Source organism: Opisthocomus hoazin, chromosome 8 (assembly GCF_030867145.1).
Source record: "Opisthocomus hoazin isolate bOpiHoa1 chromosome 8, bOpiHoa1.hap1, whole genome shotgun sequence".
NCBI lineage: Eukaryota > Metazoa > Chordata > Aves > Opisthocomiformes > Opisthocomidae > Opisthocomus > Opisthocomus hoazin.
The window spans coordinates 33,436,078-33,580,256 of record NC_134421.1 but is presented as its reverse complement, the minus strand read 5'-3'; the positions used below and the strand labels follow the sequence as shown (position 1 = coordinate 33,580,256).

At 40.2% G+C, this 144,179-nt stretch overlaps 1 protein-coding gene and 1 long non-coding RNA gene across 5 annotated transcripts; both read left to right on the top strand.

Annotated features, from left to right (window-relative positions):
- Nucleotides 1–30,778: 30,778 nt before the first annotated feature.
- Nucleotides 30,779–45,652, top strand: LOC142362230 (uncharacterized). Its single transcript, XR_012764846.1, has 3 exons — nt 30,779–30,881; nt 41,314–41,383; nt 44,079–45,652. It is a non-coding gene; the product is annotated as an uncharacterized LOC142362230 (long non-coding RNA).
- An 8,372-nt stretch (nt 45,653–54,024) lies between these two features.
- Nucleotides 54,025–143,127, top strand: CNOT2 (CCR4-NOT transcription complex subunit 2). 4 transcript variants are annotated; one of them, XM_075428984.1, is made up of 16 exons: nt 54,070–54,141; nt 106,886–107,008; nt 108,336–108,383; nt 119,076–119,142; nt 122,444–122,591; nt 123,218–123,400; nt 126,237–126,316; nt 127,470–127,595; nt 130,162–130,286; nt 131,848–131,968; nt 132,080–132,236; nt 134,862–134,923; nt 135,020–135,069; nt 135,916–136,016; nt 136,569–136,713; nt 142,337–143,127. In XM_075428984.1, the coding sequence occupies exons 2-16, from the start codon at nt 106,898–106,900 to the stop codon at nt 142,421–142,423; spliced, it is 1,611 nt and encodes a 536-aa protein (XP_075285099.1). In that variant the 5' UTR covers nt 54,070–54,141; nt 106,886–106,897; the 3' UTR covers nt 142,424–143,127. The 4 variants fall into 4 exon arrangements, with proteins under 4 accessions (XP_075285098.1, XP_075285099.1, XP_075285096.1 ...); XM_075428983.1 differs by lacking the exon at nt 108,336–108,383 and having other exon boundaries at nt 54,025–54,141; XM_075428981.1 differs by lacking the exons at nt 54,070–54,141; nt 108,336–108,383 and adding an exon at nt 54,720–54,775.
- The last annotated feature ends 1,052 nt before the right edge of the window (nt 143,128–144,179 follow it).

Genomic DNA, 144,179 nt, shown 5'->3' with positions numbered 1-144,179 from the left:
TTCTGTAACTCAACAGGGTCTCCGTAGATTGGCACTGAAATTGTTTAGCCACTGTAATCTTGCATCGTAATGGCATCACCAGGAGGTCCTTCTGTGCATATGCAAGGTCCATTACCCAAACACCCACCTTCTCCTGCTGTGGCGGTCCCACCTAATAATGACTTTTTAATGAGTTTTTCCAGGGCTGAGGGTTTTTCTTTTAAATCCAACATTTTAGTGACTTTTTTATGGCATAATCAGACAGTCTCCCCAGACCCTTAGACTGTTTGTAGTGTTACAATGCGCACTTGTGAATCTCAGTAGTGGAGATTGAGTGCTTCCTCTCTCTCGCTACCTTTCTCTCGCTACCCGGCCATAGCACTTAGAAACCCCACAGAACACAAAGGCAGGGTTGTGCCAGGGACAGTTCGAAAAATAAGGTGATACCGTGCCCATTCCAAAGGACTCTCTCTCTGTGGCAGAGAGACCCCTGGCAGATGAGGGGAGGCAGGCAGCAAAGGTCCCCACGCTGTCACCCAGCCTGCGGCTCTGAGTGCAGCGTCAGGGCCAGGGCGCTCGGGGCAGACATCTCTGTTACTCAGAAGGATTTTCAGTGGATGAACCACTAGATTGTCCCAAGCCGTCACCAGCTTCCAGTCTCTTCTTTCATAACTTGCATATTTTCTTCTTTTTCCCCACAATTGCATTCCCTCCCTTTTAGAGTGAAGATTAGCAGTTGCCCACTTTCCCATTTATGAATGTGATTATTATGACAACCTTTCTTATGTGAATGATAAATGCGTCTGTGGGGAGGGAGAACTGGTTTAAAATCCTTGTTTTGTACAACCTTCTCTGCAAAATGAATCTTTGCGAGTTTTTCTTCAGCTCATCTGTTCCACCATCTCTACCCAAACCTTTGTGCTAGGAGGGAGACCTCAGGCCCCAATTTCAGTGACTGTTTCCAGACATTGCAGGTTATAGGTGCCTTGCTGTGCCAGTCCAGATTTGCAGGGGACTGCTCTGGGTGGTTGAGCAGCCAGGCTTAAGCTGTGGCTCTTGGTGGGACACAACTGTGTAGAAATAACATCTCCCCGCAGGCCTCCAGGAGGGCAGGGACCGGACCCGGTTGATCGGCGCAGTGTCCCTGCTGCTGTGTGCAGGGCATCTGGTGGCAGCAGCCCTGTGCCGATGCATCACCTTCACCTCTCAGCATCATCGGGAGCTCCTGGGATGAACACGCTGCAAACCTTTCACTTCCAGCCCCTGGCTTTCCTTTTTGTATCAGTAGCTTTGCCCTTCTGGATTTTATTTCTCCTTTTTCCTAGGTCTGATTTGTTTCTTTAATACAAGGCTTTGTGGCTGGCTCAGCACAGAAACCGTTCAGGGCTTTGCTGTGAATTTGCTGGTCTAGTTACTTTATCTGCTGTTGAATCTTCATCTGCTGCTTTGCTCAACAGCCTACCCCTTGGCTTCTCTCTGCCTGGGTTAAACAGAAGCTGTGGCACCTACGGCCCAGGCACAGACTGACATTCGTTTCTTTGATGTGATGGCTCATAGCTCTGACGGGCTCCTTCGCTCAGCCACGGCAGCTCTGGCCTGGGGCACATATGACACAACCTTTACAGGTCTCAGAGACCTTCTCCCCTGGAGTGCCATGCAGAGGACACGGTGCATAGCATGGTGTTCGTACATCCCTGCTCTCTGGCTGAGGCTCGCAGGCTTCGCACCAAACAATTCCAGCAAATGGTGGGTCTGTGGTGGTGCATTCACAGTGGCTGCTCCCTCGAGGTGAGGTGGTCCCTCTTTGCACACAGGGATGGTCATGTCCCTGCCCTCCTGGAGTCTCATCTTCTCTCATGACACCATGCTCTGATCACGCTCCCAAAAGGGTCTGAACCTGCGTCTCTTTACCAGCTCCCCCTAGGCACTGTGGGCACCGGGCTGCAGGAGGGATGTGGAAGAGGGGCCAGGACGCCTGCTGAGGCCACTGGGGAGGGTGAGCCGGGGAAGGCGACCAGACAACGCCTTTCACCTCCACCTGCAGTGCCATTTGGCATAAGGCACCCCAAATTCTTTTCCATAGGATGACATAGCTTCAGTGGGATAAGTGGCAAGAGCAGGAGAGTTTTCTGGTAGCAGACAATGTGCTGTGGAATTCAGGTGAGCAGATCAAGGTTTGGCGTTAAGGTACCATGTTCAGCTTTATGCACCAGGATCTCCGTTTGGATCTGTCCCAACATCCCCTCATGGATTTGGCCCTTCGCATTTGTGGCCTCTTCAAAATTGAAGTGCTGATTTCCCTGATGTTTCAATGCTGGTTTTATTTTTGTTACTAAATCCAAATTGAGCCCCTCTTTATAAATTAATTTCTCATTCTTAACAAGTACACAAAAAGCTTTCGGTACTGAAAGCTCTCGCAGTTCAGCTTAGCAAAATGAATATTGTTTGGGCTAGAGCAGCCCAATACTTTTCCAGCTCTCTCGTGGAGAATACTTTAAAAAAATGCTTCCTTTTGTCTCAGCATTTGCTCAGCTCCCAGCTTTAATCACAAGTAAGCACAGAAATTCTCACCAGGGAAAAGCATAAAAAAAGCAGAGTTCAGTTTTTAAACTGATCCTCATCCAAGTTTTGGCAATGAGGAGCCAGCTGGTACCCCCAGAAGGGAAAACAACTTTATTGCAGCAAAGCCATCAAGTGATGGTGCCTTTCCAGGCTGAGAAGAGTCAACCGTGTGTCATCTGGGGGTTGTCCTTGCTGCAGGAGCAGGACCACGGACTACAGCTAGCAGTCAGTCCCTGTCTTCTCACACCCCCCTGCTCTTGCTCCTTGTCTCTTTTCTCTTCTCAGCCATGGAGAAAAGGGTGTTTTCTGTGCCCTGACTCTCTGTCTGAGCACCCTCCTGTTCCCTTTGCCCCCCTTGTTCCCCTGCCACTGGCACCCAGCGCATTCACCTCCTCGTCTCCTCCCCACAGTTCTCCTCACATCCCACCACACCCCCCAGCTCCCCCCGCAGCCCCTGCGCTCTCCAGGGAAGCCATGTATGTCATGTTTTTGAGGAGAATCGTCTCAGCACGGGAATGTATGTGAATGGATGCGAGCTGGAATCATCTGCAGCAGTGGCAGCACCTTTTGTTTCTCCCACATGCACATTATCAGCCGTTAGACCTTGAAATTACATTCTACCCTTAAATATACTGTTGGGAAATGAATTCAGCTGAGTAAATTGCAGCTCTCTGAATGTACATAGGCTTGGGCCAGCTGATATTTAAATTTCTTTTTATTGTACACTTTCTTATGGACCACAAAGTGTGCGTGTGCACACTTTTCTTTTCAGAAAAGAAAAAAAAAAAAGAAAGATTTTGCTGCAAGGAGATCATTTGCAAATATTGAGCAAGTGCATATGAATTTTACAGTGTAATTAATATGATGAAGTTGCTGTTTACACAGGGAAGTTGGTTTGGCAAGCCTGTGTTTGAGCGATGCGTCTGTAGGAATTGCATTGAGAGCCCCAGCTTACGGCTCTCCTCTGAAATGAGTCCTCTGCTCCATCCATCCTGATGAGGATCCCTGATGTGCAGAACTCCTTCCAGTACGAAATAATTCATTTTTCAATATTTAGCTTTCTGGGTAGCTTTTGGGTGCATGTGTTCAAAACCTATGACCCACACCACAAGTGTGTTGCAAGAGCCACCAAGATCACAAAGATCCTCAAAGAGGATAAAGCTGAAGGACTTGAAGTGAATGCCACAGGTAAAAAGCAAAAAAGAATGGGACACAGCTCAAACAGCAGAAAGAGAGCTCAATTTGCCTACAGTAAGCAGGCAGGTTTCTCTTTAGGATGTTCAAGAAGAGGGAGAGCATTCACAATACCCAATGTTAGGCGGCAAATGTAGGTGCTGCAACAGAGCTACTTCCCACCCTGCCATCAGGGGATGGATTTGCCTCCCTCCCTATTGACTCCTGAGAGCACTCAAGAAACGGACCAGCACTCTGAGACCTAAACTGGCACCCTGAGAAGCTCCTGGGAGGAACCAAACACCTTAGGCCATCTGCCCTCTGTAATCCTTGCCTTTCTACTTCCCAAGAGTATTTGCAGCCTCCGTTGGCCTCTTCTGAGCTTTCAGCAGAAGTGAAGCATCCTGCAGAGTATGGGCTGGCTGTGCCCACCGTGGGGGTCAGTGTCAGGCCCTGAAGGGTAGGACTCAGGTGGCCACATTTTAGGTGGCTATAGTCAGTTTATGTGTGTGTCTCCCCAAAGGCATAGGGTGCAGATGGAAAGCGTATCTTATGGAGTGCACTCATCCAAAGTCACTTTGAGGAATGTGCGGAGGGAACCAAGCTTGTGGTTCACATCCAAGTGTTAAATGTCTCTCATGGCTTTTTCTGCACTGTCACCATAGCTGACCACCCACCAGTTTGTCTGCAGCTGTGGCTATTTCTCATCTGCAGGGCTCAAAATGTACCAGTCCCAACATGGAGCATGCTTGCCTTGCAAGTGACACTGTGGGAAGGAGCAGCGTCGTGGCTTGCTGCTCGAAGCAGCACTGGCCCAGCAGACTGACCTTCCTGACCACTGCCTGTGTGAACACATCTCCTGAGGACAGCATGGTATTAGGGTAAGTGACACTCTCATCCGAAAAATCCACTGACCGCTTTGCTTCCTACTCCTCTTCTTTCCTGCTTCTCAGCTCTTCTCTCTTGTTCACCCATATAGAAAGACCTGACAGCTCCTTTTCCCTGAAAGTGCTGTGTTTTCCTTCTCACACGTATCCTCCAATTTAATACACTGATGTATATCAGCATCAGAGAATTAGAAATATGGTGCATACTGCACGTAGCCCTTCATGACTGCAGAGGTAACAACTTACAGTCCCACGCTGAGCACATCTTAGACTTGCGCTCTCCTGCTGTGCCTGTTACATGCACTGAGGAACTTTGATTCTAAGTAATTTTGACTAGTAAAAGCTAAGGGAAATTCTAAGAAACATGTCTAAATAATTTAAGTAGATTTGTATATTAGGCAATATGTATGTAACTGAAGTCAGAGGTTTTTATTTGATTAGATATAACAGAAATGGATGTTAGAAAAAAAGTAATATATTCACATGTTGCTGGTTTCTAGGCTGGGTCTATGGAAAACACTGTAAGAATTCCTGGGTGTCAGTGAAGAGTACAGCAGCAGTGAACATCATGCATTAACGCTGATTCAATACTCATAAAAACTCAGTAAATAGAGATAGACACTACTGAACTGAGTAGTACAAACAATATGTATGTGTGTATATATATAAATAATGCATATATGGAATGTTTTCTTCAATATTGTTTCTCATCTCAAGAAAGAACATAACTTAGAAAAGATCCAAGAAAGAAAAACAGAGTTAGAGATTTGGTGAGACTTACATTTAGCGAGCAGAATACAAAACCAGCAAATGGTCATCTTTGAGAGAAAGACAATATAGTGAGAACTTGATGGATAATGATGGATATAACACAAACCAATCTGTTCTCTTGACTGTATTTTATAATAAAGGAACAGAACAATGCTTATATGAAAGAGCAGTAAACTTGTAAGCAATAAAAAGTCTTACTCCTACAGTAAGTCTGTGGTGGTCAGTGTTGGAAGAGGACATCAGAGCACTCAGTGGGGCAGGGTTTAAACAAATGTGCATCACACAGAAAGAACAGATAATGTGTTCTCAGACAGTACCATTGGGATCCTCCCCCTCCCCAAAAGGAGTCCAGAAATGAGCCAAAGAAGAACGAAAAGCAGCCCTGGAATGGCCTTTGGTGTCCGTCATGCTCATGGCTTCGTAGACTGAAAAAGAGGTTTTACTATATTCCAGGACTGGACGCCAAAGGGAATGAAATGAAGCATTGTGGTAATAGGACCAGATTTACTGAATGTGAATTCCTCCACTCTACCTCCACACAGGACTTAGCTGTATGATTCCTCTAATTTGAAACTACTGGAGTCAATACCAATTCTAGCTATATCATAGACACATCAATTTTAGATTACAGAAAATACACGAGGTGCACAATGATTAATATGGTGATGTGTTTTTATAGTCTACATGTAATAGTCCCTACTTTCATACAATGTAAAGTCTCTGTCGTATCTGCTCACCAGCAGTTGCTGTATCTCGGTTTACACCACCATTGGCTTAAAAGAATATTTGTGACAGAATTCCTCTAATTACTAACCTTAACAAACAGTCAAAGACTTTTCACAAAGTTATTTTTACAATATTGTTTTGGGGTAGTTGTTTTATTGCTATTGTAGCAAATTTCTTAATTATCAGGCAATGTGTTAATTTAAACTAGGCTTTACTTGTCTCTGGGAATAGGGTTCTTAATATATAATTAGCTAAAACAACACATTGTTTAGCTGTGGTATTCAGAGCCATATTATTTTTTAAAATATGCCTTCAGTGGGATGGTGTTATGCTTTTACTTTTCCCTGGCAGTGCTGGCTCCACTCAGTCCCTGCCTCCAGTGACTGCCCTCCTGGCCACTCTTTGTCCTGGTGGATCTGAGGGCCCAATAAACCTCACACCCACCTGCGGCCCCAGGTTTGTCCCCACCCAGACACCAGAGGAGGCAGCCACTGCAGCTCTTTCTGGCTAAGCTTGAAGCCACATTTCTTCCTGGTTTATTCTGGTTCCTGCTTCTGACCTTGCTTTGCTCCAGCACCTGGTCCAGCGAGGACTCCTTATCTTTTCCACCTCTAATGTCTGAGCGTGCTCTTGACTTGTCCTCTGGTCTGGTGTGCTCTCTGTTCCTCTAGTCCAACTCCTGAATGCAGTTCTTGCCCATACCTCTACTGAGTGCAGCTTTTGCAGTGACTGGTTGTCCTGCTGTATCACACTGCGCCAAGTCTTAGGCATGAGCCCAGCCTTGCTCTAAGGACTGGGACAACCTGGCACAAAAGAAGACCTCTCCAGAAGGCAGGGGATCTCAGCCCACATACATGGCTCCCTAGCAGCCCCTGGCAGCTCCAGACTGTGATCCCTCCAGCCCTAAGCTCCCTCTTCGCTGGAGATGATGATGCAGATATTTGACATTGCAGTGGAGCTTTGAGGTCTTCCCAGACCTTGCTGTCACCATGCCCTGGTGCCTGCCTTCAATGAGGACTTCTGCACTGTACGGGAAGATGGTGCCTGCTCCCACTTTCATCTCCCAGATGGCCTTTGAAGATGAACACTGGATTAACTAATGGGATCCTGGGTTAACCACTGAGGCAAGGCAAACTCTTTAGAGAGGGGGCATTTATATCCAGCCAGAATATATGCTGCTATTTGTAGCGGGTTTAGCATGCCGATATTGTTCTATAAGTGAGGAAAGAGGAGGAAGTATCCATCATCACAGCTACACTGGCCAGTGGAAAGTACCAATATTGCATCTGCTGTTTTCTGTTTAAGCTGATTAATTCTGTACATAAAAGCTTGTGGAAAGGAGAGATTCACATCACATATACCCACAAAAATCAAGATATTTAGTAACCCCTCTGTCCTCAATTAACCCTTTGCTTCTACCAGGCCTAGGAGTCCTTTGACAGCTGTAATGGTATTCTCTGCAGGTAAGGAAGACAATCATGTGGGCTGAATGGCTTATTCCATAAAATCTCTTTGTCAGGAGGCAATTAGTTAGCCTATTAAGATGTCTAACTCTTAGATATCTTATTCCTGTTGGGACTGATGCAAGCCAAGTGCCAATGTAGCTTATTATGCCAATTGCTTCAACAGGTTTTGGGAAAAGGAATAAAAATCTATACCACATTTTTTTCTTAAGAAAACCACCCAAATCCATACTTGATAATGAAAATCTTTCATTTTCAAGTCAGAACACCAGAAAGTTTTCCAAAAGAAAAAAATATCTGCAAAAAAACATTGTCAAGCACTGGAACAGGCTGCCCAGGGAAGTGGTGGAGTCACCATCCCTGGAGGTATTTAAAACATATGTAGATGTGGTGCTTAGGGACATGGTTTAGTGTCGGACTTGTGGACTTGGCAGTGTTAGGTTAACAGTTGGACTTGATGATCTTAAAAGTCCTTTCCAACCTAAATGCTTCTATGTTTCTATGATTCTAAAATGTGTTTGTGTGAGAAACTAATTTTTTGTAAGATAGCTTTAATGCCCTTTCTCCCTTGCAAGGTATGATCCTTTCTATGCTAATTTCTGAAATACAAGAAATCCTAAACTGAGAAAGCAATGCACAGTGATTTGACAGGGAGAAGGGATATGCTAATGCAAAGTAAATAGATGTAATTAAATATATGCAGGTCTTCGCAGTGCCAAGGAAAGAAAGGAAGAAGTTCTCATTGGAACAATGGTTGAATGAGTTTTTAAAAATCTGGCTCTCTGATTTTGATTCTTTTGGAGCGATAAAGCTCAAAACAAAACTCAGAATTTGCTAAAGGGAAACAAACCCTGAGGAATACGGGCAAGTAACCTGATCAAGCTGCTGAGCTCACATCTACAGGACCTTCCTTTGCCTGCTGCGAAAGCTGCCCAGGGATGGCCTCTTTGGGGATGCTGCATTTTTTCCAGCATCCTTTGTCTTTCTAGCTACTCTCTGGTCTCTTCACCTTCCATCTCCAGTTGTACCCGAACTCTGTGCCAAGTAGGGTGGGAGAGCCCAGGGATACACCTCAGCTGCAAGGCAAGTGCTCAGCGACAGATCCTCCCCAGCCACCCCAGGCACCTCCCAGCCCTGAGCAGCCGCTCCAGCGAGCCCCTGCCCTCCCGTGTTCCAGCTGCCTGCTTGGAAATCACACCCAGGTGGAAAGGAGATTGGGAAGAACAGAGGATACAGCTGAGGTCCAGGATACCCGTTTGTGGAGCTGCTGCCCCATTAACCTCCCTCAGAAGCCAGGAGTTTGCTTCCTCTTGCTTTACACAAAATAATTCACGAGGCTCTCAAAATGTACCCTGTGCGTACTGAACAGGGAAGCCCATACAGCGCCTGAAAGAAGGTATGAGAAAATGGGATATCCGAGGAGGTGCTAACAGTTTTATTGCGTCTTAATGACTGGGGAGGGGGAAATTCTAAAGGCTGCTGGAAGACAGAGGTTTCTTTTTTCCAAGTATAACAACATTCTTCTCCCCGGCACAGCATGGAGGTGTGGAGCCCCATGGCTGGTCTACGCACAAAAATCCTCCAGTGGGGCAATGCAGGCAGCGATTTGGTGTGATCTCACTGTCCCACTTGCACTGGCATGTGTGACAACACCCATGCCCACCCAGCTACGTGTGACATCACCCATGCCCACCCAGTTACGTGCTGCCTCGGTACAAGCGAAGCGCCCCGTGTAGAGGCACTGCGGGTTCTCCCTAATTGCCTACAGACGGGCTGCCTTCTGGGAATTCTTGTTTTACAAGCCTTAAAAAAACAAACCCTCCACCAACCAGCTCTCCAGAGAGTCTGGCATCCTGTCAATCCTGAAATGTCTACAGGTGTTTACTCCTGCCTGAGAGTGTGTGTGTAGATTATTCTTCTGTGTTTCACGTTTACAAGCGTGCACACGCCTGACTGTTCACATGTAAGTTAGTCACTTGCATCAGTTCTCCTCCTCCTGTGTAGATGCATAGGCATGTATAGAGTCAACACCTCAGTCTGCAAAAAACAGGTATTACAATATCACACATGATATACAGAAACATGTATGCATATACGCATACATGGTGGCCAATCTACTCCTTTTCATCATTCAGAAATATCGTGTATTTTCCTAGGGAGACACCTGACCTGCACATGACATAATCCTCAACGCATCCTTGGTACACCAGACCCAACAGATATGGTTATCCTGAGGCCTGTTAGTGAAAGCCTTGAACAGCAAAAATGCTGTTGCCCTAGCAGATGAAACATGCTTTACACAGCATAAGCCTGCTTACACCAGGGCCCTTGGTCAGACACGGATGCAGGCATCAGTGCTTTATTCAGCAACGCAAAGGAGTCTGTACCTTCCGCGTTACCAGACTCAACACTGGCCTTCCAGCTGCTAAAGAGAATTAAAGAGTACACTGTGAAGGAAACGCAGAGATTTCTGAGAGCAGGACAGTTGAAAGCAAATAGTTCCAAGGACGGACAATACAAATGGTGGGGTTTTTTCCCTACTGGTTACGGTAACCCCTGTGAAATTCCTTGTTAAAAAGGTTATTTCTTTTAGTACGCAATTAATAGTCCTCTGCTTGGTGCGCTCTTGCACTGCCTTGCGATTTATGAGCCATTGCGATGTCAGACAACAAAATTTTGACATGTGACATACATGGCATGTATGCAGCTGCTCTCAGCTGCCTTTGGGGCTAATTTTAAGCCAATCAGTCAGGAATTTAGCTGTTGCCTATAGCTTCGAATGGGTGCATCCTTCTCCTTGGCAATCTGTTTTATGCTATGTGATCTTTTTATGGGCATTAGCTGCTTGGGAGGCACACAACTTCTGTTAATTATTTTCGGTAGCAACTAATATTTTCAAAGATGCTAAGAACCAGATCATTAGCTTTGAAGTAGCAGTATGAGTGACTGGCATGCAAATCAGCCCTTAACATGGTTCACCTGCCTCTCTGAGGATTTCTCCAGCATCGGGAAACCCCTAGGGGACACAGAGCTACTGCATCTGCCTGCACATAGACCCGTGGGCTGGAGGCTGGCATTTTGGTGTTCACTCCAAGGCGGCAGCAGCTCAACACCGCTGGAACAGCCCCTGGGGCTGGCAACGTAATTTATGGCAGCCACCATGTTCCCTCATTTACAGCTAAGACGTGGCCAGCACGGCTCTGCAGCGGCATGGGGAGCAGCACAGGCAGCTGAACCATGTTCTCCATCTCCTTCTGTCACTCACCATCTGCATCCCTGGGGTCTGCTGTGCTGCCTGCAGGATCAGGAGAGGGTGCAGCCAGTGTAAAATTTCAGAATTAGCCTAATATGCTCTGACAAATGAGGGAACGGGACAGCTCTACCTCATCCACCAAGCCACCTCCGTCCTCCTTAAGGAGGACAGCTCATTCTGCGACTGCCCTTTGGAGCCCGGTGGGCTTCTCAAGCATGGCTGGTGAACCCCCACAGAGTCTGCATGTCTTGTTACTTACATCTATGATTTTCATATTTGGATGCACTGATCATGAAGGATTTACACAGCTGACCTGATTTTCCAAATTAGTGAAAATTACCATTAGCATATGCAGCAGTGGCAGCTTATGGACTTGAGATCACCCATTTACCCACTGAGATACAGAAATCGCTCTTCTCTCTTTGATCGGAGGTATCTCTGAGCACCTGGAACTTAGCACCTGATAAATGATTTGCACTGTTTGTATCAGGCCTGAAGTTGGTGCCGACAGAGAGCTCTTGCCCAAACACTTCTGCCTCTCTCGGTGTACAATCCGGATTTGGGGCCGGGTGTGTTGCTTTATTGTGTGAGCCCAGGCCACCTTCTTATGCACTGAACTGTTGATGAACTTAATAAATGTTAGATTTCCCATTACCTTTCTTAAACCAAATATTTCATGATTCGTGACATTATTACAGAATACCACAATAGTACAACTTTTCAGTAGAGACCACAGTAAAAATAAGGTAATCAAAGAGAAAAAGCATATCCTCCTGGGCTCCTGGGACTGATGAACCTTCACGTGAAGACTTTCACAGGTCAGCCAGAGGAAAGATCCCTTAAAAGGTGTGCAGATAAAAGGTTTTATATGGGAATACCAGCATAGAATAGATGATGGGTGAAATGTCCTCTCTGATGGTAAGGCCCTTTGTTCACAAGGGTTTTCTTAAGATAACTAGAGGTTTGTTTTTATTTTAATTCCAAAGGGCTTTATAAGCTGAGGGAGGGGCTCAGGAGGCCTAGAAACATTCATATACATTCATTTCATGATCTATAATCAGATGTATCTGTTCCATATGAGAAACTAGCAATTCTGTGAATAAAAAAAATGAGCTTTGAACAACTCAGCTCTTCGCCAGTACCCAGGTACAATGCTTATTTCATAAAGTATTTCAAATACTGTACCAGGGAGGAGATGTGCAGACGGTTCTTCACTTCAGTGATTTTTCCTAACTCCAGTGTTATTTAAAGCCTGTTCCCTACCTCAGGACCCTCTGAGAAAGGGCTCCTGTGTGTCTGGTGCTCTCTCCCTGTTTTCACAGAACAAGAGAGTCAGTGAGTGAAGCTGCAGCACGACTGGATGTTGTCACTGGTGGGACTCATTGGCCCACCGCAAGTCAGAGGCAAGACACTCTCAGAGGGGCTTTTGTAGAGAAGAAGCCTCAAGGAGGACTTGTCTTGCCATGGCACCATTCACATAGCCTCTGTCTTGGAGAGCTCAGGTGGTGCTAATGAGTCCTTTAAAAAACATTCCCATCCTCATTCACTTGTTCTTTGGGGTCTGTTGCTGAGGGAACTCAACAAGGAAAATGAGGAGAATGAATTAAGCTTCATTAATAACAGACGATTCCCATTCTCTCTAGAAAATAATAAGACTGAGTTGTTTAGCTGATGCAGTAGGTGCTGTTTAAATCATTCCTATAAGCAGTAGGGCTTAGAAAAGTGCAAGTAGTGCAAGTTAGTCTACATTTTAATAGTGTGTCTTTGTGTGTAATTGGAAACTGGAAGGCAAAATGCACAGTGGAAACCCAAATTCTGCAGGGTGAGCAGTAATGAAACAAAAACATTTTCAAGATAAAAAAATTACCAGAACAAGATTTCTCAGTCTCCCAGAAATAGTAAGAAATGAAGAAGTGGGGGAGGAAAACTATCTAACTTTGAAAGGAGTTACAACAAATAGAGAAATAGCCTCATGCTGTGGTAGAACTTGATTTTGCACTGAGCAAGGGCAAATTTCCTTTTGACTTTTATGGGACCCAAACCTTACTTCTCACCAGAGCTGCACACGCTGGGCCCATGACCACGTGTCTTCTACCCAAGTAGCTGTAGCTCACACTTGGATTAATATTACGCTTGGGAGCAGCCAGGCTCGGTATTTCTCTTAGCAGAGACGGAGATAGCACCTGTAGCCTAACCCATGTCCCATCATTACACAGGAAGGCTTCAAGTCCACAAGGAGGAGTTAAAACAGGCTTGGACCTTCGCAGAGCCCCGGACCTCAGCCATAGTCCCTCCTTCGCTAAGAGTATAGATGGTGGCGCTGGGAGTCTAGACTTTGAGACCACGTTATGTTTATATTGAACAGGCAGTAAATTCATAATTGTATATTGAGCAGATGATGCTAGGAAAAGTTGAGAAAGATCCAGTTCACTCTGAGAGAACCAGTCTGTATGACAAGGGTGATGTGTGTCAATGACTCACTTGTTGGTGCTGGGAGAATGAACCTACCCACTCGATAAGGATTGTCAGAGAAATTGTAGATTCTTCCGCCTTGCATTATTTATGAAGATGGATCGCAGAAAATGCTGCAACACTGGGAAACAAGTGTATGATTCCATGTGCGAAGAAAATAGCTGAAAGAGCGATGTCAGGAGGGAAGAGGACTTGGGAAGAGTAAAGAAGGGGAAAGCAAAGTCAAAAACTGATACACTAAAGTTGTAATAATGAAGGTTTTTTAAATATCTGAAATATTAATAGTGACCATTTTCATAACAGCTTTTTATGTTTGTCAAATAGATGAATAAAAGAAATGACCAAGAAGCATGCCAATAAAGACTCATAAAGTAAATGATTAAGAACATTTACAAATGTATTTTTCCACATATTTACTTGAATAACTACAGATATAGCAACCAAACTTAGTGACAAGACACAGAGATAATGTGATGTGATCATGTTCTCTCTCTGTAAGGAGACAAAACGCTACCATCCTGAGGCTAGCTGTGGTTTCCTGACAACTGCATTTTTATTTTCATTACATGATGTGATACCTGGATGCTACCAACGTATTGTTTTCCTCTGGGAGGACTATCCTGATGATACACATTTCTTTTGCCTCTTTACTATCAACAGGTTTGAATTTTCACAGAGTATGTTTTCCAAATCCCTGCTTCTACAAATTGAGTCAGACTAATGTAACCAAATACTATTGCAGCAGCTATGAATAGAGAAACATTTGTGTATTTCTCACCGCTTCTTAACTAATGCAAGTATTTTTTTCATTGCTTATGACTAATTGTTGTTGTGTCAAAAGCAGTAGACAGGAAAATTGGTGTTTCTTCCAAACATATCATTACAGTCACTAAAGTAATGAGAAATACATCAGATATTTTTAGGTCATCATTTTTTGTCAGGGAAAAGAGCAACCTTTTTGAATAAACTGGAAATCATTATTGCTTCCACTGGGATTCACACTGAATGCACTAATTATGGTGAATTCATTTGGTACTGACAAAGTTACAATGAAGTAATTTAATGGAAGCTTCATTATAAATTGCAATTCGCCGGGTTGTACCCGGGCAAGAAACTTGTCTTTTGGCTGTACCAGGCTGTTTGCCCCCCCGATGGGGTACCGGAGGGAGGACAAACTGAGCAGAGGGGATGTAAATCTCATCCACCAACACTCCCCTGGGGTTGCCCTCCTGGAGAGGCCGGGGTCAGCTCCTACCCTGCTGCAGGGCTTTGGGGCATCTTCAGGAGCAGCACTGCACGCACAGGAGCACTCAGGGGCTGCCTTTCGAAAATAACTTCATGTATAGGCATATCCTCAGGAAATTAATCTGCATTAACTAGAAGTAAGTGTGTAAAATACCTCATTAAACCACAGCAGACTGTGGGTGCACAGATGTTCACTAGACTTTCAATGAACCAAATGAAGGATATCTCCCTTCCAGCCAGGAAAGTCTCAGTGCAGTTCGAGAAATGCTGTTATCAAGAAAGGTGCTTCATTCCTCCTTCATGTTCCTTAGCCACAATGTCAGCTTCAGGCTCTGCTACCCTGACATGCCCTGGTGAGATGCTGCCACCACTGTTTGTGGGGCTGAGCAATGAGACCTACCAGGGAACAGCTCTAGGTGGAGAACAAAGCCTTCCCTCTTTTCATGCAGGCTTACTTTTATTCTGGATCAATTAACTGATATAATTTTACTGTGTAGCCCTAAAAGCAGCTGGGGAAGCACAGCTGAGAAGGCGATGGGGAGCAGGAGTGGGTGGCTGAAGTCTGGTGGAAATGTTTGAGCCAGTTTTACCATGGAAGTAAAACTTTGTGGCACTTGATGCCTTCTTATAATCGTGGCTTGCAGAACCACCAAAAAAGACTTTCCTTTTTTTAACATGGAAATTGCCAGGAAGGGAAGGGAAGGGACGGGAAGGGAAATTCCCTTCCTAACATCACCCTTCATTTTCCTTGGGTGTTAAGATGATCATCTGCACAAACACACCTGATTTGCCAGGAACAGAGTTCCCACTGCAATCATTTCCCTACTTGAGTACCCCTCATCATTATTTTTCGATTTGTCTCAAAATCTGTTTGTTTTGTACAGAAGTCCGTGAAGGCAGTTCTGGTCCTCACAGCATCCTGACGTGACTGCTGTGTCACGGGAGTAAGTCACTGTGTGTGGGAGTAAGTAGTGTTGTCGGTCACAAGCAGCTGAATGCTCTAAACCAGGAATATTTAATGATATATAAAATTTTCAAAGAAAGCCTTAGGAGAAACAACATTTCCTGTTATTCTCCATAAATTTTTTTTTAAGTCTTTTTACTGATTATTTTTACATTCTAAACTAGTAACTACTTGCCTGATCTACAGCAATAACTTTTTTTTTGAAGCAGAAAGCATTGAAAATATAAATCAATTGGGCTCATTGTTTATTTAAAACAAATATCTTGGCATTCATTGAAAACAATCTCTCAGATGTTTATTTAATTCACATCACAGCCTTATACTTTATTACTTTCAAACCTTAATGGTCTGAGATGTGGTTAACAAGTATTGTTAAACTTTATCCACTAATTAAAAGGCAATTCTGGAATGAAAAAAAGTATAATACAAGTTAAAAAGTCCTGGAAGATGCGGAATGACTCCTCTGTTCAAAAAAAAAGAGACTCAGTTGAGCTGTACAAAGGAGGAAAATGTCTCTAAAGTCAAATTACCTAAAAATCAACATGCCTGTGTGAGTCATTCCACAGACACTACTCACTAGCATGAATATATCAGCCTGTTCTTCAAATGTATCATGGATCAAAACTCAGTGTTCTTTTCCTGAAGGCACCAGGTTTCTAAATGAAATGGTGATAACCAAAGTATTTAATGTTTGCTTACTTTTCTCAGACCAAAGAATTTCCTCACAGTTGTTCCCACTGCAGGGCAGGAGACTGATCAGAAAATGAGGATGGATTTCACTACAGTAGACAGAATTAAACTGAGTTTCTTATGCAGCTTAATTTAGCAGAAAGGGAATTAATTTTTTAAATAACGAAATGCATTGCAAATTGATTAATGTTCACTTCCCTGAAGCCCTCTTTCTTTTATTTCAGTTCAGTATTTGGAAGCTCAGGAATGGATTTCTCTTTCTCTGCCATCAAAGTAAAATGTCCATATTAAAGATTTCCTTTTGTGATCACCACACAGTTCTGTTTTGCAAACCCATTTCCTCTGCTGCGTAAGCCACCATACCTCTACGGCCATTGGAGGCCGGAGGAGCTTTCCCATCACTAGACCCAGCACAAAACCTCTAAATTCTTCAGCCAGCATTGGGTCCTAGGAGCCCTGTTGACTCACTTCTGTGGGCACAGCGGGATCCACAGGGGATCCTGCAGAGTACGGTATCTGCATACCACAGAACTTCGCAAAGCTCTCTGAAAGGTCACCTAGCATTTTTTGTTTTCTCTTGTTTTGTTTTCAAGCGAAACTGCCTGTGTTTTCATGTTTCATAGGCTCAGACGGGTCAGCTATGTTCTTGGAAAAAGAAGCCTATCTGCATCAGCCAGCACTCGGATCCAGGAGGCATTGCAAAAGGATCACCATAAACATGTGAGAGGCAGGTATCAGCTCAGACATCTTTAAATATGTGAATAATCTCAACTTCAACATTCCTTTGATGCACCACATTCTGGCAACCAATGGGAAAGAACCTCTGTGCAATCCTTGGAGATTGGAGGTTTCAAGACTTTCAGGAGTGAAACCTATGAAGTCTTACACTCTTAAATCACATTGTGGCTTCTGAAGATACCACACTTATACTGGGAAATAGTAATACAAAATTAGTAGAGGAGATAGCCCCAGATCACTTTCTGCGGTGTACAAAGACTGTGCTGCAGAGCTTTGCAGCTGCACGTCACCAGTTCTTGTCGTTCGCTAAACCCACCATTCAGAGATGTGGCTGTGTGGTTGCAGCGAGGACCAGGCTTTTGGTCTTCTGTTCACAGGTACGTATGGGTTAAAAGGCAACCAAGAAATGCAAATCTATTGCCAGTAGCCTGAAATCCACCGTGCAAGGATCCGCACGTCAGCTGCAGGTCATCAGCGTGTATTTTGCTGCCTATAATCAAGTGCCTTTGTAGTTTCAGAAAGGCACTGTATTAGAGAAGAACATCTGGATGAAGCTAGAGCACTGCTGAAGTCAACGAGAGCTTTAACTGTGATTTTCTAGGTCTTTATCCACAATGCTGCTTCGCTTGTTTGAGGTCAGCCGAAAGGGCCTGGTAGTTTTATGCTTACATGGTAACACAAAGAGAATGACAAGGCTGAAAAGTTTAATAATAGTTAATTCAACAGCACTTTTAAGGCTGAGTAAAAGATGGTATTTAGAGATATAAGTGGATGGATTAATTTCTTGAAAGAGGTAGAATTATCGTAGTATCAGAATAAGTGTATTTTGAAATAGTTTTTCAGAAAATGTCTGCTCTGGGACAAAAAGAACATTTATATGTTGTTCTTAAGCTTTTCTCTGTGTTATATTATAAACATGCTCTCCACATTAATTTGATTGCAATTACATTTAGTGACTTCTCTTTTTTGTATCATGATTAATAAACCCTCTCAATATTCTTCATAGTTTCACTGGACATAAAGATACAGTTTAAAGACTTTTTGATGTCTGTGGCTGAAGATGTATTTTATTAATGCTGCTTGCTCCATGACTGGTGTCCCATCGTACAGTGAGGTTGCGAGCTACGATATATCAACCCAGCCGAGTTTCCTGACAGTGATGAGGGACTGCAGAAACGTGTATGCATGCATGACCTCCTTTCATATGTACAATCTCTCTTTTAAAGAAAGGAGATAGATGTGTTGCCAGATCTGCTAAAACTATAGAAAGGGTGACTGGCACAGCCAGTGTCAGACGGGAACTTCCAAGTCCTCAATCTTTACTTAACAACTAGAACATGTACTCCCTCATAGCCATGGGGCTATATTTCTCTGGATAGAGGCAGCAATTTGAGATAGTTACATAAAGTGTCTAAAAACCATGTACTTATTGGGTCAAATGGAGCCAAATGGAGACCCACTCCAGTGGGGGGACTCTGTGTTTGTTTTATGGCAGCATTCGCTGCCTTTGCTGCATTGCACATTGCACTGAAATACAGCTGCCACACCGATTTAGCAGAGTGCTATATGTAAAAAGACATGTGAGTTTGGCTTTGCTTGCTAGGCGCAAGAACAGTGCCACCAATCATAATAAACGAACTGTCTCGCTCAGCTTATAGATGCCATTGTATTTTGTCGCCCTGGCTGTTGAGAGCCGAGGGAAAACAGGAAGACCTGAAGCCCGGAAAGGCACAGAGGCAGCAAGAAGAATACATCTCTCTCCTACAGGTAAATGAGAAGTGTAAATTGCACCTTTTCAGTTTTTTATGTACTAATTAAGGGTTGCAAGCCTGGCATTCTTCTGCTAGACGTGTGGTGCCAGGGAAGCAGCCACCCATGTGTTCAGAGGCTGATTGCCATCCTGTGATTATATAGAATCCAAGCATGGCTTTTTCTTTTTTGGGTATTGCTGTCATTTGAATAATAGATCATCAGCATGCCTTGCTGTGACAATCCATTACTCACAAAAGGTTATCATCCAAGAAGGATGGGTGATCGCTTCAGAGAGCTCATGTGATGCCCAAGCAATGTGCCTGACCGCTGGGAGCCTGAAGAAGGTCTGACCGGCCTCAGGAGATGGAAGAAAGGGTCCCTGGCCATCCCCTAGAAGCAGTGGGAATGAGCTGATCGCTGGTATGTTTGGGCAGGATATTCCTGACTCCAAATGGAGCCATTGACGTTGGATATACTATAAAACTTGATGCTGCTCCAAGTGAAAAGTGATATTTGCTGAAACCCTCCTCTGTGAGGAAAGTTTCTTCTGCAGAAGGTTTCTTCTGGTTTTCTTCTGCAGAGAAGCAGCCAGCTACAGCACATATGCAAACCTGTCTGCTGCCAAGCCTCTTGCTGCTTTCAAAACATGGGAGGGGTCAAGGAAGGGACTGTAAGACGACAGCGAGGTAGCTCTGTAGGTGGTTACAGGGAGCGTCCTCCAAGCAGGGAAGTATGTGTGAAGGCCCTGTTTTGAAAATTGATGACAGAGGTTAACGTCATGGGCCGAGATGAAGCAGAAGGTCCTCTTGTACACCTACTGAGAAGGGAAAGTTTGTCAGGGGGTGGAGGGCAGCAGAGCTAGAGCAGGGGAATAACCACTGAGCAGAGGCACCAATGAGGGCAAGCAACCTGTGCTGGGGGAGGGAAGGAGGATGCCACTGAGGAGACTGGCAAGGCAAATGCTCTCTGCAGCCCTGCTCTGCATGGGTATCCGACTGGGTTTGCTGAGGCCAAAACGGAGCACGCTATGGAGCCTGAGATTTGAGATAATGAGACCCCAAACAGGAGTTTCATCTAAGAGTCCAGCTTAGCCATCTAGAGCTAATCTAATCGTGCACTAAAATGTTTTCGTCCCACACTCCAGCCAGAAAAAAACAATAGTAACGTAGCCGAAGATTTTTTAGTGGCAGTGGAGCAAATCTGAGATCAAGGGTGGTGAACTGGGTCATGCACCATACGATCTGCAAACTTCAGATGCAGAAGCTGACTTATGCTTGGCTGTTCTCACTGTGCCTTGCTTTGTGCAGTTGTTTTCTGTTGCTCTACAAAGGCAGCTCAGTTTAAACAATATTTTACACATACTCTGTGGATGTTTAGAGCAAGCATCTCCCAGACAGGGAAAGAAGAACATGGGAGGTTCCTGCTAAATCTCATACCAGCTAAATCCCAGCTATCTGAGTATCTTCAGCGTAATTCCAAATAATCCACTTGACTGAACTACAGACAAATAGAAGAAAGGTTAGGCTTACTGATTTTCTTTTAAAGTTTTAAATGTTTTGGTTTCCCTCCCTTAAGTTGCATTAATAAATACTAAAATTATTCCTCCTTTTGTGACTTATGGCAACTGCTGTATGACAGATTTTTCAGTTTACTAGCAAAACCATTAAAAAAAAATGCAGGAACCCACCCCCAGCCCCCATTCATTTTTAAGACATTTCAAACTGTCTTCCTTTTCTTACAAAGCTGAAAGCATTAAAAAAAAAAGTTTGCAGACAGATGAAATTGGCTTATAGTTTTACGTGTGTATAATACCTGGAGGAGTATGGTTAGGCTGAAAAGCCTAACAGCAGTTAATTTAGGATCACTATTTAGCCGAAGTATAAGGTAGTATTTAGAAATAAAAGAAGATGGAAGTTTTCAGAAAACGTATGTTCTGGGAAAATAAGACTAGGAAATGCAAAACCGCAGTGTACACTTCCTTTAACAGTTGAACTGCAAAAATATATCTCATTGCATTGCAGACTCCAAGGTAGCATCTATACACCTCTATATTAGCTTTATAATTAACCAAGTAATAGAGGTGGACATCATCATAAAGCTGTTCTTTGGACTGACTACATGTAAGCCGGTGGGTGCAAAACAGTATCATGTGGCATGAATAGGGGAGGGTGTAATTTCAGAGAGATCCCTCCCCAGATGGCATTCCTTAATATTACAACCACTTTGCTTAATTATGCGAATGCTACTGAGAATATTAAAGGAAAAGCTGGAATCTCTAATTATGTGGACCTCCTTGTCTATATTCTGGATATATCCAACTGTTCAGCTGTAATGCTTTGAAGACTATTTGCTGTAGCAGCAACTTTGTGCTAACTGTATTGTGCACACAGGAATTACTGAGTCTTGCTAATTTCAAAAAAGACTTCCCCATTTTTGGCAAAAAAGACTTCCCCATTTTTGGCAATCATAGTTTGAATTATGTACACAAATAATTAGTCCATAGATATGTATTTTACTTTAATCAGATGTTAGTACTAGAATAATTTCTGCTAAAACGTGTGGAAACAAAACTTCAAATTTTGACTTAAAAATAGTACAAATGAAATAAACCTGTGGACCAAATACAATTTTTTCATAAGTTTTCATTCAAAAACTATTTCCCACCTCAGTTTACAAAAAGCAACCAAATAAATAATGTCAAGGCAACAAATCCCCAGTCCTACAATATTATTATCAATATACTGGCTAGAATAGCAATAAATGAGGATAAAGAACACCAAACATCGTAAAAATTGTATTTGCATCTTGCATCCATGGGGCAGACGGCTTATCTGGAATATAAGCAACATCAATTTAAGTGTGAATTATTTTAAGCTGTTTAGGTGGAGGAATTGGTCCAAATACACCCTCTGCCATCACATGTTCCTGAATGTAAAAAAGATTTACTCATCTGAATGAAAACAGAGAGAAAGTCATGTACTTTGATCTCTCACTCCATAGGTTTTTTAAAGACTTGTCTTGTAATGAGAATTGCCTGCATAGTTCATCTTTTTTCTGATGTATCACTATACCATGGGATACACAAACAAATTGCATCTCTAACAAAATCTTCTCTAACAGATTTTTGCAATGGGATGATTATAAACTTACCTTATCCAAGCAATTTACTTCTGGGATAGTGTTTGATTTTCCACTATTGCTTTTGCACCTTGCAGCAGGAGAAGAGAAGGAAGAATGTGATCAGGACAAAGCCCAAGCAAAACTGCTGACAGAAGCAAAGGTGGATGGAGACATTTGTGTTACATTGCAGTGAACCAGCCCTTCAGCAAGAAACGGGATTAATTACTTCATACACGTACACAGTGACTAATGGCAGATAATTTGGAATGAAGATGAGTTGTTTCCCTAAAATGTCATGTTTGCTGGTCACAGGCTGCCTACCTGGCTGCCACAGTCCTGTGGGAGCCCTGCCAAACAGCCTCTTAGGACCATGTGAAAAACTGAGGGATTATCCTTCAATGGATTGAGAGCAACCCTGAGGGGAACGACTTTGGGGTGTTGGTTGAGAAGCAGCTCAACATGGCCCAGCAATGTGTGCTCGCAGCGCAGAAGGCTAACCGTATCCTGGGCTGCCTCCAAAGCAGCGTGGCCAGCAGGTCGAGGGAGGTGATTCTGCCCCTCTACTCTGCACTGGTGAGACCCCAGCTAGAGTCCTGTGTCCAGCTCTGGAGCCCTCAGCACAGGACAGACATGGACCTGTTGGAGCGGGTCTAGAGGAGGGCCACAAAAATGATCCGAGGGATGGAACCTCTCCTTTGAGGAAAGGCTGAGAGGGTTGGGGCTGTTCAGCATGAAAAAGCGAAGGCTCTGGTGAGACATTACAGCAGTCTTCCAGTACTTGAAGGGGGCCTACAAAAAGCCTGGAGAGAGACTTTTTATAAGCACATGTAGTGCTAGGACAAGGGGTAATGGCTTTAAACTGCAAGAGGGTGGATTCAGATTAGATATAAAGAAGAAGTCCTTCATCATGAGGGTGGTGAGGCACTGGAACAGGTTGCACTGAGAAGCTGTGGATGCCCCCTCCCTGGCAGTGCTCAAGGCCAGGTTGGATGATGTTTTGAGCAACGTGGTCTAGTGGAAGATGTCCCTGCCCATGGCAGGGGGGTTGGAACAAGGCAATCTTTAAGATCCCTTCCAACCCAAACCATTCTCTTATTCTCTGATCCCTTCATGTGCCCCTTATTGTAACTTCCAAATATTTTAGCCTGAACTATGTCCATGTCACCGCATCTAGCTAAGACTGTCCCTGAGGCCGTTCAATGCTATGAAGCTCTCCATTTCCCTAGGCAGAAAGCTTTCAGATTGGAGAGGTCTGAGAAAATGGAAAAGCTAGAAAATAAATAAGAAAGATAACATCTAGAGAAGTTCAGTATTCATTCTGTAAGGATCACTTTTCTTTAAGGAGACTGGGATTTAGTGAAGCTGTCATTTTGAAACATCTGCCTTCACCTCAGTAGGGCCCCTGCCTGAGCCTGCTGGGTGATGCATGGCATCAGGGAGGCAACTTTCAGACTCACATTCCTCACACTTAACACTCAAAATGACTCATCTACAGAGCCTTGGTTTCCCTGCTGACCTGCATCAGTCCTGAACTTGCACGTTTCTTCTAACTCCAGTGAAACTATTCACCGTCTATGTGGTGATCTTAGAAAGGAGAATCAGGCCATGTCCCTGTCCTATAAAAACACTCTCACCCTGGAGCCAGTGTCATCTGCTACGGCTTAAATTGTCCTTACAGGACTAGGAGCTGGTTTTTAGAAAAATGAGGAGTCTTCTCAAAGGAATGTCAGAGCCTGGAGTCTCCAGCAGACAGATCACTAATGATAGCTTGCATTAAAAGTACAACAGCGAGGAAGCTGAAGTATACATTCCATAAGCTTAAGCACTTGGAAACTTTTCATTATTTTTTAAACAAAGTTCCTCATAGTCTGGATATCTTGGCAATCTCTGATATTTACCAAATCGTTCAGCTCTCTGCAGGCAGTTGACCAAAATTCGCCCAGGTCTCTATTCATTGATACTTGCAAGTGACTCTTTGGCCCTGGCAGCATAATTCCTCAGGAATGTTTGGATGCATCACAAAAGTGGTCAAGAACTGCACCCCTGCCTGTAATCCCGTTCCAAGGACTAAGTAGTAAATGAACGTGTAGCCTGCGTCATCCTGATGGCTTGCTGGAAGATTACTTGAATTCTCCGTTCAGATGTTGTACCTACATTCGTTCTTGTTACCTATTTGCTTATTATAAGCACTGTATTAGCTTTCACAGCACAAGATTTGAAATCCTACTGTTGCTCCAAAAATGTAAATACCGAAGAAAAATAAGAAGCAGCAGCAAAGATGGCAGGGACTTAGATGGATAGATCCTCCTAAACACTAGTGTTATTTTATATGTCCTTGGTGAGCCAGAATTCCTTCTTTCACTGCCCTACAGACATGTATGAAGAACTACTAAATTAATGTGCATCATATCCATCAAAATAGGAATCATCAAAGTGTCCTATATTAATCCCTCTGATCTAACAGCACAGTTGCAGAATGTAATTAGTAGCTCTATCAGCAGGAGTCTACATTTGTCAAAATATCATTACCTCAAAATCGGCCTTATGTGCACATCTCGTATAATCACGGAGACCAGGTTCTTGCATGCTTTGAAACAACAAATACAGCCTTCCTGTAGAGGCGATCCTACTTTTTTTATGTACTCTGAGAGTTAAGGTGATACAGAGCACCTAGTTAAGGCGATACAAGCATCTGGCCCTAAGCACTATGTAGTGCTCCCAGTTGCCTAGATAAGATGGAAAAGAGTGAAAGGATATTGATGTAATACCAATGCAAATGCCTCCTTAGCCCAAATTATTATGGGTCTCCTCACAAGAGCTACAACAGAAAAATGTATGGATAGGGAGATTAGAACAAGAAAAGAGTCACGTAGCAGTGAAGAGATCTGTAATCTATAGTTCTTAGAATTTAATCAGGATCACAAAAGATTATTTTAATTTTAAGCAAGGACTGGACAGATCGTTGATAAGGCCTGGTTGTAATTATAACTTCTTGCAAATTAAGACTTGCAAATTGAAGCTTATAACTGTGCTACTCGCAGAGCTGTTTGATCCGTATCCAAATGTACTGCTGCTGCTGCTGCAGTAAGACACGGCCTTTCAATGCAGTGAATGGTTTGATAGCTTCACTAAGTTTAATGTTGCAACAGCAAGTTACTGATTTCAGTGTCATTTGTTACTTATGATTATTAATGAATCCCATACATAAGGCTGTCTATACTCACCTTTCCTCACAGAACAACATTACAAACCTTTCCCTTGTAGTGGTAAAGATATGTTACTTCGACATGTAATTTAATTAGCACTTTAAGTAATGTGAGGTTTTCTGCTGAATGAATTTGGATGTCTGTCTTATGGTTTAATACCATACACATACAGTGCCAAATTCTGCTCTCGGGTTTATAACTTCATGCTTGCTGGCACTTACTGCATCTTACTGAAATGAGGCATCTAATTAAGTGAAGCATGTGTTCACCCTGATTTCCTTTCCAGTCAACGGAGAGATTTCAGTGGACTAATTAGCTGACTGGAAGATGGCTGTGTCCCTTATTAATGACAGAGCATGCTCAGCATACACAGGCCCTGAAATAGGTGAGATGAATCTGAGCCATTGACCTAAGTTGTTCTTATATGCCTAGAGTAGACCTCCGCCCTTAATATTTCAAACTGTTCACTTGCAGAATATTCATATATTCAACAAATTACCTCACAGAATATTCACTAAAACTGTCAAAAATATGGTGTCTTTCTTGTGAAAAAATAAAAAATCACACAACAATAGATCAAATTTAGGGCTTATTTTTTCTCTTGTTGCTCCTCACGCTGGTGGTGTTGGTCACAGCTTGATATACAGATATTTGTTTCTTCTTTTTACCTACTTCTTATAAATCTAAATTAAAAGATATAATAGTTTGTAGACTTTTTAATTACATGGTGGGAGAATGCATGCTATTTTATCTCAGAAAGCAATGTCAGGAATCAGGTCTTGGTATGGAAAGCTTTAGTGCACTCCTTCAAGGCAAGATGTCAGCATTGCATCAAAGGTCACTTTATAGTGCATGCAAAGAATATTTTGGACTGAAACCTGATGAACAGGGAAAATTGAAACCAACAGGAATATAAGAAATTCATCTTGTGTTGGAATCTTCCGTGAAAAATAGATGCCACACAAAGGATCATAGTGAAGGCAAACAAAATGCTTAAGTGAGTTGTAAATAGGACTTATGCTCTGCATGGATGTAGTAGTCTTGTGCTCTCTGCTTCTTGTCCTCTCTTGTGATTGACAGGATGTCAATATATAGTCAGGCTTGTGTTTTGTGATGTAGGCTTGTCTTGATGAAGAACTACATTGCCATCGCCAGTAGAAACTCGCAGTCACCATTTTGCAAGTGTCTTCTGCCATTTTCTCTCTGAAGTGAGATGTGTTTGGCAATCCAGAAGTGAACAGATCTATGCTAGTCTAACATCTCTAAATAAACCAGTCACAGCTTTTGAGTGAAGTTGATTCGTACACCTGAGCCAGTTATTTTATGAATTTCCTGACTGGCAGAGTTTCTTAGTGCAGTCCTCAAAAGTCTGAGTATTGCATGTAATATTTCTTTCACTTCATGCTTATAGAATAGACCAAGTTCATAAATTTTAACAGTGTTATTAGCAGAGGTCAGCTGCCCCTTTGTCCCCCCAGGAAAGCAATACTATATAAGTGAAAATCTGCAAATATCAAAATCAGTGAAAACACCTCTAGTGTATTTAGGTATCCCAAAATTTAGTGTTACATTTAGTATTTCATATACAGTATTTGGCATACACCTCTAGTGTATTAGTATTAAGTGTACACCTCTAAAGTATTTAGTGTACACCTCTAATGTATTTAGGTATCCCAAAAACTGATGGTAAATTCAAAGAAGAAAGTCAGAGTTTCCTCTAAGCTAATTTAAAAAGTCATTATTTGATTTTCAGAAATACACTAAAGCAAGAAGGCCATTTCTGTGGGTACACAGAAAACACATTCACAAAACTTTTCTTGCTTTTGAGAAGTCTCCCAACAGTATTACTTGTGAAAAAAATCTTCATTTGTGTTTTTGATTTCATACTGTTGGCTGTCTGCACCTTTTTTTATCCCAATCCCAAATAATTTTGAAAGGTGTTTTACAAACAGATAATAAACCAAAGTCTTGGGAAAATCTTTAAAAAGTTGGAGAAAATATGTATGTACAGATGAAACAGCTGATCATATTTTCTGTTTCCATGGCCCTTGGGCATCCAGTTACATTGGAAATATTGCCATGTGTATCGGCTGTTAGTAAAGAATGAAAAGAATGAAAAATACAAGATATTGGAGATGGTAGAAATAAATAAAAATTGACTGGTTCAATATTAATTTTGCCCTCGACCACTATCATGTTTTCATCTTTTAACCAAAAGTCCTTCCTTCTGATCATATTGATCATGGGGATCTGTTACACTTACAAAATAGCACACCTCCCATCTATATTTTTGCACAGGTGCACACACCTTTTCAGGCATAGTAAGTAAAATAGTCTATGTGGAAATGTATTCATTGCTGGCATTCCTGTTGCTACATTTACAGGTGAAGATGGTACATTTTTACCTTAAGAAACTTGAAAGTAAGGCTTACTTTCTTCCCAAAAAGTGGGAGACCAGAGCATTCCCCTGGACAAGGAATCAGAGACCCACAATCGACTGACACACAAATGGATAAGAAAAATAAGGTTCTCTTAGAAGAATGAGGCAGAAACCCAGCTGATGTGGAAGGACAGAGCAATACTTCTCCTAATAAGGACTTCCAGCATCTGGCAATATTTCCATTATTCTTGGAGTTGCTCCTGACCATGACGTATCGAGCTATTTGCAGCATCTGGAATCAACTAGTGTACAATGGTATGCTAACCAGCATGTAAAATGCCATATATATGTTGGCCAGGATTATGAAAGAAGTTTTACAGCAGGAACTACTGCATTCTTTTCCTGCAGTATTAAATTTCTATTTCAATCACTAGCGGAGCAGATAGTGTCTTTGTACTGGCTGGACTTTGATCCTGGGAACTCCCTGCAACAACATAGTACTCCAAGAAGATAAAATGGTGTACATGAATAAGAGCATAGAAACTATTCCATTTATTAATCGTGCCAGGAAATTTTCATTGATAATAATAAGCCTCCATACATAAACTTGAAAAATAAGTCTATACACAAGCTTTCTCTCCTTTTTCAAAGGGAGACTTGTGCCGACAAACTCACAGGAGCAGAGGTAGTTTCTTCCAACAGGAAAAACGAACGTAGAGCAACCCAGAGCTTAAAGCTTTGAAAAGTAAAGCATGTACTTCTTTTCATTTTACAATGTTGATGCAAAGAAGTAGAACTTTGACATGTGTGATCAGTACATTGTCTGGGCTAGGTGAAGCTAGGCTTTGCCTTATCCATTTTGAAGTTTGGAGCAAGATGCTGGAAACTGTACCTCTTTCTTCAGCCTTCATCTGCTCCTGTAGCTCTGCTCCTCAAGTCCCCAGCATGCACCCAGGCACGTGGCTCCCTCCCACTGGGTCCATCCTGCTCCTGGGCAGGCCCTGTGGTCCTTGGGCCAAGGATGTCTCCATCGCAGGCTCACCATGAAGGCAACAGGGACTTCCATACCTTCTCTTTAAGGCAAATCTCAGCAAAATAGGCTGCGGGCAGACTACCAGGGCAGCGTATTTTGCTGTCTTCATGCAGGGTTTATTGCTGAGCAAAGCTGGTTCTCAGCACCACAAACCTTCATGAGAACAAAATGTCGTTTGAAAAAGGAAATATGTGTGTTTCACTCAGACCAAAGGCTTGCAGAGAACCTCTCAGGCTTGGACACAACTCTATCACTAGTGCTTAGTCCTTTATCCTGTCCTGCAGAAATCAGTGACCCTGGCATCCCTCATTCATTAACACTGGATAAATGTTGAAGCATGGAGGAGAACAACTTCAGCCTCACCCAGGCATGTCCGCAGGCTGGAGATGGGTTAACCCACCGACATGACAGAAAGTTCATACTTCCAGGCCAGCTGCAGGTACACAGGCATTACCTGATCAAACAGAAACTAGAAGCAGCACAGAGAGACAATATGTGATCAGGCCTAAGCACTGCTGGTGCAGAGTTAGCTTGTTAATAATTTTTGAGCAAGGTTGAACTAGTGAGTGTGTTATACAGGACACATGCTGGTGCCCAGTGTGATTTTGATCTGGCTCCAGGAACCTGACAAACACCCTCATTGCATGGTCCAGCCACAGCCTGAGGTTTGCTTGCACAGGTTGCTCATCTCACTTCCCAAGGAGCTGGCAGGCAGCTCAGAAAGGCAGAGTGGCTAAAGTATAGGAAAACCAATAATTTCAAAAATGGTTACACTTCAAATCTGTTTGACGTTCCTGCTGTCAGTTCTATAAAGGTAGCAGTGTTATTATTGTAGGGCAGGCTATTTTAAGACAGACAGACTAACAGAGTTGGATTTCAACATGTATTTAGATTCTTAGTTTTGCCATTGCATATGTTAGCTCTTGTTTTCTGTGAAAATGGCTCGACTAGAACTAATGTCTAGCACGTAGAGGGAGGGATGCCAAGATGAACTGTGAAATACACTTGTCATTTCATGCTCTACTGTTACTTGGGGTGAATTTGGTCATGACAGTCCAGCTCAAGCTCTTCCAAAACAAATTAATCAGATGGAGTCTGTGGTCCTCCACAATTTTTAAATGCCAGGCTGCAGAGATATCAAACTGGGCAAAGAAAAGTAGCAATCACCTGTTCAAAGATTTGCCTCTGGCTTCTTCCCGTGCTCTCCTCAGTAAAATAGGGGAACCTTGGCTCCTCGGTAAAGCTATTTAAAGTCCATGAACAAAAGTACCAGAGAACAAGGTTTACATGTTCTAAGACTCCTAGGTGTTATAGTTCTTAATGAAGAACTAATTTTCTTTCTTTCCAGTGTGATTGCTGTACTGTCCCATGTAGATTGGCATCATTATTTTGCATTTCAGCACTTTCTCGCCTGTGACACATTTTTCATTATATCTGAGAGTGGAAAAGAACTTACAGTGGCTTCTGTACAGGGACATTAATAATTTAAACTCCTTGAGAATGAAACTCCTTTCGTCACTTATCCTCAGCCCCACATAGAGGACTTTCTTTGGATATGCAGTTTGATCTTCCATTAGTCTCTTCTTGTGGCCTGAATCTTCCCTCTTTCACGTCCTCTCTTGCTTTTTGACACTGTGGAGATTGTCTGAAGCCAGTAGCAAGCTATGAAAGTTTTTCACTACTAGCATTTCTTCTTCAAAGAAGACTTGTTATGGCCACTCCAGTCTCCACTAACAGAGATAGCCTTTGAAATGCATGAGGCTCCACAGCATGGTCACAGCAATGATGAACATATTAAAAAAAAAAAAAAAAGTGTTGTTTGTTTAAACTGTTGGTAATGAGCATATAATTAAAGAGATGAGAAGGTCTGGGGTTTGCTTGTCTTTTAGAGGAAGATTACCCACGCACTAGCTTCTGCTCTGCTACATGTTGGGCCAACTATAGCCCTGCCACTCATCCCGTGAGTGCGTTTTTATTGCTGCCCAGATGGATTTGTCTCTTGTGCCTTGACACAGCCTCAGTATGTGCCTGCTAACCTGTGACTGTCTACTGCAGAGTAAACATGAGGTTACTCAGACAGTGCGATACCTCCCGGAGTGACCGCAGGGTGTATGGGCCAGGTGGCTGCCCACTGACCTTAGAGTCCCACAGAGACAGGACAGACCGCGCAGTGGTTTGGCCCTCGTCCCAGGGGAGTTACCAACATTCACCACAGCAGGTAAAAGCTAAAAATACGCCCCTGTGCACTCGGAAGCCATTGGGTGAGCCCAGAGTGGCGAGGGGGAGGGTCCCATTGTCTGGGCAAGTTCTTCGGCTTCTTGGTCCAGTGCCCTGCCTGTGGCTGCCCCACTCTGCAGAGGCGCAGGCAAGCGCTGGCAGCGACAGACCAGAGAGGCAGTTAAAACGCATGTTTTGCTTGAGGATGAGCCTTCAGCTGCAAGACCCATCAGCGAAACCCCGCTGGGAGGTAAGAGATCACCACCCCCTCTTGCCAACAACAGTCCAGGGATAAGTAATTTCCAACAAAGTAATGCAAATAGAGCAAAGAAATGAGTCAGTTTGCTTCATCCTATCTGTAAGCATACAAAATTACTCAGTTACTCTGTCAGGTAATCCTGCCCTGGATAGAATTAAGTTTGTTAGACGCTTCAGAAAAGCAGCATTAGCTAAAATGAGAGCACATTATATTCAACCTATCAAGCTAATCTGCTGTGCTAATGCGATAATCTTGGAAAGATAATTTGTGGGAGATCTCTAGGAAGCCCAGTTTTACTTTTTCTTTTATTTTGCCCTTTTTGGTAGAGTTCTAGGATAAATATGTGAAACTTCCAAGTACTGAGAAGTTATTGGAATAAAAAAGGATTAGTATACAACAGTATAGCACCATCTGTGGAACGACAAAGAACTTCACGGTTGCAAAATGAGCATTTTGTTACTGTTGCGGGAACGCTTTTTTTCTCCTGCATTTCAGAATGTAGCCAGGGAAGATTAGACAAATGTGCTAATAAGAGAGGAAAATATGTGAGATTTTACATGAGTGTAGGAGTAAAAAGTGAGGTGGATTAAACACCTTCTTGCTTGGTCCTGCAGGTTAGCCTCTCCATGGCATCTGCTCTGCCCTGTCATACCTCAGAACCTTATCGATAAGAAAGGCAAAGCTCAGATTTGAAGGTGTTGAGTATTTTAGCTTCATGGAGTTTGGGTCAGGCCTGGAGGATCACAGGGCACAAAATAATCTGTAACAAAACACAAAGGTGTTTTAAGTTAAATCCGGAGGGAACCACTTTCATGACAAAATGAACCGCGGGGATGCAGATACCTCACTGATCAGGCTTTGCCACAGGCAGGCAAATACTGTGGTTCACTTGACAAACTCAAGTGATCTGTCGGGTACTTCCTAATGCTTGTCTCCTACTTTCTGAAATCTGTAGCTATGGGTAGATTTTCTCCGACAAGCATTTCAGGACAAGAAATATGTAATAGTCTCACTTGCTGCTTAGGATGATGGAGAGTGAACCAAGCCCCTGACGGTGGTTCAGACCTAATGCTGTAGAGCATCTTCATCTTTCTGGGCGTCTCCACTTCCTCACTCCCCATGGAGGAACCTCAGACAACTGGTTTAACATCAGAGCCCAGCTTTTGGATGGCTAGAAATGGCCTGGCTGAATCCATCCTTCCATGAATAACTGAAAGTGGGATCCATCTCGCCGGGCTTTAGTGACCTACGGATTAGGTGTCCAGCCTAAAGCAGCTGACTCCCTCTTCTAGCCAATGTAATGAAGTAAACACCTACAGAGGTCAATTTATCTGATGTGACTAGGTAAGACAAATTACCCTCTGGCATTCCCCTTTCCTCTCCAGAAGAGAAAAAAGAAGTGTAGGGTGAGCAGCAGATGCTCTATCTTCTCAGCTCCTTATAGTCTTGTGGAGGCATCCAGATTTCCTTGTTAGGGCAGAGCTCCATACCTGCGATGCTACAGAGCACAACTGACCGCATACGCAGAAAGCCACTACGGTAATGTTGTCCTTCAGTCAGACCACTTCAGCTAATGTATTTCTATTTGAAGGAACATCTCCAAGATAATATGCTGAGTACTGTATGTAATGGGTTGGAAAAGCCCATCTGTGCTGTAATCACCTTGGATATTCAACAATAGTAGAGCTGCAGGTGCTCTATACATGTAGCCTATAAAGTTCATAAATCTGAGTAGACGGATGTGTGAAAATACTTATATTTCATTCACCAGTGGTATCTGGAACTTGTTGAAATTTTTATTTTCATTAAACATGCAAGAACAGTATGTACTGTGATGTGATTTGAATGCATAATTTAGAAGGAAAATTACTTTTTTATATTTTATGAGGGTTGTTTGCTGCCATTCCTGCCTAGAGTTTATTAAATAGAATTTGTTTGTAAAAGCAGCCACATCTAAGGTGAGGGTGCAACACTGCATTTATAGATTTTTTTTTTCCAAAAGGAATACTAATCATGTACTTACAGAACTTCTTGAAGACTTTCATCAGTCTTTATGAACCAGCTAAAATCCATGTTTTTAACAAAAGGAGTCTATAAAGTAGAAATTGTTGACAAGTGATTCCTTTCATAATGCATTCAGCAGGTTAGAATAATTATTATAAATGTGGACTGTCTGTCCAAATTTTTGCAGACAAAATCCCTGAGCCACAGCTGCCTTTACAATTTCGAAGGTTATTTGGTTGAATCACACACTTGCAGTCTCCCCACTCATCCCAGCTCCATCACTGCTCCATTGCTTTCTTCTGCAATGCAATCCAGCATAATATTTCCTGGGCCTGTGTTAGTTTTGATATAACCCCATCAGCTGCACTCAATCACACACCTCTCCAGATACCCTGAAAAGCCAGTTCTCCTGTACCGAGTTTTATCAGGTCACTTGATAGTGAAGTTTACTTCAAGAAGAGCATGTTCACCATGGAGAGAGCAGATTATGAATATTAATATCACAGTATATAACTGCAGTATTTATTGTGACATTCAAAATGCAGATACAGATATGCACCATAAAGCTCTTGCTTCCACAAAGTCCATTGAAGTAGAAAATTATTTTGAAGCTAAGCAAGGCATGATCAAATAAAATCCCTTGACTGATACTCTGGATTTTTAAACTTGCCAAAGTTTTATGTGACTTAGCCAAGTAATCTTCTGCAGTTTACAAAATGCTACCAACAACACAGCTGAAAAACCTGGTATTTCAATGGTCCTTTAATTTGTTAGGAAAACACATCACTCTACGTCATATCTCTTACAATGTATTAACATTCGTGAATATTTTCTTTGTTTGTGGGATGAACTACTTTATCTAAAGTGCAAGACAACAGCAGAATCACTGCTCTCCTAGTGAAGAACTTCAAAAACATTCAGAAGAGGTTGGCTGAATTTTTGACACGATTTTTGTTAGAAAAATTGGGAATTAAAGTATAGAGGAAAGGAGAAAAACCTCTATTTTTTTTTCTTTTTCCCTTTTAAAAAGATAAAAAAAGATATTGTAAAGTGAAAAAGCCAAGGACTGTGGGAAGGCAAATAGCTTAGCTATATACTTTTTGCTGGAAACGCTGTGTGTATTACCATGAAGTGCTGGTAGCATTCACTGCTACAAACATTAACATGGAAAAAAAGTCCTCTGCTTGATGTGCAGAGCTAGAGAGGAGACGGAGAGCTTGGCTTCTTCTGTGCCATGCTGGTGCCGAACTGTGGAGGGTCCGCCTCTATTTCTGGACCAGGGAGGATGTCCTGGACCGGACAGGGATGGACATTTTGCCCCAGGACTCAGCGCGGGATGGTGCCTCCCACTCACCACGTGTCTGGACCTGGTGGGGTTGGGCAGCAGAAAGTGGGGAAGGCGGTGTCCGTGAATGTCATCTCGTGTCGTCCCAGGATGTCACACCGGCGCTCAGTCAGCCGTGCTCTGTGTTCTCACTTGGCAAACGGACCCTTAAATCTGACATGACAGATGACACTTTCCATTTTCATACTCCTAAGCTCTGTTTTGTCTTTGCTGAACCTTCATTGATGCCCTGAACATGGGCTCGTCAAAGCTCTTTTGTGCTAGCACCAAGGTTTTGCCACCAAGCTCTGGTGCCTGTAGCCTGTGTCAGGGACGGCCAAATTTGGCTATGTTTATCTTGTGTGCTGCATGATGGGGTGTGTATATTCTTCATGCCCTTGCTGTAACATGCACTGTCACAGCATTAGCGAATGAGCATTTATTTCGTGGTGGTAACTTTCATGAGGAGATACCAGAATGGATCCATGTGACAGGATGTAAAGTGCTGTTAAAAGCTGGCTGGGTGCCTAAAATTATCTCACTAATGCTTCTCGCTATAATGTGGTAATCACAGGGGACTGGAGTTATTTATAGCCAGCTGGGTGGGGAGTTGCAGAAATTGTTTCACATGCAGGGGGAAAAGTATTCAGGCTGTTTCTGGTTTTGAGACTCTCAAGGAACACAAAAAAGAACTAATCATTTGGCCATAAATGATCAAAGACTGACAAATGACTCATTTTGAGGCAGCTGACGTGATTTAGCAGCTAGAGGGAGTGGCCATGTGCTCTCAGAACTGAGCTGGAGAGCCCAAAACCACCCCTAGTCTTCTCAGCTTGTACCTTCAAACTCACCTCCTGCTATGACCAGTGCAGGTCCCTCTCCGCTCCCTCCTGGGAGGGAAAGCAGCACCAATGGAGGCACCAAGGCCACCCAGATGCCTGCTCAGCACAGATGCTCACCGTAATTCGAAGGAGAACATGCCCATAGCTACTGAAATGCCTGGAAGCCTGCAGAAGACAGGGGTGGCTGCGACGGGCGGCAGCAGCATCCCAGTTCTGCATGACCATACATGCTCTCAGGCTGTTAGGAGGGACGTGAAGTGCAGGGACACCTCACTTTCTGCACTTGTACCATGTAACGGGAAGGAAACATATTCCTGTGGCCCCATTTGCTCAGCAGACACGTAGCATCTCTGGTGGCTAGTGAAACACGGAGAAGGCCACCACAGGGCTCGGGAACTGCTGTCTGGGGAGATACCCAGGTCCCACCTACCGCCATGTGCCGCAGCTCAGTCATCACTGCAGCACCTGCCCCTGTGACTTACCATGGTGGTTACTTTGTTGACCACTATCAGGAGTAAATGGCATCTGCAAAATATCTTCTTGTGGGTTTGACACGTCAGTCTATTTACTCAGCGATTCATCTAAGCATCATCAGGTCCCATTTGCAAGTGCAGGGCATTCATCGTCACTGAAACTGACTCTCCAGAAGCTGAAACCAATTATTAAAGGAGCGAATGAGCGAATGAATTCCAAATTGCCACCTACAGGAAATTTCCCATTTTCAAAATGTTTTTACTTTCATCTCACTGAAAAAATAGGTAACAATACAGTGAATACTACAAAGGTAATATAATAGGGAAACACATCACAGGTTCATGTTATAGTATGCACATTATTCTTTAACAGTTCATCTGTTTCTAGATTACTGAAAAAGAAGGTAGCCTGTTGTTCATGTTGAAATTACCGATTCCTGCATTTTTTTTAAAGTAGTCTGTAAAAAGCTGGTCAGAAGCATTTTGGCTGAACTGTGTTCTGCTGGAAAATAGTGTCATTAAAATAAAAATATTTTGTTGGAGCGTTTCAATTTCAACAAAATATGAGATGAAATAAAAGTTTGACATAAGATTTCATCATGTTAAATATTTATTTTTGATGCTGATTAGTAGCCCAGTGACTCCAGCAGAACATCCTCCAACGAATAACTAAAACTAATTGCTATAACATGTCTGCTTTTTCTAGGATAATTGCTGGGCCCTAATCTGCTGAGTCCTGACACATAATAATGTGAAGTAATATACCACCAAAATGCTAAAAATTTCTCACACAAGCAGACTACATGGCCTGATGCACTTCTTATTTTTACTGTTTCTTAAGTCGTAAGTTGAAAGCACAGAGTTCACAGTTTATTTTCTCACTGTCAGCTACCCACATACAAAACAAAGCATTGGCTAGGTATCATCAAACCATTGCTTAATTTTGCAGACAGGGTGCTTGACTGATTGTCTCTTGATGTCACTGGCTTTAAGTATTACTTTAAAATACATATTTTTGTGCATCATTGATTAATTTTGGTTCACTATCAGTAGAATACTCATTTTAGTGTTTATATCCTCAAAGCAGTGTGCTGTGGAATTTTATTTTCTTGGACCTGGTAAGGAATTCTTCTTCTGTGCGGAAGTCAGGCTTACAGCCCCTTACAGTCCACACCAGTGAATTATACTGTCCTTCTCCTTACAAAATAATTTACTGAAGTGACTTGATCTAAAAATCTATGGTCTAATATAACTAACTTTCAGAATCTCAGTGCCGAAAAAACTCAGAGTAGAATTCAGTACAGGCTAGGATTTAATCCTGGTGGAAAGTCCATGCTGTGTAGCTGCAAGTTAGTGCACAATGGGTGACGACTATGGGACCCTGCTGTGAATCACCCAGATCGGAGACCTACAAGAACCCAAGCACGGTGCAGAGAATAAACACAGCCCGTTCTGAAACAGATGCTCCTCTTAAAGAAAAGTTTTGCAATTTTTCTCTGGTTTCTCTCCAGGCCAGTCAGTAAGCACTGAAGAACGTCAGTGTCAACAAGTGATTTTCTTGTTGGTTTCAGGAGACAGAGACAGCCCCTACTAATGCCTCTCAGCGTCCTGACGGGCCACTGATTCAACTGTGACTCAGAAGGAAATGTGCCACATAATGAGTCACCAGCATCGCACCCTCAACACCTCTGCTCTAGTAATATAGATTTCCCATCTGAGAGCTGACAGTGACCTCATCTTACTTGTGGTTCCTGGGGATGATGGAAGCAACAGATGTCATCACTACGAGGCAAAAACATAGTGGAAACGTTCAGCTACTACTCTGGAGTTTGACATCTAAAGCCCTTTGTAGTCTTCTTTTTTTGTTTTTGAGAAGGATGGACAACTGATCAGGTTTTCAAGAAATGAAAAGCCAGGCTAACATTTACAGTACATCGGTGCCATTATCAGGATAATCGTCACTCATATTTATGAACACTTTAGGCTATGGCTATCTAACTATGATCCACACCTGGAAAAAAATTGGAAAATCATGTCATTTTCTTTCTTCTTGTTTTTTAATCTATTAAAAATATTACTGCTAGGAAGAACCACTTAGAAAGACAACTGGAAACAAGAAAGTTGGACCATCAATGAAAACAGAAAGTGCCTGAAGGGAGCTGCTCTGAGATAATATCACCTTTTTTGGGGGCGGACCTAAAGCAGTAAAAAAATCCCTCACTTTGTTTCCATTTCCTAAATAAGTATTTCTGAATTAGACAAAGAATTTGAGTTTTAAAGAAGCCAGATGTCTGTCTCTGATGGCCTGGGACAACAGACGGGTTGCTCTGTATTAATATTGTCTTCATTGTAAGTCTGAAAAAGGAACAAAGGTTGCTGGACAGTTTGGGGAGGGAGAGTTGTGTGGCCATGGTGCAACCTTTGTCATACTCTGCTGAATTTAGAATAGGAAAAGAGGAAGAGAAATTGGGAAAAAAGGAAGAGGAACTTCTATTTGTACAAGTGCTTTTCCAATGGGAAAGATAATTTTTCTGCAAAACCTGTTTCCTTCCTTACCTCCCCACTGTTGGAGCTATTCTGTACAGGATTGGGTAGGATTGTCAATGGTCCTCTCCCCACGTCTCCCATAATCTCATTAACTTGTCTGTTAGTAGGAGCAGTACAACACCATGCCAAGGCTACTTGTCTACTGGTATATCAAACAGGGCAGATAGGGTCTTGAGCCCTGGGTCAGCCATCCACACCACTGAATTATTGGTGTGGTCCCTGGCCTGTGACACATGGTACTCCCTGAGAAATGCTTGGGCACGGTCTGGGGGTAGCACGTCCCCAGCATACACGCTGAGTGTGCCGGCCCTCTGGCTTTAAAAAGTCGGCCTGGTAAAGGCGAGTTGTTGGGGTGCCGGCTGGCCTTGGGGGCAGGGAAAGGCTCCCTGGCCTGTCTCATTTAGCAGCGTAGTTGCAGCTGGAGATGGTGCAAACAGACAAGATGGCAAGCAGCAGGAGTGAAGAGGTGGACCTCCTTCTGCGGTCGTAGGTCTGGGTGCTGCCCAGCCTCCTAGTCTTCAAGACTCCATAACTGGCCCTTTGTGACCACTATACTCTGACGTATCTTTCCAAGGCGATTTCTTCAGTACAAGGAAAGCCTTTTAAATTGTCCATCTAAATGTGAAATGACTTTTGTTTTTATATTGATTTAATTTGGTTTTCTGGAATAACCATACAACTCCCTGTCCTGCTTTTTCACCGCCTGAGAGCCAGGGCTCTTTTTTTCCATCCTATGGTAGTATTTTTAACAATCACTCCACCTTCTCTAGTCTGGCTACTCAGAAAACACAGAAAACGCTGCCAAGGGGAAGATACTTCTCTAAAAGCTGGTATTTCTGATAGTAAAATATCATAAACCTTTTTTTCTGCTGCATCTTTTACCAGAAGTGGATCATATTCTCCCAAGTATCTTAAACCTCTCTGTTTGAAAAGGCACCAAGCCCATTAAGGGCACCTGAAAAACGAGAGCCTGCCATAAGGTGCCATGTCACCTTTGCCTTGCCACTTCCACGCACATCCTGGGTGCCACAGAGGAACAAATGCTGATGTCTAAAAGATGGCCAGGGTCAAAGAGCACAATCAGAAGTGCTGCTGTGCTGGCATCAGGCATCCTTGCAGAGTTTAATCTCATAATTAAAAACAGCTCATGTAATCGAGGAGTTGCATTGTATAAGACAGAATTTCTGAAACATCAGCAGTTCAGTGACGTGCCTTTATGAGACCTGTCATCAACCGACAAACATATAAAGGCTTTTGATTTTCTAATTAAAAGGGTGAATTTATCTTGATTCCCCATATGCTAAGTGAGGTTGATTAGTGAAAGATATAAGGGATTAAAACTTTAGCTGATTATAATGAAGACTAAATTATTCATTGCAAATAAATTATCTGACAAGTTCGCCATTATTCTGCTCCTGAGCTGATCAAAAACCAATCTAACTTTTTCAATCTCATAACTATTTTGCAAGTTATTTCCAAGTATTGACTACACAGGATAAAAACATGTCAGAAGACAAACTTGGATGCTTATGTTGATTGTCCATCAATGTAAGATGGATAAGTCTGAAAAAGTTGGAAGGTCTTAAAAGTTTTACTGTGTGTCTGAAAAAAATATATAGATACATCTTACACATCAACCAGTACAACGCTCTTATGTATGCATTTTGTGTATCTTGTTAAAAGATGTTTAGTTGTAAAGGAACTTTTTTTCAACTAGAAGTGGGGCACAGCGAGGCATTTACTACTGTATTTTTATCTTTCAGTAGAGCTGGGCCTGAGCAGCTGAAGGTTGCAAGCTGGTGATCAACTGGTGATTGTGGCCTTTTTCAGGTGTTTCATGCCGTGCAAAGCTACAACTCCTTTTCCTTTTATAAAATCAGTTTTACACTTGGTAATAGCACTTTCCCTGCCTGCACCATCTCAAAGCTTCCTGCTGCTTTCAAAGGATCGGTGTAGCAAAAGCCTTCTGTATTTCCCGCTAGCAGGTACCTAAGAAAGCAGTGTGACATACTGGCTTGCGGTGGCACACCGTAGTGGCAACGGGCCTTGGCGTACCGGTGGGACGTGGCCCTGGCTCCGCTGGCCACCAGCTGCAGAGCCGGGACCGGCGCCCACCCGACCACCACCCCTAGCTCCCTTCAAGGCTCAGTAGCTATTTGCCAGGTACCACTGCAGGAAAGCAACCCATGTGAGTGAACAAAGGCTTTCCTAACCCCCAAAACTCCTATTTGTTGCGGGAAAACAGATATCCTGCCCATGCCTGCATCTCAAAATAGCCCTGTGTCCCAGCAGCCCAAATACAGCAGTGCTTGTGACAGGGACAGAACTATCTACGCCCACATCACGGGATGCTCACCAAAACCCTTCCTCGTTTGGCACTGGTGAGCCGTTAAGCCTGGCACAAGCCCTTGCCAGTGGGCAGGGTGCCATGTGAACAGATGAAAAGCAGCATCACTGTGCCAGGGATCTGGCTGACTTCATCTCAGGAGCAACGGCACTGGGGTCGGCGGCATTGCACCTGCGAGCTCCCAGTGCCAACACGCTCGGCTAACAATTTTAGACTGAGGTTAATCTCTGCTGGGCCAAAAGGGTAGAGAAACATGTTGGTGTCACCGCAGGCCAGAAGTACATTATCCTGAAAATTTTAAATAAGAGTTTAGTGGCTGCATGTGAGAAAATGTTGGATCAAATTTTTAAATGAGCAAAGAGGAAACAACTATTTGCAAGGTTTGGGTGGGGGTTTTATCTTTTGGGGGGTTTTCAGGCTGTTGGGTGTTTTGCATTTCAGAGTCATCAGATTAGAAATCTTGTTTGAGTTCTTCATACTAGAGGATGACTTGCGTGACTGGTGTCTGAATTTTGATCAAGTTCTTGAACACTTTTCTGCTTTCAAACCAAAGCATCTACGTAAATGCATCTTTCAAGGAAAAATGTCATCCAGTTTGTTCATAATTAGAAGGATGTTTCAGGAAAGCAAAACCTTTTATCTACATTTTTAACATGAACACCATGTTTCTATCTGGCTAGGAGGGTTATTAGAGTTTGAAGCTGAGGTGCACAAAATGCATTTCCAGGAAAGAAAGTGCGGTGTTATTGACGAAGGCAGTAGTTATTTAGACCGAATCTTTCTGTCGTGGTTCTTTCAGACAGAGGAAGGAGTAAGCAGCAAAATGTCTATGAAAAAGAGCCAACTACAATGGATTCACTGTCTTTATTCTCTTCTCTTTTTCCAGTCTCCTTTTGCAAGAGGAAGGGAATAAGAATGGCTAAAAAGCGGCATCATTTGCAGGGAACGGTGCTTCTGTAAGTATTGCACGTCCCGGGTTGCCAGGGTTGTGTGTGTGTGTCAGCGTGTGTGTGTAGCTGCTAATAGTAGCACCAGACTTCTGTCTAACTAAGTGCTGTATTTCAGCTACCCTCCTTGTCACTGTCAGCACACAACTTCATGTGTGACAGCAAAATGTGACCAAGGCCAAGGGGAGCCAGAGCCAGACCTCTGGACGGACAGCATGCTGGTGAGCCTGCGGCTGCGCTCCAGCCATCCTTACCTCCCATGGTGAGAGATTTCATGATGAATAGTCATGATTGCCACATCCTTGGCCTTGGAGGTGATGCTCTGTGGTGTGTTGAGGTTAGAAAGCAGCAGTTTCAGACCAGGTGGGGTTCCCAGATGCAAAAGTTTGTTTTGGCATAGTGGAGCTTCAGTACAATCCCTGATGTATCATTGTGCTCTGATAGCGCTGAAGTAAGCTGTGTAGAATCCCCTCCTTCTGACAGCAACAAAATAGCTAAAGGCTTGTAAGAATCCTGTCATGCAAAAAAGTAAAAATCATGAAAAGTCATTAAGACTTCACACTGAGGAGAGAGAGGGGGTGCTAAAAAGTGTGCACTACCTGGAAGGACCCTTTTTGTCCCAGGGAGGATGGAGGCAAGCGTAGAGTGCAGAACTGTACCAAGCAGGGAACATGAAACAAAAAGGTCCAAAGAGTATCCAGGCTATCAAAGTGCTTGCCAAAAGCTGAGACACTGAGAACAGTCTAAAAGACAGAGGTTTTATGGGCAAGAATGCCCTTTTCCACTGGCAGACCAAAGGGAGTTGAAGAAATTGTACTTTAAAGGTCAGAGGGAGAGAAAGAAAGAGTCCCTGATACGATGAAGAGAGTAACCTAGAAGGGAATCCCAGAAGAAGGGTGAGGATGCAGGAGGAGGGGTGTCACGAACAATAAAAAATTACTGATCTAAATTCCAAATAATGCTGAAATGTGGTAGGGAAATTATGCAGAGGTTTATATGCTAAATTTCTTATGCTGCTTAAAATAAAATTCAGTTGAAGGAGTTTAATTCAGAATGAGATTTGGATTGTGGGACAACACAAGATAAACTGATAGGGTGTATTCAGCGGTTGTCACTGGTCCAGAGATGTTCACCACAGCTGTACTGGAGCATCCCACATATAGGTAGTATATCTATATATCTATATATCTATAGACCTATGCTATCTATACCAATACACAGATCCAGGGAGCGAGCTGGAGGGACTGACAACAGAGGCAGTGCTGTGGGTTACCCAGCCCAGGAGAGACTCGCAACAACGCAGGTCAGCGCTGGCACCCAGCACGCAGTCATGTGGTAACTGTCCAGCGGGGCCTTCTGGCTTAGTTTATGACACTCCCTGGGCATTTCATGCAAGATCAGAATTTAATTTAAGAAGGCAGACCTAAAATAATTGAATGCTTAATATATGATTTAGAAAGTATTGATGGATGAAAGATGTTCCTTTTATATGATGTGAAGAGAAAATCACTGCAGATCGCTTCTTTGTGAAGGTAAACAGAAAAATATCCTCCTATGCAAGCTATAAGCAAAGTAGCAATATATCTACAGTAGAAATGAAGTAGGGAGGTAAATATCTCTGATATTTCTGTTGTGTTATGACATTTTGGTTCCTTTTGTTTGTGAAGTGAATTTCATTTCTCTGGCAATTTTGGCTTGGTGTAGAAGTAGTGTTTCAATACTACCACCACTGACATACAATAACCAGGCTATATCCCCTCTAGAAAAGTTCCCAGACTAAAATAAACAAGTATTAGGATATGAGAAGTAATTCTGTTGGCAGATGAGTACCAGTGCCAGCTATATCTGACAGACAAGAGAAATCAGAATGTATTAAAAAATATTTTGTTTTTAACAATATTTCTACTTATTTTTTACACAAGAATTTCAGGGAAAGGATGGTTGTGTGAACATTGTAATTGGGCATCTCTTATTCTCAAGAAATCCCAAAGAAAAAGAAAGTCATGTGATACACAGCAGCAGGGATGACTAGTGAGCTTTTATTTTCATCCCAGGAGATGGGTTTAGAAAGTAGGATCCACAACTGCTCTGTTTCTCTCCAGAGAACTGTAACAGTACAGTATTCACACACACGACACACACGCATGTGACACAGCCCTTAAAACACAATTGTTAGTTATTTTCCTTGCTGTGGGTGGGTGAAGCCCCAGTGCTCATAAAATGTCTCTTATAAAGGAGAAGGGAAAGACTGTTTGCCAAGTTTAGAGAATACAAATGAGGAATTATTCTAAACTAATTCAATAGTTCTTCTTTTCCCCAAACTACCATAAAATGTAAAATATTTGATATTACTGTAAACAAAAAAAAATATTGCTTGCACTTTTCCAGATGAATTTGTACAAATTACTGCTATATTATACCACAGGGATTTTAACTATGTGTTACAAATGATAAATTCTTTAATGCATTAGATACAATTAAACTTATGACAATGCTTAATGGTGAGCTTAGAAACATATGTTTCTCAGCACTAGGATTACTCCCTTCCCTCTAACAAAATTTTTATCTATAGCATCAGGAAGATCTGCTGAAAGTACCACGAGGCCAAGACACAGAAGTCACTTCACAGTAAGCTTGAACTAAGATACTTATTTCCTGATAACTAGTGAAAATTTTGTTGACGTTCCACATTTCTTTATTACAGCAGCAACAGCTAGTGGAATGTACATTTGAGGCTGGACATTTGCAGCAGAGCAACCATCTGGAGAAGCACAGAGAAAACAGGCTGCTTCTGGGTGTCAGATCTGCCTGGGAAAAGAGCTCAAGCAATCTGCCCCAAGCCATGCTGGAAACCCATCTCCCCTGCTCCACAGCAGCTGGCTGTCGCCCTGGGAACCTCCCAGGGCAGATCCTGACCTAACACACTGCAGACTGGGCTCAGTTAAACACAACTCTTCTACAGGCAATTAGCAACTATAATAATGATAATATCAATAATAACCTTGAAACTTGCCTCCCCAAATCCTGCTTACGAACGCCTATGGGAATCGCAAGGGAGTATGTTAAACTACTTACGCAAACGTGAATTCACTCATGAAGAGTTAAGCCAGCAGCAGTTAATGCCTAGAAATCGGCGTTTCAGTTTCAGCTCAGACCCAGGTGATTTTGGCAACAAGTGTCCAACGCTATGCTCTCTTTTATTGCTTTAGTGGTTCAGCAACCAGAATCGATGGCCACAGATATTGCTTTGATGATTGACGAGACAGCAAACCCCCCATCTGCACCAAAGAGAGCAATGCCATCTCAGGTATCCCAAACGCCATGAACGATGACTGACTCACACACCTCACCCAAGATGAGGAGGAAGAAGCGCAGAGGCCCAACTCCCCCTGCTTCTCCGTGCAGCAGAGCAATGTACAGCCTCTGTTCTCAGGGTAGGTCCCTTCCATGATTTCCAGGCAGATGCAAGGCGTTTCCCACAGCTCATCCTCCCTGAAAACAACGTAACTTTGTCAAGCACAGAGACCTAATTATTAGGGCTTCTTTGGCTAAGCAGCTTTTTGTCAGTTTGCAGTGGGACTGGCTGTAAAAAATACCCACCCCAAAATATGGCTATCTACCCTCAGGCTGTGATGCCATGATGGCTCATGTCAGATTTGCGCTCTGCTGGGTCATGGTGCACTCTGGTCCATCCCAGTATGGTCTTGCTGACCCAGCCAGAGCTAGTTCATAGCTTTTCCTGATTTATGTTGACCGCTGAAGGATGGACAATACATGGTCTGGCATGAAGCTAGGCTCTTCATTTGGCATAAAGACTGCTGTTATAAAATTAATCCGTTCAAATTTTTTTAAACAATAAACCAACAGAAGAGGGGCCACAATGTTTTGGCATCAGTATTGGGAACTCTGCAGTCAGGTTTACTTCCTGACCAAACCTCAAGTAGCTACAGGGCCCAGAGCACTACCTTTTCACTGAATTAGTATGAGAAATCTCCATAAATGTCCTCAATAAAGAAACACTCAAGGCTGACAGGAGAAGTTGGCACAGGGCCAGAGTACACGTGGGCTGCCGAAGCTGATATCTCAGATTATGTCCTATGTGCACACTTTTTTAAAAAAGATCATACTCAGCAGCCTTCAGCTACTATTCTACTTGAGTGCTAGTATGGATTGCTAACAAGGATGTGGCAACCACAACTATTCCTCACAAAATCTTTTACCATGCTAACAATGCTAAAAATAATAAAATTCTTGCTGTGAATTGTCATATTGTTTTTCTCCCTAGGAACACTTTTCTTGAACTGGAAAGTCCAAGCTAACTGTAGGGTAAGCTAATCCACATGCAGTCTCAGTAAGCAGCTTTACTGATGCACTGGAGCTTGAGACAGGAGACTGTTACATGACTTTTAGCAAGTCACTTCAGCTCTTTTTCATCATCTCATCCATTTCTGCCTTGTCTGTTTTGACAGTGAGTGCTCAGGAGAGATCTGTCTCCAGTTATGTATTTATAACACTAGAACCTTGATCTCTAGAGCTCATAACAGCTCTTTATGCTGGTGAATTTGAAATAAATATGCCTTCATACCAAAGAAAGACATAACTTAATAATTATGAAAACAGGATATATGCTGCTTACATTTTAAGCAGCTAATAACAATTCCATATTAAAAAAAATTGCTTTTCTGCAGATAAACAATACAGGGTCCTTCTGAAATTTTTTTTAGGAATATACGTTAGGATTACATAGTTTTAAATTCAGGATCTTCTTATTAAACTAAATTTTAAAATCAAGAGAGTATTTCCATTCTTTTATGCCTACATAATATTTCATGGGCAGATTTATCATATAGTGCATAACAGAGAGACCTTCTTGCATATTTTCCAAACACAGGCCCTGAGCAGAAAATCTTTGTGCACTAACTTGCCTTTTAGTGAACACCTCCTAAATATGCAGAACAAGGAATATTCAAGCTTCCTATCTCAGTAAACAGACAGCATAAGACAGAATTTCTCCCAGCTAACATTAGCCATCCGAGTGCCACACATCCCATCCACGCCAGTCACCTGCAGGCAGCAGAGACGCCCACCCTTGTGAGGCATCGGAAGGAGTACAAATTCCCTTCTCTCTCCTGACTTGCAGGAAAACTGGGTGAAGAGCTTAGACTAGGTGCCTCCTCTTCAGACAGCTAAAGGTGGTGAGCTGAATCGTATCTTTAGCTTTTAAATTCATTTGACTTAACATCAAAGGAGTAATACAAAAAGCAATATATATTCGTGTATGCAAGATACATGACTCCTGCCAGCACGTGATACTGTATCCTTTCAGTTACCACTGGGAATCAGGGTTACACCGTTGCTTAGTTATCAGGGGGAAGTGCATATACTCCATGGACTTGCTGTGAACATAAGCTTGCTGGGACCGCATCTAGAAAAAAAAGAATTTAAAATGTGCAGTGTTGTCTTGGTGGGTGTGCCCCTGCGCCCAGCCCAGGCACTACCTGCCACAGCTTCTGCTTGAGAAAGTGCTGCAGAACTGGGCCTTTAATCCTTTCATTTGTAGTTCTCACGAAGTATAGTGAAATAGGAAACATCTTGGATGTAGAAATCCTAATTGTAAGTTTGGCGCAGTACGGCCTGCATGTTTCAGGCCCTCAGCGAAAGCTGTGGGGCTCCCCAACTGGCACAGCAGTTTGTTTGTACAGGAGCAACACCAGCAGTGGGCTTCGTCTCTGGTACCAAAAAGATTCGGCTGCTTATTGCAAGAATATTTATATCCCTGTGCGTGTGATTTCAAACAGAGAGCAAGAAGAGGGAAAGAGATAAATAGAGAGAGAGATGAGAAAGAGAGAGATAAAGGAAAACAGAGAAAAATAAATAAATAAATAAACAAAGAAAGAGAGGGAGCGAAAGAAAAAAAGGGAGAAAGAAAAAAAATAAAGAATATCTTACTTTTCTTCTCTGAAGATGCTGACAATTTTCTCAGTGCCAACCCAAGCAAGAAGCAGAGCTAGATGAGGAGCAGGGCTGCAATAGGAACCACAGGCTCTGCTGGAGGTGATGGGAGCACGGCAGGCCACTGAATTTAAAATTCAGCTTATTTCTGCTGAGAGATATCAGACTGGGGAAGACGCAGACTGTCTCGGTCAGTTGGTCTCCCCATGCAGACCAGCTCCCTTGCCTCCAGATGTGGGCAGCTCCTCCACTAAGAGAATTGAAAATGATGAGCAGGATCAGTGTGGGAAGAGGTGGAAGAGGTTCAAATGTTCGAGCATGCAGTATTTACAGTTGAATTTCTGCATCACGAGATTTCATAAATAGCTCGACTGCATAGTAAACAAAAGTCTGAATTTATGGTCCTGAATGGGACAGGAGCAGGGAACCATCGATGGCATCCAAGGCTGTGGGCACAGTTTTGTTCTAAGCCAGCATCCTATTGGTTGCAGCAAAACTGAGACCCAGGAAACTTCTGGAGGGTGCTGAGCTGGCATGTGCACATAGTTATATCTCTTGCTGGGCAATGTGGTGAATGTGAAGAAGAGCTCAAAAGTAGCGGCTATTGCTCCATTGCAGAGTGCTATAGTCTGTGATACAACGGGGTTGGTGCTCAGCTGGGAAGGCTCCGTCTCAGCCCTGCGATGGTAATGGCTACTGGAGTTTCCCAGGCACGCTGGAGGTTGGTTTCCTGCAAGCCAGAATGAAAAGTAATTCAGTGTACTGGCTGCAGACACAGATTAGCTTCGATGCAGCAAGTTCCCTCTCTCATTGGCCTAGCAACGTGTTGCTGCCTGAATTGGCTAAGGAGGTAAGCAGCAGCTTTGGACTCGCGATCTGTGTTTCAGCCTTCACTGGGATAAGCAGGCAGATACACCAAGGCTGGCAAGAGCAAAAGGATGTGCTTTTTGCTTTCTCTGACTAAGTCTGTAGTAAACAAATCTCAATTTAAAACACAGCTGATGATGGCTTTGGGAAACTGAGGCAACTCCAGCACTTCTGAGCCCTTGTAACTCTCATTCTGTCCTGGATCTGCAGCCCAGTAACAGAAACCACCGCTGTGCCTGGCGGCTGGCCTTTGGCCTTATCACGGGAAAAACGGGACAGACTCTCTGCCAATGTTCAGTCATCCAGTGTGATGACCAGGCACCCAGCAAAGCTTTCAAAGTAGTTTAGCAGCTGACTCTTCTCTTCAAACAAGCACAAGGCCCCGTCAAATACTTCTGCAGTCAGCAAGCGCTCCCGGGGTCTGTCCACACGTGAAACCGTCCGCAGGCTGCAGGGCTGGCAGGAGCCATGGGCAGCTAACAGCATCGCAGGGGAGCTCAGGGACCCTCCTCCAGGCACCATCAAACTCCTGAGAATGGCATGAGCTAGCTAACTTGGGCTGCCCAAGTCTGGGTCTTCTGTAGCTGCACACTGGTGACTTGCTTGAACAGGGCTGGGGCCATGCTCCCAGCACTCTGCCCAGTGTGACAGTGATGCTGGAGTCCTCTGGCTTGTGGTGGGATGTCAGACTATCGTCATCTGCTCTAGACAGAGTTCATTTGCTGTGCTTATTAACACTCATTTAGGGGAGAGCAGCTTTTTGGAAATAGACTAGGCTGTCAAACGTGAAAAGCTGTTGAAAAGCAAGAACAAGAATCCAGCACTTTCCAGTCCTCCAGGCTCTGTTCCCTTCCCTAGCTGAGACCCGTTGTAAGGGAAGCTAACCCCTCTTCTACCTTAGGTTCCATGATTGATTTCCCCAGGCTGCTGGTTATTTATCTGCCAATCATTTTTTACAAAGCCATTGTAACAGCTCTTACTTCCAAGCTTAACTTTTAATTAAGACCGTCTTAAACACTTCAGTTTTTGTCAATAGGGACTGCAACTTAATGGAGACACTGTCCTATGTAGCACATATTCATAGCAACTACATGTTAGTCACATGGAAAAGTCATGCCCAGAAGCACACAACACACAAAATAAAACATTGTCTATCTTTTGACAGGATTTAATAGTTTCATGGGAGAAACAGCACTGCTGACCAGGCAGCTCTCCTATGACCACCAGCAAGAGCACCACTGACTGCAATCTCGAGAACTGAGATAGGAAGGGTTCCCCTGTCACCACCGCTGCAACTCCCTTCTCTCCGGGGATAATCTTGCTTGGGAACGCCACTCATGCCTAGTCTGACACTGGCTTGTGTTTCTCTAATACTTTCCTCTGGAAAACGTATTTCCATCTGCAGCATTATTCCTCTCTTTGTCCTAAGAAATACTTGAAACTGCTGCTATCTCTAATTCTTGGTTTATCCTCTCATTTATCAGCATTCTGGCAGACCTCTTAGTTGCTATACAGCAGCATGAAGCATCTTATTTTTGGAAAATTTTACATTTTATCTCCGTTTTGGGGTCATATTATTTTCCAGAATTGGCAGATTTCTTTTTAAACTCGGTATTTTTTTTCCCTGGTACTCTGGTATAATTAGCACTAAATCAGTCACTGAAGGCACTACAGCAGAAGGCTGAGATAGGGTTTCCCGATAGTAAAAATATGAGAGACTGAGATAAAGATACTTCCGCTCCCAATATTTGCTCCTGGAAACTACAAATCCAGCAGATGAGAGGCCATCTGTGTGGATACCTTGTGATGCATTTTAACACTGAAAAACAGTAATGGAGCTGCACTTCTAGGGCTTCCCTTGCCAGCAGCCATCCCTGGAAATCCCCTGTAGGAGTGAAAGGATAGATAAGGATAGTGCCATGGAAACCGCTGATCCTTCCCTTACCTTTCCTAAGCAAGCTAGAAATTAGAGATTAACTGGCAAAAGTCAACCTAACTAACCAAATCCTCCCAATCTAAGTATTTTGTGCTCCACTTTAGTGTAATAATTAAGAATTATGAGAAAATACAGTAAGAATATGAGATGTCTCAGTGCTTTTACTCTTGAAAAAAGGTTTTAACACCTCTTTGTGGTGAAATCTTTAATAGATTTGGTGTACACTTTGACATATCTTTATCCTTGTGCTCTAGAAAAATTTAAAAAACTAAACAGGCTATATTTATGAAAAAAATACACTGTGTTCTTCTAAGGCAAAGATCAATGCACAGCAGTGCTGTAACCCTACAACCTTCTTCCAAACAAAGCCACTGACAGACTTTTGAATGTCATGCAGCAAGAAGGACATCTGTGAGAAGCTGCTGCTCCCAATTCATGAGTCTCACACAGTTGTGAGTTCAGCAGAAATCAGAAATCTTTGCCTCCTTCAGAAGTGGTATTTCACTCTTTGGCTAATCAAGTGTACCTTGCAATTGAGGGGCACTATCTTCTGGATCAAGCTGTTTCTTCTAAGGGACTTAAATCCTAATCTGAGAAAGAAAAATACAGCCTGTTTCATCATTGCTGAAAAGTTGCTAACCCTTGCTCTAGGGAATTGCACTGTATTTGTTTTTCCTGAGGAATATTGGGACAATTTGTAGGTGCTGTGCTCCAAAGCACTTTTTTGTTCTATTTAGAAACGACTTACAAGGTTGGCTATTCACCATATTCTGCCTCCACTCATGATTGAGGATGGTGTTCTTACTATGACTAATCTAAGTTAATGTTTTGGCAAAGTGGAACACCCTAACTGTGCCCTGCGCATACTCTCGGCAATTCACCTTCCTCCTGCTTCTGCGGCTGCATTGCCCACATCTGTCAGCGATGCTTTGAATGAAGCCAAAGAGCATCTAAAACTCTCGAGCAAAGATTCAGAAAAACTGCAGAGAATTTCCAGTGAACACCCAGGGCCATGACAATAAAACATTTGGGGATTCTGAGCACATTCATCTCTCTTGATGACCCCTTTCCAAGCTTTCACGCCAGATGCTGTATGCTTTTAGCCCTCTGTGGGCATTAGCAGAATCAACAGCCAGCTGGAAATCGAAATGGCTACCAGATGAGCATCATGACTGCTTCACAACATGTACATTAAGGCCCTGGCTTTCACCAAGATTAGGTAGAAGACGGGGTGATTAACTTTAACAGCACCACATGAATTGTTGACTGCATGGGCCTACACATGCAATCACATGCAGGACAGGTTTTCTGCAATTGCTGCCATAGTTCCTTCACCTGTGCCGTCGTGGACAAAAGTTTGCAGACTGACTCCTATAGGCATCCTTATATTGATTGAAAACTGATGTGTATCAGCCTAGACTGTGAAATAAGTCAAGAAAAAAAAAGAGACCATTGATTAAATAAGATTAAAAATAAGAAATGTGCATCTGTTTGCAGACAAAGACTTACACAAGGAGGTCAAACCGTACCACATAAGGTTGAAACCACATTAGAAGTGTCCACACATGACTAACAACCATTGCATTACGTGAGCTCAGGACACCTCTTCAATTAAGCAGGTGCAACTATGCGAAACAGGCCTCACCATTGTAGAAAAATGTATTCAGTTAAGACTAAAAGTAGTGAATGTATGAATACATATATGACAATACATCCTCTTTAGCAGCTTCAAAGGCTTTTTTTAAAGCATTAAAATGCTAACAGCTTTCACTTTCTTTAAGAAAACAAACAAGGAAGTCGAATACACACCTACTATAGTCACAGTGATGAGGTTCCTCAACCAAATACATAGTTTTAGGCAGAAATTAACAGAATTTAAATGACAATTTACACACATTGTGATGGCTAATTAGGATGTTATACTAAGCTAACCAGCTAACCAGTCTAAGACAAGAAAAACTATTTTTTTCTGTTCCCCAGCTCTGTTGAACTATACAGGCTTCTTGTCGTATAAATGTTAATCAATTTGCATATAAACTGTAATTTTGTAATGGATGGAAAGATCAGCCCACGTAGACCCAATGACAATGTCAGGTGCTCAGTTTACTTGAGTCATGTAATTGGGTATCCTAAGTCTTAAATGACTTCTCTTTGGGGAAATACAACAAAAATTGGCTTTTGAAAAAGAAACTCAGACCATTAAAGTGTAAAACGAAACATAATGAAGCAAAATGCTTATAAATGGATGTAAAAGGGTCAGTCAGACTACAGAAAAGCTTAACAACAGTAAAGATTAGTAAGATTCATTACTGTCTTCAGTCTAAAAGTACTGCCTTTATATCTATCATGTGGTGTAAAGAAATCTTTGATTTTTCAGATTGAACAACAAAAGTACTCCAGAAGTTCACAGATAACATACTTATATAGAGGATATTGGGATGTCACTTATGGTGTTTTATAATGGTTATTTATAGCAAATGCATGAATCTTTAAGTGACAAAGGAAAGGTTAAAATATTAGAATAATAAGACACAGTATTTTCCTGGACAAAGCGTACAGACGTTCATTTCATTAACACAGCACCCCTGCTTAGCACACAATTGTGCTGCATGGAAGGGTGGTAGCATTAAGAAACTGGTCTCGTAGAACAGATGAAAGACAGTCTTCTTTCATTTTCAAACCATGTTTATGTTGACAGATACGTTTATGTTCACAGACATGTTACTGTAGGTACTAACATTTCTACAGAACGTTAGTATTGTGTAACCTACTGAAAAGCTATTTTTTAAATTCAGTTTGTAGCTCCAAAATCAAATCTGGGAAGCAAGCCCATGTTAAATTATTGAAAGAAACCTGCTATTTCTGATAAAGTATTATATGCTTTACTTTTTGTTTGAATTTGTAAATTGTATGATGATTTCGTAACAAAATTAAGCTAGCAGCACCATTGTTCTTCTCGACGGAGCAGAGAAACCAGTTCACAAATAATGTTGGCCTCCATCCTGTAAACACCTGTGTACAAGCTTAGCTTTCGAACCGTTGACAGTCTTATTGAATTCAAGGGGTTTATTTGCATTAGGAGTGTTTCGTGCATGAGCATTTGCGGCACTTGAGCCATCGCTGTAACATACACGCTTTCACGGTTGATAAAAAAAAAAAGCAGCCCAGCTGCGTCATCTTGGCGATGCTTTTCCATTTTAGTAACAGACAAAGCGGAGAGCAGGGTCTGCCAAAGAAAATCTGAACTTTCACACCGTTGATCTCCTCAGGACGGTAGCTGCTGACCTGGAGGCTCTGCAGGCTAACGAAGAGCCGATGGCAAGGCCAGGCCAGTCCCTCTGCCCTCCGTAACCCAGGAAAGGGGCAGACAGGCCGGGGCCACAGGGGACAGGGCAGCCTCGCTGGACGGTCGCCCGCTTCCCGGGGGAGCGCGGCCCCCTGGCACCCCGTGAGCTCCTGCCCCCCGCACCGGGTGAGAGGAGGAGCGGGGAGCCTCGCTGCCCGCGGGCCCTGCTCAGCCCCGCACCCCCGCCCGGCCCGGCCCGCCGCACCCAGCCGGCGCGCAGCCCGGGCCGCGCCGCCCTCTCCCCTCACAAAATGGGGGCCGCGCCATCTCCCCGCGCCCCCGGGCAGCAGCGCCTCCGTCAGCGCCGGCGCCTCCGGCCACCCTAGGCCCGGCAGCCCCGCGGCCTACGCGCCCCCAGGCGCTGGGCCGCCTCTCTCGCGGGAGGCGGAGGGAGCGCAGCCGAGCGAGCCTCGCCGCTCCTTCCTCCTCCTCCTCGCCCCCCTCAGTCCCTCCGCGCCGCTCCCGGCGGGGCCGCTCCTCTCCGCTCCGCGCCGGGCCGGGCCGTGCTGCGGCGCTTGCCCCCGCCCCTCGGCGCTGGCTGCCGGGCCGAGCGGCGGCGGGGTCACGGCGGCGGCGGCCGGGTCAGAGGGTAAAGGTTGCTCCCCCAGCATCCTCCGTGCTGGATACTCAGCCATCTTGGATCCGCGGGACAAGAAAATTCATGCGGTGAGTCCGGCCCCGGCTGCCCCCTCCCCGGCCCCCGCCGCCGCCCCGGGCCCCGCCGCTGTCCCGGCCGCGGGCCGATGAGAGAGAGCCGGGCTGCGGCGCGGCCCGCGGCGGGGCCCGGCGGGCCCGGGGCCGTCCCGCCGGGTTTCCGTTTGCTTTTGTCTCCGAGGGGGAGAGGGGGGGACGCGCGGCGCCCGAGCCGGGAGCGCAGCCGCAGGCCCGACCCGGCCCGCCGCCCCCCGTCCTCCTCCGCGGGCGCGGGCGCCCGCGGCTGCCGGGCGCCGTTCCGGGGCCGGCCGAGGCCGAGGCCGCGGCCCAGTGGTGCCCGGGCCCCGCATCCTTCGCGGCCGCCGCTGGCAGCTCGCCCCGCGGCCCGCTCGGCCCGTCCGGGACGGCTCCTTCCCGCCGCCGCCTCGACGCCCGCCCCGGGCCGGCCCCGGGCCTAGCGGTGGCCGCCTCCGCGGCCCTCCCCCCCGGCCCGCTCCCGAGCCCGTCTCCGCGCCGCGGCGGGGGTGCGCGGCCGCCCTGCCCCCGCCCGGCGCAGGGGCAGCGAAACCGGCACCCGCGGCCGGGGCCGGCGCCGGGCTGCGCGGCTCGCTGGAGCGGCCTTGCGGCCTGCTCCGCCAGGCCCGGGGTGAGGAGAGCGGGCGAGGCGCGGGTGCTGCTGTCCGGTTTTCTTTGGAAAAATATATTTATTTTTTTTTCGCCCGCGCCTTTTGCGGTCTCCTGCCGGCGGCGGTGGAGGTGGTGCGGGAGCAGGTTCTGGTGTTCCCTCGGACGTGTTTGTAAAACAAACTTGAGCCGGACCGGGCCGCTTTCCCCGGGCGCTGCCCCCGGAGCGTGGAGCCAGCCTGCCCCTGCCCGCCGGGGCGGCGGTTGGAGGCTTCGGCCGGAGCCCGGCCCCGGGGGGCAGCGCAGGGGTGGGGGGGGGGCACAGGGTGACAGGTTAGGGCTGAGAGGGGCCGCTGGAGCGGTGGTGAGGCTGCGAGAGGCGGTGTTTGCGCTGCGGTCAGTGTCTGTGTACGAGGGTTTGTGTACAGGTATCGCTGGGTTCAGCGTCTCTGCTGCTGTGGTGGTTGGTTTTGTGGAGTTACAGGTGACTTTGTTTTGGAGGTTTTGTAACGCGAGAAAATAAAAACATGCTAAGGCAGAAGCTGCTGATCCACATCTAACACAAGCATGTTTTCATTTCTGCTCTCAGTCTGTTTTACTGAGGAAAAACTTGTTTGCAACTTTGTACTGTTTTATCCCCAGGGGAAGATAAGAACTTTTTGCGTTTCCTTCTTGTATATGTGTCCATGTGCGCGTGTGACTGGAGTGTCTGAAGGAGACATTCCTGCACGGCAGTAACATCTGCTGCTGTGAGTGGCTGCTCGTCTTAACTCTGCAGCTCAGGGAAGGGAGTTTAGGATGATCAAACCTGCTGTCACATCAGTTAGTGGAAACCTTTATGTTTCTGGAAACTTGGATGTGTTTCAGACGGTTAAAACTTGTAAAGACCTGCAGGAGCAAAATAATTGTTTAGGCTTATATTGCAAAGGTGGTTTTGCTTGGACCTGGAAGAGTTGGCGTGTGTGTGTTGATGTACTTTGAGTTCTGTTATAGTGACATGTTAATAGAACACCACTCACAAGATCCCATTTTATGATCTTGAAGGCTATGTATGTGTCCAATTCCCGGCCCCCCCCCCCCCCCAGCTTCCACTGTTGTTTATGTTGAAAATTCAGCCGGCGTGCTCAACTTCAAGGTGTTGACTGCTTCTGATTTTAGGAAGGGATTTGAATACTTGCTATCATGAGCTGACTGACTGGACTTGCAAGTGTATTTCCGTTTCGCTTTCAGGAAGCTGTTGATAAAGCTAAAAGTGTAGTAGTAGATAAGCCTTGTCTACACGTCTCCTCTAGAAACTTACTATTGCTGTCAAAGTAGTCATTCTTACTGTAACCTGCTGGTGTGTCAGTTCTACCAACAAATGAAAGCAAAAGCCTTTGGCTAAGAGTGGAAAAAAGATCTCTGGAATTTATAAAAAAAATAAATTTTGAATTCTCTTTAAAAGAATCTAATTTTAAAGAATTGGTGTTCAGTGCAAAAAACAAGTGCTGTTCAGTGCTGTTAACAAGTCCTGAAGTTTGATGCTTAAAAACTGTTGCCGTAAGTAGCTGTTTGCACCTGAAAGTCTTGATCAGTAACTCAGCCCCTTCATACTGAAGTTGTGTGTGCCTGCAGTGGAATGGTAGCTCTCAGTATTGCTGCTGTGTTTGCTGTACTTCTAAATGTACTTCTGTCTAGTTAAGAAATTAGCTCTGAAATTAGAAACATTATTGTATTTTTAGCTTCTGCTGTGTTTTTTTAAATTTTACATATTTTTATGTTGGTGTAAGGGTCTGTCTGTAGTGTAGTGGTTGCAAAGTTGTAACCTCATTATCGCTTTAAAACAGTCTTGTATCGTGACTTTGTTTATTAAAAAATACCTCACATCTCCTTGTTGTTATTGACTCAAGAAGTAATTAGAACTTAAAAATACACCATAGTTGAATTAAAATAGAGGTTTCTTGCACCTGGCTTTCTGACTTGCTCTGGAAACTTAAGAGAAACTTTGAATTGCTTGTTTTGTTATGAGGTGTTATAGAAAGTGCGCCTAAGCTTCCAAGTACAGCATTTTGTTCTAAGGTACATAGATCCTTGCATTTAACTTTTTTTGGATTATCTCTGCACTTAAAGCTATAATGTGATTGAATACAGATTTTTAAAAGGCACGTTAAAAAAATGTGTTCTAAAAAAAAATTCTTAAATTCTTGGCAGAATACTTGCCATATTTATTGCAAGTGTTTCTAAATGTTAGCTTAGATGGAATGCTCTGTGCCAGTTTATATAGAAGTACAGTACTGTAGTAAGTCAAAACAACAGTATTTTTTTTTCTGCAGATTTAGATGCTTGCTGTCGAGGTGATACAGTCTTTCTCATTTTTAAAATTAGTATAACTACAGTGTATACATGAATTACAGGGCTTGCTGTCAACAGCCAAGAAGTTCAAGTTATATTAACTTTGCTTCATTGGGGATTTTGAGGTATAAATAGATAAAAAGTTCCGTGTAAACTTTCCTTTACACAACAGAGATCTGCTAATATTTTTGCTTGAAATTTGTCCTGAGGTCTCAGGTAACACTGTACTGAGCAATTCAAAATAACCTGTTTCAGTTGTGTTTCCTGAATAGGGCTGGCTTTTTAAATTTTTCTTTTTTTTAATTTCTAACTGTGCTTTAACACGTAAGTTCTGTGTTTGTGTGTGTTGCACTGGTCTCCTGACCCAGGTTCCTGTAAAAACAAATGAACAACTGAAAGCTTGTGGGTACTCTCATTGACTTAAAAGGACCTGCTCGCCTGTTGACAACTAACTTTGGGCATGAGAGTTTTTGGGATGAACGCTGTATGTTGATGGCTAAGTATGCTTTTATGGAGCATTATAACTGTGTAGGAGGAATTGCGTTAAATGAAGTTATTGCACAGTACAATGTTTAAAACTGTCCTTACGGAATATTTTTTTTTTAGAGAAGGTGTTTGTGTACCAAACATGGTCTGTGCTAATAAGTAAGAGATTTCTACATAGGATTTAAAATCTTTTTGTGTTTGTATCGGCAAAAATAATAGTCAGAAAAACCTTGTAAAGTGTTCTGATTGCTTTTAATATATATTTTATCTTTCATTTATAATACTCTGCTGAAAAATGAGTGTTTATATTGTGATAGTGCATACTACCTCAGCTTCTGGTCTGGTTGTGTAATAGGCCCCAAATCGAGGTGTACATGATCCTTGCCCAGAGAGGTTACTGAGCCCGCCCCCCCCAATATGTCTTGAGATAACTAACGCCATCAGTAGTGTTACAGAAAAATGTGCATTATTTTTTCACCTTGACTTGCTTGCTCTGCCGTTTGACCACTCTTTACACTGCTAATGTGTTTAGTTTCACAACTCCACATTTCCTAGGAAGATTCCTTTCAGATTATGCTGGTAGGTTAAAACTTGATTTTAATTGAGACTTATTTTTTTTCAGACACATCCTTCTCTTGTTGAATTGCAGTGCGAGAGTTGTTCATCAGAAATCTATTAATAAGTAAACCATTGTTTCCTCCTGTTTTCCGTTTGTTTTGGGATTTATTTTTTTTTTTATTTTTAAGTATCATCTTGTATCCCATGCTGCTCATAGTTCTTTTTGGTTGCAGTAAATAGTTTAGTGAACTTCTGAAGCATTTTCAAAATTCTGCCTTCAAATCTTTTATGCATTTGAGGTCAATGATAGATGAATGTAGTTGACTGAGGTCAAGTTGTGTGTAAGAGGGTGTCGTTTATTTAAAATGAAAACTAGTAGAAAACGCTGGTGTATTTGTGGGAAGTAAAATGGAAACTCCTACTCTGTGTTACTCTCACTTGAGTAGACAGTAATCCAATGGATTGAGCGTGAGCAGGAGAGTTGGAGTGTTCTTTCTGTCTCGGTTACCTGCTGAAGTGATGGGTGACTCTGGGTAAGTCATTTAACCAATTTGTAGTCAAATTCTGGTCTGTAGTAAGAGAATAGTGCTTTCCTGTGTTTCACTTGGATGGTTCAAGGCTTCTGTGGAACTAGAGACAGCAGTAGCAGTTAACATAGATAGTTAGAGAAAGAAAAGTTAAAAACCCCCATGTGGTCCTATACCAGATTCGGTAGGTGGCAGTTGCATTGTTTGTCCTTAGTTGTTTGAGAATTGTATGTCCACAACATTTTCATTACAATCTAAATATGCGTGTATTTGAAAAAAATAGCAAGGAGTTTCCAGGCACCAAAAAAGACTAGTTACGTTAAAACAACCGCAGCTATTTTAAATTATAAACTGTTAATGTTTAGATTCGTAGGCAACTTCTTGGCAAACAAGTTTTTCTAAGGCTGCCTTCGTAACACAGACAATGATAATGTCATATGATGTATTACCTTTTGTGTCTAAGGATTGTAGGAAGATGCCTGTCCTAGTGCAATGTAACCAACTAATGCTAGTGTCACTGGACTGTGTACTTGTCATACAGTCTAAATGACTGCGTGAGTTTTTTCTTCAAGCTTCATTGGAATAGTATTTTTCCCCTTCCAGCCTACTAAGACCTTGCGTTGTTTGAGGTAGACTGACGATTCTTTGTAACTATTTTTAATGCATTTTTTTTGTTCTAATTGTGAAAACTGTTCTTGCGAAGGAAGTGTTGCCAAAGAATTACAATGATGGAAATAAGGTCTGCCAACCTTCCTTCTGTTGGTCTGCTACGTAGGAAGCTTTTTCAGGTATGTGCTTGGGGTCTTTCACCATTCAGTATTACTGCAGTTTGTGAGAAGGTACTTGTTGCTAATTTTTTTTTTTTTTTTTTTTTTTTAAAGTATAAAACAGGAAAATAGCTGTGAGGCAGGTATTTTGTTCAAGGACTAAATAGGCTAAAAAATAATGTTTGGAAGAACGTCTTCTCTCTGCTTGAGGGATTATACCATGCTTAGTGTGGAGACATGGAAGTCTGAAGGATTTTCGGAAAGAAATCAGAGCTGTATGCAGTGTCAGCTTTTGAAAGACTGAAGAGATGATGAGCAATTCTGAACGTTAAGTGTACCTTGCAATATTGTGTCCACCTGTAAAACTGTTTGCAGTAAAATATCTTTTTATATTAGATATTTGATTAATTTGTTGCAATATCAGTATTGTTCTTGATACTTCTCTGTGCAATGTACCTTTTTCAACATGTCAAAAGCATCATCATAAAGTAGAAAGGCACCTTACACTGAAATCTTAACTTGTTTGCTTATTTACTGGATGTGTGTGCACATTTCTAGTAAGTTGATTCTTCAGGCTCAAATGGATTAAGATCAGCAGTAAACATGAGAATAAGTCAGTGTCTCTTTATTTCGTGGTGGAAGTTGAAGTAGAGTCATGTTGCTGTGCTGTTGTGATATGGAGTTAATTTTTTTTTTTTTTTTTAGGAAACATGGCACTTTCAGGATTTTGTGTTTTGGGCAATAAATACGTGATCTGTTTTCCCCTTAATTCATGGAAGTTCAGTTATGTAAGAACATGTATGTTGTGGGACATCTGTGATGAAACACGAAGTATTCTAGATTTCTTGGAAGGATAAAATGTGATTTTCCAGACATTGGTCCTCTTCTGAGTTTTCCTTATCTCAGTTAGGTGTGTATTGTGACTACCACCAGTATATGCTTGATGGCAGGTAATATTTTTCAACAGTTTAATTAGGAATTTGCAAACTGATTATATTAGCTGTGATCCTAATCTTTTATTTGTCTCCAAAAGACCTGTAACTTTAGTTTAAATGACCTTTTGTGGTTGTTGTTGTTGTTGTGTTTTTGTTTTTTTAAGTGGCTGTCAGCAGTTTTAGGATCTGAACTGTAGATTCAATTTCAGGCCTCCCTTTCTTAAATACGCTATTAGACTTAATTTGTTTTTGAAGCAACAGCTCAACAAGTCTTGAAAACTGGGATGACAAAGTGTAGGTCTGGTTGGCAACCAGGAGTGGCTTGCTGAGAGCAGGCATCTTTAACTGCCCCTGAATTGCAGCTCATATGTATTCCAGGATACAACTGCTGGACTTTTCTGTGCTAGTGAATACCTGCATCTGCAGAGTCCGGTTTTCAAAACAAAAACATTTTGAGAGGGGGAAGCAATATTGAGAAATTAAGGTTGGGTTGTTTTGAAGAGCAGTGTGATGCATGACAATGAAGTTAGCTGTGATATTTTTACCACTTTTTTAAAAAAAAAGAGGGGAATGGTGAAAATTTGAGATGGTGAGGGAAGAGCAAAGTTTAATCTAGGCAAATGCATGCTGGATTCGCTCTGCAGTATCTAGTACTGTTTAAAGAAAGCAAACACCTTGGAAGCTCTGATTCAATTTTTCTCAGGCAATGTGATTTATGAGATTATTTTGTTTGTCTCTCCCTCCTCCCGGTGAGTGTGTATATATGTATGTTTATATAAAGTATGTCAAGTATACATAGGTAACCCAACTTCTGAGTTAACTCAAAGATTAAGCATTTAACTTAATTTGTACTTACAAATATATTTATATATGGAAACATAAATCAGAAGGAGAAATTAAGACTCAAATTATGGTCCTACAAACCTCATAGAATTGTGTCTATGTAGAGGGATGAAGTCCGAATTAGTGCATCCTCTTGGAAGAGAGAGAGTCAGACCTGATCTAGTATGTGTTCTATAGGACGGCAGCTGGTCAGGCAGCCTTTAAGCACAATCAGACTTCCAGAGTGTCTGCACCATGACTCTCTTTTCCCTGGAGCAGGAGGGAGGGAGAGTCATGAAGAGACATGGAAAAGAAGGAATTTGAAGGTTATCATGATGTGGGAAAAGTATTAAAAAACAAAAGAGCAGATCTGTAATAAACTAGTTTTTATTAGTTCTGCTACTCGTATAAAAGAATGTGTATATATTTATGATTAGTAGTGAGTGTGCGTGTGTGCTTTTTTTGGTGTTTTTTTCATGATTGCAAATTAACTTTCTTAGTCTTAAATGGTTCAGTGTTTTTGGGGATTGGCAGGAGAGAACTCTAATCTGAATTGAATCTAATATTCCGCTCCGACTGAGCAATTGTTCTTTGTGCACATTGATATAACTGTCCATGGCTGTGCAATAGATTCCAGTGCAGTACTTAATTTTGTAATGCGCTTCTAAAAATAAGTGCATAGTGTTATGTAACACTTCTTGTATCGTTAGCACCTAGAGGCTTCATCCCCACTGGTATGAAACAGAACACATCCTACAGAATTTTTGATTGTGGGAATTTACATCTGAAGTATTTTCCCTGTCAGTGTCTGTGGCCAAGCAGTAACTTTGCTTGTGTTATAAGGAATATTGGATATCTTGTTTGCACGGTTAGGTATGTTACTCTTCTGCGTTTGCAGAGTTTTACAGTAGTATTTTGGCATATCTGAGTGAAAAACAGTTTGAAAGTACTATATAGTACAGTAGACACTTGTTTGGCTAATTTAAGAAGCCCGGTTGATACCTGTTCACAGATATGTGTGCTTTCTCAGAGAGCTCTGACGTAATCTGGCTCTGTAACTGTAAGAGTTCTGAAAGTATGGATACTGCAGACTTGAAAAGGAGATGTTAATCGCATTAATGCAATCTTGAGGGCAAACTTAACATATGCTTGAAAATAAACCTCACTTTTTTCAGTATTTTAGGTGACATTTATGATCAATTTATACTATTCTCTTAGCTGTTATACACTTCTTACTGTAGTCTTAGCAATATTTTGATCTCTTTAATGTGACTTTTCTCGTACTTTTTGACTTCAGGCTGCAAATAACATGTTAAATTAAATGACAGAATGCATCATGTCTTGCTGATAGGATGACACCTGTACAGAACAAACTTGTCGTGTAAATAATTTAAGGGACAGAAATTTGATTTATCAAGAATTATAGCTTTCTTACAGAGTAACTTGGTTCTCATTTTTCACCGCTTCTTGAAGTAGGTGCTGTACTTTTATGTTGGGAGCACAGCTGAAATTTGAGAGTAGAGGATTGAAACTTGAGACTCTCAAAATCGCAGGCTAAAACAGAGACATCCATTGTTTGTTCTATTACTGTCCTTATAGAAGTTAATTTTCTATAGTGTTGTTTACTGACGTCTCGAGTGCTTCATTTTACAAGGTCCTTCTCTTTCCCTGAGGGATCCTGTAGTTCAGTGAAGAGTGAATTCAAAGGGATCTGAGGTCTGAAGAAATAGATACTTGTAAAAGTAAACAAACAGGTAGTCTCTTCATTAGGTCGCAGCTTTAAGAATAAATGAGATTTTGTAGATGCTTTTAATGATTGTTTTATCTGAAAATTTAAATTACTTAATTTCCTAGCAGTGTCTAGGTTGGGTAGCCAGAGCTTTGGGGCAGGGGAAGTACTGTCAGCCCTCAGACTTCCCTGTCAACCATGGAGGTCATCCTGAAAGACTGAAAAATTTGCAAGGCTTGGTATTTATGACACCAGAAGCCCATGTTTCAGTATGAGGGTTACCCTTTGCAAAGTATGGGTTACATTTGCCCTTCCTGAGGCCAAACGGCATGTATATGTATTGAGATAGGTAGATATGTGCCATTTCTATGTGGATAGGTTTTCTTTCTAGGCTGGACTTACAATGTTCAGTGGGAGAGTGGGCAATGATGGTTGGTGACAGCCCGCTTGCAAGGCCTGTGATCAGTGCCTTCTCCCTTTGGTTGTGGATCTTAAGACATCCTCTCGACCCAACTTGTGTATTGGGGGGGGACGATCTGGGGACACACCACAAAGCACTGCACGACCTTTCCTGGAGGCCTGTGGGTGCCATCCCCTTGTCCTGGTGTTGAGGAGACAATCCATCCTGTTCTTGGGGAGCTGTGAGGGGAAGGAGTGGGACATCCAACACAAAATCATTGTTACTCAGCTTTGCCTTGTGAATAGCAGTGTTTTGTGGTTTTCTCAGTTCTGAGCTTTCTGAAGAGCCCTGGGGCACAGCTGGAGCACTGTAGCTCAGGGGGAGGGAGGGACATTTGTCTGCTGGCACCTGAGTGCCGCCATCTTGGCATAGAAGGGCCAGGACTGTGCCCTAGCCACGGTGGAGCAGGCACACACCTCTGGTAGGCAAGGCAGGGGACAGGAGGGCAAGGGTAGGAGAAGCATCCCAGGGAGGAAGAGCCTGTGCAGGCCGGGCCGGGTTGTTCCGTGCCTGGTGTGTCAGCCCGGGCATACCCTGTCAGTCAATACTGCGTTTGTAGAGGAGAAATGCAATGGTTTTGTAGTAAATATGTTCCTCTGTTCTCTTTGGTATTGTTTCCTCTTTTTTTCTAGGGTTGTAGTCCCGGGAATCAAATGCAAGAATAATGCGTTGGCTGTGTATTTCAGCATTTATGTGCCCAGTCTTTTTGTAAGAGTGTATCCAAGAGCTTCCTCACCACAGCTGTCTGTTGTCCATCTGTCCATTGGTGAGAGAAGACTGCTAATGTCGAGGAGGCCCTGGCAGTTATTGGCATTTTATCGCTGAATCTTCTTGGCCTGGTTTGAGCAGTGCTGTGTCAGGAAACTGTTGGTATCTCTAGGTTCGCAGGGGGTTGTTAGGGGAGTTTAGTGAAAAGAATTTACTATTTATTTTTGTGTAAAGAGTCAGTACACACGCTTTTTACTTTAAATGCTTAATTGTCCAGTTAATACAATTTTGTGAAGTTAGTGTGTTTATCCTACACTCCTTGGTATTTATGAAAAGTTTTACATTTTTGTGGAAGATGGTGTAACCTCCCTTCCCTCTCTAATTAAGTAAAACTTTGAAGTTTTATGTTGGGTTTGTTCAGTGTTGGCCTTTTTGACTTGCAATATATAGAATGAATAGATAGTCTTTTCATTGACTAATACAGGGTCAGAATGAGCTCACATCCCTCTAATGTTGCCCTTGTCATGGCACTCTAAAACTGTGTGGGTATGTTTTGATCCTTCTGAGGTATGGGTAATTTGGTTGTGAACATGTTTTCTGTGAAAACTGTTAGTCACTAATAATTGTAGTGACACTTTAAAGTATCTGTTACTGTTTTTACTGGAAGGGAAAAAAGTGTATAAAACTGCAAGAGAATGACAGATTTTGCTTAGAAAGTAAGCTTCTGAAAATGTTATGCATGAAGAGCATTTAAAATAATCCAGTTGTCAATGTTAAACTCTAAGACTGAAACAGGAAAAAAAAGAAATGAACATGATCTTGCCTAACCAGTTGCCCTCATGCTTTGTAGTGTCAAACCCAGAAGACATACCAAGTTTTGCCTTGGTTAACAAAAGAAAATTCCCTTTGATGGTGTGTTTCTTCTCTCTGAATGCAGCATGGTTCTGCCCATGTTATCCTTTTTTTCTTTTGTTTTATTTTATTTTTTTTCTCTCTCCTCTGGAGAACCACTCAGTATTTTTCTCTCAGAGGTGACAGTCCAGTGGTGTCAGGTGTATTTGGTTTGGGTTCCACACCAAAGTCTTGTCCTTCACTGGAAACCTCACCAATTCTTTGTCCTGTCAGTAGTCTGACCTCTGTGGACACTGTCAAACTAGTAAAATAAAATAGTCAAAAAATCAGGATTACAAATGGCTAGATTATTAATGGATGTATGTCCCTTGAGTAAGAATGAGATGCCTAATGATAGCTTTTAATTGTACATCTGTTATGAGGAGCTAATTTAAATTTGGAGTTGGTGTATGAAGTGATAGTGATGAAAATCTGCAACACTGTTGAGGTGGTTGTATCCCTTGCATATTCATTTTGTGATATTTCCTTTACATTTTTTATAATATCAAAGATGCTTTGAAATTTTAGCTATTAGAAGTTTAAATTTTTTCACTTGGTGTGAGAAGCTTTGAATTGGTTTACTATATAAATCTAGAGAGGAGCAGCTATGTTCCATCAAGTGATGAAGGCATTCCCAGTGTTAGTATAGACACATGATGCTGTGAACTTAATTTTTATCTGAAGACTGGGTTTTGGATAAACACAGAACACTTTAGCTATCCTTTTTTTCTCCTGTGCTTCCAGAATGCCTCCTTTTTCTACCTTATGCATTCTTACGGTTTGGGGTTTTGTCCCTGTACTTTTCTTTCTCTTTTTCGTCTATTCTTTTCACTCTGTTTCTTTGCTTCCCCAGCAATTTAAGATTGAAGAGTGAGGTTTTGGGTTACCTCATTGTTCTTCCTGGTGCTTAGTCTTTGTATTGCCACATCATAAACTTGTCTCGTTTTGAGTTGATAAACTGAGAGGGACGTAGGTCACGGTTTATATGAGCATTTGAAGTTTTGTTACAAACAAACCCATCCCTCAATCAGTGCATAAAACCCTGCTTCCATGAGTGTTAGAATTGTAAACTCAAGGCAATCTGAATTTAAGAAATGATGGAATGAAGGTTTTCTTTCCTACGTTAAGTCATGTTCTGTCTGCGTGTCACTATTATTTAGGTTTTTGATCAAATGTTATTTTTCCCAGAGGCCTGTGGCCTCCTTTGCTGGACAGGATGCATGGTGTTCGCTCACTGATGTTTTTCTTTTTCTAATGCCATTGTTCAGATCATGCTATCCAAAATTATAAGCAAATTCTGGATTAATGTTCTCTCTCCAATTTCTTCATTCCAGTTTCATGGAAGTGCTTTATAATATGTTTTTGAAAAAGTTACATTTTTGTGTTTCCTCACTGGGGTGACAGCCATGTGTTACAAAAAGAAACTGAGGCATGGGCTTAATGTTTCATAATGGAAGTACCTTTCATTCAATTTGCAGCTGTGAATGGTTGATGTTTCTGCATGGACTCTTGAAATATTTCAAGCAGAAGGCACTTGTGAAAATCTTTCTGTGGCTCCTCCAGCATTATTAAAATAAAGAAATAAAAGACAAACCCTAAGAGACAGGCATAAGACATATTAGATAGACAAGTTGTTTGCTTTCTTTAGTCTCTGTCTCATTAATTAGAAGAGGATAGAGGTACATCTTGACAGTGGTCCCTGGTCCATTGACTGTAGCCCAAAAGAATGAGGAAATTCAGAAATGGTGGGTGTGAGTCCGGGGTCTGAAGCTCCACGTGCTGTAGTAGCTGGGCCTTTGGGACTCTCTGCTTTCACATCAGCATCTTACACGTTCGTCTCTCTCTCTGCAGTTTCTTTTCCTCTTCCTATTCTGAACTCTAATTCCTCTTCTGGTTTCTGCCTCCTCTGTGTCCTAGTTATCCATACCCGGATGGCAACCAACTGGTTTTTGAGAGAATTAAAGTGTTTCTCAGTCCTAGGATGAAGTGTCTGTAGCTATCCTGTGGCTAGGCTTACCTCCACACCGTCACAGAGAGGTCTCATGCAAGAAGGTGAAAAGTGCTTTGTAGATCAGCAGAGAGAAGTTGTGAAATTCTCTACGATCTGTGTCGCATGTGAGCGGGTTGGTGTTGCAGAGCCTTATAGCTGAAGCAAACTTGAGCAAGTCTACCTTGTGATGGTATGCAATGCTTTGCTAAGACAAGAACATGCCCTGCTTGTCAGTGTTTCACAGCATTCAAGTGCTAGAGGGTCCCAACAGACTAGATTTTAAAATGTTTTCAGCTGGAGGGGGGATATTTTCCTGTTTAAAAACATTCAGAAGTGATTAAGCTATCTTAGCTACTTTAATAAGATAAGTAAATCTGATCAGTTCAGCCTGAAAGATGGTTAAAGGAGGTATTTGGGTGTAAATGGCTTGTGGATTCTGTAATTTGGCCAACTGAATGAATATGGGGTCTTAAAAGCAATGACTAAGATTATCCAACACAGTATTACTGCCTGCAACAATGGAAGTTGCTCTTATAAAAACACACAGATTCAGTTTTACTTTGAGCTTTTTCTTCTTCCAAAGCAGTGCATTTGAAGACAGTTTTAAACAAGGCCCAGATTGAAGTGCATTTCATGTGTGTGGAATTTATTGTGCAGTTCTCTGAATATGGAGTTTAAGAGCTTAAGAGATCTGGAAGATCATTAGTCTAAAAGTGTTGGATAAACCTCAAATTACAGGATTGTTTTCAGAATTCCTAACTTTAAAACATGATACAGTTTTCAAAGTGAGTTATCTGCTCAGGACTTCTTTTGCAAATGGCACTGGAGGTAAATGCTTAGAAAAAGTATTTTTATGCTTTTGATTTTTTTGGTTTTTTTTTTGTTTTCTGAAAAGAAGCTTCACTTGAGGAGACAAGTTATTTCCATAGAAAGATTACTGACATTTATGAAAATGGATTGGAAAGCAGGGATTAGCTGTAACTTGCTAGGGAAGGAATGACTGCCATTGCTACAGTAAAAAAAAAAAAGTGTTGTAAATGAAGATACATGAGTTGTAAGGGTATAGGAATATTATGTAATGAGGAAAAGGGTGAAGCAATTAAAAGACAGTGTTTGTTACAAGAGGAGTGAATGTTGTCAGGTGGGGTGAAGGTTTTACTTTTATTTATTGTGTTCATCTGCATTACAACTATTGTGAACATAGTGAAGATGTCTACTCAAGTAATATATGGTTCATTTTCTCCTCTTCTTTGTATTTTACAAGTGAGGCAGTTAATACTCGGACTCAGCTATAAATCATTGGGTGTAAATTTAAGATCCAGTTTTATCCCACATATCTTTCTGCACTTAATTTTAATGCTTGAGGTGAAATGTCTCTCTTCAGACTTTAGCTGGCTAAAAGGTAGGCATCTAGACCCCCGGAAGCCCAGGGAAAGAAATGGAAGAGCTTCTTATGTATCCTTGATACACATGTGTATACCACAAAAGAGCATCTGTTCTCTGAATGAATAAGCATAACTGAACAGAGTACGTGTGTTACTGTAATGTGTATAACAGATCATACAGTCAGTGTAAGCAGAGTAAAACTTTCCCCATTTATGTTTCAATTTCCAGGTAGAGGTACTTTTTTCTTGTTATGCAGGTCTTGCTTTCTGCCTGTAACCCAGGGATTTGGTAAAAATCTTCCTATATAATTAGGTAGTAGCGATGCTAGACTTTTGCTAAAACATAAGAACCTAAATAAGTCTGGTGTCACTATAGCAATTACAGTATAATGTATTGCCATTTTTGAAGAATCTCTTTTAAAAAAAAATATGCAAGAATGTATAGTCAGTAGAACCCCTATGAGATTATACATTTTTTGAAGACTGCCTCGATGTGCCTGTGTGAGTAGTGTTTACTGAGATCACAAATGAGAATGTGGTTAGCGTATTTTCCTGTGAGGGATCAGTTCTGGACTCATACTGTCTTCTCCCCGTGCTGTCAGGCCTGTGTTGTGGTGCTCGTCCTTCCTGGGTGAAGGGCCTGTATCGAATTAGGGTTTGTTTACTGGCTCTTCGACCTCAGGCACAGCGCCTCTAGGATCTTTCCTCTTAAGCCTTCTTTGTCTGGGAAAATCGGAGTCCACAGTTTATAAAATTTATTTAGATTCTTGTGACTAAAAAGTCTGATAGATTTTTGATGTATAATTTTTTAATGACGTGTAGTGTTAGTGCATAGTTTTGTTAATTTTGCAGACTCTTAATGTGTAGATAAATCACTGCCAGTTTTCACTAAAAAATATGTTTAAGTTACAGTTGTGTGCTTATTTTTAGAGAATCAGAACAGTATAAATTAGTTACGTGTAAAATATGCAGAATAAAAAGTTTGTGGAGTGTGTAATTTTTGCTCGGCAAATGACTTGGTGTGCTCTCATCTTGTACTTCTCTTGAGATGTATTGTGAGAGGGCTCGTACTGGGCCACCATGCTAGTAGGATGAAGTTAGCCCAAGGTACTGACCTTGCTTATAAAAACCTCCTTAAAATACAAGGTATAGTTCTTGTCACCAATTTCCTGTGTCCTGACAAAGTTCTAAATCATGCTACATTGCCTTTCAAGGTTTTTTAAAATTTTTTTTAATTGAAATTTTGTTTATCTACAAGTCAAGTATGTAACATACTCAAGAATCACAAAATTTTAATAGTGTTAACATTTATCTTTATGATGTGTTCTTTAAATTGGCTATTAGACATTACAACTGTAGAAATGTGCTTGATACTGATGGACTTAATATAAACATTTACTGTGAAAAGTTTTGTGGGTTTTTTTGTTTTTTTTTTTTAAAAAGAAGAGTTCCAAATCAGTAAGAAATGTAATGGTAAAAATCTGATTTTCTGAAACGAGATAGATGTGGTAGTGGTTAGGGAGCTTCCGTTAGGGCAGCAGCAGTATATTACTCCCACACACATCATGTAACTGACACATGTTAATCATGATGCACTTCAAAAAAAGTAAACCACTGAAACAATTTGTTTCGTTTAGGCTTTTATCTTGGGATGTTTGGTCATAATTTAGGAACGCTCTACTCTGAAAGAGAAGTATGAGTGAGTTAATTGTATTTAATTGAAAACTTTTTCTTAAAGGATTTTTTACACTGGAGCCATACTAAATGACATTAAGTAGTAACTATGCCAATTGGAAAAGATGATGATCTTTCATACTTCAGTTTAAACTTTTAACTTCTGTTCTATGTGGTTTTGAAGATTCTTGAAGGGCTGATTCTTTTAAAAGAGAAATTTCTTTTGTGTTAAGCATCAGCCTCGATGGATTTAATTTCAGTATTAAAACCTATGATTTCTCAATATTGCATATAATAGATCTAATAGTGAAGATGATTTATTTTTTTTCTTCATCTTGCTACAGAGGAGTCTAGAAATTTCTGGAATTTTTTCTATTTTTTTTTAATTCTGTAGTGAAAAGTAGATGCTTACTCTTGTTTTGCAAACATGAGCTGCAATCTCCAAACCGATATGCTATCAGGTATATATTACACAATTGGACAATCATTTTTTTACGTAAAGATTTGTTTTGAGGGAGAATACAACCTGAGATAGTGGCTTTGCTACATTTTACGTTCATGCAGAATTTAGTAAGCAGTTCTCAAGTGAAATTCTTCCTTATAGAACCTTGTTATGGGGAAAGGGAAATTTAGGATTATAGATTGAAATGTGCCTCAGAACATCTCAAACCTACGGTGTCACTTTCATTAAACCTAATTAATATTTCAAGATATTGTCATTCTGTGAAATAGCAAATGCAGAGAAATGTCTGTGATATCACTAGCTGTTGCAGAGGACTCTGATCCTGACCTCAAGATCAGAATGGTTAGTAAAGGAGATGCCAAATTAAAAGCATGAGATCCACTGAAACGTATCTTTAGCTTGTGTCCCGACAGGAGGCTGATAGTACTTTTTTTTTTTTTTTTTTTTTTTTCTGTCTGTTTCAAAGCACACATTTGTTAAGGAAACACTCTGGGTAATTGGGATGTGTAAAACTACTTGATGGACTTCCTAAGTAATGTTTCTGTTAACCCTGTAAGTAAGTAATGTCTCTGTTAACCCTCTAACAGAGACATTACGTAGGCATAAAGTCTAGCTTTCCTCAGTTAGCTCAAAGGACGTTCCCACAGGGTTGTTATGGAAAATAAATGCCCAGATCCAGGGATTCCCCTGATGTGCCCAAGTTAGGAGAGACAGCTGATTCTGGATCTCTTGTCTTGGAGATCAGTGTCCTGGAAAGTATTACTATTTGATGAACAGATACTACACAAGACTGTAGAGGGTGTCCCCTGAAATGCTGTGTAAGGGTTTATAAAGAGAAAGTCATTAAACTGTTCTTTGTTGCCATGGTTTAACCCCAGCTGCCAACTAAGCACCACACAGCCCCTCACTCACTTCCCCACTCTAGCAAAGTAGGGGGAAGAGAATTGGAAGGGTAAAAGTGAGAAAACTCATGGGTTGAGATAAGAACAATTTAATAATTGAAACAAAATAATAGTGATAATTTGTAATGAAGAGGGGGATAACAAAGAGGGAGAAATAAAACCCAAGAAAGACAAGTGATGCAAATGAAAACCACTGATCACCACCAACTGACTGATGCCCAGCCAGTCCCTGAGCAGCGGCCCCCTCGCCAACCTTCCCCCAGCTTTATTGCTGAGCGCGGCCCCCTCGCCAACCTTCCCCCAGCTTTATTGCTGAGCGTGGTGCCATATGACATGGGATATCCCTTTGGTCAGCTGTCCTGGCTTTGTCCCCTCCCAGCTTCTTGTGCACCCCCAGCCTGGTCACTGGCGGGGCGGTGGGAGGAGCAGAAAAGGCCTTGACTCTTTCTAAGCACTGCTCAGCAAGAACTAAAACATCCCTGAATTATCAACACTGCTCCCAGCACAAATCCAAAACATAGCCCCATACAAGCTACTGTGAAGAAAACTAACTCTGCCCCATCCAAAACCAGCGCATTGATTTATATGATTTCTCTGATACCTTGCTGCTTGTCTTGCAGCTTGCTGTTCCACGGGCATAGAGGAATAAGCTCTGTGTCTTGGAATTTTTTTTCCTCTTCTGCCTTTCTTGAAAATGCCAGTGTTACCATTCATAGCCTGCAGAAGGTGTTTTGTATGGGAATTTAAAAGCATTAAATGGAGAGATTTTTGAAAAAGTGTGTGAATGTAAAAAGCAGTAAAGATCTTGGACAATCTGGGCTGTTTAGGACGGTGTTGTGTTCTTCCCTCTTGGAAGCAAGAGACAGAAACCATTTATACAAGGTGCTGGTTTCACCTAGAAAGAGATTAGGGAAGAACGATCTAAACCTATTCTGCTTTACTTATGTGGTGTCAGCCTTCCAAATGAAATGTCAGCTGCAAAGCAGTAGCTTTGATACAGTCGTGTCTGAGCAGATTGTTTATGATCACCACCACCACAAAGTGCTTTGCTCTTTTTTTTTTTTTCCTTCAGTCATAAATGGTTTCTGGCAAACAGCGGTCTGCCAGAACAGGTACCTGTATGACAGGGAAATGAGCAAATAAACATAAACCCAGGAGATCCTGCCAGTCCGTAAACTGGCTACAAAGTTGCTGTGAGAACCGGTGGAGAAGTTGGTTGGCTGAGCCTGCTCTGATAAATCTACACGATGTTTTTTTCACTGTTCATTGCTAGACAGGCTTGCAAGCACCGCCTTAGGCTCTAACAATTATCTCTGATTTCTAGCAAGACAGCTGAACTAGAGAACTGCTGCATCAGGCAGAGACACAAACAAGTTTCTGAAGAGATATTTCAGGTAGTTTGCTGGGCTGTTCTCCAGTTTACACATCATCTGGGAAGCTAATTCTGTTCGTGGTCCTTCTCACAGAATTAGATTTTGAAGGTCATAGATGGAATATTTCATATATGGAGCAAGATCCTGGCTTGCCAACTAATTTAAACGTGTCATTGAAGTAAGATGTTGTGCGGCTGTTCATGATGTGACTAATATGGCACGTAACAGAGTGTCAATTTGAAGTTGCCCGAGTTGAGATGAAGTCCAGGATCCTTTTGTGTATAGGGTGTCTTTTTCCACAACTGTCTGAAGCGAGTATACTTCTTTTGCACAACATTTCCAGAATAATATCTGCATTTTTGTTCTGTTTTTATGCCTTCTTATAGGTGAGTATCATGCCAGTAAACAAATGGGTAGAAAGAATCTGTTGTTTTCCAGGTCATATTACCTTTTTACAAAAGTCACTTGATGAGCTACTGACCCAAAACAGAAAAGGTCTGTCGGCACAAATCTGCAAAATGAGTTGTGGTAAAATAAACTTTATGGGGGAGAAACTTGAAATCTGTCATCTTACATTGCTCTAGACTCCTCTCAGTTCTCTTCATTTTGTTTGTGTTCTGTTTCTATCTGTATGCCTGTTTTATCCGAAGGTAGCTTTCTGATGTTTTCCTAACAGTGATATTACTTCTCAGCTTCTTTAAGTGCCTCTGCTTCCAGGAGCTGAACCCTCCGCCTTTCTAGTAGCAAGTCCTAAGTCTGGCTCTTGGCTGCTGCAGGCGGAGTATCTATTGTAATAGGCTTATAGAATTTATTTCTCTAGGAATAACAGCTTTTATAGCAAGTTCTGTTTGTCTCACTTCTCAAACTTTAGATGGAGAAACAGAAGTTGCATTCCTTGCTTTCTGTCACTAGGGAGGGAATGAAGGAGGGCACTTTACTGTGCCTTTCAGTAAAGAGTATAAACCTGCGATTTGCTCTTCTGTGTAGTTGCAAAATATGCTGACAATTCCCCGTAATTATTGTTTGTGTTACTACTCTCAGATGGTTAAGGTCTATCCAGTACTAACAAATAGTGCAAAATTTTAGCTTTAGAGGCTCATTGATAATATGCAAAAGAAGGAAAAGTAGAATAACATATGAATTCTCATTGCCAGTCTTTGATAATAGTGCCAGCCCCATTTTCCATATCTGTTGCTTTTGGTGTTTAAGTGGTACTGTCCAGGACCTTTGGGGTTTTTTGCCTTGTCTTAGTTGCTCTTTGTGCTCCTGTCAGAAGTGATTGAAAAAGGATATAGGGCATGTCCAATTCAACTCAAAGCAAATTCTGAAAGAGTTTTTATATAAACATAAACTGTTCTATTATGCTTTTTTGAAATAATTTATTATGAGAATGTATTGAACTTTCTAAAAAATTGTTTCGCATATTGATATTGTAACTTAAGATGTATTTGGAAGTCCAGATAGATACAAGAGCAGACATTATACCAGCATTGTTTTTTAATTGGTTTGTCATAGAAGGTTTACAAATGCTGTTTTTTGTTATTGTATTGTTACAGGAGCTATTTTTAAGGGACAAAAGGCCCGCAAATAGGTAGCAAGAAAAATTTGAACATGAGACAGCCTGGGGATGGTACTATTGGGAAAAATTATTAAAAATACTATATATTTTTATATTTAAATCTAAGTAAATATTATCATCTGTAGCATTGACTTTGGAGCACTTTTTGTAATGTGTTGTTATGCATACAGATCTTTTAAGCTTAATTACATATAGTCAGTCAAGAAGATCTCTGGGTGCTCATTCCTAGAAGCTTAATTAATTTGAAATACTGCAGGAGAAGGGTTTAGCATACATAGTAATATTTGTAATACTGAAATTTGATGTAAAGCCTTTAGTGTCCTAATGTACTTTCCCTTAAAAGAATGGTTCTTAATATATTGTAAAATAATCAGAGCAGTGCTCTGTATAGCCCTATTTATAAGAGAGCCTGTGCAGGGACACATTTTTAATTACAAGATCGTTGTGCTTTCAGATAGATCTGTGCTTATTTTAGAAAGCGAGCTTTTTTCTTTAGCTGTCATTTAAATATTACTGGTGCCTCGTAAGAACTGAGGAGTGGAATTACTGTTCTGATCCATCAACAAATTAAGAGTGTGGAGTGGCATAGACAATACTCAAACAATAATTTGACCTGGTGAGCTCTTGCATTGTCATCTGCGATGAAAAGAATGCAAAGAAGTTTGCCATTTAGCTCTTCCAATTTAAAAATATTCAGCTTTTTGCTGACGTGAGAACTGAGCGTGTTTGAGAGGAGACGAATAAGCTTCATGTTGTTCCCAGGTACTTTGGATTTACCTTTCAGGAATAAATTAGAGATTTCTCATCAAAAGTAAAATAACCAGGCCACTGAGCAGCTGGAAGAGATGTGCAGATTGGTTAACTGACAGTGTTACCTTGCTCCCTCCTATAAAAGGAATGTAAAATCTGGATGCACCTTAGAAGTAATTGTAGCCATACTTCTACATGTTAAAAGCAGTTAGTTTTTTGTAATTTTGCTTGGTAATTGTAGGCACTCTGCAAAGACTGACATGTTTGAAGAATTTTAAACTGTTATCTGTTTCCTGGTGAAACTTAAGCAGTAGAGTCCGAATTTTTAGTGTGCCTGGCCAAAGACAGTTATGCAGGTGACTATTCAGTCATGAAAGAATACGCTATATTATTTTATGTGAAAACCAGCTTTTCTCAAAATTCCTGTGTGAAGGATATGTTATTAGTGGGGAGTTGTAGATCAAGGTGCTTTTCTTGTGGTTTTTCTCCTTCAATTTTTCTCCCTTGCTGTCCGTTTAAAACAAAAGGAGGGAAAAATAAAGGGAAATGGCAAAAGCTCTTCTACAACTCTTTCCTCCCTTGAAAAAAAGGTGGTGGTAGGGGGCGGAACTTAGTGTTCAGATCTTAATTTAGAGTAGACTGGGCCGTGTTGGCATTGGTAGGATTCTCTGTGTGTAAAAGCACCTGCATTCAGGGAGAGATTGGCTCCAATCCCATGCTAAACATAGCTTGATTTAAGACACACAGGTTTCTGATTTGACTTCAGTGAGGCTAATTGTGTGTGTAGTATTTCCACTTGATGATTAGGTTGTATAAAAAGAAAACAGAAGAGTGATTGAAGGGATACTGCTGATTGTTTTAAGCTGACGTTTTCTAATAACACATTTTGAATGTTTTACCACAAGTCCTTCTTACTTGTTCAAACACTCTTATTTTTCCCTGCATCTCAGTTGCTGATCTACAGTTTGCTGCAGAAACTCTTTTGCGTGTCAGCAAAGGTATCTTGCTAGTCTGTTCTCCTCCTCCTCTTCGGGGCAGGGTTATTTCTGCTTTTCCCGGGGTGAAACGCTGCGGTCGGTCTGGGCGTCCGGAGGGCCTGAGCAGTGCGCGGCGTCAGTGGGCGAACCAGGAAGTGCCAGGAAGAGTGAAACCGGTGATCTGCGAAGTGCTCTCAAACCAGATAAGCAAAAATACTAATGATATTTTGAGTAACTTTCGCTGATGATTAGGCATTTGTTTGCAAGCAGAGCTGACAAGTGCGTAAACCACTGTTTCATGGTTTTAACAAAGTCTGCCAGAGGCAGTTACTGAAGTCATGTACCCTTGTCTCTAAGGAGTATGTGTATATTAAGGGTGAAAGCGTGTCTCCTTAACTTTTTGATAGTAAGTCCTGGTTACGAGATATGTAGCTGTTTGTCATGAATTGCACTTTTATTTTGCTTTGTTATTGCTGCATTAGTGTCAAATTGCTGTACTAGCAACCTAAAAATAAGGGCATATCCACTTAAATAGCAGTGGATAAAATGCTTGAAACATTCATGGGGTATTGGGCTGTAGTGTCTGGTTAAACGGAAAGATTGGAGAAGAAAGATACACCTGTGTCTGGGCTATGCTATTTGAGTAAATTAAACATAATAGCTGTGCATCAGTACTTGACTGTGCTAAACTAGCACAGGTGGGTGTTTGTAGCTCCACACTAACATACAATGCTTGAACAATTAGGGAGAACGAAACTTGGTGAAATAGAATGAAATCCAGTTTCAGTGTAAAATTCAATTTAGCTGCAGGGATGTATACTGATACTTCAAAGAAGAAAGCAGAAATAGCGCAGGTGTGCTCAGATGAATGGTGTCAATTTGTGCTGAACTCTTAGTGTGCAGAAGCCGAGTTGTCGCTGTCAGAACTGTCTCGGTTCCTGTCTGCAGACACAGTGTCAAATGCTGCTTGTGCTGTAAAGCTGGGGCTCAGATACTGCATCCAGAAGTATAAGAAATATTTAGTTAACTTATGAACATCTTTGCCCAAACTTCTTGTTGAATGTAATACTCATTCAACTAGACTTAAAAAAAAAAAAAAAAAAACACCAAAAAAAACATTACTTTGGCGGTTTCTGACAGATGTGAGGATTGTTTTACCTTTGAGTCATAAGCCACAGAGATCCTTGTATGCCCACAGCTACTTGAACCAAAGACCTCTTCTCCTTTGCAACTGGTGTTTAGCTAGAGTATTCTTGGTCCCGTCCCCTGTTTGCTGACAACACTTTGCTATTTTTGTTTTTCTGAGCTGTGCAGTTTTTCACTTGGAGTTTCTGGCCATTAAATCTACTTGCCCTACTTGTTATTGGTATCTGTGTCAATGGCTTGATGGTCTCTTCAAGCTGTGTGTGGTGTGGGGCCAAAAGATGGTGGCTAAGTGCAAAAGCTTCTGTTTACCTTTGTTAAACAGCAGATGAGATGCATGCCTATTAACTTAACCTGTCTGGGCATATGCTCCAGGCTGTGGATTTGTGCAGTACGTTAGTGGATCTCTGCCTTCGCCACATCATCTGGGAGTGAAATAATTTCTCTTTACAATACAAATCTTCTGCAACCTTTGTCCTTCAGAAAGAACACCACCCCCAGGTGCCAGTGGGACAGTGGCTGTGCTTCTGGGATTTAACTGCAGGCACTGCAGTGTCCTCTATGTTAGGAAGAGAAGAGGGAAGGGAAGCATCCCACAGCCTCATGGAAGTTCTGCAGTAGCTAGGCTGTTCTGACATGCTGGTGTGGTCAAAGCACAACAGTGCTTTGCTGCACGCTTCTGCTGCCTCAGCTGTTGGAAAGAAAGATCAGAAGTTCCAGGCTCCTAGGAGGATATTTTTGGTATTGCCTTGTGGCTGTCGTGACACAGTCAGAGTTTAGGGATAGGTGTTCTAAGAACGCCCAGGATATGCAACAATATACCTTTGTTTTGCCAAAATGATTGTATCTTTTGTAAAGGATCTGCCTTTTAATAAGCTTGTGCTGTTTGGCCTGAAAACAGACATCTTTCATTTTGTCAGGGTTTCTAGCCGACAGTGAAGTCCATTGAGCACCTCTTCTTTTGTCTCTTGCGTTTCTCCAGGTAAGCTGGTTTTTATACTGCTTGAAGGCTTCAGCTTGTCCTTACCCTCTCTTCAGACTTCCAGAAAAATACTGTCAGAGTTGAAGGCTTCACAAGCGTTACCTCTAGTACCTATGACCCAGCTATATTCCTTCTGTTGGTATCGCTCTAGGTGTCCCAGCAGGTTCACGCTGTGCGCTTTGTACCCTCTGCCTACAGTTTCCTTTCTCTAAATTAAAAAAACCCAACAATCCACAACAGACTCTCTCCTGTTCCTGAACTATCCACAAGTCTTACCGTTCATGCTACTGCTGTCCTACAGCTCACCACTACCTTTACCTTTCTGGAGTCAGAGTGTGGACTTTCACTAAAGAAGATCTCATTGTGCTGCACAGGGAGAGGGTTTTATAGCCTGCTTTCCTAATATCAAGAAGTAGAAAGGTGGAGTCATTTTAGACGTAAGCATTGATCTTCTGTCCTCCCTTTTCCTGAGGGCTTCAGGACTGGCCGTTCTCTTGGCCAGTCAGGAAAGAAGTCCATGTATCTCTTGATTTCAACATATTAGAATGGAAATATGGAAGTGAGCGCCACAGAGGAAGTATCTGTATTTTTTTTTTAGTGATGCAGATCTGCTGACAGTAAACTATCTGGTTGATTGAATTCTTTCTGGCACAAAGGTACGTGACATTCTCAGTTCTCTTAAGAGTAGGGGTGTTTTAATGAAGAGACTCAAGAAACTGTATTGTTGACTTGAAACATTGTTTTTCTCAATGGAAGGCTAAACTTCAAGCCCAGTGCCCAGAAATTTTTCTTACGTCCTGTCAGTTGGATGCAGCTGACTGAGGTGATTCTGGACACAGTATCTGTGAAGGCTTTTCTGCTTTGGCGGATTCAGAACCGTTAAGTCTTGGTCTAGATGCCTGTCCTACCACATAGAGTAAGGCCCTTAGGATTGTCTTTGTAACAGGTTACTTCTTTCAATCTAACGTTTAATTCGAAGTAGTTTACTCCATCTCGGATGGGATGCACAGGTCTTGCAGTTTGTAGAGTTGCTCATCCCAGCAAAGCAGAAATGTCACATCAGCTTTCTGGAGCTCTTCAGTGAAACGGAGTGGTTGACAAGTCACTGTCTTTGGGTGACAGTGAAGGTGTGTATTGCTACAGTATAGCAGTACTGAAGAAAATACTGTGAAGTCACATGGTGTTTACCAGGATCAAATAAATTAAAATGTCAGGGATTGAGTTTGCCTTTAGTTTGTTTTCTGGACTTGAGTACCTCAGGAAAAGTCTGAGTCACTTTGTGGCTTTGAGTCTGAATGGGAGACTTGGACCAGCGTGTTAGAGGTGGACATCTACAGATGGATCTCTCAGGTCTATTACGCATTCGGAGAAAAATTCTAGAAATACCAATTCTGTTAATTTTAGTGCTGCAGTGAGGTGTGTTGGGATGTGTGTTCTCTGAAGTGTGCACCAGGGTCAAAATTTGCCTGGGACCAGTGAGAAAGCTGGTCACTCTTTTAAGTACTACTCGTGTTCCTGTTTGGACCTGCTTCTGCATCTTGTTTGGAACCTGAAGGTATTTTTCCATTTCCTTTTTCCAGCAGTAGTGTGCTCCAGTTTTTAGGATAATATTAATTTCATGTTTCTTGAATTAGAATTTATGATTAAAATAATGATCACCTACAATGGATATTTTGAAATGTCCTTGGTTGATAGGAGAACCACTGAAAAACAGCTTGAATGTTTTGAGTAGCTGTAATTTCCAGGTAATGGAACAAATGTGTGAGACTAAAAGCATGTGGTATCAACAGGAAATTGTGTAATTTCATTGACATTGTAAACACTTAACTATACTGGCCCAAACCAGATAGTTACTGTTTTTTAAGTTGCTTTTTGATCATATAGCCAATTTGAAGTTCCGTTTGTTTGGATGTTTATTCTCATTTTGGGTTAATTCAGCACTGGAAGTAGCTCACTATTGATGTAGTGATGGCGATTTAGTCACAGTTCACACTTCTTCCTGTATACCCCATTAAGATATGTTCTTGCTAGCATGTTGTCCAGAGAGGCTGCTGGTGTTCATTCTTACTGCTGGTCGACGTAGGGAGCATGCGTCATTGGAATGCTGCAATTTTATGCATTTTTGTGGTGACATTTACTTGCCCTTTTTAATCTGTTTAGAAGATCTTTGACAAACTGAAATTTTAGTCATCTTGTATTAAGTAGTCTTCCCATAGGAAAATCACTCCTCAGATGAAGTCTTCAGTGTATATACCCATCGAAGATGCTGAGGAAGACATCAGTTTGTGCACAGATAAGAGATGTGGATTTTAAAGTTAAGTTGTCAGAGGGGCAATATGAGGAGGAATTAAAAGTGAAAGATGAAAAGGAGTTGTCAAATCATACAGGCTAATGAAGAAATTCAAAAGGAGCAAGTTGAAAAATGTTATTGCATGTTAATATTGTTAGCCAGAAACTGAATGTCTGCTTAGGTTTTATGACTTTGAATAACTTGTCATTACTCTTCTGTGAACATTTTTGGGGTTGGGGGGGGGGGTAAAAGCAGGAAGTTTACGTTACAGGAGTCATATATTGTCAAATAATAATAATAAAAAGAATTACAAAATTGTAAGTGCTACCAGTTCGTAATGCTTTTAAAATCTGTAGTCTACAGGGAGACCTTTTTATTGAGATCCGCATGTACACATATGTTTGTGTGTGTGTATGTTTTGATAGATAGATTGTTATACCCCTGCCCTCTAACTTTGGTGAAATTAAAGTCGTTGCTCTGCTAGGATTGTTCCATCTGCATGATGCAAGTGAACAAGAATGTGGTTGTAAGGTGCCAAGTAGTGAAGTGTTTTTTTTTTTGTCAGGTAAACTGGACAGAAAAGTATGCAGAAATATGAATACTTTGGGATGATCCCTCCATTAATATGTTAAAGCTACTAATTAAAACTTCCATGCATTATTTTTCTTCATAATAGTCAGATGGTGACTTTTTCTGAGTGGAAACTGGTACCATATTTTGGACTTTTACGTGGAAACAAAGGTTATCTTTTTGGTTTTAATTCCTGAAGTGGTGAAAGGGGAAACTGCTACTAGAACAAATGTCAAATGGTTTTTTTTCCCTACTTTATTTTACCTACATAGTAGGAAGTTTTAGAAGCCTTAGTCAGATATTTCTGTGCGTCTGGGACACTCCAGACATGTGGGTGAACTTGTCTACAAAGTGGCGGCGGTTCTGCTTTGATAGCTGTCTCCCACTCAAGTTAATAGCGGTAGTGTCTATGGTAAAAGACAATTCAAGATTATGGGTCCTTTGTGTTTAATGTTAGTTTTCTGTTAGCTATCTTTTGTGTAGTTTTGTGCTCCTGCCAAAGTTCTGCATGTTTGAGCAGCTTGTAAATAATTTTTGATTGTTTTAAGTGCAGGTCATTGGTGTCTGTTCTACTTCAGGCTTCAGGTCTGCATTCTGAGTTAGTAATGGCAGTTTAGAGCCAGCTTAGATGAGTGTAAGGTGCTGTTGAAATCGTGTGTGAGAGCATGAGTAAATGAACTGCAGATAAATACAGTAACTGGTAAACTTTGTTGTAGTTTATTGTGTTTGGTTAATTTGTCATTCATTTTAGATGGTGGTTGCATTTCTGTGTGACAAATAAAATGATGATATTCTCTTTAGCATGAGCCATTAGAATTGTGGCGTGAAAAATTTAGGATTATTGGGTTTGTTCCAATCAGTAAGATCAGAGGATATGTAAAGGATGCTCAGCTAGATGCAGTGAGTAGGTTTGCCTTGCTTGTCTTTAATTACTAACAAGTTTGAAACCTGGTTCACTTACCTCTTCAGGCTCCCTTTGTCGTCAGTGGATAGAGATCACTCTAGGGAGCGATTCTTGACTGACTATGAAGCAAGCCTATGTGTTGTTTTTAAAAGCAGGATTCTTTGTGCAGCTGTCTGCTTCTGGTCTTTTCCATTACTGACAAAGACTTCGTGCTGCAGACTTGCTCGGTTTACCTAGAGAAACCTTTTCTTTTTACCTGTTACTACAGACAGGAGGAGGGAGCTATTTCTCTGTAGTATGGGGGGGGGGGCGGGAATCTCAAGAGTTTGTTCCTGAAAATGACCTGAAGTGGTTGGGATTAGGATCCCTGATCAGCTGAAGGTTTTGCAAGTATGTAAAGTCAAAGCAATAGAATAATATTTTAATTTGAAGGAAGGTGGTGAAATAAAATTAGTTTTCAACTGTAACAACAGCAAATCAAAGTTGAAAATAATGAAATTGTCCATCAGTCAAGATGAGTGAGTACGAGACTACAGAGAAAATGTCTTTCACAGTAATTGTTCTACAGGGAAAAATGCAGGCAACCTTCTCCAGTATTCAAAACACAAATATTAAACTAATGTATTGCAAGTAGAAACAGACTATGTTATCTGAGCTTAGCATGGAGGAAATATTATGCAAAATGACGTGCATTATTTTAATGTGTTTTAGTATAAGCACCTTTTTGATATTTTTACTGGGATTTCTAAATTAAATAATGAAATCTTTCCAGTAGTGAAATACTTCCTGTTGTCCTTACTGTGTGTGACCTAAGATCTTAGTATCAGAGGCATCTTTGTTTTAGCTTTGCATTAATCTGTTTTAGTTTGGAATGTCTGAAGAAGTATTTTCGAATTTTCCTGGCCCCTAATGCGTGTGTGGGTTTTTTTCTTGATTTTCTTTTTTTTTTTTTTTTAATAGGATTGGTTTGTATGGAGACAATTGTCCAAGCTCTGTTGTCTGAAATTCAAAGTGGGATGGGTCAATATGAATACTGCATAGTATTTCTGAAAACCAAAGGGGGGGGAGGAAAGGAAAGCTGATGTTTGAAAAAATATTTGAATTTTCTGTGGTTCTGTCACATTTATCGTTAGTACCCATTCTCTCTCTTTTTTTTAAATATTGTTACTTATTTTTCTGCAACCTTTACTCTGTGACTTTCTTTTGAAATAAGATAGCTCTTAGAGTGTGTCATCTTTTGGTTTTTTAGTTGTGTTTTTTTTGTTAAACTTTTAGAACTTTTAAAGTACCTAGCAATGTGTTTTCTCAGTTTGTTAGAATGGAGGGTCAGTTGCTTGGTTGATGTTTTGGAAAACCTAGGCCTATGCCATAGATTCAGTTTCACTTGGGTATTACTCTTGAAGGTTAATCTGAAAGAGATTTAGTACGAAACCAAACTAAACTACAGCAATCCAGTATCCTGTGGTGGAGCAGAAGATCTGAGTAGAGGAGAAGCAATTGATGCTGTACATTTGAAGAAGAGCTTTCGGCACATGCTTGTACGGTCTACGCTAAGGAGGTATGTCCTAGACTGAAGCTACTACCCGTTGTTTGAAAAACTGTAGTACGAGTTTTCATATGATACATAGGTTTCATATGATTTTTGCTGAGCCTAGTACCTGTTGATATTTTCCTGAATAGTTGGATGATAGAATAGGAAGTAAATTACCCACTCTGCGTAAAAAGGCAAATACAGAAATGATAAACAGTACAAATATATGATGAGGAGTACTGATTAATTAGCAGGGAAGGATGTAGTGCTTGTAGTGAGTAATAAGCTACTCAGACCGGCAGTAACGTTGTTGAGGGAGAGAGGGAAGCAGACACTATTCCAGGATTTATACGCAGGAGTGTCTCTGTCCAAATCGTAGTGAAATACTGTTGCTGCATTCGGAGGTGTTAGGACTTCACATGGAGTACTGTATTAACTGTTAAAAGGACTGAAAAGGATCATGGGTCTAGCAGCGATGGACTAGAAGAGCAGAGAGGAAGAACTGAAGCTGTTCTCTGCTGGGAATGAGTACAGTATGTGTCTTGCGAGTGCGAAAGGAGAGGGAGAGAAAAGGCTGTTCTTTGCCCTCTGGGAAGGGTTAAGATCTTCATGAGTTTTGTACAAAAGGGTTTTTAGGAGGTCAGCAGGAATTTTGGTAGTATGATCAAATGCTGGGATAGGTTCCTGAGGGAGGTTGTGTGAGGCCTGTCAGGGGTCTGAGAGCCAGAAGTGGTGTTACCCAGTAGAGACTGGCTCCTGCCTTCTGCAGAAGTGAAAGCTCAGCAGGAGCCAGGAGCTGCCTTGCAGGACATGGTAGCAGCTGCTAGCCTCTCTGCAGTGTGAGGTGTCTCTTTGCTAGGGAGAATGTCCCATTTCCTGCAAAATTCTTAATCAACAAATTAACATCTAATTTGGAAAAGAAGAATGCAGTTTGATGCACAGCCTTCAGGCCAAAGAATTCTCATTTCCCATAAAAGACGGAGAACAAAAGCCCTGTAATGAGGTGGGATTACAGTGATTTTAATCAGCGTAGAGTGTGTGTGTATATATGAAATAGGCTGGTATTTGTATTAGTATGTTGTCTTCTCAATATAACATTATATACATACATAACAAAGTGATGAAGATTGGCATTTTTTCATTCAGTATGTATGTCTTTCCAATTTGCTTTAACTGTAGCGCTCTCAAGTCATATTTTGGTACTGGAGTAAGGTCCTGGTTTTGCTTTATTAATCCCTGTCCCAGGGATGACAAGGCTGGAGTGTCGTGGAATTTCATCAGTGCTGTTTTAGTTGATCTGGTAAAGATTGCGTTACAATGGTGTGAGATGTCTGTCTTCTGTGGGAACTGAACAGAAGGCTGCTTTGGTGTAGTTGGTTGATGCTGTAAAAAGGAGAGGGAGGAGCAGAAACCCAGCTACTTCTGTGGCACTGCCTAGAGAGGCTTTGCAACCCAAGTCCTTTCCCTTCGTACAAGGAAAGGGGAAGTCTAGTTTTGTGTTCAAATTACGATACTTAGTAATTATACCCTAAAACCAGTTGCTTATGCTCTGACTAACTTCATAATACCTATTCAGGAAAAGAACATAACCCTTCCTCCCTCATTTCTTATGATTTTGTTATATTTGCATGTCAAATATGGTGCATACTCTCACCAATAGGTTTATAGGACTACATAAAAGGGCTGTTCCACATGTAGCAAGTCTGAATTTAATGAAATAAAGGAAGCTGAGTACTGTCTGAAAGATTACGGTGTTGAAAGAAATATTAATATTGTCAAGTGTATGGATGCTAAAACTGAAATCACAAAATTTTAAGACAAGCAAAGAAAGCATCTTTACTGAGTGTGGGGTGATGCATTCCAAATTTAGAATCTACCTGGAAGGCAGTCTTGGAAACTCTTGTATTTTATGTCTTATGGTGTTGGGACTCTCCAAGGATCCTGTGCCTTGTCAGGTGGAAAGGGTCAGTCTGTAAGACTTCAGTAATATGATTTGTGTTTTTATAGCAAATGTAGTTCTTGTGATAATCTCCTCCTCAAAGAATTTCCCGCAGTATTTTGCACCATTTCTGTCTGTCAGGTGAAGAACCGGCTGTCAGGCTTATCCCTGTACCCAGCTGTGCCAAGCCCTACTGGCATCAGGCAGTGTTGCTGCTCTTTGCGAGCACTGGCAAAGGGGGAGTATCTGGATCGCCTGGTGTAGGTCCTTGACTTGAGAGGCCAGGTCCCATTGCAGAACCAGGGGAGCCTGAAACTTTCTACAGATGTTATTGGTGATGTACGTTGACTTTGCAACCTTAGTAAGTGGAAGGAGGAGAACAGCAGCCTTACCTGCTGTCCTGCGGTTTGTTTGTGGGATGTGATGAGGCTGGATGTGCACCAGGGCGGTGTACCCACGTTGGAGATGGCAGCCTCTGCTACTGCCTTCCTCCCATCGTCCCATCTTTGGCGACTTATGGGTTTCGTTGCGTGGTGCAGCGCAGGCACTGGAGCTGCGCTGCAATTGCTCAGGGATCACAGCGGTGACTGCTGCGGGCCTGGGCCACTTGGTTGCTTTCTTCAGGCACTCAAGGCTATGTTTGGTGGTAACCACTTTGAATAGGTCCCCGAGCGTGTCAGTGCTTCGGTGAGATTTTCAGTGTAGCGTTGTTGTTGAACTGCTTAAAGCTGAAATAAAAGATTTGCAGAATAAGCATTTGCAAATTACTTAGCAAATCTGCTTTGAAGTTTTGCCACTCTTCTACAGTGAGGACCTTAGGAAAGTGTTCTGAGAAGGGGCGGTGCAAAACACCTGATGGTGTGTTGTCCTGTCACTGCAGTACCCACAACTGTTTGTATTGTGCCTCTTCTGGGCAACGGTCTTAACAGTGTGAATGTGCCCATTGGCTTGGGGGGCGGGTGGGGAGGAAAAAAAAAAAAAAGAAAAATACAGCTTTATCGTTGCATGCAAGAGCTGGTTCCTTCACTAGCTTAGGGGCCTAGAATACCGCTCTGTGTTCAGGACTCGGGTGATGCGGTTTTTCACTGATGTAGCTGTTAGTTTCCTGTACCAGTTACAGCCAGAACATAGTGATTCTGGAGATCCTGAGAGGTCAGAGCTTCTGCTTTCCCGTTTGGTTTTTCGTGGGGGTTTTTTTGGGTTTGGCTTTTTTTTTTTTTGTCGTCTTCTTCTGTTACATCTTCAGGGAACTAAAATTTCAGGAACATTTTTTGATTCATTCCTTCTCCTTTAGTTTTGGAAAAATGGATTCTGTGCTTCTAGCTTCTGGTTTTGTTTTTCAAGTCATTTCTGAAAACTGTTGGGGCATGAATTTGGGCTTGTTCTGCTGCTGTCCCAAGGGGCGATTCGGAAGCATTTCTGCCTTTCTTGTAAGAAGGCAAAGTTCACTTTAAGGTGTACAGTAGAAAGAGTCAGCCTGTACTCAAGTTTTATTGGGTTTAGCAGAGAAGAAAACACACACAGTTAAAAATAATTTGGGGGGCATTTGTGATTTCTTATGTGGTTTTCTTATGAGACTAATTCTGTATTATTTTTAGAATAACTTGTCTTTACAGGATCAAGGCATCTGTGCCTTTCTGTTTGGACAAAGGGTCTGTAGATACATCAGATCCTTCAGCCTTTTAGTTCATGTTGTGAACTTCCTTCTTTTTCTGGGAGAAAAAAACTTACTACTGATTCATCTTTTTCTTAAGTCTCTGAAATAGTACTAATTTTGTTTTTAGAATGAAATCTTCACAGTTAATGACTCCTGCTTTAGTTTGTGTGTGATTATTACTTTTTATTGCATTTGCTTTTTGCTTTAAAACTACTCAGAAGCTTTTTATTTTATGCTTATTTCTACACTATTTTCAGTGCACAAAATGTTTTGAAATAGATTTATTTTTTCCCGTTTATGGAACAGTAAGAATTGTAAGAGGCTTTGAAGATAACAATATATATTTTTACTAATAATGTTTTATTAATCTACTTCATTTACAGGAAGTAGTCATTGGTCAAAATTTGCTTACCTCAGCAGAGACAAAAAAATTAATGGGCAAAAGTACAGTGTGTAGGTAGGTAGCTATTTTCAGTGCACTTAAGGTTCTTTAAGGATAACCGTATTCTAAGGGAGTGGGATAGCTATCAAAATGGAAGATTTAGCTCTTTAAAATGTGCAGGCAGTAGGCTCAACAATGAGGTGTTGAAGGAAGTTGCTTTGAAGTGTATGAATGTGCTCCCTACTTTTTTGAGATTTTTATGAAAAAGTGCCTTGGAATGATGCATATGTGCATTTGTGTGGTAGAGAGAAATTGAAACAAGCATATTTACTTTTATAAGTGCTTTTAAAAATTTTGCAAATGTTTTTCTGTAGGATTTTGAAACAGTGTGTTCTTTCTGAGTTGTCCCAAATTTGAACATATGTAATGTAAGTTAGAACGGGATTGGGCACAGGCATATATGTTGTTGACTGTTGGTGTTTTACTACATTCAAAGCATTGAAATGTAGTGCAGTAATTGTCACGCTTCAGTATATTCTTTTCTTTTACAGTATTCTGTACATATAAAAGTTAGTCAAGGTTCCGTGATTGTAACTTTATAGCAGTAGTACCGTACAGTGGGCAGGTGAGTTCTTAATTTTGGCATGTGAATAACAATCACATTTTATTTATCGCCTTAAAAAAAAGAAAGAAATCTTTGATTAAAATATTCATGTTAACATAGTCTGCTCTGCAAGTAAATGTTCTTTGGAATCCATAGTATTCCTTCAGCTCAAATGGCAAAGGCTTAAAAAAATCCCCGAAAACAAGTTGGTTTTGTTCATACAGAAATGTATGTTGTTAATAATTCTATAGGATATTTCAGAATAGCATTGCATTTAATTCAATAAAATAATCTTTGAAAATGGAAGGTTCAATTTCAGGACAGTGTTGTTTTATCTTTGCATCAGTGAAGTAAAAATTCAGTGGCTTTATTTTTTATTGCAAGGCTCAAACTGTGGTGCTATGTAATGTAGCCAGTTTTTATATTTATGGCCTAAAAGTAGAGTAGGAAGTGACATTTGTAGATGGGGTATTACGCCATTTTAAAAGTAAAATTTGTTAAACTTCTGTGAGTTTTGAAGGAATTTCAGCAGGCTGCAGACCATGGGTTGATTAGAGCCTACGAATTATTGGGGGGGGGGGGTGGGGGTGGGGATGTGATAAGAAGACATGTAGATAACTCATATGTTTTTAACTTTTGGGGTTTTGCCAAATAGCATGTTAAAGTAGCATGGACATGTTCCCAGAAACATGTCATGACATGCTTACGATTCATTAAAATAAGATGAGCAGAAGAGTCAGTAAACCTCAAGAACAGCTTGATTTTGTGATGACTCTGTTTTACATTTTGGCAACGTGTGTTTGAATTTTAATGATACACTGTGGAAAGTCCCAGAAGTAATTTTGAGGAGTTTTTCCTTTCATTTGTCATGTATTGTTTGTTATGCGCAGTCAGGCTTCGGTTTGAGGATTTAAATGTGAACTTTTCTCCTATGTGCTCCTAGCTCTTGTCCTGGAATCCCAAATTGGTTGGGAAAAAGTTATGCTTGGCACCAGCTGGTTTCTTGTTCCTCAGAATAATTTACCAGTCCGTTGCTTTTGCTTCCAAGGCAGTCTCCAGACTGTTTTGGCTTTCCTAGAGCAAAGCTGGATAAAGTAGTTTAGCATTAGAACGTGTGCCTTTTCACTAATAGTTTCTGAGAATTTCTGTGGCGAAACGTGTTTCTCTTCAGTCTCCCCTCTAGTGCTTGAAAGAAGCTGAGTGGGCTGTAGTGTGGAATTACAGTTCCCTGCACAGGTGAAGGCTCAGTTTTGAGAGCTGGTGTTTAAAACGCAGCACTGGAGTATGCAAACTGGCAGCCGACAGTTTAAGAAGTTGCAGTTCCAGATATCCTTGGTAGCAGGAAGAAAAAGGCTGTCCTGACATAATTGCTGTGATAAGGAAGGCGGGTGTCTGTTCTTGTTTATGAATTTAATTGGTTTCAACCAGGCAATAGGATCGCTTCTTAAAGCCAGAAATCCTTGAGACAGATGCAGACAGCAGGGTATGGGGAATAAGGACTGATATAGCTTGGGTTCTCCTAGGCATGTGATTCAGGAGTGGCAGTGCAGCCCGGATTATTTAAATTTGGGTGAGATCTGATACGTCATGGAGCTGTACCAGACAGACCTGTTTTGAAATACTGGATTCACAGATGAGAAGTCATTCATTTGTTGAGTATAATCTTCAGTTCTGTTCTTTTTGAAGTATTGAAATGGGTTTGTCTTGTAAAAGAAACCTGCTGTGGTTGTGCGCTCTTCTCTCTGTTGTCTCGCTTTTCCAGTCTCTAGCACTTCTGATACCAAGAAATTTTGCAGAAACCTCTCACAGAGGACTATACCTAATGTATATTTTGCCTCCCTTAAAAACAGGTATTTTAGAACAGAACTTAGAACAGAGGCATGCTTTTGTAAGAATGTTTTCAGATGTGGATTTTTGTTTGTATTAAACCCTTCAGAACAGATTTGTTGCTTTAAACAAGAAAGAAGTAGTTATATTTGAGACCCTGATTTAGAGGGTATGTCAGTCCCTATGAACATATATGGGTGGAGGGAACAAACTGTAAAATTCTACTTGAATATAAAGTGTAAGACCAATTATAAAAGTTAGTAGTATTTCTATAAAGAAATTGGAGAATCCTTGTAGAGGAAGGACAGCATGCGTGCTCTGCTCTTGGTCAGAAGAAATTAGGAAGCATCAATGCAGAGCAAAAGATCATATAAGAAATGTTAAAAGTTGGTAAGTTCCCAGAAGGACTCCTGTCTTTCTCCTTATTGGGCTAAGCCACCAGCTTTTCTTCCTTAGAAATTTGTTGGCTCACTATAGGTAATTCAGGTTTGAAATAATTTTTCCTCTCAGATTTATCAGAATTGTGATAAGAAAGCAAGCTGTTGAACTGGAAAACAATAGTAAAAGGAAAAAAATAGAATTGAACAAGGACGCACTTTCTACCCAGAAAGTAAAAAGCTTAAATGGTTTCATTTCAGTATTTTGTGAATTGATTGGACTACAGACTTCACAGGAAGCCCAGAAAAATGAGTACACAGAGGATGGAGAATACTTTCAAAGTTCACAGGGCCGTTATATACGAAAAATCTTTGTAAAATTACTTTGTTCCAAAATAACCCGAGAAGTAGAAACTTTTCAAGTTCTCTTTTAAAGTTTGTCTTTTAAGAGAGAATTTACAGTTCCTCAGTTTTATCTGTATAACTAGGGCTTTGCATGCCCAAACCAGCTATCTAAGCATTTAATCTAAAGTTTAGCAAATTTATCTTTTATTTAAAAAAAAAAAAAAAAGGAAGAAAAGAGCTTTAAATCATGCATCATTCCTCTGTATGTTCTTCATGGGTTGCTGACAGATTCTTTTCCTTAAGCATTATTTTCTCATAGCACACTTATTACCCAAAGCATAAATTAACTGACATTGATCAACATTTTCTTTTTCCAGTTGAAATTTTAAACTGAGTGTTAACAGTTTATTGTGAAGCATGAAGGCAACAGTAGTGAAGATCTTTTAGAGTCCATGGCTGTATTGGGTTTTCGTTATCATTCTTTCCCAATGAGAAGGTAATTAGCAGATGAAGGAAACCCGCACAGGCGGATGCTGCGTGGCCATTTGCACCTCGTGGGTTGGAAGGTGGGGTGGTTGGTGTGGTAACCACCAGACTGCCCCAGATGTGGTTGTACCTGCTGTAGGGATGGCTGGGCAAGGTATGTGGCAGATCCTGTGTGAATTTCAGTATAACCTACCACGAGTAAATTGGCGGTAGCTCAGTTGATACTCGTATTCTGCAACCTCTCAGCAGCCCCTGGGGAAGGGGCATGATGGAAAAAACTTAGGATGGCAGCTATATTGGCCACCCTAGTTCAATCCACCACTGCATGTCGTACTTGCTTAATAGTGTTGTCCATTATACAAGGCTTCATCCTTTTGGTAAAGTGAATTTGGACAACAGGGTGCTTGCCTTCTTTATTTGCTAGTACCTTGATCTTCAGATACAGTTTCTTGGCTGTTAAGATACTGTGAATTGGGGCTGTGGCTACTACATTGTGCTACCACTATGGTGTGGTGTAACCATGGTTGTAACCATGTAGCAAAGCTGCAGCATCCAGCCAGTTCAGATTCCTAAAAAAACTGTTTGTGACAGTTTTTTCTGTGTTTTACTTAGATGTGGGTAATCCAGCAATCTCATCAATTTGTTTTTTTTAGTTACTAAGCAGAAAGCCTTTTATGTATGATATAACTCCAGTCACTAAAAAATATATGCTTTTGGCTCTTTTATTCTCACCTGTGTACATTAAAAGTATTGCTGTTTTTAAACTAGCTTTTTGAAGATAAACTCTGGGCAGAGCTAGAAACACACATTTTTTGTGTGGCTCGGTTTTGGAAGTTGTGACTGGTACGCAGTGCTGCTCTATGGGCTGTTTACATACGCTGCCTCCAGGAACGTTTGTAGCAATAACCATTTTCATAACTTCCCTTTTAAAAAAGGGGAAAGGGTTAAACAAGAGTGGTAAAGAATGCATTTGTTTAACAGTGCAGTAAAAAACTTAGGGCACCACAGAGATTCAGAAACCATTTTTTACAAATGATGACAGTAATGAAGGCGATTAAATAAAGAATACTTCAGTATATGTAAATGCATTTGTAGTTTTTGAGGGCTAATTATTGTGTAATTCCTGTCATTGAAAGAGAGCTGAGCTGTGTGGGTGATGTTTTGTTGAATTTAAGAATAGTTACAAATTTATGTAACATGTAGCTGCCTCCAGTTATCCAGTATATAGGTTCATGGTGAAATGTATCACCCTTCATATTCTCACCAGCCTGATACTCCTGAGAAAGACATATCCATACCTTTAAAGTATTTATTTGGATTTTGAATGCAAATATTATTTTTTTAAAATATTTAATACATAGATAAATATAGTTCTCTGATATTTATTTTACATATTGAATATTTGGTAAAGAAATTAGTCTTTCTTTGTCTTTCATGAACAAGATTTAGTGCTGGAACAATGTGTATTTTTAAAAGCAAAACTTTTAAGAGTTGTACTTCAAGATTGTACAGGGTGGGGGAGGGTGGAGAAGGGATTGTATCACTCAAGATACAAGAACTCCTTCCAGGACTTGGCTGACCCTGAGAAGACTTGAAAGAATTTGACATTGGATTGTGGGGTAATGATTTAAATCCCTCTGTTTTCCCATCTGCAGTACTGGTAAAATGGGTTGAGACTATAAATGATTTGAGTGTTTTGCTATTGCAACTCTAGATGAAAGCACATTACTGCTGCTGTTCGGGGTAACTTCTGAATCTTATGAAACCAGCTTTAGGAAAGAAAAACTGAAAGTTGAGGTCTTGTGTTTGCAAGCTCTTCAACTACAAAACTTTCATGGTGAGCAAGACTGTATACATTAGCTGAAGATTTAGTAGTCCCGTTTTCAGTAAAAGTACTGGTTTATTTTTTAATGAGAACAGGATAACGGGAAGTAATGCCCTGTTGCTTGTTTTACCAGGCTCTTGAGGCGCTAAACGTTGCTGTCCTTTCTTGGAGCTCTAAACACATGCAACTGTTTTCTGAGAGACTGTGAGGAAGGTATGAGATGGAGGAGACCATCCCATGCCTGGGAATTGGGCCAGGTCTAAGTAACATTTTCAGTGTGAGCTTAGACTGCCAATTAGAGGTAGCTCTATTTTAAAATGTTGTGGCTAAGTCTGTCTCTTCAAAGGGGAATTGCTTTAAAATGGCAAATGACTTGTTATTTTCAGTTTCTGATATTTGAACAAAGTTTACAGTACATATTGAGCCAAAGTTTTACAATATGGGAGCCTGACTGAAGTCCACATGCTTAAATGAGAGAGTGCGTAGCTAGATTAATTAATTTTTTGACAACTTTAATGGAGAACAGAATGATTGAAGAGGTTTTAATTAAATGTTTGTAAGATTAGTACAGTGGAAAGGCAGGATAGGTGCATTTGCTACTTTCTGAATTTTACCTGGTGATTGTATTTGTGATAGCATGCTAGGGATCTCAGAGTCTCTAATTTATCTTTTCCGGTGTGGAATAGTATCTAACTCTGAAAATTCATTACTAACATCAATTAACACTTAAATAATTAAAAAGTCAATGAAGAATTGCAGCTCAGCAGTTTAAAGTCCTAAGTAATTCTTGTACTTTTTCATTATCTTTAAAATAAATTCAGTAATTCTTTTTGAAGACTGGTTGTGTCCTTGTTCTTTAAAAACATCGAAGTTGTTTTGTCATACTTTTATTTTATGCCTGAACCCAATGCAGTTGTAATCACAACGTAGCCTGGCTGTGTAGTCAGTAGGTTACAAGAAACAGGCCCTGGAATATTTTGAAAATGTGCTTCCTAAAGCATCTTAAGGCTTACATTTAAAAAAATAATAAATAAATAACCAGAGGATAGAAGTCTTTAATTTTAACATTGCGCATTTGCATTTGCCTTGAAGAGTCACAGACCCATAAGTATGTTTTAGGAGGACACACTAAAAAGCCATACATGAATTCGACTTCAGCCTGTCTTTGCTCTTGCGAAATGTTTCTGCTTTTGCAGAACTCACCACTAGTCTGGAGAAGGAGAGTCACTGAGAAGCAAGTATGCTGCCAGGAAGTTGTGGCAGCTTGTAAATATCTCTGTCTTTTAAAGGATTCAATATATTAAATTTACTTAATGTTTTGAATTTTGCAGTTGTGTTTTAAGGTGAGACAGGATGTTTGATGTGCTGTGTGTGCAGAATGAATTTTTTGGCCAGAATATTCTCAGCTGTTTCTATTTTTAGAATACCTCTGGAAAAAAATAAGAAACCCAAACCAAAAGGAACCCTGTTTTTTCTTAAAATTCAACATGAAGTAAAAATAGTGTTATCACCTCTTTCTTAAGGATGCTTCAAACAAATGATGAGCGGCTTACATTCAATACTGTGATGTGTAAACATGCTGTTAGATAAATCTTCAAAAATTAGTTGTGCTGTTTTTCAGTTGTCCTTTGTCTTGTGATCCCTAAACAAAAAACCGAACAAACAACATACACTCCTCCCCCACCCCACCCCTGGCAAAAGCTAGAGTAGAAATAGGTCTAGACTGATTTACTTAATATCAACAAACTCCATCCAGCTAATGAAAGAAAAAAAGTATTCCTGTTGCTACTCTGTTAATCACGACCTACATCTGACTGTATAGTGCTTAACTGCAGGACATGCTTGGGAAACCAGGGCTTATTTAAAGTACAATGGTTAAGATTAACCAAACATGAAAGTTTTGGCTGTGTCCAGGGAGGAACAGGTAGGCAGTGCTGCTCTCCGAAGAAGTGAGTGGAATCAGTTGTTTTGCAAGATAACTACAGTATTCCTGAAAAGAGAAGCCTGTTCAGAATCAACAGGGAAACATCGTGGCTGGAGCAATGGTTACCTTGCTTTTAGCTGAAGGTACAGATGCAGATATCTGGCCTTCTGGCCAAGAGTCTCAGCTGAAAGCAAATAAAGTCAAAGGAGTCCTATAACCTCTAATCTTTTATTCTTCTCCCACAGTAGAAGAGATTTGATGTGATAGAAATGTCTAAATCCTGAGATTGTTTTTTCCTGTCAGTTTATAAGCTTTGTGTCCCTGTCTGATATATAGTGGAAAAGTTTTTAAAATGGTAAATGGAACTAATAAAAGATCCTGTCCAGTGAACAGATACAGGCTACCTAATAGTTACTGTAATATACATCATTTAGTAAGGCTTAATATTTTACAGAAGTACAGATCTAGAAAGCTTATCATTGGGCATTTTTGGCTCCAGCTGCATCAGGTCTGTTGGAACTGTTAGGAAATATTGCTGGAGGAGTATGTAAGGTAGTGGCTTTACAGAGGAAGCTGGAGGACGTGTAGCAGGTGAAACAATACCAGCTTGGCTTAGATGTGATATGAGGGACCACATCAAGACTAAGAGAAAGGAAAAAAAACACTCCTCGAGCAGTAACAGCGTGCACATAGTCTTGTTACTTGCTCTCTGGCAAGTGTGTCACCGCCATCCTCCTAACGCTGCTCAGTTGCTTCTCAGCTGCACTGTCAGCAGCCGCCATCCCTCAGCTGTGAGGCCCGGCTGACCTTCCTGTTCCTGACTCAGCCAGTCCTGTCCCTGCGCTACCGTCCCCTGCCCTGCCAGTACAGTTCCTGGTGGCGGTCTTCAGTTTTGCTTCCCCTGGAGGGAATAAAGTCTCCTCAGGACCTTTGGGAACATTGTTTTCTCTTTTCTCACCACCAGCTTTCCTTGTAAAAGTTTCTGATTTCCAAATGTAAGAAATTCAGTGAAGGTTTTGAAGCAGTGGGATGCGGTTTACATGTGAACTAAAAGGTTTTAAATTGTACAAAATGAATGAGATGTTTGGCTATCAGTACACAAGCTGTTGGTTTAATGTGCCACTTTTATTTAAGGCTATTTTAACTGTGTCTTACCATTTAGGAGGCTTAAGTATATACTTTTTCTGTTAAGTATAATGTCATGCTAGGCTGGTGTGTAACTAAATGTATAGATGTTTTAGAAAGAGGGGAGTGTAACGAAGCTTGTAGATTAATTTGTAGAGTCTGCTGTGAAGCACCAGAAAGTAGACCCTTTGCAGTGATGTTGGCAATCAAATACATACCTGTCCTCCACGTGGGCAGATGGCTTTTCTTGCATTCAGTAAGTGGTAGCAGGGAGTTGGTTTGTAGAACAGTTAAGGACTCTTTCTCAGGAGGAGTATCAGCTGTCAGTATACTGGTTACATAATGTAAGTCAGAAAAATGGTTACCACCTTATTTCAGTGTAAAATAAGTTTTGTATGTTAGTTTGGCAAGGGTTTTCTTTGTTTTATAACTTCTTAGGGGACTTGTCAACATAAAAGGTTTCTGAGATGCTCCGTATTAATGAAACCTTTATATCATTTCTGTAATACTGGGAGCAATTATCTCTGCTTCACAAGTGGGACCTTAGTGAGAGCAATTGGCTGTCTTGGACGAGATTAGCACCTGGTTCGTTCTCCAGGTTGAGCTCTGTTGGTCTGTGTGAGCATCATCTAAGTTGACCGTCATTTGTGGAAAAAGATGTTGAGTGGCCAGGAGTGATGCCAAGCATCAGAGGTGGCAAAGTATATCATGTTGATATTGAATCTGTAACACCTGGTAGAGAAGAAATATTTTAGCGTAGCAGGTCTCTTGATTGTGAAGCTGAAGTCCAACCTACTTAATCTTACGTAGTTAACTTCCTGTTCTAATTGCTGTTAAAAAATACATGTTTTGTGGATATGTGATAACTACTGAATGCCAACGAAGAATGAAAACCTGTTAAAAGGTTTTTTCTTTTTTTTTCTCCCTTAAACTGTTCTGAGCTTTTCATCAAAAGTCACACTTAATTTCTTTGCATTTTTTTTTTAACATATTTGTCCTGTCTGGGGATTCCCTGAATGAAGATGCTAGAATTCCAAACCTCATTTACTGCCTGTCTGATTATCACTTAACCTGCTTAATTCTCTTTATAGGAGTGCATTTATGTCACTTGAGGGTCTTTTCTCTGCTATATGCCCATACATGTCTCATGGAACATACACTAGTAAAACTACTATCCTGTTTTGGTACATAGTAGCAGAGGAGGAGTACAGTAAAGAAAAGAGTTGATAGTACTGCTGCTCTGACAGCAGACTGGCATTTCCCAGTCGAAATCCCCTGTTCTCTGTTGCTTATACAAATTGCAACAGTTTTTTCAGGCTGAAACTTCTCTTCCCTGTATCTGCTTTGCCTTGTTGTCTTGCACCCCTCCTTGAGTTTTCAGCAGAAATTACTTACATATTAACCAGTTTTACAAATTCATACAGAAAGGAGTTTTTAGAGTAGGAAGTGCAAATTTCTTTTAACTATTGGCTTTTTTGTCACTATTGGCTTTTTTGTCACTATTTACTTTTTTGCCTCCATAAGAAATGGGTAAAATCTGTCACAGTTCTAAGTCTTTAAGAACAATTTGTATGTGCTGAGTATGATTTTATTTTATGGGTTCATTTCTGATCCAGCTTTCAGACTGCACATACATCATGTGAGTGTGGTCATACACAATTTGCTGCAGCAGAGTTCTGCTGAACACAGCAATTGCATTTTTATCAGTTTGCTCTGAGGATTGCAGTGTTTAAGAAAATGCTGAATTCCAGCTTCTTTCTCTGGGGATTGGAGAGAATGCTAGGATTTTGTTATTTCTGAAGAACTTAGTGCAGTGGCTGATTTTCTAATCTTTTAAAGCTGGGCATTACCATTGTATATGCTATTAAGGAACTACCTAGAGTGCACTTGAGTAGATCTAGAATTTCTAACTGGATAAAGTGCCTCTTTGTTTATTTTATTAAAAAAAACATGCCACAAAGCAACAAAAAAGGCAAGCCCAGGCATGAAACTGGAGATAAAATAGATTAATTTGCTGAATTAGAGGATATCTTACTCTGACTTGTTATGAAAGGATAGTTTCTAAAAAACAGCAAAACTTGTTTTGTCGACAGCAAAATACTAATGCAGTCCATGTGGCAAACTGGAATATTGATCAATTGCAAGATCAATTCCTAGCTAAAACTGCAAGTAGTTTTCAATCGGTACCCTGCTGACTTACCTAATGGGATGAGTCAAAGGTTAGCAAACAAAAGAAGGTAGAAAGTTGCCCTGCTGATATCTTCATATGGCAGTTTACTTGTGGTTGAGGTGCGAAATACTAGTTAAGAGAAACTCCCAGAATAAACTTTTGAGGAGCGAGAAGTGCCACTGTAGTAAGTTTATTATGAGAATATTTTGAAGCAAATTTCATTGTTTTCCAGAATGGAATTTTGGTTTTTTGCTTAATTATTTACAAACCTGGCAACTGAATTTTCTAAGACTGCGCCATTTCCATATTAACCAGTTTTCATAGACAAGTTTACTGTGATAGTTACTAGAAATGCAAGATTACCAATCGGTTATTTTATGTGCTTCTTTGCTTGTTGTTTGGTTTTTATTTTGTTTTCCCATGACAACATAGGTATTTCAGAAGCTTGTTTGGTTTCTGGACTTAATTTTGGGTAAGTCTGGCTTCTTAGCATAACTGATTTCTTCTTTGATGGTATTCCCAAAAGACAATCAGTAAATGATGCACAGATAGTGTATATTGGGCTGATAGTTGTCTTGATGGATCATCAACTGAGAACATACTTTAAAAGTTACTTTTTTGTTTGCAAATTGAACTAGTTTCTTTTCGTAAAAAAAAAATCTTATGGCTGAGGAGTGTCTTCAGTAGGTAACAGCAGTATGCCTGTGCATAATTTATTTTCAAGATTCTTGCGGTTGTTCACTGCATGCATACTGAAAATAGTATTGAATTTAAAAGTGTGAGCCAACGTATTGCTCCCTAAAATTACTGCATGATTGTCACTTCTTTCTAAAAATGTAATCATCTTTCATTGTGAAGCCTTAGAGTTCAAGGGCATTGCACAGCCAATGTATCCCATGTGACAATAGTATGTCAGAAATGCAATGCGAAATTAAATCTAGAACCACTCCGAAGTCTTGAATGGACTGTAAATACTACAAATAAGTAGAAGCATCAAGAAGAAAGTGGGTAAATATACTCCCATTTTAGTTAGGCTCTTGAAGGCGATATATTGGTTTGGGTTTTTTTTTCTTTTTATTGAGTAAATAATACTATTTATAGTATTATCAGTCAAGTAATGGTTGTTCCTGATCAACAAAATCCTTAAAGTATGTCTTTGACAGATAATGCAGCTGCGTGTTTTACAGTATGTGTATGAGTGTGCATATGTGTGCGGTTAGTCAGAACTTGTGACTTCATTGCCGTGTCTACAAAGGACATGCTCCTGCATCTCCTCAGGTCACATCACTAAATAAGGTGGAATGTATCTGGCATCTTCTTTATTTCTCCCCACAGCTGGTCTAGATGGAGTGCTAGTTTGTTTGCTTTGCTGGTCACTTTTGCAGATCCCTTGCTGCCTTTCTCATCTTTGAAATGTCTGTCTTGTGTGTGTTTGGATTCTGTTGGACGGTGTCTGCGAAGATTATTTCCTGAGTGAGTACATCTAATTGATCAGACCCATAAAAGGCATTCACACAGCTTAGTGCAAAGTCAGATCCCCAACCACTGCTGGTTTCTAACATCTTCCAAATTTTGTGCCTGTGATTAGTAGGAGCAGAACCTGCAGTGATGTGCCCCAGGGTGAGCATGGGGTCAACCATGTTAAGAAACCAAATGGAGCTTCTTATAATCTCACTTTTCCAGTTAAGCCAACATTGAAATTACTAAAGCTAATTTTTATTTTAATGTAAGATAGTTGTTCCTCTTGCGCTGTTTCATTTCAGGAGTATTTTTACATGTTCATTTCATAGTAGCTAAGGATGGTTAAAGGTTTAAAACAGTTAGCATGTGGATCTTGGTCAGGAGAATGTCTGTGGCTTGTTTGATGTTAGGGACTGCACTTACCAGACATAGTTTGAATGCAGCAGAAATTCACAGTTTTAGTGTAGCTTTTGAAAACGTTGTTATACTATATAGAACACTTGAAGAATTTTACCTTGCAGATCGCCGTTCTGTGCTTGAACATATGAGTGGAGGACAGTCTAAAATCATGACTATATGTTCGTTATTTCTTCCATGCTCAAAATTTTTGTCTGGACTTTCCGCGGAGAAGTTGGTATGTGTCTCATCTGTTGTATTATTTCCTTTTTGAAAGGAAAGACCATGCAGTGTTTTAAGGAAACTGGTTATATCTTGAACTACTTTGAGACTTGACCTAAGTAAGTCTGTAAATCAAGTAGTTGCCTGAAGGCTGTTATTTTTTACAGTGCCCTGTGAGTTTGGAAAACAATCAGTTTATGAACCATATGACACAAGTACTATGAGATTATTCTAAAGGATGTCCAACCTTCAAGTGTTTTGGCAGATTTGCATCTCATTGTGGTGGTCTTCATTTCAGTCTGCCATATTTCTGAGATTTAAATTTTAAAATACTTACGGAAGTTAAAAGAATATAAAACCATTTGTTAAAGATGGATAGAACTCCTATTTTACTGTTGTATTCTTACAGTGAGTACAAATCTGTGCCATTATTAAGCTCATTAAGGAAAAAGACTTTTTAGCAAAAAAGAAATATAGTGAAATGTTATATTTTCCATGATTATGTACTGTTGATACTACAGAGTTGTTTAAAGGGCTGCTGTAGCATAAGCATGTAATACACTGTTAGAAGTTATCAGTCACCTTGGAGAAATGGAGTGACTGTGATGGTGAAATGAAGTGAAAGAATAAAGAATCTCAACTTCTAGGTGTTTTTGTTTTTCATCCTGAAAATAAAATGCATGTATTTGTGCTGGTGTACATTTCATGGTGTTTTTTAATAGCGACAGCTTAGCACTGAAGGGTTGGGATCTTTTGCATCTAGGAAGTTGGTAGTATGTATTCCAGTGTGTATCAGTTCCAGTTTGGGCCAAATAGGAATTGCATTTGACACTGAGAAATACAATCATAAACAGTAGCGGTTTTTAGTATGAATTGAATTTATGCTATCTTGTACCAACTAGTGGATTTCCATGCTTTATTTTGGCTTGAATTGCAGGCTGATTTGGTGGCTATCAGCATGTGACTTTTGATAGGCACTTATTTCTCACTGAAAGGCTCATTAAGGGTCACGTATGTAGATAACTTCAGAATATGTTACCTTACGTGAAAACATTGATTTGTAACGTAAGAGAAAAGTAGAGTGAATTATTAATTGTGCTTAGTAAGACCTAAACAGCAACAATGGAAGCCTTAGTGTATAGGTTGGTGGAAACTCTAACATCAGATTGAGTTTACAACTTCTAATTGCTCTCCTGTAATGATAGTGTGCATCATATTTTGGCAAATACCATAGTCATTGGGGGAGCAGGAAAGGGAAAATAGCGCTAGAATTCCTGAAGGGGTTTGTTTTTTTCAACTTGCGTTACTGTATATAGTTTTCAGCTTTCATGAAGATGATGCGTTTAATCAGTTGCAATGCAATGATCATTTTTTCTGCTCTATGCAAAATTAAAAATGTTCATTCTCCAGGGAGATTTTATGGTATCCTCTTAGAGTTGGCTATGTTAATGTCGTGAGTGAGCTCTCCTTGGGCACTACCTATAATAATATTGCAAAACAGAAACATAATTAGTTTTCATATTTCAGTACTATAATTTGCTTCAGGCCATTAAACTAATTTAATATACAATCATAGCATCACTCTATAAGTGATTATAGAGAAGATCTTTTTGCAGCTTAAGATGGCAAAATTTTTAATAATTTCTCCTGTGTCAATAACGTATTTTCAGTTATGGCTAACAAACAAGTTTCTGTGTGCTGAAGTATGCTATACTGCAGTGGTTCTTGCAGTGAAAAGGAGTTTTCGTGAGATCTGTTTGGTTTTGTTTTTGTTTTTTTAATAAATATCGTTTGTCGTGTGTTATGTACTCAGCTGAAGGGTAAAGGTCAAGGACTGCAGCAAACTGCTTATTAGATGCTTCAGGTTCTTAACGTTTCTATGGTGCTTTTAGTTCCCCCATAGTGGTTGCTGTTAGGAAATGTTCCACAGAAGTATTTAAAGGTCTTGTTGGGTTTGTGACTGCATTTTGCTTGGTTAACATTAATTTGAAGTTGTGGGCAAATCTGATTTTTAAACATGATGTCTTTGTGCTTTGGAAGAAGCACTGGTGTTACCTATCAGAACTGGACATGGTTTGTGGCAGCACAGTTGGTTACTTCTCTGAACTCCATCCTAACATGTAGCTCCTTCCTTTGCTTTCCTGTGTTACTATGAATATTTTCTAATAATATTTGTACATGGGTCTGCCAGTGGGAGTTGTAAGTACTTTTGCAATATTATGCTGAAGGATGACTTGACACAAGTGCACCATTTTAACATTTTTAATGAATGGTTACACTGCCAATGTGTCTTGTGCAAGAGGACTGAGTTCGCACAGTAGAACAGGATAAGTAGTTACAGGATTAGCAGAGGGATCTGTATGAAATTAGGCTGAGTTGACAGGAATTCTTTACTTAATAAAACTGCCATGCAACTGGAGTATCACTTCTGTGAGATTGTGTTCGCATAAATGTGTGTGTGTATAGGTATACGTGTCTGAATGAGAGAAAGAGCCGATTTCTGCCTTTCACCTTGTCAATCTAAACCCTGTGAAGGTATAAAGTCTCACATCACTGTTACTTTCCAAAGGGTTTAAAATGTATTTATAACTGCTGCATGACCTTCGCTGTATTTACTTTTGTAGCTAATTGGACACTGATCTATCAGTCTGTGAAAGAAGAGCTGCAGTCTTTGTGTATAAGGTTTCCTGGGGGCTTCTTGTCCTAAGAAATAAGCATCACAGTTCCATCTGCAGATCTGCCTGCGTGTGGCACAGCCCCTGTTATTCTCACACCTTCTCACAAATAGTACTGCAACAGGGTTTTCTCAGTGTCTGTGCACACACTTGTAGCATGACTGACTAATGAGTGTGTTGGTGAATACTGGAGTAAGTTAATGCAGATAGGACGATGCCTACTGCTTGCTTGGCAACTGTCTGACACTGTCATTGCAGAAACCTGCTGTATATTGTAGAAGTCTTCATGGGGATAGGTGCTCTGGTTCAGAAGTTGGCCAGCTGTTCACTGTCACTGGTGACTGCTGGTGTTAACCTAAGAACAAGCGAGAAGTAAGCAGCCTGACTACGGCAACTGCAGCTTCAGCCTAATCCCAGTTCCTGCCCTTTCATATACTGGTCTTTAGCGGCTGCCTGGTTTTATCGTGCTGTTTGTTTTGTAACAAGGCGGGACAGCAGTGTGAATTGCAACGCCGCGTTTCCGTGGTGTGATCTGTGCTGCGGTTCACCCTGAGAACAAGCGGCAGCTCTTGCTAGCGGAGGGAAATGCTGTTGGGGTGCAGGCGGCTGCCAGGATGCCCTCCAGCACCTGTGCCACTTCCCTCGGTGGGAGCGTGGACAGCTTGAGCGCTGCGTGCGACTGCTTCGCTTGGCAGCCTTGAACGACACAGAATGGCTTATAAAAACACCGCTCTGAGGAAATGTCGGTCTCTGCATAAAGTTTTTGAAGCTCTTCAGAGCAGTCGGGCGCAACGATGCAGCTGGGTTGCGGGCAAGGCTCCTTTGGCCTTCCGCTCTTGCCCTGCAGCTGCAGCCTGCAGTGCACTGCTCTGCTCTCTGGAGTTCATCAGCGCTGTCCTGTTAGGCATCATGTAGAAATACGGGTTGCCAATAGAAATACAAATATTTAATCTATACAATTATGAAAAGTTTTCTTCATTTCTTTTTTAATAACTATGCTCTGTCAAGAGTCCGTATTAATATCAATGCACTTCATCAGTCTTCAGAGCGTAATCTTGGTTAGTTTTTGGGCCACTGTTGTATACATTATCAGTATAGAAAATAATCTGTTAGACAATTTAAGTTTATTGCAGAGTGTTTAAATTATCTTTCAGCTTTCAATGTATTGGCTTCGTGTGTGGACATACTAGCTTTCTTGCAGCAGCTTTAAACATATCTGATTCTGAAAGCTCTGACCTTACCCCACTGACTCAGAAATGTTTACAGTGTGTGTGCAGCCAGCCATGGGTAAACCTTTGCGGAAATAAGATCAAAAGCTACAGAGTCAAAGACGGAATAATTTTTTCCCCTTATATAGTTCCTGTACTGTAGCTCAGGGTTAGCTATTACATTAGTACAGTATTGTGTATGCTTAAGTGACTTGCTTTGTATCACAATTTAATTTTATTATTCTAAAGGTGTATCACAAGAGAAGGTTATGTGGCAAAAAAATTTATTCAGGACTTGTGAAAAGCTGCCTTTTGTCTTCACAAGAGCAGTAGTTCGTTGAGACACTCGGCTTCTCCTCAATGCTTGGCATAGCTTCACCAAAGCATTTCACTATCCTTTTTACAGCGATTAAAGGCAACTGCCCGTCTCTGCCCATCTCTCCGCACTATGCTCAGGCAAAGCAAAGGACAAGATAATCTCTTTAGCCTGTTAAATGCTCCATCCCATCTGGTAGGTGATAATTGCATTGTAAGGGGATTAGCACAGTGGGATATGCTTATAGTGTAATGAAAGCTTCACTACAAGTGTGAAAGTCAGCTGAATGCATTTGAGCAGTCTGGGACCTTACATTTGCATATTTTTGTAAATACTATAAAATACAAGTTCCATCTGGAGAAGGTCTGCAGTACCTATACGTGCCTTCACATGTGCATAACACATTATAAATTTGTTTTAAGGCATCAGTAGTCTAAATATCTAAACCCTCTTGCAGGAGTAGTGGAATAGGCTTTGGTTTAGCTGAACATTTTAGGGCAATTCCGTGATTCTAGCTGTATGAAATGCATCCCAAGGTGTTGACTTTATTTTTACTCATAACACCAATGACTTTGAAATCATGGGGTTAAGCTGTTATTACTATAGGAGCACCATGTTATTAAGCACTGTCTAGAAATCTTTGTCAGTAAAGGTGAAATTTGGATAAGCCACACTGTGAGGAATATCAGAGTAATTTTGTGTCAGGAGGGATAAGAGGATTTCAAGCTGAAAGTAACTCTCAGTGCAGCCAACCAGAACAAATGTTTTGAAATTTCAATTTCAAGCAAGAGCCTAAAGTAGTATAAAATGACTCTTTAAAAAAAAAAATTTAAAATTGTCTTGTGTCTTTTTAGGTTTAACTAATGCTGTCGGTAGTGAAGATAAGTAGAAGTCTTATGAGGAGCAGCTGAGGGAACTGGGGCTGTTTAGTCTGGAGAAGAGGAAGCTGAAGGGAGACCTTATTGCTGTCTACAGCTACCTGAAAGGAGGTTGTAGTGAGGCAGATGTTGGTCTCTTCTCCCAAGTGACTAGTGATAGGACGAGAGGCAATGGCCTCAAGTTGCATCGGGGGAGGTTTAGTTTGGATATTAAGAAATATTTCTTTACTGAAAGAGTGATCAGGCATTGGAACAGGCCGCCCAGGGAAGTGGTAGAGTCACCATCCCTGGAGGTGTTCAAAAAATGAATAGATGTGGCAGTTCAGGACATGGTTTAGCAGTCATGGTGGTATTGGGTTGACGGTTGGACTTGATGATGTTAGAGGTCTTTTCCAACCTGAACGATACTATGATTCAAAGATAGTAAATTTTAGGGCTCGGAGCATTTTGCAAACCAACTGTAAGTTAGCTTCCTTACCTTTCAAGATGTTAAAGATCTGTTTGAAGGTGTGTTATGTAGGGTGGTAGCTCAGGGTTGATTACCATGCTGTTGGCTGCACTCTCTCCAGTCTCCCGCTATGGTACAAGAAACTGGGTGAGTTGCTCAGTGCTGGCCAGTGTGTGCCGCTTCACTGGTTTGAACATTAACCTGTTAGGTTAAAACAGGGCTTGGTTAGCCCACGCTGCACTGTGATCGTGTTTCATAGCCAGATAGATTAGGAACTTAAGAGGTGTGTGTGATTTTACAGAAGTAAGAGTCAGGTGTATAAACATGCACTGCACGTGGTAGATGCTTTAGCAATGTTGTATGACCTTGCTGCAGGATTAAATTTTCTGATGAATGAAGGTTCTGTGAGCTGTGTGGTTGCTGTTTCTTCAGTTTTCAGTTCCTGATTTAGCAGCTCTGTCTCTATGTGTGTGTGCGCCTCTGGGAGCAAGGGCAAAATGAAGTCTAGTGGTTTTTTATGGGCCATCTGCAGTAACTTTGTCAGTCTGTGATGAGGTGGTTGTGTGTGATTAAACTTGGCCTCCTCTTACTTAATCATGGCTCTGAGTGCGCAGGGTCGAATAGAAAGCTGCTTTTCCAAAGTTGTGGTGATGAGACATGGGAGTGATTTTAAACAGACTTTTTCCCCTTCCTTTTTTTATTGTTGTTATTTCTTTGAAGGTGGCTGAGCTCTAAAGAACATAATTTAATTTTCTTCTTTTAGATGGAAAGTGTTTGTCTGAAGAGAGGAGAATTTGAGAATTTTGCTGGTTTGTTGCCTGACATCTGTAATTTTAAATAAACATGAGTGAAAGGTCATGAGACTCAAACAAAACAACCCACAAACACCCCTCCAAAAGCAAAGCGTGTCCCCTCTCCCCAGCCCAATCCTTCCTGAAAGAGGAGTTTGTCAGATGAAAATCCCACTTGGAAGAACCATTACGGTGGCAATATACTGAAAATATTTTCAAAGAGGAATGTTCTAATGTGTAGAAACAGGGTTTTTTTAACAAACTTTACATATATTTTAAATATGTACTATTATAAGTATGTAGCCAACCAAATCGCATATGGTATATAACCGTTTTTCTTCTTATTTAGGTGACAAACAGCATGTTTGGTGCTTCAAGGAAGAAGTTTGTAGAGGGGGTTGATGGTGACTACCATGATGAAAACATGTACTACAGCCAATCATCGATGTTCCCACATCGGTCAGAAAAAGATGTAAGTTAAATAAGCTTATTTTTTCCCCTTTCAATAGCAGGATAGTTTTAAGTACATGAAATACATATAAAGAAGGGCTTGATTTAGCTTTAAGCTGTGAATGGCAGTGTTTTCAGTGGCAAGTGCTTCAATTTTAGTGAGTTTATACATGTAAACTTCAGCCATATGCTTGCCAGGGCTTTATTTTTTCATCTTTAAGAATTGTGTTTGTAACTTAAATTGGGTTATTGGTTATATCTTGCATTTACGTGTTGTGTCTACAGTATTTTTGCATTTTACATCTTCAACCGTTTTTCGTTTCTGAAGATGCCTTGTGCAGCTTGTTTGTCTGCTTAAGTATTCTACTTCCCATTTGTAATGACACAAAGTTACAAAAGCCACAATTCTTAAACATTTTTTTTCCATTGATAATGCATTATTGTATGTTAGAACTATATTGGCAATACCGAAGCTCTGCTTGTTATTGAAATAAATAAATTAGCCAGTAAAGTATTTCACTTTTATATGGAGTGGCATGTAGAGATATATATGGAAGACTGAAAGCATGACTTAAGGTTCATGTCACCTGGAGGTCAGTAATATCTCATGGCAGGCTTGCATTTAATGTGTGTAAGCAACGTATATGCTAGATTTTCTTTTTTGTTTAAATAAGAAGAAAATCCCTTCAGACTCTAAGAAAGGTGTCATTGCTTCAAGTCTGCCTCCATGACTGTCCAGAAGTAGTTGTTTAATAGCAGATGTGAACATAGTCTTGGTAGACCTTGACCTATTTAAACATAAACATTTCTTGTAGACTCTTAGTTAGATGAATTTTAATTCAGATTTTCGAAGACAGAAGGAAATAGGTTTAGAGTAGAAGGCTTTTTAAAACAAAACAAAATGCTTAAATGCAACTTTCCAATTCAGTTTCAGAAGTTATTTTGATGAGAAGTTGCAGGTGAACCAGCAAATGATTAAGATGTACTATAGTGTAAAGAAAACTAAATAGGCTGCTCTTTTTTTGTTTGTCCATTACATAGGTGCACACACCACAGATGCACACAGGCACAATGGAATATTTATAATGTTGAACGTACTTTCCTTTCTGTGAGCACTGAGAGGTGCAGCTAGCACTCTCAAAAACAGTAGATGCTGTTTCTCCAAAGCGATCCTTGGGCATTAAACCCCCACTTTCAGATTTGATGCACTGAGGGAGAAATCATTACAGTGTAATAAGAAAGGTAAAGCGAGATGAACGCTATGCTGCGCAGTGCACACAATGAAAGGTGATGCTTGGCCTGTTGTTGACACAGTGAATGAGTGTTTTAGTTGCCTACTCTTTCTGTAGGCAATGTTGCAGAAGTGGATCTTAGAATGGGACTTCAAGAGAAGGAAGGTGGGTGTTCCAGACACCGGGAATGGCAAATGAGAAATCGTGAAAGCTTGTGGGAGAAGTGGCCAAAATGGGGCATTGAAGCTGCTGTAGTTGGCAGAAGAATGATGTCATTCCGACAACAAATGGAAGAGTGATTTTTGCAAAAACTTTTTTATTTCCAAATTCTTGTTAAGGGATTTCCACCCCCTCCAACTCCCCTCCCCCCTCACCCATAGCTTCCCTATTGACCATTACAAATTTCTGAGTTTGTTTATGAAATCTTGAACCATTATATGCTATTGTAATTTTTATTGAAGATGATCAGAATAAATATATGGTGATGATACTGACATTGTCTGTACAACTTTGATCACTCATGTATAGCTAAATGTATATTCTGTATTGCATGTTCCTTTTGATATCTCATTTGGCTCACAGTAGATGAGAAAGGTTGCAAAGGTGGTTGTATTCTTTTCATTTCCAACCAATTTTACAGCTTTGAAAAACTTTTCCCATTGAAAATAGTAAGTTTTCAAATAAACTTTCAGCTGGACTTCTGCTAAAGATGTTGTTCTGTATATGACAACACAATAAATATATTTGCGGTGTTGTTATTTGGATAACACTTAGTATTGACAGAGAAAAATAAATTTGCTCAGAACTTTCTCTGAGTAAGCTAATAAAGACTAATATTCAAAACCTGGATCCAGTTTTATGAACACCTGTGGGGTAAATCTTCCAGCATTCTAGATCTTGAAACACTTTGAATCTTTCTGTCTTCACAGCGATATTGAAATGGAGTAGGGTAAATGTGGGGAAAAAATAAAGGTAGAGGAAACTTTGGGGAATGGAGTAAATCACTTTTATATTCAGAAAATCCAGCTGGTAATAAAAAGACTAAAACATACCATACACAATCTCTTTGTAAGCTTACTGAAAAACACCAGTCTTTATGCCTTTTTTTGTTATAGTAGCACTGTCTAAACAAGGTGCAGTTTTACTGCAATTTAAATTATTGCTCCTTTTTTCATTTTCAGTTTTATATGTTTTTACTGAGAGCAGGTAAAATTAATGTATTGCAGGTTTTAGCTACATACTGGTAGAAAATGAGTTAAATTTTATCTTTTTTTTTTTTTTTTGTCCAAAGTATCAGATGTATACGTGAATCCCGAGTCCCTAATTTATGCTTCGTTTATGGTCTGGGCTTCTTCAACCTGAAATAGAGTGGTTCTGAGGGAAGCCCTCTGTCAACGGCCTCTTTACTGCTTTTTGGGAAGGGCTAAAGCTTGTTTTGTGTTTACCCCCGTACTGGACACAACTAGGTCTTTTTCTGTTTTTCACTTTGAAGTCTTACTGATTCTAACTGTAAAAGTTGCTGCTTTGCAAGGAATTGTTACTGAGCCATGTGTGCTCCAAGAAGAGGAACATACAGCATGGTGAAAGCTTACTAAAATTTAGAGTAGAGTAAGGACTATTACTCCAAGCACGTTATTTTGTGTAAACTTTAGACCCTATTTTTCACTTTACTTTTACAGTAGGGTTTCTGTCCCTGTGAAGAGGCATTGCCTTCAGGTAGGATACAGTGACTTGTGCAGAGTTTGACTGGGCTGGGAGCTTTTCAACTTTCTACCTTGTTTTAACACCTAAGGTGGCAGTTTTGATTTTCTTTCAAATTATATTAGAATATAGCTCTTATTAAGTGAAGAAAGAGTTTAGAACCTATCTGAAAAAGCTGTGAAAAAATAATAATTTTCATAGCACTTACTGATATGGTATTCTTGTGATTTGTTGATTTGGCTAATTAGAATTTTTAAATAATTTCTTTTACACAAAGGTGAAGTGAACTAAGGCTGCTCAAGTTCTGCCTTAAATTCTGAAGACTCTTTACAGGTGGGAAGAAGTAGAAGGAAATAGTTTAGGACGTGTTTTTGTTTCAGAGCCTCAGTGTAGCTAAAAACTAAAAGCTTTCTTGTAACTTACCTGTTTTTGCTCAAGGGAACGCAGGTCTGAACAGTCAGGATTGATATGGTAAATGAAACGGATAAGTTACATGTTACTCACGCACAAGTGCTTTTAAAATCATATGGATGCTGTTTGGGTCTGTTCTAGGCACAAAATTATGGTTCCTTGGATGAGATTAGATCTTACCCAAGCCATCTAACGCTTCCGTTTTGCTAAGTGAGTGGATTTGCCTGGAGTCATCACAACCCTTGCTGTGCTAAGTAGGGAAATGGAACACAGTATATCCATGAATGCTTTGTCTATGAATTCTGCTGCGCTGAGGGTCAGTGTCTGATAACCTGATCAGTAATCCTTTGGCAAAGAGAAGTTTTATAGAACTTGCAGAAAATAGAACGGTTCAAGAAAATAGTTTAAGGTTTGGCTTGAAACAAATATGGTCCTATACCTTTAATTGACAACGAGTTGCACAGTATGCCCACAAAATAATTGCAGAGGTTATTGGTGGCCAATTTCACCGATTTAATTGAGCTGTCTGTGCACTCGGCAAAATCATTTTGAGGACAGAGGTACATGTATTTTTATCTGGATAGAGTGACAGTGGTAGAAATCAGTAACTCAAAGGCTTCGTATGCTTTGGAACCTACCATCTTAAAATGAGCGGAAAAATGACAATGAGCTTTGAGAAAAGATAGGACCCATTCGGTCTGAACTTCTTTGATATCTCATGTACAACAAAGTAAGAAGTGCTCTATGAGGTTTGACCAGTCTAGTGAAATCCACTGAAGATGCCTATGTGAGAGTACCAGATCAGGGCATCTTCTCTTCTTCTGAACTGCAGTCATAAATCTGACAGTAGACAGACGTGCCTTTTAATGAAGACCTGCCAAAATTATGAGGAAAGGTAGGAGACTTTTTTTTTTTTTTCAGTGAATACTCATTCAATTTCTTGGCCCAGTGCTTTGCTGTCCATTTTCTCTCCCAGTTGCTCAACAGATGATAAAGTGCTCACAGTAACATAGTAGTAACTACCTGATTTGCACTTACAATGGGTTAGTTTGCTAAGCGTATTCTCTTCTCTGAAAAATCTTAATGTTTTAACTAGTTCTGGACTTCCTCGGTTGAGACCTGATGTTCTTTTGCCACTCAGTTCTTTCAAAATGTGGCTTCTTGTGAAATCAAATATATTTTAACAATTGGGGCAAGTAAGATCTAACCTGCAGATTAGATTTGGTTTATTGCAACTGTTAATCTGGCTCCCTGATACTATGTTTCCTGAAGTAGGAGGTCCTCAGATTTGGATATTGAGCACAGCGAAATGGGTTATTGATTCTGGGAGCCTGCTTTCCAGAGGTTTCTTCCATCTTGATGTAGCAGAACCATGTCTGTGATGGATCAAATTCAGATGTCACGAGACGGTTGCATGAAGGCAGACGTCAGTGGGTTTGTCTTGTAATGGACACGGTGGTGATACACTAAAAGGGTGGTCAGAAGCTGTTACCAGAGTCTTTTACTGTGAACTTCCATTGAAGTAATTTATAGAAATTTTACCTAATTTACTATGTTTTGAAATACATGGCCTTATAAAGAGGTGATACTTTTACAAGAGAGAAAACCCTGGAACAAGGCTTAGCTTACCATGGAGATCCAGAATCTTGCTAAATTTGGGAGACTAAATGTTGAAGGTTTTAGTCTTCTGCAGACAGCCTTGGCTTCAGAGTTGCTGAACACCATGTTTTTCCAGCTGGATTGTTGACTTTCTAATGCTGTTTTTTAGGATTCTAACAAAACCTATGGTATCTTGCTTGGCATTTGCCTTAGACGTTGTATGGGAGTTTGTTAGCTTAGTCATAATTTAACTTCAGGTGGTGCACATGGAGTTGTAAGTATTTAAGAAATTCCATGGAATCCTCTTGTATCAGAAGCACTCACAGCATTCACACTAGCGCTGGCAGGTTGAATAGAGCCTACTTCACATTAACGTGACTTTTTGTAGCCTGAATAGTTTTGATCCACTTGTGGAGGTAAAAAAAGTAAAGCTTATTTTGGGGAGAAAATAGATAAATGTCTTTAATTATAAATGGCAAATGAATATTTTCATATGTATTACTTTGCATACTTCTAGATCTGAGTGAATAGTGGGCTGGTTTGCCCTGCTTGCTTTGTGAAACACATGGCTGAAGCTTTTTTTCTTTGAAGTGTGATCTGCAAAGCAGAATTGCTTTTTACCTTCCCAGAGAGTGATTAAACACACTTTGCATCTTTTAATGAGTACATAATATGTGGTTGTTTGTTTTTTTTTAAAAAAAAAAAAGCAAACTTTAAATGAATGAAAAATGCAATGCCGTTAATTGAAGACTTGTTGGAAGGACTTGCAGAGGATGAGATTAGAAACAAATTGAGGGAGTTTTTGTGTTTTAATGCAGTGTACCTTTTCAGAGCCTGCTGTCATTCTAGTTATGGCTTGCATTTTCGTAATAAAGTTATACAGCGTGAAGAAGGAACCAAAAGTTTAAAATGCAAAACGTAGCCTTTTACTGCGTCACCTATAAGATAGTACCTCGATGGGCTTATCAAATAAAACAATATGTGATAAACTAATTTTACTTGGAGAGGAAAATGGATTTTCATACTGTCGCGCAGTTTGCAAGAAGTATATATCTGAATCAGCCCTAGTTATTTCGCCATGAGAAATTTTGTCACTTACTTTACCATGAGAATTATGTCACAAGGAAATTAATTTCAGTATTGATGACTGTAGTATATAGTTCTCACTACAGATGAGTTTGTATTTAGATTTTTTTACAGAACTACTAAATGACTTTGCTAGATGTTATTTCTGTACTTCATCTAAAAACTATGTTTTACTGCATCTCCACTTGCATCAACAGTATAAAATAGCTTTTGTATGTCAGCTTTAGCATTTGAAGTGGTTCCTCAGACCAGATTAATTCCATCCATAAAATCATCTGCCTTTTCTAGAAGGGGGAGGTTATGCTTTCTTACACAGTAATTCAGTTCGCTGAACATACAGTAATACTGGTGGCTTACATGCTTAGTGTGTGGGCGGGTTTGGGGTTTGGTTTTTTTTGTAGTTTTTCGTATGCAACTGGTTATTTAATTGAAATAAAATATTTGCTTTGTTGTCCTAGTTCTTAATTCTTATGACATCTTTGGTAGCAGCTTTCAATGAGTTTTCAGTAAACTTTTGGCTCATTAATACACTGCTGTCAAACTGAATGTCTCTACACAGAGAGAACGTGTTTTTAGAGTTTTACTTAATAGCCATGTTAACCTCATGTTAACAATGTCACTGTCACTCAAAGGCAACATCTTGTCTCTAAGATCTTGAGATACTGCTGCCAACAACAAAACCTTCCAGAAATGTGCAATGCAAAAGGTGATGCTTGCAGTGCGGTCCTACCTCTGCGTGCTTTCCAGGTGCCACTGGGGGCAGGAGACCGCAACCGTAAACGGTGAGATCTGAAAGACTGAGTAAAACTTAATGTATTTTTCAGTATTGTATTTGATTTTATACCTCAGAAATAATGTACGTCAGTAACAATTTCCGCTTGCAAATAATACCCTGAAAATAGAAGGCTTTCAAAATTTCTTCACTGATCTCTGATTTAAAGATTTGGAAATCTTTTGTTTTAACAATGGGAATTCTGCGAGCACTGTATTATAAGGTGGTTTGTAATCTAGAGGACCAATAATACTACTAAATATTAAACAGGAAGAGTATAGAAAAATCTGTAATTTTTTTTATCTGTTATTTATTGGCTTGATTTATTATCATTTGTTACATCAATATAACACTTTCTCCCTTGGAGGCCGTGGGTCAGCTGGTTTATTATTAAATAGTGCAGGACAGATGGCAAATACCAGCATAAAGTAGTGTAAATACAAAATGATGCTGATGTCTGCACCTGTGAGAAACCCATCATTTGTCAGGCCAGATATTACTCGCAGACTTATTTGCTTATTCTAACACATTTTGCTTTTAGGAGTTGACTTTGTAGGGCTGGATTGATGTATTTTCACTTCAACTTGCTTTGTGTTTAAGAAAGTAGCTTTTGGCTATAACGACATAATGTAGCAGCCTTTACAGAACTGTTGCTTTCTGAGTTTTCTTGGTACTGCTGTGGCAGTTACGGTGAGAGGCAGCTGTCCCCACTGTCAGTAGGGGGTTTGCTTGGAAAAGACAAGATGCTGGGGTGTGGGGGGAGGCAGGAGCCCCATCAGCTGGCTCTGCTGCAGGGCTTCCTCCCGCCACCTCCTCACTGCTTTGGGGACGGCTGCAGCCTGTGTTCACCAGCCTCCCAGGAGGGTTGTGAAATGCAGCAGATTTTTCACAGTTCTGGCAAATTTGAGCAATTGCCAGTGGTGTTTTTTCAAAACTGTTGACACTCTTAAATGGACCTCCTGCAGTAAACCCATCAAGAGTTAACGAAAGCAGTTACAGTAAAATCTTGTTCATCGCTAGGGGCAGGAAATTGCCTGATAGCACGTCAGGGCTTACTGATTTTTGGTGTGGACCAGTCTGCAAAAATTGGGCCATCGGCTTGGATCATCAGTTGGTTTGGGTTTAGAAGCAGAATCTTCCGTGATCAGAACTGCACTGTGACTATTCGAGACTTGTGAGTAAAATGATGTTCACAAATTATGTTGGATATCATCAGCTCAGTCCTTCAGCCAGCTAGTATTGAGTGTCGATCCGTCCATCTGCTAGCAGAATAAAGTGCACCCTTCGTGTTATACAAGGCCTTGTTTGCTCAGTTGTCTCCTTGCCTTGTGGGAGATGCGAGTCTCAGGACTCCTCCGTCTCCAATAATGTGAACTGGGAAAGCCAACTGAAACAATCTGTCTAGTTCAGTCAGTCATACAATGTTGAAAGAGAAGCAGAAATCCCATGTTGTTTCACAACTGGCTTTTGTAGCTGTTAACCACTGGCAAATTGATTTAAACCTCCATGTCACAGTTTGAAGAGTGGAGATTTTTTTGTACGTGTGCAGCAAAAGCTGTAGGTGGCAGAAGGTTGTTTAACAATTTCCTTGACTCAGATTATTAGTCACTTGTTGTAAAAAGTTGGTATTGCATGCATGCTGCTAGGACGTGCTGTTGATTGACGTCGTCTCAGTAATTTCGTATGTTTCATTTTTTAAGTGCTGTTACAGGTATAATTCTGAGCATTTTTTTCCTAAAATATTGACATAATTGGGTAAAGCTTAAAAGATATTACCAGCTGGAAGAGACTTCAGTCACCTTAAGGGTTAGACTAGTTTTTATTAAGATTATCGTGACCTTTGGCTGTTGTAGACTAAAAGAAATTCAAGAGTGACTTCCAGCCACTGTTGCAAGTACACTGTTGGAAATGTGTTATATTTGGTGTGTTGTGTGGCTGATAGTCCAGTCAGATAAAATAATGATTGCAGAATGTCAGAAGGAATGTTTTTATTTCTACTGATAATAGCATTCATCTTGAATCTTTGTTATTTTTGGTAGACCAGGTTTGAGGTAGACTAGAATAGTGACTTGGAGACTGTGAATGCGAATTAAGGTCCTGGTAGCATAGGTTAAGGTTTTGGCTAATTTAATTGTTTTGTTGCTCAACTAAATTATATTGCAATAGTAGAAAAAGAAGACAAAATTTTAAACTGCTCCTTACTTAGCTATGACAGTAAAATGTTTAACACTGAGGAGGGTTTTTTGGCGTATTACAGAATAAACTAGAGAGAAAATAAGGGAGACAGCCGTACAGCGTATTCCTTCTCCATGAGATCTGAGAAACGCTGCATTTGATCAGCCTGGAACAGATCCACAGAAATTCTTATTTCTTCTTGAAGCTTGTTATCTTTGATGTTCTAAGTATGTTATGACTTTAAGACTAGTTGTTAGGCTTATTGAATTTAATGCTTCACCTTTATTATGGTTTTCTGTAAAGGTTCTCTACAAGTCATTTTGCAATTAGCTTTTCATGTAAAAGCGTATGGCACAATACATGTGACCTGCTTTGCAAAGTTTCAAAGGAAAATCCAATTTCTAATAAGCAGTGTTCATTAAATATTATTTGCCATTCCTTTCCTTTTATCTGAATTAAAAAAAAAATCAAGTAGTACTCAGTGGGATTCTTTTTCCTCTCATTCAAGTAATCTAGTACCGCTTAGGTCTGTGATCTTTTTTTTTTTTTTATCCAGGTTAACCTTATAAACTAACGTTTTTTTTACGCTGAGGTTTGTACCATCTTCTTATTATGTCACATGCCATCACTGCAATTTTGAGTGCCCTGAGCAGCTGTCCTGACGGGATCTTCTTTTTGGCTTAACTTTTTTGCTTACCTGTCCCAATGCTAGCAGTACTTTTTGACTGCTGTTTCTATCTCAGTGTCTGGTTGGTTTGGGATTTTTCTTTGCTTATGTGTCTTTTTCATTGTCTCTGAAGGTATGTCGTAACTTTTTTTTTTTGTGGGGAATTATCATTTGGCACACCTTCCAACATGTTCCAGGATTTTCCAACTTTTCAAACCTGATTTTTTTTTTTTACTTCAGCATTCTATTTGTATTTCCTTTCTTAAAACTACTGTTATTAGCTTGTTTTATCAGTGTTTAACAAATATTTGTTTGTTAGTGTGGGTGAGGAGTGTGCTTTTGAAGTCTGTCTCTCAGCATCGCTACCTCAGCATGCTTTGGTTTGCGCTGCAGAGTGGTTTTGGTGTGAGTGTATTTGGTTCCTTCTGGATCAAAATAGGCTGGAAGAGATGCTTCAAGAGTACACCGAACATGTTCCACTCACAGATGGGCAACCAGTCCATGGCATCAGGTGTTTTAGTCACGGCTAACTCTAGTTAGGAATGCATACAGTAAGTATGTTAGGCCCTTGAGACCAACATTTCTGTTTAACAAATGCGCTTCTCTCTGTCTGCATTACTTGCTGAAGCAGATGTGGGCTGTGAACTTTACTTATACGAGTGCTGAGCTGAAGCCACTGGTAGTTGTTTAAAGTCTTCTTTCTATTCGCGGCCTGTTCTTCACTAAGAAGGGAAAACTTTGGTCCAGTTTGGCACATATTTAAATTTTTTTTTTCTGCAGGAAGTTTTTATCTTAATATTTCAAACCTCTTGTGTATGCAAGTGTGGATGTTTATTGCTGTAGTTACCTACTATCAAATATGTGCACTTTGTTAAAAATACCTGTGAGTATTTTGGAGTGATATTTATGATAAATTTTCTGATGGTCTGTAGTATTTGCTTGCTGTAATTTCTCTTCTCATGCTTTCTGTATGTATTAAAAAAATCATTAATAGTTTGATTTATGGACATGAATGCTGCTTTTGATATTTAGTGTCTACCCTACACGTCTTCTTTCTCGTTTCTACCATCTAGATTTGGCCCCAGTATAGACAACTAGCAGATTCAGTTTATAAGGTTTGTTTGAGTTTTATATGTCTAGATTAAGTCAACAAAGCAGTTTGCAGTCTGTCACAGTAAAAGTTATTTTGATTTGAAATCTTTCCTCTTGAGTTGAAAAAGCTTGAAATCCCCTTATGTGTAAGAATCTAGACATTCCTTTCCTTGAAACCATCCTAAAATTCAATCCCAAATCCAGACTACTGCAATAAGCAAGCAGTTATTTGCTCATGAGTTAGTACAAGTAGCATATTCTGTTGTGGGCTGGATGGATTAGGTCAATTAATACCTCTTCTTCCTCCAAGGGACAATCACCTATACCTAATGTTGATGAGCATCTAATCGGTTCTTGAAAAACATTCCGGGATGGGTGTTACTGTCCTTAGGATTGCAAAGGCCTTTTTTCCCCCAGATATTTAGCCTTAGATCTACTGTTTCTCGAATTTATTAATATTTTCTATTTGTGCAGCAGCATGGAGAGTAGTTTCTTCTTTTCCTCTTAAAGCAATGGCTGGAAGTCTGGTGTCATGTCCCTGCCTTAGTTGCCTTCTTTTTGGAGTATGCAAACCCAAATCTCCATCTTTCTTCATAGATCATGACTTTTTCTTTTTAGACCTTACTCTTCTCAAGAGTCTCTTTAGATTATCACATTTCTGCTGTGCTGTCTGAAAGTTGACAAAGAAGGATTTAATGGAAATATTTGGTAATATGTGATGTCTCTAAAGTTGGTGTAATAGAGCAGGAAAGATTATTTCTGACATTTGTACACCTTACCTATTCATATGCTGCATACAAGCATCAAGCTAGCTCTTAGGGTGATGCATTATAATTTTAACATTGGAATCTAATCTGAAGCTCGTATCTGTTTCTGTATACCTGCTCCTACCTAGCCACTCATTTCCCACCTTTTTCTATTGTAACTCATGGTAAGAAACTTTGCACTTGCTGTTATTACATTGAACAGGGATTGGTCTGCTTGTATGATGCGTGTTTTGCAAGGAAAAAAAAACCTATAATGGGTTGAAATAACTGAGTATTCCTTCTCTGTAAAGATGAGTCTCTTAGCTACAAGAGTAGAAAACCTGAAAGCTTTTAGATCTTCTTCCTCTATGCTATTGGTTGCAAGCAAAAGAGAGTCTGTTTTTGTATGTGTAAAGTTGTAAATCTATATTGATGTATAATTGTGCAGATTTTGGGGGGAGTTTTAAAAAACTTATGGTGACTTAGAAGTAGTTTTCAGTTGCTGTTTTGGCTTTCTTGGCAAAACGACACACTATTGTAAAGTTTCAGAGCACGATACCACAATATCTTTGTGTATTTAGTAACCTTTCGTGCGTCTTACTTTTCAGATGCTGGCATCACCATCAACATCAGGTCAGCTGTCTCAGTTTGGGGCAAGTTTATATGGGCAACAAAGTAAGAATTCTTTTTATTGATTAGATGTTTATTTTATGCTAAATATGTTCCAGTGTCACGCTCTTTGGATAGAGAACTTGCATATGGCTTTATTTTCTGTGACTGTAAAAAAAGAGAGTATGTCTCGTTATTTGTGTGACTTTTTTTTTCTTCTTGGAGATATATTTTTGCTTTACTGAGTATGCATTTTTGCAGTGTTTAGTATGCAAAGTGTCATATATTGACACTGTGTAGCTGTTAAATATCCTAATATAATCATGCTGTAAAGAATGTATGTGATTTAACTGTGACTCTCTGAAGGAAGAACTAAGGAAAGTGAACTGGGCCAAAATGAGTGTGGTTCAGAACAATATGTAAGGAATAGAAGGAAGTTATACCTTCAGTTATAACTGATATTTCATGCTCTACAGGAGCAAATTAAGTCTTGTGTGCATGCTTCGCAATGTGCATTTGGCAAAGAACTATGCAAGTAAGATTATTGCCTTCTGCACCACTGTTTGTTTTCTTTCCCATACCTTGAAGATTTATTTCTGTATCTGCCAGGCCTGTGTATACTGTTGCAATGGAAGACCTATAGAGCCATGTTCAGAGTGTGTAGTGCTTGCCACCTAACTTAGGGGCTGGTGTTGAGAACTGAACCTCCATGTAGCTGAGAGGTGCAGCCAGAAAGTGGCTCAATGTCTGAGTTAGATACAGTTACACAAGTAAAACAGGATTGTGAACATCTGTCTTCTATAACTGGATGCTCTTGAATGTTGTAACTTTTTTGCCAAGTGCATCTGACTGGGATTCTAAGAAAAAGTGTCTTCAGAATACTCTAGAGAGTGTGGACTTTTTTTAATCTGGCCAAACCAAAAGATTTGTCTGCTAGATGCACGGCCTTCACAACTTCTTTCGGCTTTCTTCAAATAGTTTAAAAAATAAGGTGATTTTTTTACTATCTCAGTGGCTGTTGAAGAGTGACCAGGTAATGTAAACTGGCATTTGATTATGCTACTGAGATTTACGTCAGCAGTTTTTCGCCAGTCTGAGAGTCATGTTTGGCTCTTGGCTTTTTGGGTCCTGAATCTGGCACTATTGAACCTTTCAGACTTAACTGTGTAAAGATACTGAAGTAGTTTATTAATTTTGTTTATCACAGTTATTTGTTGGTTATTATTACGGTTAATTTTTTTCATTTTAAGGTTAGCTTTTTCAGTTGGTTGTGATGCCTAGGGCATAATCTCTAACTTGGAGATATGCATGGCTAAAAACTAGAAAGTAAATACTATTGGCATTCAGTTTCTATGAAATAATGAGAAAAAGGGGTGAGAAATTTATGTACTGAAGTCAATGCTTATGATTAAAGTACTTCTAGGAAAAACAAAGCTGACAAAGCCTATGCAATTTTAGATTGGTAGCTGTCAGTCATTAAGCAAGTTGTCAGGTTACCGAGTGAATGTAACTTAACTATTAGGCAGGAAATTGGCCACTTCATTGGCCAGCCTCCGATATAGCCCATGCAGATCTCTTGTCTCAGTTCAAGGAAGTGGAAAGAGGAAGCATAAGAAAAAAGATTTTTTTTTTTTTTTTTTTCTTAAGGTTAATATTTCAGTTGCCCCTACTTGCCAGCCACAGGAATATGTTTTTACTTCACCAGAACAGCCCTACTCGTTTAAAAATTCTAGTTTAAAGAAAGCCAACAACAGGAAATAACCATCAGTGTATAACTGGCTTTGCTGAAACAGATGCTTGCACAAAATTAACCTGAATATTGTAATCATGTTTTTTTGTGTACTGTATCTAGTTTGGAAATGTATGTATTTTTTCTTTACCACTTCATTTTTAAAATTCAATGTAATAGTTAATCAGCATGAAATATTATTTATAATATATATTTATGCTCATTGAAATTATTCTGATGCAGCAAATTGCCAAAATATTTACAGTGAACACCTTGATATAATCAGCATTTAATGAAGCGTTAGGAGGCTTGTTACAGCAAGTCACGCTACCTCTTAATCTTAATGTATAGAGATAAATTTGAGTATTATCAAAGCTTTGAGTGTTATTGCAGACTTCTTGGATCGCAAATTGTAGGGTAGGACATGGACAGACGGCAGCTCTGAAAGTGAAAGCACTGAATGACTGGGAGGTTTCTTCAGACCTTGTCCATGATAATAACCTGAGCGTATGCTGTGTCCGATCCTTGCATTCTTAGTATTTAAGGACGTTGTACACTGGCGAGTGCCGACTCATCATCATTTTTTGTTTGGCCTGCAAGCTAAGGTTTTGAGTTCTGTGAGAATACCTCAGCAGCCTTATGCCAAAGCAGGAGGGACCGTTACTTATAGCTATCACATTCTATATGCTAAGTTTGTTTCTATTGATATGTTGCACTAAATTACTTTTTTCTTGTGTTTGAACATCATTCCAAGACTTGATAAACACAGAAAAGCAAAGTGAGAATGATGAGAAACTTCATAAAGTTTTTGGACATTTTGAGAGAGGGCAGCAACTGGTTATCTTGTGCTGTTCTGAGTTATAGCGATTTCTTTTTTTTACCTCACTGAAGTGCTTGCTTTATTCTGTCACACCCAATTGTTTGTGTAGAAAATACTTTTGATCACAATATTAGAAGTCTTCTGTATGTTTTTAAATGCTAATAGAGGGCAGTTAAAATTCTGCTTGCTTTCTTTTCTCAAAAGATTGAACTTGACTTGATCACAGACACTGAATTTCTGTGTCAAAAAGAAGCAACTTAAACTTTACAGAGAACTGGCCTAAAAAGTTGCTTTTGTTGTCCTAAAAGCAATGTTATTTTTAACTAAATAGTAATAATTTTATTTTTTTAGTAAAGATTTTTCTTAATTTTTCATGAGACTGATCAGTGTTCTAAATACTGGCCAAATATATACCGGTTTATTCAGAAGTAATTGACATATTTTTTAAGTGCAGTTACTTATTTTCTCAAAATTGCGCTGCCTTTGAGAGAATTTGTAGATTTCCATGTCCTCATCAAAAACTCAAAAGTAAAACCTTTCTCTGCAGTGTGCATCTCAAAGGAAACAAAATTTGTTAGTGATTCAAATACAGAAATTCCTTAAAGAGCCTTTCTAAAATTTAGCAGAAATGGGGCTAAATTTGAGATAATTGGGCTTTTACTATGCAAACAAGGACTTAGTTTTTACACTGCACTTTCCTTCAGTCTTTACACTTTTTTGTAGGTTGTCAGCATAAATTGTTTCCATCTACACCTGATGGAGAAGACTTTGTTCCTGATTGCTCTATATCTCCACCCCTCTGAATTTTTTTTCAATAGGTGCACTAGGCCTTCCAATGAGGGGAATGAGCAACAATACCCCTCAGTTAAATCGCAGCTTATCACAAGGCACTCAGTTACCGAGCCACGTAACGCCAACAACAGGGGTACCAACAATGTCACTTCACACGCCTCCATCTCCGAGCAGGTATTTATTGATAGCCAATATTTCTGCAATTGTGTCTTTCTGCAGAGCACTTGTTAAACGTTCTGCATATTTTGCCTCGACTACTTTACAGTCTGATTAATTAAAAAAAAGAAGAAAAGCAGTTTCTATTGACCACTGCCTGTGTTAGGGAAATAATACTGTAAAACAGTAAGACAGGACTTACTGTAAGACAGTATTTGATTTTTGTATGTAAAGGACAAATTACTGGCAAATTCTGCTTCAGAATGTAAGAGGCTGTGTTTTGATTGTTCTGGTAAATATACGGTTAAAATTTTTGTATGGATGTCATACACAGTGTAAGAATGTTAAGGTAGTAGGTCTGAAGCACTCATTTAAAAAAGACCTGTAACACCTTTTCAAATGCATAATACTTACGTATTTATCTAAACCTGAGCAAGGACTTGATTAGTATGTATTGGATCATCTGGTATTTCTGAAGAAACCCAAAACTGAATTAATTATAGAGAGTAACCCACACATGCTGTATTGATGCTAAGCACAAATTAAGTTGCGACAGCTCAGAGTCCATCCTATGTTAGTAATCTAAATGAGTAACCAAATACTATTATACAGATTCATCTCTGTGGATGGTTTTTCTCTTTCAGGGGGATATTGCCTATGAATCCTAGGAATATGATGAACCACTCCCAGGTTGGTCAGGGCATTGGAATTCCCAGCAGGACAAACAGCATGAGCAGTTCAGGGTTAGGCAGCCCCAACAGAAGCTCTCCAAGCATAATATGTATGCCAAAGCAGCAACCCTCTCGGCAACCTTTTACTGTGAACAGGTAAGGCTGTTTGGTCAGACCATCCCTGTACACCCGTGGATGTGCTTAAATGCTGCTCTGGAAATCTAATTTTTAGCCATTAGAATAAAGCTCGAAAGCTGCTTTGTGTGTTCTGCTCTCCTGACAATAAACTTTGAGTCTGCTTTTAATATTTACCTAGGCTTTTTGAGGCCTCTAAGCTAAATTCTGTTTCTGACTATTCAGTTTCTACTGCTGCTTCTTTAAAATATGTGATGTTTCTCACATATTCCCAAGTTTGTTTTTGAAACATATCTTGGTTTTTTTTGGGTATATGCTTCCATTTTAAGACTGTTCATCTGTGAGTTTAGGAAGAAGTAAGACAGGATTTAAAAACACAATAGTTACTCTGGAAGAATAGTCTACTGATTCAGACACAGTAGGGACCTTCTGTTTTACTTTAAATTCTGGAATAATGTCAAGAAGCGTGGTTTACCATTCGTCTAAGGATTTGGTGCTCATTTGGATGCCAAAAGCTTCTCAATCACTTCTGCTCTTTTTCTAACTCTGGCCAAGGATCTAACACCATAGATCATTAGGCTTTATCTGTGTTCTGGTGCTGCATTTATACTTAGCTCATACTGATAGATTTGTAGTAAAAGTGTGTTAATTCTATTTAGTGTGTGTAGTCACAGCTTCACACAGCTGACTGCTTTCCAGGCTTCGTTTCACAACCTCACGATCTCTGTGCTCCCAATTTCATCCTTTTTCTCCCTTCAGGCACTTCCTTAGGGGTCTGACTCTTACACAGAACACAAACAAGCTCACAGCAGTCAGGTGCCACCTCTAACCCAATCTAGTATTTTACAAAATGGATAAAGGAAGGTGAAAACTGATGTCTCGGTTATCTGAAACTTCATCAGGCTGTTTAGTTCTGTAATTTCACACTACAATATAGGCATAAAAATGCTTTTCTCAATCACAGCAATAGAGATTCGGTAGTAGGGTTTATGTTCTTGGAGCATGAGACTTTGTATCTTGCCTCTGATTACACAGAATTTGCCTTTTCTTTCCTGTTAGGTGTAGTAGCAAGTAAAGGAGATGATAAGTTTAAAACATAATTTTATATTTTAAAGTATTTTTGAAACTTGAGCATCACAAAAGGTTGAAAGAGTAATATACTTTAAAACTCTACATGCAGAGGACAAGGATTTTGGAGATTGATACATGTATAGAAAATACTTGTTTAAATTTCGTTCAGCTGTAGAGTAGATAATGAAATCACTGTCTGTAGGAGCATTTGAATTTAAATTGTCATCTTTCACTGTTCGTGTTGTATATCTCATTTTCAAGAAGCTACAATTGTTACGAGTAGAGAAACAAAATATCACTGGAACAATGACAAATTCTTATTCCACAGTTGTTTAGCCTACAGAAGTATAGTTAGTGGTACATATTCAATTATTATTTAATTGGTGTGTTTAACAAAATTTTGAAATTATACTTGGGAAAAAAAGTGTGCTATTTCCATGACAGGTGCATGAATTATGTGACTTCCAAGAAGTGTTTTCTGAATGGCTGCCTTAGAGCAATGAAAGTTTTTAGGTCTTTGAACATAAAAAATAGTTTGCTTTCCTTTTCTTAGTTACATTGGTAAAATGGGTTACAAATAACTGTAGAGAAATAAGCGTTTTGTGGCCTAATCGCTTTCTTATTCCTGAAATGCTTAACATGGTTATTTCTAATTACTATAAAAACAAAAAAAACCTTGCATGAGAAATATGGCCTGTCATCAGGCTAGATTATATGCCCTCAGGATCGAGTTGTCTCCTGTTGGTGCTCTCACCAGGTCTAGAAATCACAGATGACACCAGGAATGTGTTTCTCTGGATGCATGAGGTGTCGGAGATCTGCGTGTCTTTCAAATACACCACCTTGGGGAAATAAAGCAGGAAAGGACCCGTGTTGGCTAGCTGTTCCCTTTCTTGATGTCTTGATCCAGAATGGAATGTTTGAGGCTATTTCAAATTGGGGTGAAATGCTTCAGATTTGTAACTGTGGAAAAAGTCTGCATAGGTAAAATTTCCACTAGTAAAATGTTTGACATTTTTAGTCACAGAGACTTCTAAAACATCAGCTTCCATCGTGTTACAAGGGAAAAATGAATGTTGTGATTTTCCACGGGGCAGAAATTCAGAATTTCGCTCAGTTGGGGCCTACGTTTGGGCTTCTCCCTGTCTCCAGCTCGCACAGAATGAAGTGGATCATCTGCGAGGGTGTCTTTCTGACCACAGTAGTCCTATATGATATTTAGATGTCTTCAAACATTTTTGTCTGACTATATGAAGCTTTAATTTAGCTGGTGTTCTTGTGTGGCAGAGACCATCCCTATGTTCTTAGTAGTGCCATATGTACTTGGTGATGATTGCACTCCATAACTGTTCAGCTTATAACTGAGTCATGACAAACTTGATGACTTCCATGGTCCAGCTTCCCTCCTGCAAATGAACGGCTTGCAGTCTGACTTTCCACTGTTGCATTTACTGCTGCTTCATTTTTCTGTATGAAATTATTGAATAATCATTATTTTTGTCATAACTTGTTGGTTGCCAGAAGTTTTAAGACACAGTGGCTATTAAAAAGCCAAGTTATTTTGATGTAATTCCAGTTGTCTTGATTGAGCAGTGACTGCTGCTGCTGCTCAGAGTTTTCAGAAGTGTAAAGGAAAAGAACTGACAACTGAGTTCAGGCTAATATGGGTTGCTTAAGCTTGAAATAATTTAAGTGTCTTAGTTTTTTTTTCCCCACTTAATGCCTTCCACTGGAAATTACAAAGTATGTATACCCTTTTGTCTGACTTCCTGGATTTTTTTCACAGTATGTCTGGATTTGGGATGAACAGAAATCAGGCATTTGGAATGAATAACTCCTTATCAAGTAACATTTTTAATGGAACAGGTGAGTTTACTCTGATTAAGGTTGATCTTAAAGTACAGTAGAGAGATTTTTTTGACTAAATGAGTCTAACTGAAAATAATTTGTTCCGTTGGAGTGCAGCTTTGTTGTAATTTTCAGTTTCATAGAAATGCTGCTCCAAGAGCGGTGCTATGAAATTGTTACTGCTTTGTAACAGTGGATTTTAATACTTTTGAAGACCAAGTGAAAGTATTCCGTAGAATATTCACTGTATGTCACATGACTATAGATTATACCTAGGCGGGTAGAAATGCAAAATAGCTTATGGAATTGAAAAGGGGATCAGAGAACAAAAGATCTTCCCATTATCTGTGAAAATATTCTATAGGGTAAAACCAGCAGGAAGGCATTTTTTAAAATCTCAAACTCCTTTTGAACAGCTGGTTTGTAGTAACATCCTTTCATTCTATTGTTTCAGTTGTGATTTTTCTCTGGGAATTACTTCTTCACCTGAATTTCATGAACTAGAGAGGGGAAAATATCCTTGTACATAAATGCCTTGGGTTTGTCCCTGTTGACATTTCTGTAGTAGGTGGTTCCGCATATGAAGTGACTTGAGGTGCTGGTGACATCACAGAGTGGAAGGGTTTGGGCGTCCCCTAGGACATTGTGACATCTTGATAGAATTGCAGCTCTGGCCTTGCCTATGGGATGTTTTCTGCTGCAGTTGAGAAATATTCCCATGTAACTTGTGCTGCATTGGCTCTACAGCTGCTTCAGCTTTATCTTACCTTACCTAAGGACAAAAGAGCTGCTGGATGCTGCTGCTAATATGGGTTATTATCTTCTCTCAAATTTCTTGCTGATAGCGCTTTAAATTTTAAACAGGCTGCCTATCCGAGTACTGTAATTTTGATAGTCTGCCAGTATTTTACGAGTGCAGTCTTTAATTCAAAGCAAGTAGACCTTGTTACTAAATACTGCTGACTTGCTATTGCTTAAAAACAAACCCCAAACATCTTGATGCTCTTTAGGCTGGTTTAATAACACAGAGGTTGTAGTTATTTGTAATAATTAAAGTAGGAGTAAAAAGATCAACTAGAAGAAAGAGAATATATCCTAAATTTATCTTGCACGTAATGAAGTCTTTGAGTAGAAAACTTAAGGGAATTTAAAATGTCTGCTTTTATTGTAGATGGAAGTGAAAATGTGACAGGACTGGACCTCTCAGATTTTCCAGCACTTGCAGACAGAAACAGAAGGGAAGGAAGTGGCAATCCAACTCCATTAATAAACCCTTTAGCTGGAAGGGCACCCTATGGTAAGACTACAGTTTTGAAAGCTCTTTGAATGAAATAGTTATTTACTTGAATCACCTTTTGCTGTTCATAAGACAGTAGATAGTCTTTTCAAAAATGCCAGACAGTTGAGCTCCTAAGTCTCATTTCTGAAAATAAATAATCAATTATCTCTGTGACTGGAGATTCCCCTAGACTTTTGTAAGTATTAGAACTTAACTGTTTTATTTTCACTGTCAGTAGAGGTTGTTGGGGTTTTCAGTCCATATAGTATGATTACTCTGCATCTGCTCACTCTAGATGTTTGTTAGGCGATAGGTTGTTGCCTAGTTGCACGTATATAAGGACTGTTGAAGCCTGAGTAGTAAACTTGAGAAATAATAAGTGATTACTAGATATGTTATTGTGTAAAAAGTCAGCAGCTGCAAACATACTGTACATTTTCACTGTTTATTGGTAGTACTTGATGTAGTACTGTTCACTGTCACTCTTATGATGCACATCAGATTTCAAAACGTAACCTGTAAGCTCAACTATTGTCAGTCAAATTCCAAGTTTGTGTCTTATATAATTCTTGCTGAACAGCTTAAAAATTAATTAAAGGAAAAACTTTAAGGTAGATACAAATCTTATTATTTTGGTCTGGAAAAAATTCAGGTAAGCTTAGTGTGAAGCACAATACTTTTTTTGTTGCTGCTTTAGTAGATTTTGTCATGCATGTTGCATCAGCTACTCTGAAAAGTTGCTTTTATAACCTAAAGTTATTTTTGTGACACTTGTCAAATTTCCAACTAAAAATACCCCAGTGTTTTCTAACTATAAAAAGCTAGTGTTTTTCAGAGATATCTCCAACTATAATTGGAAAGAAATAATAGATACTGCGTTATCAGGAGAAAATAGCCTCATGGTTTGGGTGTAACCAGGGCCCTCTGCTTCAGATAACTGTGAGAAACAGCTGAACATGTTCAACTCCAGTGCTTCTAAGCCCAGGGAAAAGTCAGTTCCCCAAATACAGGCACTGAAAAGTCACGCTGAGAGTGGAGAGCTAATACAGCTTGTGGTTTACATGAGATTTGGTCAGTCTCTGAAAGAGAAGCCGTTAGATGGAAAATTGATAGAAGGTAGGAAGGAGATCCACATAGATGTACTTCCAGAGTGGAGCTGGAGTTCAACATTCAGCAGCACTGCTGCATAAAAAAATCTGCAGTTGCTCTCGTGCTTACACTATTTCCCTATTTTGGTGGAAGCATAGCTGTTTGTATGACTGTGTGGTGCACCAGGAAAGAAATTTTTCAGTCCGAAGAGTTATCTTGAGCTTCTGCTTAATGCAGGGGATGGGTATGGTGGTAGAAACAATCAAGAAATAGGGATATGAAATGCACTGGGCGCTATCTCCAGCAACAAACAGTGGACAGCACTTTCAGTTGTGGTCAAGAAAAAGGTTTAAAATTGAGCAAAGGCATACTTTCTTCATGCTTAGCTTATTTAGGAAAATCAGACTTCAGACAATTTTTAGGTAGAATGAGAATGCCAACACAGTTAATTCATTATTGGTTTTATTCATGTGCTGGAAGAAATTGTGATAACTCTGGACGAAAAAGGTGAACAGCAGAAGCAAGACTAACTCAGGGGTTTTTTTTCTTAAATAAAGGAACTGTGATCTCCAACTTCAGAATACTAGAGAAAGTCTTACATATTGTCAGCTACTGAACTGTTTTAGATCCTATACATCTATTAAGAATCTTTGAAAGGTGGGCCCTAGACTACTAGTGTTTTGTCTTCCTCTAGTGCAGTGTTGTTTGCAACCAAATCGCTGTATTACTTCTCTGTCTCTCAGCAGAGTATTTGCCTTTGGGTGCGTGGTGTGGGGGCTTTTCTTTGGTTGTTTTTTGTTTGTTGGTTTGGGTTTGGGTTTTGTTTTTTTTAACTGTCATAAAAAAAAATGTTGCTTTTCAGTAGTCGGAATCCATGTTCCAATGTGACTGGCCTACTTTTTTTAAATTAGGGTCAGAGCACTGAGAGTTGCAGGCTAAATGCTTTCAGTTTTCATACTGAAAGTAGGAGTCGTTCTTATGTCACAGGCAAGTATTTCACTGGTGATATGTTCTGTTGCAAGTTAGCTGGGCATCCTGTAAGAATATGTGCTTCTAAAGAGATTGTGCTAAGAAATTCTTCGTGCAATTAGGGATGGAGGAAAAATGTATTATAATCTTAAAAGCAGTACATCCTTCCTTCATCAGTGGATTTCCTTAAATACCGCTTTAATAATGCCTGTAAAGATTATTTGATTATGTAGATGTGCAAAACAGGTGCTGTTCCTGGTAAAAGTACTGGGCTTCATTGTTAAAGCAGTGGATGTGTTTATGAATTTAACCCAGAGTGTTTCTCAGCTCACAAATAAGAGGCTTTAGTCTAATATGTGTGGATGTTCTAAATGAATATGCTTTGTTTTGGTCTACCTCTTTTTTTGAAAGTAATTTCTGCTGTACAGCTTGCACATAATGAAAATGGACAGTAAGCAAGATCAACAGCAGAAATTCTTGTCCTAGTAGTCATTTAATGTTATTCCTGCTTTCATTTTGATGATAGTTGGGATGGTAACAAAACCAGCAAGTGAGCAGTCCCAGGACTTTTCAATACACAATGAAGATTTTCCAGCATTACCAGGCTCCAGCTACAAAGACCCAACATCGAGTAATGATGACAATAAATCTGTAAGTAAACCTTAAATCTTCTTTTATTTTGAGTGTTCGTACTTCTTTTGAATATTATATTTTGAAACGGACAGTGACTGTATTTGTAATATAAGATTTTCAAATTTGCCCCTCTAAATTAATGAGAAATTTTGCATAAGCAACATTTCATGTGTAACTATGTAAGTGGAATATCTCAGGAAGTTTTTTGGTCCCAACAGTCACTACAACTTTGCTTCTGTAATTTCATATCTGTGTATCTTTCTCTCTTTGGGAGAGGGGTTGGGGAGGAACTTTTAAGAACACTGCAAAATGTTTTTTTGATAATTGAGAAGTATTTTTCAAGTTTTGCAATAATTCTTTTTCTGCCAATTCCAGCTCATTTTTCACTGTTCGTGCCTTTCATCAGTACTAGCAATTTACACATTCTAACGTCTTTCTTCAAAGCTTTAAAATCCATTAAAAGTTAGGTTGTACAATATCACTTCAAAGTAAAATTCTTGATGGGGAAATGAAATTACAAGGGACGAGCGCTTTTAAAAGAGACCATTGAATTCATGGGTGTGTTGTAGACTAGTGGGATACAGTGTATTGTAAGTATTGTTGTAATTATAAATAGATCACAAAATTATGGGGTTTTTTTGTTGTTTACTCTGAAAGATTTGTAATAAAAATTGCTTTTTTATTACAAATGAAGTTGAGTAATACGTGGATGGCAAAGAACAATTTCCTACAGTGTTTGACAAAATGTTCTCTTTTCTGATTGTTTTATTACTTACAATTGCAAAAAACACGTTAATCAGGGTGGCATAAATACTGATGAGCAGGTAGTAGATGTGGCTACAAACTCATGTGAAAACTGAAAAATGCAACTCATCAAAAAAAGGATGGGGGGAAGCCTAGCCCCCAGATGTTGTGACCAGGTTTGTCATGTGGAAAATGTTCTGGTACAGTTAAGGCTGAATACAGTAAGGAAGGAGGGAGTAAATGTGATTACATTGTGTTATTGCGGGCTTGTTTTAAAGAATAAGAGAGTAAGAAATAATAGTTATGGAAGATATCTTTTGTCAGTATATGGGCTCGTGGAGCACAATCACAATTTTCTTGCCAGATGAAGTGTTTATGTCTCTTTCCTGATAGCTGCAAATGTGCCAACTGTGTGTTGCTTGCACCTGAAGTTGGCTTGAGTTACTATCTGTTGCTGCATCATGGAGTGTTACGCAGAAGCAAGACTGTATGGGAAAAATACGTGATATGTAATGAGTCCAAAATATACTCTAGTCACAAGCACGTGAGAGATCTGTTGTGTATTCAAACTCTGGTGTAAAATATTTTCTTATCATTTTAGACTACAAGCTGCTGGCTCTTATTGTATGAGAGGTATGCTTTAGGAACTGGCAAAATAATACGTGAGGTTTGTCAACAGAACTTGAAAGCTTCAGCTTGGCTCCATTTTAGTGCCTGATTTGTTAGTGACTCAGTGTACTGGTTTAGAGTGCTTGACTGAAAGATATGGTCAACAAGTTTTTTCCATTTTTGTTTTTGTTTCCATCATGCCAACTCTACAAATTATTTTTAACAGAATTTGAGTACATCAGGAAAAACATCATCCAGCACAGATGGGCCCAAGTTTCCTGGAGATAAAAGCTCAACTACGCAAAACAACAACCAGCAGAAAAAAGGGATCCAGGTGTTACCTGATGGTATGCGTCGTTCTACTTTCTCTTCTTTACAAGTTTTGACAGTCATTTAGATCACCTTGTTGATTCCTCCACTTCTTGAGAGGAGAAAATTAATTTGTTCTTCTTGCCCAGGTCGGGTTACCAACATTCCTCAAGGGATGGTGACGGACCAGTTTGGAATGATTGGCTTGTTAACATTCATCAGGGCAGCAGAGACAGATCCAGGAATGGTACATCTGGCATTAGGAAGTGATTTAACAACACTAGGTCTCAATCTGAACTCTCCTGAGTAAGTTTCTGGTTTTTAGTACTGTCTTCGGTTTTGGTTTTATTATGCTGTCATTCATAAGAATAGGCTCACTTAGCTTACACAGCTATCAAACCCACAAGACATTTTCCCAAATAAAATTTGAAAATGTAATGACAGTAAAATAAAATAAACGAGAGAATTGTGCTTCAAGGCATACTGAGATCTTGTTATGCAAACTTTCAATAAATCTAGTGGTTTTCTTTGTTCTCATGACTTCTTCAGGACTTTCTTCAAGGAATTGATGGTGTGTTGTTCATAAATTTCATGTATATGTTATTTTTCAAATAATAATATTCCTTGAGGATAGCTACACCTAACTGTCAGCAGTTTGGGGGGTAAATTCGATTTATAGTAGTGTAATGCTAAACAGAGCATCTGCAATGTTACCCTGTGCCAAAGATTACTTTAAGGGAAAATGTAGTTTTATAGTTAACTTGCAGTCGCCCAGTTCACTGAAGTTTAGTCATCTAGGCTTCCTCTAGAGGCAGTGAAGAGGAAAAGCAGTTAGCAACTGCACTAATGGTAAGACAAGTGCTTAAGATAGGTGAGGTGAATCACCAGCCCAGGGTGCCTCTCTCTCTCCGCTAGTTACCAAAGGAACGTAGATCAGTTTTGGGCAAAACCACTTATCTTCTAGGTGACTGTAATTGTGAGAGAAGTTTAATTTCTGGTACTCTTGACTTTCAGCTGAGAATCTCTCATCATTTTGTTTCTGCAGAGATTTACGTAGTGTTAAGCTTATTGACAGGGTAGTATATGCATTTTAAGGTTTGCATACAATATATTGACAAAACAAAGACCAAACAGCATACATATGCACAATTTCCATGTTTCACAAATTTATATGGAGCTATACTCTGCATGCATGAGTTCAGGGAAGACTGATGAATGTGGATATAAAGGCGAGAGGGAAAGCGTAGGAAAAATGGCTTGTAATTTTTCTGTCTTGAAATAATTGGCATTAGTTTATGCATTTCTTTCTAGAGATGTAAGTTTTTAGAAATTACCATATCCAGAAATTCTTTCTATAGAGCTTGCATCAAAACTTAGTCAAATTGTTATGCCGTTGGCACTTCTAAAAATGTCTCAAAACAGACATCCAAAGTAAATTGTCTGTAGTTATTTGCAGAATGTTACATAAATGTAGTATCTTCTTCACATGTAGCATTAATCTCACAGGTCCCTTCTCCATGGAATCCAGATGTTTCCCCACTCTCAACCCCTTCTTCCACAATGTAAAGAGAATGCATAAAGGACAGTTATACTGGCCATGGGTTGCTGCTTTTGCTTGGTAGTCCCAGAGATTACAGCACTGACTGGGAGACTGGTCTCCTGAATCTACGCAATACTGAAGTAACTTGCCATTCTCAGTATGGGTTGCTCAAACTTCATTTGAGTCTGGTCAGCTGAAAGTAGAATGCCTTTGCTCCTTGAAAGAATTTGAAGTACATCTGTATCTGGATTCTTGAGTTATTTCTAGACACAGGTGGAATCTGGTTATTTTGTTTAGTTATACAGCTACTTTTCTCTAGGTGTTGACATGCAGAGTAGTAGCAGTGATACTACTTTTGGTGATACTATTCAATATTTTAGTCAGTTATTCATGAGTTTAATGACTAACATACATATTAATCTTAACATACCTATTGGAAAGTCTACATAAAACCTCATGGGTTTAGATAATACCTCATGTAGAGGAATACTATGCGTAATTTGATGCTGTGATGACTTGTACCTGTGTTTTGCTGCTCCTGACTACAGCATCCAAATTGTTAGTGTGTATTTGTACATGAGCAGTATTTGTACGTGGCATGCTGCTGCTTTTCCTTAGCAGCTATGCTGTAAATAGCTAGATTTTTAATCTTCAGTTACTGTATATAGTATATTTAGGGTCTTGGATGGAGAGAACAGGGTTAATGTTTAATCCAGACAGTTCTGTATTGTAAAGTTGGTTTTATTTTATACTACAGAAAAGCTTTGCAAATAGTCTGGACAGTCCTCCATGTCTGGCCTGCCATCTTGCCTTCTTTTCTTTAATATATGTTAGCAAAAGCTATATGAAAGAAAAATCATGATAAACTTTTGCTGATGTTGTGCTGGGATTCAGTTTATTTGTCATCACTGAAATTAAGAAGAGTAAAATCTTTACTGGTTAGTTTAAAAAAAAAAAAAAATCTGCCAGTACAAGCTTTTCATCCCCTTATAAGTCATAGGCTAATAAATCTGAACCCGGCAGGCTTGTGGCAGCTGTTCCTACGCAAATTTGAAAGTCTGTGTAAAATTTGACACCTAAAAAACATTGGGTTCCCTGGCACTTAAGTTAAAGGCATGATAGATTAAAAAGGAAGCCTTGGCCCTGTAGCGGTTTAAACCCTGTGGCAGTTTAAATGCAATCTTACTCCACATATTACAAGGAAAATGAATAAATGTAACTATTTCAGGAAAATGGGCTGGAAACTTCATTTTCTCTTTCCTTCTCACCCCAGGTGGTGATTTGGGTTATGTGGTATGGTGTTTTAGGTTTGCAAGGTTGGTTGTGGGGATTTTTCGTTTGTTTGTTTTAGTTTTTAATTTTGGTAAATTTGTGCTTTGCTTTTTGTTCAGAAATCTTTATCCCAAATTTGCGTCACCCTGGGCATCATCACCTTGTCGACCTCAAGACATAGGTAAGGGAGAAATAACTATTCAATTCAGTATTAATGTTTGCAAATGTTATTCATTTACATGTCTTAATAGTTGCATCAATTCCGATTCTTTTTTAGACTTCCATGTTCCATCTGAATACTTAACTAACATTCACATTAGGGATAAGGTGAGTACGTGTGTGTGTATGCTTATTTTTTGTTAATTTATTACTAGTAATTTTCTAAATATTCTTTCAGATAGGTAATGTTCAAAATCAGTGCGTTTTGTGGAGGTCCTCGATCTTTTTAGGACCAGTGATGCATGAACCATTTAATTGGACACATCATGCACCCATTCCACCTTAGGAAAAGAAAGGGAAGACGAAACTGAGAATGGGCATGGTTTGCTAAAGAACACATTATGTTTGTAAGAGTATGCCCTTCATGCAAAGCAGAAGTTTGTTACAATCTGTGTACTGTAACATTCAAATGCCATACTAAATCGAGATAGATTTTCTTGAGATAAGCCCAGAATTGTGGTTCGAGATATTCTCACATTTATCTGTTGCTTTCTGTATCTACATGAGTAGGGATTTTTTTCTAAGATGTATTTTCTTTCAACTGTTCTAGTTCCATAAGAAGGATCACTGAGAAATAGTGTAAGAAGTCGTAGTAATGTTACTTAATAGAGTGTGAAGTGGGCAAATACAAGTAAAGGTTTTTTGAGCTTTTTTTTTTAATTTAAAAAATAAGTAGATGAGGATACACACAGGTGCAAGGAGAAACGTCTGTATTGCTGATTCATTATTCCTGTTTATTTTTCTGTTGTATCTATTTAAGTTGGAAAGGTTAACTAAAAGTGAAGAAAATTATTGTTTTAATTATTACTCTTGTTACATTAGAGTATCATTTGCAACACACTTAGGATGGAAGCACATTCCGGATGTATCCTTGTGTTATTTAAGTGGGATAGTATGTCTTAAACCATTTATCTATTGTGATTTTTCATCCTCGTTTTCTTCAATCTTTTGCAGCTGGCTGCAATAAAACTTGGCCGATATGGAGAAGATCTCCTGTTTTATCTCTATTACATGAATGGAGGAGATGTATTACAGCTATTAGCAGCAGTAGAGCTGTACGTTCAAACTATTTTGTCAGTCTTACATGATTTAATCTATTGCAGTAATGAAGTAGTAGATGTAAAAAAACAAAACCCAACAAGTTAGACACTGAAAACAGTCAATCTAAAGCTGGAAACCTTTTTTTAAATACCTCCTCCAACCTTGGATTCATTTTGTACTTTTTTATTTATTCATATAGCAGAAATCAAAAGTCTGTCTCATAAATTTTGCATTATTATGAAGCACTGTGGAAAAAGTGGCAAGTGCCAGTCATCATTAAACATCTGTCTTATCTTCAGCAAAATGAAAACCAGTAAATAACCGTAAAAAGAATTTGTTGTTTGAACTGTCAGATTTCTTAAAGTTTCATATGTGATTAGTTTGAGGTGTAATAATTGTATGGAAGAGGTATGAGATCACAGGTGTAACGATGTCTTAGAAATTTTTGTTTTGGTTTTGAACACATTGTATAGTTTTGATTGAAACCCTTAGAATTGTATTTTATGAAGACAAATTCAGAGAACTAACACTAAAAATTATTTTTCCTTCCTATTGAAAATGAAAAGATTTAACCGGGACTGGAGATACCACAAAGAAGAACGAGTATGGATCACCAGGGCACCCGGCATGGAGCCAACAATGAAAACCAATACGTACGAGAGGGGAACATACTACTTCTTTGACTGTCTTAACTGGAGGAAAGTAGCTAAGGTATCTCTTTTCCTTTGTGCAGCTTTTTAAGTCTGTCAACTGTGTATTTTTAAAAAGACAAAAGTAAAACCCAACCTTCTCCCCCAAAACCTCAAACTTTTTGACCTCCCATTGTTAAAGTTCGTTATCGTATTTTCTGGTGTGTGAGGGAATAGAGATTGCCTGAAACATTGGCTTGTTTGTGGAAAGGGAGGAGATGTCTCTCTACTTGCTGTGCTCTCTTTGGGAGGTACAGGGATGTAGAACTTACGAGTTCTGTTTAGATAGCAAGTTTTTTTCTAGTACAGAATAGAAAGCATTATTTGGCACAGTAGAAATAACTTGCAGATATTTTATTGTTTTGCTTCACATAATTCAATAGGGACCTACTGCACCTCACTTTGGAATTAAAAATAAGGGGGGGGGGGGCTGGTTTTTTTGTTTTGTTTGGGGTGTTTTTTTTGGTTTTGGGGTTGTGTGTTTTTTTCAGATATTGTCTCTCGTTGAGCATACTGCAGGATTTCTGTGCTCTGTTGTTTGAACATCAGAGTACTTTGAAATAAATCACTTCTTTTAGGGTGGAGGCATATTTTCATGGTGCTGGTTTTCTGCATTCTAGGCCAAGAGGCGTTAAAAAAAAATCCAAAAGCCACGGTCTTCTCCCTTCCCACTTCTGATAATCTGTTCTTTTCTGTCCATGAATAGCCAGTAATGTTCATCCTTGATAGCCGAAGAAATTCGTAGAATTGTACTTCGTTTTCTCCACCTTCCCCCAAAGATAGTTAATTTTCGATATCTTGTAAATTCTAAGACCATCCAACTTCCAATTCCAGCTTTTAAAACCATCTTGTACAATGCCTTTTCCTTGCCAGATCCCAATTTCTGTGATTCCTCTTCTACACTAAAGCGGAGATTTTTCTAATGCAGAGATGTGCCAAAACACTATTTGAGAAATCAGGAGTGCTAACATTCACTAACCTGGCAACAGGTGTGTTCTTTTGAAAATAGCCTGCCCTACAAGGTGATGCATTCAGCTTCAGCTGGAGCTGAAGAAAAGATAAATTCACAGAATATGTAAAACCATTACACCTACCTACAGTCTGCTTGAGTTAAATAGTTTGTCAAGAATCTCATTCCCCACTCAGGTTTGATTATGTTAGATTTTATGAATGTGACCTGATTTGCTTCAAGTTTTAACCAACATATTGAGCTCATTGATGAGAGAGCAAACACTTTTCACACAAAAACTTCCGTGTCAGACCTTCTGTAGATACGGTGTCACACTCTTGATCTTCTCTGAAACACACTTACCAGATCTGACAAAATTAATCTTGAAGCCTTGAACACAACAGATGTGATTGCAGCATGTTGAAACTATGTTTTGTGATTCCATGTGCTTAGGTTTTTCATTTAATAAGAAGTCTTTTCACCTGAAGCTTAAATTACAAATTATTTGCTGAAAAGGCATTTCATTTCTGTGAGTAAGTTGCGTCTATACACTTGGAGGTTAGGAAATATAATGATGTGATCTCTCCTCAGAAATTAACATTTTAATTGCCCCAAATAATAGGGGAGGCTCTTCAGTCTATTTGCATGTGTGACTCGTTACCTCTGCTGCCTTTCCCCTGACCATAACAAAACCAAGATTTTGTAACTGAAAGTTTTAATGGCAAGCTGCGCTTTTATGGTTTTTCGTATGTGCAAGGTAGTGTCAGAACTCTTCAGCAGAAGCATCACTCTGCTCAGAAGAAAACCCAAACAAAAGGAAAGTTTTAATTTCTACTTGAATTATTTATTTGCAGCTTGGTATACTTTCTTAGGTTTTTCGAGATGCTGTTTAAAGCTGTTTGATTATTACAGAAGATCATCAGAGAAGTGATAAATTTTTGAAAGGATAGATTTCTTCTTTGGAGTTAACTGAATGTGTTCCATTTATTTATGAGCAAGAGCAGCCTCATGTGTGTTCATATATCAATGGAATTGAGTTTTTACCCTATATTAAACGTTTCTTTTACTAGGAGGAAGTAGTGCCCATTGTGTAAGGATAGTAACCTCTTTGGTGTCTCTTCCTTTTCTACCTGTAGTAAATGCATGAAGCTGCTACTCTATTCTTAACCATTGCTTTTAAAGACAGTATATTCCCTGTTTGGAGTCCTGAGTGCTGTCCTGAAATTCAGCATCCAGTGCTTGAGTTGTTAATTAGCACACTACGTCCTTCCTCTTTTCAAGAGTAGAACTGGCTTCATCTAGTAGGCATTCCTAGAGATGCTGCAATGAAAGACAGATATGAATCGCTACTACTCTCCGAATGATCTTGCCCAAGATCCACACAGATTCTCTTCTCTTTGGTTTGCATACTGAAAATATTTCCCCCAACATTAAGAAGCAATTGGTAGCTAATAAGGAGAGGGACAGTATTTTCTAAAGTTTTGCACCTGCAGTGGTAAGTGAACAAGGAACGTCTCTTCGTCCATCTTTAAGCCAGTATAGATGCTGCTTTTTGGGTCCCATTTGGAATTTTTGAGCTAGCTGTAGGATTTCTACCATCTCCTTTGAACTACATAGTCTAGAATATTTTGTCCTCAGGGCACTTCCTATTCAGCTAACTTCTTGTTTTGTTTTAATCTATTAATGCTATGGATCACCTTAAGCAATTCCTTTCTATCTTTAGTATTCTTCCCTATTATTGTTTGTACACATGCAGACTGATGTAACTTTACCATCAAAACAAGTTTTCGGGGTGACATGAGAAATGGTTGATTTCTTTGCACGGAACAGTTTATTTAGTCACGCATGCTAGAAGTTCCCACACACATTTAGTATTCATTATTCTTGGTTAATAAAAGTTATTTATTTTTTAGTAATTACGTCCATGTGGAGAATGAAACAATTTAACAGATGTTTGTCAATGGCTAAGTGGCATTTTTTTACATTTTATTTGTATCTGTTTATATTAAAACAATATCAATGCTACTGTTCACATTCTAAATCACAGTAGCCCTGGAATCAAAAGCAAAAACATAAACTATGCCTGTAATACAATTATTTTTCTGTATGCAATAAATAATTCCCTTGTAGTTTTCAAAAATACTTTGTCAGTGAGTTCTTTTTTTGGTATAGCCATATATAACTTCACGTGTTTTTATACACTACTGGACATTGGACTTTAGCATTGCTGATGCAGGGATGCAAATCAAAAAGACTCGTCTAAGCTTGTTTATTTTAAAAATCAATGACAGTTTGAAGTATCAACTTATGTCCTTCTAAAGAAAATTTGGTAGGGAATCACATTCCCTCCTTTTAAATGAGAGGTTTCCAACTTGTGGCACACGAAGGACCGTCCAAGCTCCTGAGCATTCCTTTCCGACACACACCTTGCTCGCAGCTACCGCTGCCCGTAGGGGCACACAACCACCTTGAGTCTGGAAAGCCTTTTTTAGGCTACCAGCACTGCCTTACTGCTTTAAGTAGCCAATTTCCATGGGTAATTTTGAAGGCATTTCAGAGCATGTGAAGGTTCAGATAACTGGTTGAAGCTTTTATTATTGACTCTTCACTTTGTTTACAATTTTCTTGAAGAAGCAATTCTCCGACATCTGACCATAGATCGATAGTAATCTGCAGACCCTTCCATGATTGTGTGCAAAATGGAAACTCTGAAAGCCAGGAATGGAAGAGAAGTTTGAGTGGTGTTTTTTATGTTCTAAAATAACTTCAAAATTACTGAAGACCCACCCAATCTAAATCAGCCTTTGACACCAAAATACCCCCATAGATTTCTATACCTCGATCTTGCTTCTGAGAACAGGAGAGAGCAGGCATTTCTTCAGTATCACACATTTATGTATCCGCACAAAAAGCGAGCGTACACCAGCTGGCATGCAGTGTTAATTAGGAATGCCAAAAGCAATTGACTTGTATATCTACCAAAAAAAGCCCAAACAAACCCACCAGGAAAGAAAGAAACAAACAAACAAACCTCAACCAACTAAAAAAACCCTTGGTTGGAGTAGAGGGGGGGGGAAACCAGAAATGAAGCAGATGTGCAGCACTTCAGTGCAGGTGGCTGTAAACTCACATAGGTTTTGCTGGGATTTTCCAGTTTTAGGAACAGTGTTCCCTGAGGAATACAGGCTTACTGAATTTTCCTTACCATGCTGAATGTTCTTTCTATTCTAGATGAACCTTGGTTTTGCCTTAAAGAAGAGAGGTCTAAGAGTTGGACTTCCTAGATTGTATTTCTGGTCTTTCATTGACTTGGTCTTTAGTTTGTCTACCTGTAAAAACTGGAATATTACACTATTTAATCTCTTTAGGGAGTGTTCTAAAATAATCTGTTCACCTCTTGGTGTTTGCATCCATATATAAAAATAGTGGGGTAAGTTTGCTCTGCAGATGTAGATGATGTTCCACTGAGGTTCTCCACCGACTTAGGCAAAATAAATTACTGCGTGTGTCAAAAGTAGCTGTTGTTGCATTACCAAGTAGCAGCATTAAAGAATAATTCTAAAACTTCTGCTTACTCTGCTTCTTGAGTGAAGATAAAACAGGGATGAGACACAGATAAACTGCTGAAAGGATCTGAAAAATGTAAGGCCTAAGTAAGTCCTTGTACATTTTTGCGAGAGTGAAGTAACAAGCACCAAATGTCAAAGTGCGCTAATTAGGGCTGTGTGCGCAAATGAAGGTCACAGGGAAGGCAACTGCACTTTTCACTGTAATAATCGGGATGCATTTAGACATCAGGGGTGGTTACCATCTTAGTAGTAGTAGTTGCTGTAGTCAGAAGAATTCCTACTGGATCAGTGAAATGTTTTACAATAATGCAAACCAGACATCCTCAAACAGAAGTCGGGTGATTTTGCCAGTGAGACAGTAAAGCTGCTTGTTTATGAACCAGTAGCCTGTGTGGCATCCGAGCACATGGGCGAAAATTTTTGTTCTGTGTGGTTGTTTATAAAACACCAGCAGAATGTCTCATTAAAGACATTGGCAAATTGCGATACAGGAACAAGGAGCTCAGGATGTGCAGGAGGGCTGGGTGAGTCTGAAGTTTAACTCGGAGTGTGAAATATAGCACAATATTGCGAAATTCTGGCTTAAATAGGTTTCAGTAGTTTGTCTCTAGCATTACAGCTAATGTTCCACAATTTTGTGATAAGCAGGAGAAACCTAGCTAGTTGAACTTACAATCAGTAATCAGTCTGGTAGTATGGCACACAATATCCCAGAACAGGTCATCCAAAATAAGTCTCTGTACATCCAAACGGTGGAAAGACAGCAGCTTTTATTCATAGTTCAGCTCATGCCGTGATTGTGTATTTGTATTTTGTGGGTATGTGTATATATAAAATTGTTTGAGATGGTAACTAGGGTTCTGAGAGTAATGTAACATTGAAAAGAATAGGAGGGCCTACGTGTCGGAGGTGTAATGGCGTAGGATACTGGCTTTTTACTAATTAAATATAGAATCCCAGAGAGTGAAATCATGTGTTTCTGCCTTGAGATAAGTTAGGACTTGATCTGTTCCATATTTGTGCTTTTCAAGTATGGCTGGTAGAACAAACAATTCTCAACAGGTAAATGTTATGATACGTTGTTTTACTTGGTTTTGTCCTTTTTTTTTTTTTTTTTTTAACTGTAGGAGTTCCATCTGGAATATGACAAATTGGAAGAAAGGCCTCATCTGCCATCAACCTTCAACTACAACCCTGCTCAGCAAGCCTTCTAAAGACTTCCCTTTTCTTGGGGTATGGCTGTCTCAGCACAATACTCAACATAACTGCAGAACTGATGTGGCTCAGGCATCCTGGTTTTAATTCCTTGAGGATCTGGCAATTGGCTCATGCGAAGGGTCACCATTTGAGGTCCTGCCTTACTAATTATGTGCTGCCCAACAACTAAATTTGTAATTGTTTTTCTTTAGTTTGAGCAGGGTCTGAATTTTTGTTTTTGTTTTATTTTTTGCCAGCAGACAAGCTTGGGTCTGTAAAGACAAGCGAGTACACTGACAAAAGTTTACCACTTAGTTTTCCAAAATGTAAAAACAAAAAAAAAAAGGAAAAAGACAAAAAATTAGACAACAAAATTTGCATTGTTCATTGTAGCACTATTGGTAATAAAAAATGTTTGTGCATTTTTATGTGAAGATCCTTCTCGTATTTCATTTGGAAAGATGAGCAAGGTTTGCTTCCTTCATTTTACTTCCCCTTCTGTTTTTGAAAGGCAGTTTTCGCCAAGCTTAATGCAAGAATATCTGACTGTTTAGAAGAAAGATATTGCCACAGTCTCTGGTTAGTTTCCAGAGTTGTGTATTACTGAGCTTCATCTTTCCAGAATGAGCAAAACACTGTCCAGTCTTTGTTACGATTTTGTAATAAATGTGTACATTTTTTTTAAATTTTTGGACATCACATGAATAAAGGTATGTATGTACGAATGTGTATATATTATATATATGACATCTATTTTGGAAAATGTTTGCCCTGCTGTACCTCATTTTTAGGAGGTGTGCATGGATGCAATATATGAAAACGGGACATTCTGGAACTGCTGGTCAGGGGACTACTTTGTCGCCCTGTGCACTAAAGGGCCAGATTTTCAGCAGCCAAGGACATCCATACCCAAGTGAATGTGATGGGACTTCAAGAAGTGAACTGAGACAATTCACTCTGGCTGTTTGAACAGCAGCGTTTCATAGGAAGAGAAAAAAAAAAAAGATCAATCTTGTATTTTCTGACCACATAAAGGCTTCTTCTCTTTGTAATAAAGTAGAAAAGCTCTCCTCACTGCAGTGTTGACTTTGATTTGAGATTGTGAAATTATTTCTTCAAAAATGAAAAAAAAAAAAGTTGAAGTATTAAAACTACCAAGCTGTACAGTGGTTAAGACATTTGAAGAGTCTTTTTGCTGCTGACAAGTAAATTTATGAGAGACTTCTATATTCTTCTCCACAGTAAAATTTCCACAGCCAAAAAGTTTGGTTAACCTTGGTTTTGGATCCCCTCTCTGTGATAACAAATCATTTTTAGAAAGGCAGGTGAGTAACATTTCACATGATAGAAAGATGCTTCAGAACTCATCACAAGAGGAACACTTGGAAGAAGCTGGATTTACAGCTGGTCGTAGCCGAGTTCCAGGTTCGTATTTTCCCACTTAAAGCAGAAATAAATTCCATTTGATGAAAATTGTAACTGTTCCCTAGGGCGGAGGAGGACAAACCTGAGCGATTCGGATAGTTCCCTTTTTCTTGAGGTGGCTGCCGCTTCTCATCGGGTTGCCTCTGGTGATGCAAACCGTTTCAAAATACCTGAAATTGCCAAAGCAAGAAAAGAAAACAAAACACATGACAGTGAATTGGGGGGGAATGCTTTTAGGTTTTTACCTGTTTCTCTATGTAGTGCAAAACCAGCTTGTTGGCATGTATTGAATTATGCTTGGAAATTGGACCATTCATGGCATTGCTGTGGTTCTCTATCAGATGTGTA

Excerpts from the sequence above, each read along its gene's own strand:
- CNOT2 (XM_075428984.1), top strand. The coding sequence starts at position 106,898 with ATGTTTGGTGCTTCAAGGAAGAAGTTTGTAGAGGGGGTTGATGGTGAC. Across the intron at positions 134,924-135,019 it reads TTGTCGACCTCAAGACATAG|ACTTCCATGTTCCATCTGAA; the intron begins GTAAGGGAGAAA and ends ATTCTTTTTTAG. Across the intron at positions 136,714-142,336 it reads ACTGGAGGAAAGTAGCTAAG|GAGTTCCATCTGGAATATGA; the intron begins GTATCTCTTTTC and ends TTTTAACTGTAG.